Genomic DNA, 144,179 nt, shown 5'->3' with positions numbered 1-144,179 from the left:
CAAGCTGAAATTAGCTAAAATAATTTGGAACATAACGTCAAAACGGATCAGTTTTGAGTAATCCAAAATGTTTGGTAACCTTCTTCAACGATAAGATATTTTTTCAGCCTCCACTATTTTTACATTTGAGCGGTCTATATTTTTTCGACCTTTCCAAAAAATAAAACTTATTAGAATAAGATTGGATTTCAATGGGATCATTTCAAACTGATTTGTTTTCTCAAGGTCGATTTTTAAAGTTTATTATTTGATTCCTTGAGAAGTACGAAGACAATTTCATTCTCTGTATTTTTTTAAGCAATTTCTTCACATATTATTGATAATTATAAAATAACGTACTTTCTTCAAATACTGAAAATAAAACACCGACTAATGAAATCATCATTAATAAATAAATTAAAACTGTTAAATAATAATAATTATTTAACAGTTTTCACAAGACTATATTTGATGAGAAACAAAGCGCTGTACACTATAAAAGAGCAGGCTATGTTTTAGAAAGTTACTCGCTTAATTTTTTTTTTTATTTCTTGTGTTTAAAGTAAGTCCAGTTCATTTTTATGAGTTTGGCATCTCAGGTGTCGTCCTTGTCATCTGACCGCAGCTCAAAATTACGAGGTACGTCCCAAAAGAGTCCTGGTGTTGCTTTAAAAAGGGACGTTAATATAACTGAAAATTTTATCAGTTTTTAAGTTGTTGTTGTGTGACTATTTTAAGCCAAGCTTTTTCGCAGTAGCCTCTGAGGATAAAGACCCCTGAGCATAAAAGGGCAGAAGCCTGACTTCTAGCTCATATAAAGATGGAACGCACACACACGCGTCACAACCCTTTTAACGGGACGGACTTCATGCATTTCATTCACAAATTGTAATTTAGACCTGAATCGAAGAACGATCACCTCTAAACCAGTAGCCGCAGGGGTATTACTCTCGACGTGGAGGAATTTGGGACCAGGACAGATTTATACGCGCGCCAACCACCACGCACACGAAGAGTCTTCGGCCGGCGGGGTTCGAACTCAGAACCTAAGTGATGCGAATCCAACGTCCTACCAACTATACTATCCCGGCCTTTTTCAAGTGCGGAATATTAATTCTCATATCAGCCGGCGTCCTGGCATAGGGGTAGTGCGTCTTCTCCGTGATCTGGGCGTCCCGGGTTCGAGTCCCGGTTTGGGCATGGTTGTTCTTCTGTTGTTCTATCTGTGAGATGTGTGAATGTGCCCTCCTGTAAAAAGGGGTTGTGCAAGCGAATGAGTGATGCGCGAGTAGCAAAGTCGTACTCTTGGCCCTAGTTGGCGCTGCTATAAAAAATAAGAGACGTCCCCCTCACGCTTAAATCGCTGTCTTCGTAACAGCGGGCTTGTCGGTGGCAAGTGCCATAAGAAACAAACAAACAAACAATTCTCATATCATATCTAATGCCGATGTATCATGCTATGGAAGTTTTATTCTACACAACATGTGATTTGTTTGCTGCAGTTTTTCTAATTTGGGCTGGAAATGTAAAAATAAGACGAGAGTGTTTACATAGAAGAATACTGTGTCTTAATGGGTATGGGCTTAGTTCTAATATTCTTCCATAAATAACATGATTAAGTTTAAACTTAAACTGGCACTCAATTCTATTTTTCCACGGAGCAACATTGTCGAAGAGAGTTGACATTTTTATTGCTTTGTTAGAATGTTTTTTCGAAAAGTACGATTTTGCAATAAAATTTTAATTACAAATTTTGAATCTAAAAAGAATCTATACAAATATTTTTAAATCAATTGTATAAAAATTAATCTATATAATATGCAATGATATCTCTTAATTTAAATCTTAAATAATTTCCTATTTTTTAACTTAAACTATCTCATATTACTTTGTTCTAAAATGCTCTCTTATTTCCTGATCTAAATCACATGTTTTTATTTAATTATTTCGAACACGAATTCTAAAATATTGTACGTTTCTTACGCTCTGAGCGAAGGGATGAAAAATCTCTAACAGCTATGCATTCCTTTCAAAAATATCTAAAATTCATTTTCATAAACTGACACATGTAAAAAAATCCCAGCCATAATCTCTTAAAACTAAGGGGTAAATGTCTATGACTTTGACTCTTATGTAGCTATGTAATAATATAAAAATAGGATAAACTACAATATGAAATAATATTGTAGTTATATACCAAATGTACTAAAGTTATATTTTCATGCGAATTTTTAGAAAAATACTTTTTTTCTTTGAATTAAAAAATAGATGCAATTGTTCCTGTTTAATCATCCCCATATTAAAATAAGATATTGTACGATATCTTCATGATCTCGGTATGTATTCAGAATATTTTTCAATATCCTGAAGAATTTGAAACAATATTGTAGAGCATTTTTAGTAGTAAATTTCTAAACCATTTGAAATAAACACATAATTTCACTTTGAAAAATGTTTTAAATGGCGTAGTGAAATATTGTTTTGGTTTAGGTTATTTTATTATTGCATTCTGTAATTAGATGCTTGAAGAGACTAAATTTCATGTTACACCGGCCACAAAAGTAAACTACCTATCTGAGTTTCTTGTGAAGACTGAATAAAACAAGAGGTAAATATTTATTAAAACTTTAAAATCATTTTAAAAATTTGTTTAAAAAAATTCTTAAAAATGAATTATTTTTGTTCATCTTTATAATAAAATTCTTATATTCAATGTCAAATTAAATTCAATCAAGAAAATAATTATGAATTTATTTTATGTTCAACTTTAAACTTATACCCATTTGGTAGAAATGATTCGCCTTTTCTGCATCTAAATATCTCATTCTTCTTCGCAAGGTAATCAGCCAAACAGTAGAATCGTTTGGTTTACTTCCTGTAGCCAAAACTCAAGAAGTAAAAAGAAAGAAAGAAAAAGCTTACGGCTGTGTATTTTAACACTGTCATTAAAAAAAAAGTTAAGCAGGCGATTGTTCATTTATAATATAGTTAACGATAGCTCCCACGCTATCAAAAACCGTTCTAAAAACTAACAGAGTATCGTGATGAGTTCTTCATCAAAATTATCTCTCAAAGTGTCTGCATTTGAATGATTCGTGATCCGTCTTCGTCTCGAATCGTCTGCTGCTTGGAACGAGTTCGCAAATAAGATCGGCAAATCACGAGGCGGCGACGAGGGGAGGGGGAAGTAAGCATGAAAAAAAATCAACTTGCCCCCCCCCCTTCGGAATAGCCAGAACTATAAAAAGAAATAAATAAAGTGAGCTCGGTTCGGAATAAATAGACCAGTCGAAGGTGTGGAGACTTCGCGGCGCCCTCGTGGAACGGCGGGTGCCTTTGAACTAAACGCGATCGGAATGGATTACTTTTGGTGGTACGCCCCTCCCCATATTAGTTATAATAATAAGAATAATAATAGAAAGCGTGAGAAGAGAGGGTAGATAGATCTATTAAAAAAAAAACTCTTGCAGTGGGAAGAAGGTATTTTTATTGTTGGGGTGCTTTTATTTATTTAATGCACTTTCACGACTTCGTGTGAAATTGGCTATGAACGCATCGCGGAATCGGTGTAAATTTTATGATGACGTGATTATGACCTGAAATAAGAAATGGGAACGAGGATATGCATGGAAAAATTCGAATGGAGCCTTGATTTATTTTTTTTATATGTATTTTCGTTTCGAAAATTTTCTAGTTATTTTAATTAAATTTTGCTGCAACTCAATCAAATGAATTTTGTACTTAACAGAAAATTTCTTCTATACTCCGTTTCCATTCTACAATCTCCTGTACTCCATTTATTAAAGGACCAAATAAGGCAAATATGGATAGATTTAGTTGAAATATCTTCTTTCATTATAATTAACAAATATTTCAGATTGTGCTAAAAGCTTGTTTTTATGACACTTAATGGAACAGCTATGCTATGGATCCTATTTCTTTATGCTACTAATGCTATGACTATGTATTAAGGAGGCACTTTTAAGGAGACAGTGAATTTTGGAATAAGCAAAAACGGACGAAAATGGGCCATTTTATTTTTTATCGTTTCATCACCAAAATGTATATTTGTATTCAACTAAAATAGTATTATAAAATGTATTTTTCAGTAAAATAAGTATTTGAAGGGTTAAGAAAAAAAAAGTACATTTTCATGACTTTTTAAAAAATTATAGTCATTAGATTTAAGTATCTTTGAAAAGTTCCAGGTGTCTTCATTTTTGAAGAAATTGAATGGAATCGATAATACAGATTTCTGTCAAACATGAAAAGAAGATGGTGTATGCCTTTTATGTTTCGAGCTTTTTTAGCTCATTCAAAGTCAATTTTAGTTCAGAAAAATATAAAATCCCTATGAAAATTCAGTAAGAGTGCATAAAAAGTTTTCTAAAAAATTAGCATTTAAAATTAGCAAAAAAATTCAGTAAGTGTACATGAAAATTTTTCTAAAAAATGAGCATTTCATTGGAATTACAAAATTATATACATTTTTGTTCCCAGTAAATTTATATTGAGTAAAAAGAAAAAAAATGATAAGAAAATAAAAATAATTAAATCACCTGGAATATTTTGAATTTTTTAAAAATTATATACCATTTAAATTATTTTAAAATAATATATTTCATTTTAAAATGTTTTTTAAGAAATGTGACGTACTTATATTTTAATACATATGCATAAAAAATTTCATAATCCTCAGTGAATAATTCGGAAAAGTGTCTCATAGAGTCCACCGTCCCCTTAACACGTGGGTCATGAGAAGAGAAAGGAGATGTATTTTTAAGCAACGATATTTGACTAGAAACCTTCATCCACAATTTTGATCATTCACGCAGGAATTTGCGAAAATCAAGAATGGATTTTTACAGTATATCTTCATTTATGTAATAAAATATGAAATGGATGATAAATGAGGTTATGAAATATCTATAGAATTAAAATATGAAAATCATGCTTATACTAAAGAAATAGCAGGACTGGCCCCAGTGGATGAAAAAATGTGAGAGATGATTTGCCATTCTACCCTGAAACAGTGTAGAGGAACTCTGGGTTACACGCAAAAATGGTAAGTAATGATAGGAATATTACTAATATATATTTACAATATATTATTGATATATGGTGATGATAATAGCCATCTTTGAGCGCATGTATTCCGTCTTAGAGAGTGAATGAGAAAAATAATAAATTGTAAATTTTTGTTTCAAGTAAGTTAAGTGGTCTTTAGAAAATGTTTTTATTAATGTATTTAAATTATTTAATATTTCATTTTGTATATGTATTCAATTCTAGAATCTTGCTTTTTTTTAACTGCACTCTTTTTTTAAAAAAAGTCCAGACCACGGGGAATTTTTTTCTGAAACCATAGGATGGGACAATGTGTCGAAAATCTCGTTCATGCATTTCTTTATGCAGCAACTTACCGTATAACCGCAACGGGACAATGCTAAATGGTTATCTCATTGGGACAACGATTTTCCATTATCCCAATGAGGTCACGTGATTTTCCTGAAGTAGGCGTAACCTTTCATAGCGCGCAATAGTTGGCCTCGTGTGAACCTTTCTTAAGATTTAACGAATGTAAAACCACTCTAAACGTCTACCAGATTTTCTAATCTGCATCACGCAAACGAATTCAGGAAAGCCTCAACTGAAATTCGATTTTGCTGCCTAATACAATCAGGCTGCGAGACAAGCTCTCGCTTTTAGAATCGAGAGATTCTAGGTTCGAAACCATATCCATCAAGAAATCTTCACCATGTTTCTGAAACAGATGCACTTGAATCTTCCATCGGGAATCGAATCTTCCACTGTGCCGTGAAATTTGGAGAGGGAAGTGTACGTCGTTCATGCATCGTCATATTCATCTACCTATTGTTTAAAATTACAAGATTCCTACCTAAATAACTCTCGCTTTGCTTCCTCAATTTAGCTTAGTTATATCGACGTCCCGTTTTAAAGCAAGACAAGGGTTATTTTGGGACGGACCTCGTAATTGTCAACAGCGGTCAGATGACAAAGACGACACCTGAGCTGGCACCTCCTCACCAGCTTCCACACCACACCAGCCGGAGGACGTTTGGCCCCGACGGATTTAACCTGCACCATATCCGCTTACAAGAGGGTTCTTCCGTGGAATCGGGTTTCGAATCTGCAACCCTCCGGTTCTGAAGTCGAGACCTTACCACCAGGTCACTGTGGTCCTTGCTTCTTCAATGTCATATTGACTAATATGGTAATAAAGTAGTCTCTCAGAAATCTGATCGACTGCCAAATCGGAGTTTCATTTTAAAAAGCACCTTCTAATAGTAAAATATACGTTTAATGTAAAAAATTCATATGTCATATAAAAATATTGCAAAATTTGAGCGCCTGTCTTTTGTTTACATCGTTCCGAGGTCGCTGACATTGGCATGCAGTGACATGCTTTCTGTTTCCCTCTCTTTATCCGTTCTTCTGAAAATCCTCGGCAACACGAAGGACCTGATTATAGAAAAACTACTCTAACAATCTACAGAGTTAGAAACTGAATTTTCACTCATTTCTCTGACTAAATTTGAATTGTTACATGAAAGTTTTGATTTTTGCAAAAGCCATAACTCATACGTTGATTACTGATAATCCTCTGAGTTTACCGCCGTATTAAATATGCATTAGAGATTTCCTAATAAATAAGGACTAAGATACGATCGCCAAATTGCAATTTTTTTTGAAGTAATTATTTGCCAAGTGCTGCAATCCACAAAATTTTATTTGCATCTTACAAAGCAGGAATTGAATATTTCCCAAGCGAAACTCCTTTTTTCCCCATTATCCAAGATAGTAGCCGTTTAGAGGAGCAATTTATGGTTTGCAAGATTATACGCGATATCTTACGGCAATTGTAAACCTTGGCCAAAGATTACGACTAACAGAAGTTTAACTAAATTACCAGTTGCTACATTCAACTGTGGAAATCAACATTCCATTCATTTACTGGGCATTTACCTTGCATGGCATACCACCACTGGCATTTGCATTTACTCCTGATCTAATTAAACTATCTTCGCGTTCGATGGATCATTTTATAGGCTCTTTAATATTTATAACTTTCTAATTCATACTTTCCTCTTACTTACTACAAAGCAAAAGAGACCAAACATAGAAGCTTATCTTGGATGATCAATTCATATTTTGATATATATGAACATACTATTTATATGTTCATATAGATAGATAGATACAGATATACATAATCTATATACTTATAATAGAGCTCATTTTTTTTGTGTGTGTGTATGGGCGCTTTACAGATCAAACCGTTCTACCTACAGCTACAAAATTTGACAAACTTGGAGGCCGGAAAGGTGCAACTTGGAGGGATTTTTTTTTTTGAATTTTTAATTAGAATTTTAATTAATTAAAAGTTAAGTTTCTCAGCTGTAACTTACGAAAATATTACGGCACAAAATTGATTTTTACATCATATTAAAGTTCAAAAAATGATATTTTCAATATTTTAATTTGATGAATATTTTAATGGAATTTCTAATATTTTAACACATGTATAAAATTTATGTTTTTAATGAATTTTTTAAAATTAATTTAATCATATTAAAAATAATTTAATCATTTAGTCATAAAAATGATCTTTCCAATGATACTAATATTTTAACATATGAATAAAATTTCTGTTTTTAATGATTTTTTAAAAATAATTCAATTATATTTTTCAACAATGTATTTCCCCCAAAATAAAAATAAAATTTAAGTTACATAAGCACGTTAAGCGTGCATTGGAAAAAATTAGCTTTTATCAAATGTTGCCATCACATTGACAAAAGCTCAAATTAAAAAAAAAAAAAGTTAACTGTTACTGGTAATTAAATCTAGAGAAGTGTAAATTTCAGCACGTGCCTGCATGAAATAAATTAGATATTAAATATATTTTCTAAAAATGAATGCACGGAAAAGATATATAGATATTGTAAAAAGATCATAGATAATTAATTCAATACATCCGTTTTATTTTAGAAAAACATGGTTTAATTTGTGCAGTAAGATTGGTGGACCAGGGTTTCTCAAAACTGATTGGTCTAAAATTAGAAAAATTTTGGTTGTTCTAAAAACGTAATATTCAAAACTTAATAAATCTATCTGATTTCATCGTAGAATGTTTCGTAGAAATATTTATTTATTTATTTAAAAGTTGGAGTATCAAAAATATTTCGCAGAAAATGATTCCAAAGGACTGCATAAAATTTTGAACTTCATAATTTCATAATTTTTTGAAGTATATAAGCAAAATAAAATATTATTATTAACGTCATATAAATCCTTTTGAAAATAAAACTAAAAACTGAATTTTGTGACGGATTAGAGAAATGTTGTTGAATTATTCCTTGAGATATGACATAAATTATGAACATTATTCTGCAGTGTGCATATGATTTCATTGCCGAACGACTCTGTTTTTAGTACTCATATTTTAAAAAAATGCTTGCTTTCAGTAAAAAAAATATTTTTTATTAATTGCAGTTTAATCATTTCCACTTTAATTTAAAGTTGAAATATTACTGGAGCTGACAGAAAATTAGAGAGATACATAGTACATTATGGCTTAAGGTCTTTATTTTAGTATGAGTGAATTATATGACTATCAAAACTCGGAGTTTAAAAATATCTTGAGACAGAAGCTATTAAAAGACAAGTTACATAAAATATTTAGTTGAAAATTTCAGGGATCATTAATACTGCGAACCGGCTGGCCTCCAAAGGTGGCTAATATTTATATATTACTATATAATTTATAAGCATTGTTATGATTTCTAAGTTTCTTATGATTTTATTGGCTTAAAAACATTTTAAATGAAACATCATGTTCTAATTAAAATGAATACGTTAGTATTCATGAAATAGTTTGTTTATATGAATAAATTAAAATTAAATATTTGATTATAAAGCATTAAAAAGAAATTTCAATTTTTTTGTAATATCTTGATTTTTCCAAATTTGAAGACCATAATCTGATTTTATACAAATTATTCTGAGTGTATATGAATGTTTTAGTGTTGAAAGCAAAACTATCCGTAACAAAAAGACAGAACAAAAAAGAAAAAAAATATCGCAAATGAGTATAATATGAATATTTAGTTTTCATTTTAAAATATTATCAACGTTTAAATAAAACAAAATTATAGTTTATATTCAGAAAAATGGATGGTTTAGTATGCTTCTCCAATTTAATAAAAATTTATATTTATTACGAAATTACCATCAACCATTTATAATTGCGCTAGTCCTGAATAACCGGATGCAACTACAACTCTCTTCTTTTGGTTCTTGATGCACCCCAAAATGAATCCCCACAACCTGATCAATGTATGTATTTAGTATAAAAATTCAAAATATTCCAAAACTATTAAAATATTTTCGAAATATACTTTTTATCTTAGAATAAGGTGAAAAATATTACATGACTGACTCTTTAGAACATAATTTCCCCCATTTCATTTAAATGCAGTTTATGCACGTAATTTCTGATTACAAGTGCACTTCGTGAAATTAGAATAGCCAAATCGAGGATGCTACGTTCTACGCCGATTCGCAGGTATCACCATTGTCAAAATATTTGTCAAAACATCACCTTTGACCCAATAACTGGCCGCTTTATCTTAGTTGTAAGGTCTCGGCTTCGGAAACAGAGAATTTCAGGGCCGAGACCCGATTCCATCGAAGAACCGTCGTGTAACCGTGTCTGGTGCACGTTAAATCCATCGGGGCCAAAAGTCCTCCCACAGGTGTGGTATGGAAACTTGGAAAGTGGATATCAGCTCAGATACCATCCTCGTCATTTGACCGCGGTTCAAAATGACGAGGTCCATCCCGAAACAGCTTTTGTGTTGCTTTATAATGGGACGTTGATTTAACTAATGTAAACTTGGCCCAATAACTGATCAGATTTAATATAGGGTATCGACAACGACCCATATTAAATTTGAGATTGAAATAATAATAATATAGAAAATTTTCTTGATAAAAAATAATCTTTCACAATACTATTACGTTAAAAAAAGATTAGAAACCTTTTTACAATTCAAATGAATACAAGATGTGCATATATCTCATTGTTACATGCAGTCAGAATTTTCAGATGTGCAAGAAGCCAGATTAGGGATGCTCCATTACAATAAAGTTTCGAATTTGCATTACATTGGTATGAAGACCCCATTTGCTGCCAAACTATTGTAAAAACATCGCATTTCAATATTTCCACAGTCAAATGATTCCCCTGATCTCACTCCTTGTGATTTTTTTCCTGGGACGAAGAATTTGCTTTCCGACATTATTTTTTCTTACAAGTTTAGCCCCGAAGGCACTTGAAATGGCGAACGGAGGCTTGTAATCCAATTTGAATCTTTAAATGAATGATGACAGAAATTGCGTAGTTACACAAGGAATTTATGTCGAAGGAAAGACCAAATAAACATATGTTTAGAATAAACAAATAAACAGGTTTTCTCTGTATACATTCTTCAATAATAACTTTTGAAACTTTCTGAAAGTCGTAGAATTGCTCCCTCATTCGAATTAGGCATTATTAAATGAAATTTATGTGCTACTATTTTGTTTTCATAGCTTTTATGGCATTTATGCGTCCCTTTTCCCTTATGAATTAGGTTTGTGTAAAAATTCTCACTGGATTAAAAAGAGAATTAAATTCTTGAAAGCGTCATTCTTCATCAATTATAATGTAATCCTTCGAGAATAATTCATTCATACCTTTCCTCTGGGAGTGAATCAGCGGCCAGGAAATAATGAGCGCTTCTGAATCTCTTAAGCACAAAAATTAGCTGCCACGCTTTGGGTCTTATTTCATGGTTGCATTAAGATTTCATTTCTCTTCCAGAAATTGAAGAGGGACAGGAGGTGATACAGAAGAAAGCGGTCACAGCGAAAAGTTCCCTTTAATCGATGCTATTTAATCTATATCTTAATCCTCTGGGAAACGGAGAAGCTTGGCATGGGAAAGTTAATATTTGATATGGTGGAGGTTATTGAGCTTTTGCTTAATGTCTGTTTCTTATTCTCTAAGTGAAGATTTGGTCTTATTTGTCAGCTAATAAACAAGGAGGAGGATTAGAGAACTCAACAGTCATGATTATCTGCTAGGTAGCTGTTCCCTTGATGCAGGGTTCTGAAGGGGGAGTGAGTACGGCTAGGGGATGGTGGATAATGGAGATTTAGATTTGAATTTAGTGTGTTGCATCTCAGGGGATCATCATAAGATCCGAAGTGTTACACCCCTTGTAATACGAAAAGCATAAGCGTATCTTTCAATTAGCCCTGCGTGAGAGAAATAAAAGGTTAAATAATTTTGGAACAGTGCCATACATTTTCGAATTATGCATTTTGGAACCAACTCAGATTTCGGATTCACTTTTCGAAACGGTGCCTTAAAGTAGGTATTTTCCTTAGAAAATCTGATGCAACTGCAATCGTTGTTTAGAACCTTACATGTTAATGCATTACAGTATGAGCGCTTTTATACTTTTCAGTTGACAAATGAATAGTGACATAAATCAGAAGATAATATAAGAAAATAATAAAATAAAAACAGTAATAATAAATAATAGATAATAAAACGTAACAGAGAAAATTGCACTTCAGATTCGGAAAAAGTAACATAAATAGTGCGAACGATGGAAAGATTTTTAAGATGCAGTCGTAAAATGACTATAGTTTATTTTAATCCTATAATTAATTACTAATAAGTTAAATACTATGATTCATTTTACTATCATTAGCAATATTATAATTAATTTCAGAAAATGAGGCATTACAATTTTTCTAATATTTAACCCTTAAATGTATATTGTTGCCAATTGTCTACATCCAGTTCCACTTAATTGTATTCAAAAACCTGAGTGTGTCCATTTCAGAAAGCACGTTGATAATCATAGACAATAAATCATGTGTGACAGAAAAAATATTACTTTTGGCGGCTAAGTTATATCGGTTTTTTTTTACATTTGATTATGGTGGGTGATGAAGTTTGGTGTGTTATCTGAAGAGAGAGTTTCTATTGTCTTGTTCCCTATAAAGAAATGGTCTATCTAATTGTTAAAAAATTACTTCTCATCTGTTGTCAAGTGAGCTATCAATGTTTGATGTTGTATTTGAAAATTATATTCGATACTAGCTAGATTTTTTGGGAAATACTGTATATTGTCAAAAGTATACATACAACTTTTTTCAAAATAAATATATCATATTATTACCTAGATTTTATTTATTTTTTACTTAATCTGTGATTATTCTCTAATAATATTTTTTTTTCATTCAAAACAAACAATTATATATTTAAGTGTTAAGAAAGCCTTAATGATATTAAATTGTTATTTTGATGTTGACTTTGCGATTGAAATAACGGGCACAATTGCGAAAAAAAAAATACTATGATGTTAGTTAAAAAAAGTGACTAAGTACTTCATGAAAAGAATAATTTGCCATCATAAAGGGAAAATATATCACTTCCAAATAACAAATAATAATGACATTTCATTAAATGTAGTTTTTTAACTATAACAAAACTTTATTTTATTTCCAAAAATTTGTTTTTGTAAATGAATTAAAAAGGACAGCAATATATTGTTTTTGTAAAGGAATTAAAAATGACGGCAGTATATTTAGAACTTTATATTGCTTCCTCGTTTGAGTTTGTCAACTTTAAAATTAATGAATTAATTTTAAAATTGTATTTTAAACAATACTATTAATTTTAACATTTATTTATAAAATAAATTTTATGTTTTGATTTAATTTATTGAGAAGAAGATATAAAATATGCAAATTGCAATCATTATTTTTTAAACTGAACTTCAAGTTTCAATGGAAGGATTAAAAAAATAATATAAATATTGTATTGTAAATTTCTTAAAGAAAGAAATAATTTTTTAAATAGTACACATAACACAATGTGTTATTTTCTTTTATAAGCCTTCATAGGCTTTCTGCAAAATTTATTTCGCAAGGAAATACAATTTATAAATGAAAACAAAGTTTCCTGAGAAGAAACGGTAAATATCAACAATAATATTAAAAACATTACATATTTTTTTTAAATTTATTACTAAAAATTGAATAAGGAATTTAAATAATTACATGTGATACAATAAAATAAATGAGAAATTTAATTTTGAGCTTAATTTCTTTAATATTAATTAATTAAAAATTGCTGATTGCTTCTTAAAAATTTCTTTTGCGAAAATATATGACTAATTTGAGTGAAAAGCGCAGTTCAATCAATAATTTCGTCCATAAATTATTCAGAAATAATTTTTAAACATTACTTTTTGTTTACTCAGTGGCGTTACTAAGTGATGAGTCTTTGGCAAGTGTTTGGAACCGCGGTGGCCTCGGCTTCGGTTCCGTTTCAGGTCCGAGACCCGATTCCACCGCAGAACCGTCGTGTAAGCAGGCTAAGAGCACACTAAATCTATCGGGGTCAAACGCCTTCCCACTCGTATGGTGAGAATACTTGGAGAGGGGATGCCAGCTCAGGTGTCGTCCTCGTCATTACTTATATTACCATAGTAATATAAGTTCTACCATTTTATTTTTTCGCAGGCGACTACCTGCGAAAAACTTTAACAAACTCTCTAAGTAACACTAAAATGCTTTGGATGGAGTTTCATATATGGTAGAATTTGTAGATTTCTAATTTTCAGGCAACGTCCATTCAGAGGTAGTATGTCCTGCTGTTCAAATATAAGGCAACTCAATAACTACTAAATGTAGAGAGCTAGATGGATAAAATTTGGTACACAGATTTAACTTCTATATTGTAGATGCCTGTCAAATTTTGAGCCAAATTCAACAATGGATTGAAAGTATGTCTGTCTGTTCTTTCACAAGCATGTAAAAGGTAATAACTTAAATATATCAAATTGGGTGTGTGTTTTTGCAACTGCAATTTCCGATTTATGTCAAATTTTGGTTTGAATTGATTGGGAAAAAACACATCTGAAACACAATTTCACCTTCATTAAATTGTCCGAGAAAGATTTGGAAAGACCACTCCGGCTGGTTTGTTATCATATCAAATTTGCTCTGTGATTTTGTGATTACAATTGTATTGTGTGTCAAATTTTGGACAAAACTCGCCAAGAGTCACATGATGGATTCAGTAAATGCTAAATACATGCTAGAGGTTAACATTTCGTAACCATTGTACGCCAATGCTATGTTCTCTATGTTAACTAAGATCCACAATTTTTGGTGTGGAATAACTCCCTGAAATAGCATGCGAGAAAGTTTTGGGGAGTCCACCCTCGCTGTTTTAATATTGTAAATTTATTTAAAAGGGTTCATTAATAAGGAGTAAGGAAATCAACCAAAACAATCTAATTTAATTTTTTCTTATTCGCCATGGCATTGATCTTATTTACACCGTAGCCTGATGAGAATACTGATTGTGTTTGAATCCGAAAGCTCGAAAATGCAACTATTTAGATAAATGAAATTTGGTAAGAAGTTTTGTCACCCAACTCTATCAAATTTTTTGGCTTAACCTAAAACCCAAAATCCGCACTAAATGTCGGGGTCGTGAGGGGGGGGATATTTCCGCTGACTTTTAATACAATGTCTGAGTGAAAATGTATTTCATCTGCCTTATGTCATTTTAAAAGTTTTTTTTTTTTTTTTAAATCTTGAATAAATTATCTTATTCGCGCAGAATAACGAGCTACACTCTTGATGCATTATTGGAGCCAAAAATCGTAGTAACTTGTCAGACTCGCGCACAAATTAGCGTCATTCGCGCAATATGTATTTACAAAATAATTTATGATGTACTACATAAGAATACGCTTCATAATAATTTAGAAAATTATAGTCAGAGTGCTTTAAAATATATCACACTAAAGTAAATTATTTGGTATAAGCTGTCAAATTAAAAAATAAACTAGTTAAGATAGTTTATTGATATACATTCTTCCGTTTAAGAAATTTATTTGTGTCTAGGTGTAATGTGAAATATAAATATGTTACATTTCTCCATTTTTTCCCTATATATCTATTTTTATACATATTCTTCTAATGAAGTTTGAAATTTTTTTGAATGCATCGTCATTACAATATCACGTCATTAAATAACTCACCATATCTTCTCCATAATATACACAAAATGAATGCTGCACGAATGGGTTATTTATTTATTTATAGCAATTCTCAAAATTCAATACTAATTAAAATTTTAAAATTATTACATGAAATTTGTCATTTACCCATCTTATTTCCGAATGATGAAATGGCAAAATGACGCATCAATGTTAAAAAAAACGATTCTTCTTCATTGTCAAAGGGACAGATTCTTTTGTAACGATATAAGGGTTACGGGCTGTAACTGCATATGGTTAATATGTTGCTTAATATCCAGACATGGGGGGTCGAAGGAGTTCAAAAGCGATTTTTACCTTCTAGAATTTCCTCTGGCGACATGATGCCGCCATCTTACAATAGCTGGCCTAATATATTTACAAAAGTACAATGCTCGCAATAAAACGCCATGCATACAAAAAAATAAATCCTCTTTTCAGCAGACCGTGCGAACCCCTATTTCCGAACGATATTGTGTCGTTGCCATCATGCAGGTACGTTCAGGAGGGCGGTAGAGGGGGATCGACAAAATGTCGCCCGGTGGGGTCACGATCCTGTGCATCATATTAATGTCGAAGGTTGAAAAAAAAAATTTGGAATCGGCCCGACTTAAAGAAAAATCCAAGTTCCAACAATGGGGTGATTCTGTGGCCTCTTCAAAAGATTTTGAAGGGGAGACGCTGAATAAATATCGTCTGCTCCTCTAACTTTTTGAATGATTCCTCTCTATATTGAAGCCTTGGACTTTTGACGCCCGGTATTTCCTGTACTTCACGCCGCTTTGTGTTTCACATGGACCTTAATGTTTGCACTCGTCACTTTTTCAGGAGGGGGGTGGGCGCACCTTTGCTTTGGGAACAAAAATGCGAAAGAGATGTGTAGATTCTGATTTTCAAATAAATAGGTACCATATCGGCTTTAAAAAACACTTTTTTACATTTCATTACATGGTATCTGATACAAATCTTTATTTGAAAAAGGGCATTGGCTAATTTTATACGACTTTTATTATCGTATAGGGAAGGATACATATTCAATACAACGGGGTAAGTACTAGAAACTAGCTACCTTTGGCAACCAATTTATTCGCCAAGATTATTGGGTTTCTAGCCTGTTAATTATTAATATGGGATGCATTTCTTAAAAAAGCATTTCACCTTGTAATTTGATACGACTGAAACATATGAACAATTTACTGCAATTTACAAAGCGTATATATTACGAAATAAAAGCGGAAGTGAAAATCTTACTGTGGATTGAATGATTGACAAAAGTACGTGATTGAATGTTTTGATGGATGAGTTTGAATTCCATCATAGCATTTAGACACATTGCTTCGAACAATGTATCAAATTGAATTAAATAAATTAAAATTAAATGAATAATTGTACGAATTTGAAGTTTATATCCTTAAAAAGGTAACTTATTTTAATCTTAAGATCATACAAAAAAATTTATACGATAATTGTTTTGGAAGATATGAGTTTTGATTTCCGTAGGCAAGTCATAACGATTATACGGTTAGACAAAATTAATATACAGGCGCCAAAATTTTTTAAAAATGAAGCAATTTCTCGCCAAATATAATCGTGGGATTTTTTTCTTCCAACTTTATAGAGTTGTTTGTTAGCATTTCTGTAATACACCAAGGATTGTAGACTTTTAGAGAGTTTTTGAACGACTGGCACGATATTTTGACATGCTTGGCGAGAAACCGTATATTAATCTTAAATCTTACTATTATTACTTATTTGGAAATGATTAAGCCTATTTTTGCACTTGATTGAAATATTTACTTGTAGGCTATATCTTGATTTCTTTCATATTTTCCTTCCTCTGACTGAATTTCTCTTTGGTGACATGGCGAACTATCTCCGGAACACTTCCAATAATATTTTGCAGGTACATTAATTAACAAAACGAAACGTTTGATTCAGTACAGCTGTAAAAATGTTCAATGAATGAAGCAATCTGAAATTGGTGTGATATTTCGATTATATTTCACTGTTACCATTCATTCATTAGTGATAAGCCCGAATTTTGTATCACGTACGTTAATGCTTTATATAGAGAGATATTAGATACAATAGAAATTAGCCCCTATATTTTATGAGACTCCATAGTTTAAACAACTTTTTTTTTTAATTGCTTCTGTCTGTGTGTGAAAACTGGGGAAGTTGAATTGGCTGAAATAGAACCTGGGACCTTGTGGTTCGGAGCGAGTAACAAGGCCACAAGACAAAAGTAATTACTTATGTCTCGTAGCTGTTATCTGGCTTATAAGGTTCATCACAGTACTCTCCCTCCAATGAGTCGAGGTGAGACGAACGATATGGCTGGTGAGTGGTGATGTATTTATTAGCTGTTGAGATATTGTATGACTAAAGCGAAACTGAAGAAGACGTGCTGTCATACATTTGGTGTGTTCTTGTTAAAGTAATTCAATCCAAAGTGAGACGACATAAACATTTAATATTTACATTTAAAACATTTAAATATAACAATGGTAGATTAACAGAGGAAACGTTAATGCGTATTTCAAATCTTCCGAACGCACGTAAATCAGCAAAGCAGAGTTGAGTTTTCCACAACTTCTTCAATAACAAATTGTTTTAAGTTGCGCGTGAGTTTATTTTTGCTTCTTCGTTGCACCACAATAGAATGACTTAAAGATCTGGAAAGAGGAGATTTTATATGAAGTCTGTTCAGCGTTTGTATGAAGTGACGTCACCTTCAGATGGCGCAACTAATTATCGTTTGGTTTTTTTATTTTTAATTAATTAATTTCGTGCCGCAAAGAATCGCGTGAATATCATTTGGTATTTTCGAATATTTTTTTCATTTTTAATAATCGCACTTTTGTAATGCGCAACTTATTCTTTAACGACTTTTGTATAATTTATAACCGCACTTTTGGGACTTTTATTGCACTCTTACGATTTGTGTCACTCAAAGAATTTGTAAATATGTTGTAAATAATAGAATATAATTTTAAAACAAGTTGCATCCTATTTATTGAATTTTACCATACATTATAACAGTTTCACGAATAGTCTAGTAATTACGAATTTGCGATTTAGTTATTTGCTACTGTTTATTTATTAATTTAAATTTCTGTCAAATTTTGATCAAGAACTGTTCAGAGGAAATCTGTCTCTCCGACTGTTCGAATATAAGCAACTACGATGAAATGCAATAAACAAGAGTTATCGCATTTACATGCTACTTAAAGCACAGACCGAAAGATGTTCAACTCCTTGTCACATTTCTATAGGTTCTTGTTCTTTTCGTTTTGTAGTTTCCGTGTTAACCGGACTGACAGATTTCTTCTGAATACATTTTGCTCAAAATGTGATAGAAATCTGCAACTTTAGTATAAGGATCATATACCAAATTTAGTCAAGGTCAAAATGTTTTTATGTTGTCTTTGTCACCGACCAACAGACAATCAGATATCATGCCAAAACATGTTTTTCGAAGTCGGTGAGGACTAAAATGTGGAGATTCATCAAAATCGAGGGTTCGAATCTTTTTGGCGATTACATTTATTTATTACAGGCCAGTACATTTATTTATTTATTATAGGCAATTATTTTTCTATATTTCCTATTCGGGAAAATAAAAAGTACTCATTTAATGAAAATCGTTATATTATATAATCGTTATATCGTAATCATTTTTGGGAATGAAAATCGCATAAAATGTATCTGCCATTCCTCCATTCTAATAAAACTATTTTAGAACTCCAAGAAATGAGAACATCTAAATACTTTAAATGCAACAAAATGTTCACTTTTATTCGATTCAGAAATCTTCACATTTTATTTTTATTGACCCAGGTTTAGAGGGAAAAAAAAACAAGACTTCATCTTCAAAAATAATGAAGGATCTTGGCTTTTGTAATCGCGTAGAGGAATAAAACAAAGTAGAGGGTGGCAGGTTTCGCATGAGGATGGCACAGATGGGCGGCAAGGCCAGTGTTGAAGCAAGGTCGGACCGTCAACAGTAGCCAACAGATGGTTCACACGAAAGCCATGAATCACTGTTTTCTGAAAGCGGCTTCCGCTATGTCTCCTTTTTTGCAAATTTGTCTCGTGAGAAAAGAGTTAAACTATTATCTTATTCCTTATCATTAAAATTAGATTTTACATGAAATTCTTGTAAAATATGTCCTTGCACTCATTCTTCTCCTGTAGCAGAAAATAAAATCGATTCATTGTATGAATATATAGACCTAAAGATGCTGAAAATGCAAATGGAATAAGTGCGTTTTGATTTTAGAGCTCCAACGAAGGAGTTAATTTAGTCAGAAATGTTTTTAGAACAAAACGGTTATTTGAAAATGGATGGGTTTCAATCGCGCTTAAAAAGTGCAAGGAACAAAAACTAAAATCAGCATCGCAAAATTTGACTAAAAATGTAAAACAACCAAAATGTCATCATTTATGAATGATACCTTTGAAAATGTATTGAAAAGAAAGAGCGATTATAGTTTTGTTTTCGATTTTACTTCAGAATCATGCATAAGGAACTAAAGAACTGTAATTTGTTGCCCCTGAAAATTTAATATTTTTTTCTTAATATTGATTTGAATTTTTTTTTTATTATAAAAGCAGAAAATCCTAAAAATGTATTAATGTGATGAATAATTGTGACAGATTGAAAAGTGCAAAGTCCTGATAAATAAATACGAAGTTCATATTAACTCTTTGCACTTTGAAAAATGATTCAATGCAAAATGATTCACCTAAACAAGGGCTTGTTTATTGTTCCGAAAAATAAATGTATGTTATTGTTTCAAGTTGAATTTACACGAAGAGTTAATTTACATCTTTTTACCCTTCTGTAGATATTTTTAACAATCAAAATTAAAAAGTAAATAAATAAAAGGTCAAAATGATGCACCGTCTTAAATGGTGACCATGAGTCACCTCAAGAGTGCAAAGGGTTAATAAATATAAATGTAAAGCTTTGTCGTTTATCGGAAATTTTATAATTCTATTTATAAAAACTAATTTTCAATTTTTTTTTTTTTTTTTTTACAATTTTTGGTACTAAACCAATATTTTTCATAAATAATGGTTCAATCAATCTTTATAATGACAGTTAATCATCAGCAGGTGATTGCTTGATGGTGAAAAAACTCATTAGAAACATTAACTGAGAAATATTTTAGTGTGTGGATTTGTGGATTAATGACGTGTTTGAAAAAGATGTTTCTGAATGAAGACCGATTCTTCCACTAGGATTCACTAGGCCGGCGTCCTGGTCTAGGGATAGCGCGTCTTCCCCTTAATCTGTGCTTCCCAGGTTTGAGTCTTCGTTCGGTTCTGGTTTGTTCTTTGCCTGTGTTCTATCTTGAGGTGTGGGAAAGAGCCCCCCCCGTCCCCCTATAAATGTACAAGTGAGTGTCATCTTCATATGAGCTAAAAGTCAGACTTCTGCCTTGGGTGCTCAGGGCCTTTACCCTCAGAAGCTACTGCACCCATAGATTCGACTTAAAATCGCGGACTTCGTCAGTGGGATTATCTATGACAAGTGCCATAAGTAACAACAACACAACAGGGTTCACTAATGTACTGTTCGTTTCAGTATCCTGAGACGACCACGTTTTGATGATTCTATCTCACTAAGGGGTGAGACGCGGAAGAATGTGTGCATTTCCAGAATTCAGTTTATTGTTAAATGTAAACATCTCCTCCTTTCATCTTTTCTCTCACACCTATTTTGTCTAATTAAACCCATCCTAACGCATGCGCAAAAGCGCAGAGGGTTTTAAAATTCGTTGGCAAACAATATGAGGTTTTACTTTGAAGAAAATTTTGTAAACAAATGGTTAGAGCGAAAAAGTAGCATTGAGCTCTCCTTTCTTCCTCTTCCACACACATTTATCAGATTTCCCCCCAATCGGTTTCTTTATGAGGACGTCCAGAAAACGAAGCTTATTCCTGAAAACCAACTAAAGTCAGTGAGATAACAACGCGAGAGAGCGCCCAAATGCAAAATGACATGTTCACCTTATTTTGTGTCTCTTTTTGGTGGCTTTATCAGCAAAATCTCGATTAATGTTAAAAATCCGAAAAATTCAGATTACTGACAAAAGAATGCATCTGTACGGATTCATTTGTGTTATGAAGTTTTGATGCGTATTATTTATTACCTGTTAATTGTCATTTAAATGTGAGGCACTCGTATTTACTAAGTAATATTAACGCCCCTTTTTAAAGCAATACTGAGGCTATTTTGGGACGGACCTCGTAATTCTGAGCAATTGTCGGATGACGAGGACGACACCTGAAGTGATAACGCCCTCTCCAAGCTTCCACATCACAACACACCAACTGGATGACGTCTTGTCCCGGCGGATGTGGCGTGCACCAGACCCGTTTACAAGACAGTTCTTCGGCGGAATCGGGTCTCGAATCTGACACCCTCCGGTTCCGAATCGGAGACTTTACCACCAGGCCACCGTGACCCGCTCTCATACTTAGCAAGATTATATTGTTATGCAATTGTCTGCTGAGATAGTTCTATCAGAGAAATATTGAAATAATTACAGGCCCTCTAAGTGAAAGATTTAAAAATGCAGATAAAATATTATAGTGCATATTTCCATTCACGGTATAAAAAGGAAATTTTTGAGAAAAAAAAATTATCATCGCAAAAGACTTTATACGATTTTTCATATATATATATATATATATATATATATTAGATCTTTAAAATGAGGTGATAAAATAAGGGTTTTGAGTAAAAACTTAACTTTATTTTGGCAAAATTCAAAAAACTTCGAAGTACTTTATGTGGATGAAAGCAGTCGTCTCATATATTGATAAAGTGCGGAATTTTACAGATAATTGCAATATTTACATATAATCTGCTTTGTTCTTTTGAGGCGAAAATAGTTATTTTCCTGATTTAATTAAATAATATATAGACTATGAAACCAAATAAATAACTAGTTGATCTAGGACTAAAGTTAGTGTTATATTTAGTTTCGTATTTAATCTCAATTGCACTCCTTTTTTCTGTAACCTTTAAAAACAATATTCGAATTTTTTTCTTTCTTTTTTTGAAATCAGGCACAGCAGCGATGTGAATATATAATTTTTCACTGATTCATGTGCAGATATTTTTTAAAGATGTCCTTTCTGGTAGGGAAGTAATGTTGGAAAAGAATGAAATGTTTCATTTTTTTTTTTTTTTTTTTTTACAATGTATCTTTAAGAAAACAATATATTGTTCCTTTCAGTATCCTGAGACGACCACTTTTCGACGATTCTATCTCATTGAGCAGTGAGATGCGGACCGGAAGGAAGAGAACATTTCCGGAATTCTTCGTCATTCTTTGATCTTGATACCCCCCCCCCTCCCCATTAAATATTCTTTCACTCAATTTTTTTCATGTGTATCTGCTTTTGCGTGTCGTTTTTGATTTTATTATTTTATTTTAATTTAACCTGTAAATAATCCGAGATTACTTTATTGTTAAATGTAAACATCTCCTCCTTTCATTTTCCCTCTCACCCCTATTTTGATAAATTAAACCCATTCTAACGCATGCGCCAAAGCTCGGGTGTGTTTTAGAATCCGTTGGCAAAGAATATCGCATACTTGAAAGTAGCAAATTTGATTTCTTTATAACATAAATAAATGACCCGAAACAAAAATAAAAAATAAATTTTAGGATTTCACCAAAATCTTATTTAACACAAATCACTAGAGTCGAAACTTTTGACCATTGCAATATTTTCTCATTGCATAACAGGGCCGCGGTAGCCTGGTCGTAAGGTCTCGGCTGAGGAAACAGAGGGCTCTAGATTCGAGACCTGATTCCACCGAAGAAGGGTCTGGTAAACGTTAAATACGGCTTGGCCAAACGTCCTCCATCTGGTGGGGTGTAGATGTTTAGAGAGGGGGATGCTAGATCAGGTGTCGTCCTTGTCATCTGATCTCAGTTCAAGATTACTAGATCCGTCCCAAAATATCCATAGAGTTGCCTTTAAAACGAGACGTTAATATAACTAATTAGTTCTTTGCATGATTTGTGAATACGAATTAATAAACACGCATTCTTTTAATTGTTTTTCTCAGAGCAAATTATGATGAATAATGAAATAATGGATAATTAATTTAAATAATTTATTTTGCGGTCTTTCATGTCGTATCATCTCTAACTATAAACAAGCGTGACTGTTCTCTCGACCTTTTCGCATATTTTATATTTAACTTTTTCGCTTAACGAAAGAACATATTAATGACTCCTTTCAGTTGACTTATCCAATTTCATTTTTCCAGTTTTTTTTTCCTTCTTACTTCCTACTATACAAAGTGTATAAAAGGAAATTATTGTAACCGTTCAAATCATTCGAATTCTATGCCTTGATGAATACGCATATTTCCTACTTGCTCAAATCCGAAAACAACATTTGTGAAGTGAGTTTGTCTGTCAGTGCGCACGATCATTCAAAAGTGCTTTGAGCTCAAAGGATGGATTTTAATCTAAGAATCTAACACCCATTTTTTTAGATATCTGTCAAATTTTGAATAAAGCACCCATTCGGAAGTCTCACCAGTTATTTCAGAACAAGTGAACTCGATCCCTATAAAACGTAAACTGCTAGATAAGTGCAATTTTGTTCACAGGTTTAGCATTTAAAATGTATATGTTTATAAAATTTTGAACTCATCTGTTAAGAGGTTATAACCAGCTGTCGGTCTATATTTCCGTGTGCATGTGCATGCACTGACGTAAATGAAAATATTGTTGTAATATTTTAGTAAATGCAGTATCTTAAATAAATAAAATTTCTTATGTGATCTTGTGACTATAACGATAGTTCTACTTCAAATTCCGGTTTCAGTCGATGGGAAAAAACACCCAAGATAGATATTCCAGTACTTGTGTATTAACTGCCAACCATTGCTAGCTAGAATCAGTAAAAATAACATATTCACATGAAAGATCTATATTTAATAAGCATCGTTAGACGATGCCACGCGAAGTAGTAAATTTTATGCAGAGAGATACGGATAAGACCTTTATTGCAGAATATACCCGAAAATATTTTTAAGAAACACTCATGCTGGTTGAATGATCTTATTTACATACATAAGAGCAGGAAATCTGACAAATAGGTAGACAGAGAACACATCTGATTTTAAATCTTATACAAGTCTTTGGATAATAAAAAATTATAAATATTATTATTAATGTAATTGACAGCGTTTTTAAATTATTAGGTTTCTAAGGTGTCACATGCACACAAAAAAAGCGTTTCATAAATGAATTTTGAATAAAATGTGATACATGGTCTGCCTTTTCAGAATAAATACTACTTACCAAATTTCATCTACTAGTGCATTCCCTTCCTGAGCTGTCACATTCACTGACCATCAGATATGATCCGAAATCAGCCGGAGTGGTCTCTCCAAAATGTTCTCGGTTCATTTAATAAAGATAAATTTGTGTTTTAGATGCATTTTTTTCACAATCAATTGAAACCCAAACTTAACATAAAACGGCAATAACTGTCGCTAAAACACATACCCAATTTAATCTAAGATTGAATGATTGCAGTTAGATGCTTTTGAAAGTATAGACCGACAGACTGTTCAATCCCTTGTTGGATTTGGCCCAAAATTTGATAAGTTCTTTCAATATAAATGTTGAATCTGTGAACCGAATTTCATCCGTCTAGCTCTCTTCGTTTTATAGTTATCGTGTTAGTTTATCCGAATTACTTGGGATCCGTTTTGATTCGAATAGTTATTGGAGGAGAGAAGAAAGGAGAGGGAGAAAAAAACAAAAGTAGAAAAGAGAGAAGATAAAAAAGGAAATAGCGTGCAAGTAGGGTATTAATTTATTGACTGCAGATGCGATTTTGTTTGCATCTATTACACCAGGAGTGGGCATTAGGGTCGCGATAGACCGGTGGACCACCAAGATATTTTCGGAGGTGACCACTTTTACTAAGACTTAAGAAGCGCATACTAAAAGAAATCGGTTCTTAAATGAATGTTTACTTATTTGGCAATGTCGATGTGGAATAAATAACTAAAAATATAAATTATATATTCTCTTTATCTCTTGAAGAAGTTAAGTTTTTCTAATTTGTAAGAATAACTTTTGGAATCAAATAAAGGGATGTTGCATATCTTTTAACATCTTTTTTTGTCTCTAACTACCTGTGTGAAACTTCATTTTCAACGGTGAATATAATTAAGACAAAATATCGTTCCCGCCTTTCAGTCGACCTCGTAGAATCTAATACAAGATTAGCAGTTAGTAATTATATACCGATATATTCTAGATTGGCGGACTGTATGTAGACTCATTCTTCCACTAACTATAACTACGAGAACTAATTTTAGACGAAAATGATTTATTTTTAATTCCTACTATTAGCTCACACTCTCTTTCTCTATATATCTTGTTCAAATTTTCAATAGTTAATAAAATACTTTTTATTCATCCACTCAAGTTCAAATATATTTTTTAAAACTTGTAATGGATGACACTTGATGTTAATACAGTTTTTTTCAAATATTAATTCATTAATTAATTAAATTTATCCAGTAATTTCTATTTAGTCGCCAAAGTCTCTAAATCCGTCGACATGCCGCCAAGCTTTATTTTGCCACTTAATATTGTAATTCTGTCATATGTACATACATATTTATATTGTAATTATTTAATAAAAAGTAACTAAAACAAAAAAATTTCTGTTTACTTAAGTAGGAAGTTACTTAAACATTCTTTTATATATATTACTTGTTTACTGTATTTTGAATTGTTTGATATTAAATGCGTCATTTGATATTATTATATTTTTGGATATTATTATTATGTTTGTAGTTATATAGGTAAGTACATATTCCGTATTTGTTAGTAAGTTATAATAAATGTTGTAGACCTTTTTGTTAAAGTTTACCACACCTACGCCTCTGGGTGGACAGCAATACCTCGAAAAAAATTAGAAGTATTCCGTAGCCTGGAAAAGTTTTAACATCTTGTCTTAGTCTACATAGCTACTCGATTTACAATTTAATGTAACAATAAGGACAAATTATACAAAAGCAGTAATTATATAAATATCACCAGCAATTCGAATTGTTCGGTCAGATCTTATACTAATAATTGAATTTTAGAATAGCTGGATAAGTGATACAGTTAAGAAAAAAAAGGGAGAAAATATGAAAGAATCGAAGAAAGAAGACAAAAATATGAAATAATATGCAGATAATGTATTCATTTAAAATGTGCGGTAATGCATCGATTTATTAACTACAGAAATGATTTAATTTGCATCTCGTATCTTTAAATGCTGTATTAAAATGCTCATTACCAAATTCAGTTATTTCGCTTCTTAATTAAATCCTAAATACATATTGTTGCCAGTTGCCTACATCCAATTCCACTTAATTTCATTCAAAAATCTAAGCGTGTCCGTTTCCGAACGCACATTGATAAAAATAGATATTAAATCATGTGTGAAAGAAAAAAGTTGACATGACTTTTGGCATGTAAGTTATATCGTTTTTTTTACATTTGAATGTGGTGGATGATGAACCTAGTTTCTATTGCCGAGTTCCCTATAAAGGAGTGATTTATATAATTATTAAAAAAATACTTCTTATCTTGTTGTCAGGTAAGCTATCAATGTTTGATGTTGTATTTGAAAATTATATTAGATGCAAGCTAAATTTTTGGGAAATACTGTATGTTGCCAAAAATCTATATACAACTTTTTTCAAAATAAATATTTCGTATTATTACCTGGATTTATTTATTTATTTTTTTACGTCACCTATGATTATGTTCCTATAATAATTGATTTTTTTTTTAAATTCAAAACAAAAAATCTTGCATTTAAGTATTAATTCTTGTTCCTGAAAAGTTTTTGTATATAAAATGCCTTTACTTTTCGCAAAACGACACAAATAATTAGAGTTCTATTGCACCAAATATTCACTTATTTACTTGCGTTTTTAAACAGACAATAAAAAACTTGAATAACTCGAAATTCGTCGAACATTTCATTCGCGTATTTCATGAAATCTGTAAAAGATTTAATAGAAAAAAAAATGTGATTGCTCACTCAGAGATATCATCAGTTGAACAGCTGTTTAGAATGTTAAAAATATTATCAAAATCCTCCCTTTAAAAAGCTGTCCTTCTGATTCCTATTTCTGGAATTAAATGCGGGGATAAAATAAAACTTCATTCATAAAGATCAACGAACTCCGACACTTACGTTAACTTGGAAAGAAGATTCACTTTTTTTTTCTCAGGCATGTAAAAAAATAATAAAAAAGTTAATTTTTTTTTTTTTTTCCTCTAAGGTGAGGTTGTCCCGTCCATACTTCATCTTTCTTGGCGCCCTGATTCCGGCGCCGCCGAGCAGCGGGGGTAACCCACGCCTTACCTTTTGACCCCCCTCCCCAGGGCGGGGCCCTAACCTCCGATTGTGAAGGGGGGACGCATTTGATAAGAATACAAAGCCTGAGCTTTTGTTTAGGCTGTATATCGCCACATTTGGCTGGAAATTAAATAGCTTTGGCGAGTTATGGCAAACATTGTAATTACTACCTGTTTATTCTAATTAAATATCTTGAAATTTAAAAAAAAATCAAAACTATTAAAAAAAAATTTTTTAATTTTACAATTAAGTAATCATTTTTAAATAAGTTAAATATAACTTTTACTAAAAATTAATTAAAGCAAATTGATACAGCTGCTGATTATTGAAACATCATTGCTTTGTAATTTACTTTGAATAAAATTATTCTATCGTTATTAATACAATTAATTATTAATTAAAACTCATTACTAACGATTATTACATATTTATTTTATATAATAATTATGAAAATTAAAAACTTTAGACAGTTTTCGTCTCTTTAATATCATTTTATCACTTGCACATTTTTTTTTTAAATAATAGTATCTATATTTTTATAAAATCAGAATGGCAATCAAATCATAAATATTACGAATTAAAAGAATTTTTAGCATCAAGAGTTTCATATTACAAAATGTTTTTGAAAACAAAATTTTATGAATGTTTGTTGATTTACTTGTTGAAGTATTAACAATTTTATTATTAAAATTGTATTGAACATTATATTGGATATTTTAAAATCTTTTTCATCCTACAAATAGCATAACTTCTTATTTTCTATAAAAAAATTGGAATATTTAATTTTTCTTGTAATTTCTGTTTTATGCCTAACTTTTTCCAATATACTTACAACTAACTATAATCTATAACAAGATATAACAAACATAAATAGATAAAACAGGAACAAGAAATAGAGTCGGGGAAAAATATTAAAAATCGAATAAACTCTCGATTATCAAGACTGTTAGAAAATGGTATTTCTAACACACATAAAAAAAAACCAAATATCCTTTTTTTATAAAAAATAAATAAATAAATAATCAAAACTGTGTACGGGTATTGATGCACTAGAGAAGACTATTTAATTTAAGGTATATTTGTATCAAATCTGATAGCTCTAGAGTGTGGAAATGTGAACCTCCAGCGATTTCCTTTTTAATTTAAAATTTTAATTAAATAAAATTAAAAATATTTTGACATTATTTAAGGAAAAATCTTTCAAATATATTATCACAAAAAAAATCACTTTTACATCAATTAGAAATTTAAAACATTAACTTTTTAATGACATCTTATTACTTTTATACCATTTCCTCTTAATTTTAATAAATATTAAATGTATGTTTTTGCTAAATTTTCAACAATACTTTTTATTTCTGCAATGAAATTCAAACCTTTTTCTTTGTTTCGTGAAGAATTACTTCGCTCATTTTTATCAATAGCCAAGAAGTCACAATTCGTTTTCATATTCTTTGCAATTCGCTTTCATAATATTTAAGAATATTGAAAGACATTTTCACTTTCTGAATTTATTTCATTGACTTTTTGTGGCATTTTTGAGTACAATAAATCCCCACCAAAGTATGAAGTATATTGGGAAGTTATTCTGGTATGCTTAAGGTAAGGCTTGCTATTCTTTAATTCTTTTTTCAGCATGTTTCCATCCTGTTAACATGATTGATTGATCCTTGATTTTGATTATGCACAGATTAATAGACCTTTAAAAATAAATTTCGCAGTTAACTAGTTAAGAGGGTCGCATATCGTATATTGCCCAGGTCACTAAATTGCTTGAATCCTCCACTGCATGCGATTTTAATATTTAATTCATTTCTCTTGTGAAGGTTCATGAACATAAAGAAAAGAACAAGTATAAGGCGTCTAAAATAATGCTGCTTAAATATCTGTCTTTATTTGAAATTTGAAACGACAGTGGTGGCCTGGTGATAAGATCACGGTTTCGGAACTAGAGGGTTTCAGGTTCGATACCAGATTCCATCGATGTACCGTAGTGTAACCCGGTCTGGTGCATGTTAAATCCTTCGGAGTCAAACGTCCTCCCTATGGTGTGGTGTGGAAGTTTGGTTTAGTTTGGGAACAACCAAACTTGAAATTTGAAAATACGTTGTTGAAGAAGCCATGCATTATTGAATGAATTAAAATCAAACGCAACCAATGTTCCAGCTGGGCACTTTAGTTGATTAATTTTGATGTCATTAAATGTGTAAATCCCTTATTCTAAAAATATTTGTTCAAAAACATTTTCATCTTTATTTGTATTCATTTTACTGACTATCCACGCCACTCGATTCCGCTAATATTGTGGAGTGCATTGCATTACTCCACGTTGTATTTATTAATTACTCCACATTGTGCAATTTATTGCATTACTCCACATTCTATTTGTTAATTTCTCCACATTGTGGATTTTATTGCATTACTCCACGTTGTATTTATTAATTACTCCACATTGTAGAGTTTATTGCATTACTCAACGTTGTATTTATTAATTACTCCACATTGTAGAGTTTATTTCATTACTCTACGTTGTATTTATTAATTACTTCATATTGTAGAGTTTATTTCATTACTCCACGTTGTATTTATTAATTACTTCATATTGTAGAGTTTATTTTATTACTCCACGCTGTATTTATTAATTACTTCATATTATAGAGTTTATTGTATTTGTTACATCAAAATGAAAAGTACTTAAAAAATTTTATTTGTGATTTATTTGGCCAGAAAAAGTTCATTTCAATTTCAAAATTCCTGGGCTTTATTATCAAATCAAGAAAGAGAAAGAGAAATGTTTTAATTTTTTTGCCACGTGCATTCATTTAGCTCTGTAAATACGCTTTTTTGGCAATGATATGATGAATGCTAGGAAAAATTTCACTTCCCTAGTACCATCATTAGGAAGATTTTAGAATACAATAAATGAAATTTTTTTCATAATTTCAGTTTTTTAATTTAAATATTTAAATGAAATATTTTATTTTAATAATTTAAAAGCTTATCAGAATTACTGATTTGTGAAATAGTATCGTTGATGATTTCTAACAATAAAAGCATAAAAGGACTGAAACAAGAAATGAACATTTTTTTAAATTTTGAAATTCTGTTTTCTTTAACCCTTAGAAGCCTGATTTTCCAAAGTACCAAATTACAAAAAATACCAATTTGTTTATTGTAATAGCCATATAAAGTGAAAAATAATTTTAAAAAATCAAAATACATATTTTAGTATATTTTAACCTGAAATGTCAAAATTGATACTCACAAAAATAGCAAGATTTTCTTCGAGTAAAACAGACCTTTGCCAAAAAATAATTATATTATTGTATAAAAATAAGATATTCTTCTATCACAAAAGCATTTTTATTTTTATGAAAAAAGAAATGCATCAAAGATTTATTCCACTAAACTTTTCCTAAAAATATATCACTCGTTCAATGTGGCAGGAAAACAAAATGTCAAATTATCTGAACAACTTTGACAGCTGACATTTATTTTTTAAACTCTGTTCAAAAGAATATTACTCAATGATAATATACATACAGCCAAATATTAAAAATAAAGCCATTGCAAATGTACAATTCGATTTAAAAGCCCGGTATCAAATTTGAAACTTAGGGCATTTAAAGATCATATATTAAAGTATTTTTATCTTGTGTTTCCAATTATTTATATAAATTTATTACTTTTTATTCTAAATTTTATGAATGATTTTCTGTTACAGTTCCATTTGTGCGTTCTTTTAAAGGATATTTTCCTCCTCTTGAATTTATAAACATCATTGACTTCTGAATCGCGCAAACCATTCATTTTCCCCACAATTCGCACGATTTGATTATTGCCATTTTGACTATTTCAGACCGATTTGCCCATCCTGTCCTGTAAGCATTCTGCATCATCCTGTAAAGTGCTGAGTTTCATCCTTTTCGGGAAAATCCTTTTTTCCGTAGATGTAAGCGTAGACAATGCTCTTAACTTCATCTTTCTGCGATTTTCAATCGTCGGCGAATACGCGTGTTTTTGCATTAGTTTGTGCGCTTCAAAATTAAAAAAAGAACCTGCTTTTTTTTTTAACAAGAATGGCCGTCAATTATTTTCAAGAACCCTCAACGCGCTGAATCGCATTTCATTAGACGTGTTACAAAATATTTTCTTAAAATAATCTTCAAATGTTCCTATACATACGAATCCTGTTACGTCTCCTATATCAAGAATGACAAAATTGAAATACCGCTGTGAGTTATTTTATATAGAAAGTGATGTGTAAGCAGCACATGAAGAAGAAATAATGTTTATTCCGAAAATTCGTTCTGTCAGTAATTAGCTTCATAAACCTATTAATTGGAAAAAGTCCCTAATTAGAATTCAAAATGACTGAAAATGCTAATAAAGATATGCTGAGTTAATAAAAACAATTGCACTGGTTTCATATGAATGCAGCTACCTTGTAAACAGCTATAGAAAGTCAGAGTTGGAATACAATACAGAAGCAAGATTAAAACTTTATTAGAGAACGTAGTCCCACGGGGGGGGGGCAATTCGTAATTGAGAATCAAAAGCTCCCGGTATGGTGGTTAGTTCTCGCCACCCTGGTGGGTACCGAAAAAGGTGGGGGCCACCTGCCTCTCATCAATGAAGGGACGTACTTCCCAAGGGAAGGGTTGTACTGTGGTGGTGATGGCCCTTGGGACTCAACCACAGTTCCCGCCAGTGTTACAAGTCATTCAAGTTTCTCCATGTGCTTTCGGGGGGTCGGGGGTCGGATTAGTCAATGATTATTAAAGAACGTGAATAATTGTTTTTTATGCGACTTCCTTGGTCAGAGGGTGACAGCCATGGAGTCTTTTTCACTATTAGATGAAGTATTCCTTAAACGTTTCTTCAATTCGTTCTCTGTTGGATGTGAAAGAGGCCTTAAAGCTAGGATACCTGTTAATGAAATAATAAGCAAAGAAGATACAGATAACCTCGTGCATAACTTGCATGGAACTAAAGAATGTTCATCAGTGTGTATTTCAATGACCATTGTGCGTGAGAATGTGCGTGATGTTCATAACTCAGAATGGCACGCTCACATATGAGCATGAAATGTATCGTTGCTCGGAAGTTGCCCTTGTGACGATCTTGGGATGTTTTATAAGGAACTATCACAAAGGTAACAAACATTATTTCGTTTTTAAACTTCTTCACATTTTTGTTCACATTTTTAAAAAAAATATTTTTATTGTTTTCAAGGAAATTGAAAACAATTATTCTCGTTGTAATAGTTTTGGATTCCCTAGTATATATATTTTATCAGCCATACAATTTTCTATGAGAAAACAAGCCATTTTGTTTGACAATAAAAAAAAAATGTTTTTTTTTTTTTTTTTTTTTTTTTTAGTGGAATGAAGATCATTATGATCCGTGCAATGGAAACAAGGGAATCCATGTTTTCGGGAGCATTTCTTTCATGATCACATTTCAAACAAAAAAAACGAAAAGACTAGATATTAACACGCACACTTTAACAGAACAGCATCTCATCTCATTACAATAATAATCACAGTGCATTATGGGATGCATACCTAATCGAGCATTGCCATCTATTATCCAAAAGAGAAGACACAGTAATACGACTGCTACATTTTTTTTCGTATGTTGCAATAATATTTTTTCAGTTTATCACTATCTTGCAGTTACAAGTAAAAGGATCATTTTTTTTTCATTTCATTCTTGAAATTATTCTTGTAAGTGGGCTAATTTGGTTTTAAAATTTTCTGCTTTAATTCATGAAGAATTTGCAGTTGCTATTGTAAATTCGATTCTATTGCATCGGTTTTACGATGCACCTAAATCTGATCATATAAAATATGCATCATATTATCTAGTTTTATTAATGAAAAAGATATAGTAAATGTTTGCATGAATTTTAATCAGCGACATCTATTGGCAAACATGACAATTATCGATATAAACGATAAAGGTTTTGGGTTTCACCAATTTACTATTACTTTATCGGTATCATCTTGAAAGTTTTCCATTTAGTATTATTGAGTTATTCAATCTATAAAGACCCCAATCATGGAATGCTCCAAATTGCATTTTCAACATTCATTGCCTTTGTTTGTTTGATTTGCAGAAATCTGCCGCTGAAGCCCATCGGACACTTTTAGAAACTTCTGGTGATGCCGCTCCGTCATATCCCAATGGCCGGTTTTTATTTCAACGATTTAAGAGAGGTGAATTCGATGTCACTGACAAATAACGGCCTGGAGGACCAAAATAATTCGAAGACAATCAATTACAAGAGTTATTGGAAGAAAATGGGAAAAAGTAGTAGAAAAGGATGGAAAATATTTTGATTGATATATATATTATACCAATTTTTCTCAATAAGTGCCTTTATAAATTGAAAAAATAATCAAAATGCATGCAATGACCTAATAGATGATGGTAACATAATTTCATCCCTTTAATATTTTGATTTCTTTCCTGATTTTGCATACATGAATAAGTAATCCTACTTTTATCTAACCATCATTAGTCGCAATATCAAAATTATATGCATTTCCATATGGTTGTTAAATTAAATATTTTCCAATATATAACTTATCAAATGTGGCAAATCTACATAATATTACTTGCAACACTGGGAACAAAAATTCAATGTTTTTTAAGTTTTAGATTTTTTTTCTAATAAAGTGCCTGTTTGCCGAACATTTAAAAATTGGCGAAATAGTACCGTCATCTTAAGTCTAATATTTAAAAGTAAATTACGAAAAATTTAACAATATATACTAATGCTAAAATATTTATTCGGATATTTTGATACTGATTTGTTTTTAAACGGAGCTGAAATTTTTCTTAGGTGATGATTTGAATTTCCTTCGAAGTTTGCAAACGTTTATTTCACTCAAGCCAAATGTTCGAAGTTATGAATTACAACAAATATAAGATTATTTTTAAAAGGAGAGAAGTACAAGACTTTTACTACGACAGAGACTCAATTGATTCTAGATAATTCAATATTTCTTAAATTTAAAGAAAATTCAAATCGTTTTTCTTTCATTTCTAAAAGAACTATCCAACATTTGCATGGAAGCTTGTCTCACTGAGAAATTCAAAATTTGCACAGATATTCACAAAATAATGTTGATTTCATATGAAGATATTCAAATTTCAGGCTTAAAATTCAAATATATCGACTGATTTATCTATTGAAAGCTCTAGATTTTTTTTAAGGCAGTTCAGATTATTCGAAAATTATTAAGTGACATGGCAACTGCACATAACCCGTAAAATCACTTAAAAAGATTTCAAATCAACAAAATGGGTTCGAGCAATTTACATTTAAATAAGAAGTTAAACATTCACTTAAAAAAAATTTTTTTAATGCAGATTTCTAGTAGTCAAGTTTAATTTTTTAACAAAAAATGTTTTTTGTTTGTTTGTTTCTCAAATCTTTTTTATTTTAGAATGAAGTTCTTGTGGGGGCTTTGGCATTAACACGGAAATGGTTATTATTTTGTTCGTGCCTTTTTTTGCCTGATTATTTTTTATTCAAAATTATCAAAACTTTTTTAGCGTATTTTAAAAGAATTAAGCACAAAAGAAAATAATATAAACGAAAGTAAATGGGTTTTTTTCAATTTTATTTTTATACAAAAAGCATGGGTAGTAGTTAGGAAATAGATTTACACTAATACAAGTTAAAAGAAAAAAGAATTTAACCTCGATTTTAATTTTTATATGGATTAAATTACGATATATTTTTAAAAAATTAAGTTGTTAGAATTTCAATTTCAAAAATTCTTATTAATTCTTATTTTTAAAAATTATTATTCCAAAATATTTTGCTTTTTCTTTGCTATAATGAGGTAATCAACAGCTTGATATTTCGAACTAAGTCAGGTTTCATTCGATTTAAATGTATTTTCTAAAAATTCTGTAACTCCAATATATTGATCACATAAATGAACGGAAAGATGAGCGATTCTTCTCCCTAATGAAGATATATTTGCTAAAAATCAATTCAGTTATAACAAAACTTTCGCATAGCTAAATTTGGCGACATCTACTCACACGTCTTCAGATTTTGCGGCAACCCTTGCTAGAAGATCTCAGAATTTCTTCCCCCTTCTAATCATTTTTATTTAGAGGTAAGAAGTGGCGTTTCGTCGCACGCGCTCTCAGGGTGGTCACATCACTGCTTGTACCTCACCGACATTCGTTTCTTTTGCTTTTATCGCAGGAATTATTGTTATTTTTTTACTCCGCACGTAGACACCTTTTGTTAAAGCCGTCAATCACCACTGGCCGCGCAAATTGTCTACATTAAATTGAAGTTCGCCAAGAATCACGGAGGCGACGAATAATCAATTGCCGGTGGAGGTATTTGGACGAATGGTTCATTACTTTCCGTAATTAATAATGTATCGGTTTTATTTATTCTCTCCCGTTTCTGTTCTATCTGGATAAGATGACATAGTTTTATGGAAAATTAGCCTGAACAGACTCGCATTGTGATTCATTCACCGAGAATTATTACGAATCGTTTCAATTCTCATATTACGAAGGCAAATTTTTAACCCTTTGCACTCAGTAATTCGATGCATAATTATTCACCTAATACAAAGACTCGTTTATTGCTCCGAAAAAAAATATATAAAATTGTTTCAAGTTGAATTATCCCGTTTAATTAATTTGCATCTTCTTACTACTCTGCAGGTATTTTTAATAATCAAATTTATTAATAAATAAATAAAACATCAAAAGGATGCACCGTCTTGAATGGTTTATGAAAGTCACCATCCGAGTGCAAAGAGTTAAATATTCAACATCTGAAAACTTCTTTCTCCAACTTTTGCCTTAGTATGCATAAAATACGAACCCCCTAATGTGACCAAAACAGACGAATCATCGTAAAGAAAAAACAGTGAAAGCAGCAGCAAAATGTAACATTTACACTTCGTTATCTTTCCCTGCTTCCTTAAATCAAATTTAAAAAAAAGTTATAAAATTTTTATTTCGTGTTTCTGAAAATGGAATACGAGAAACGCTTTTGCGATATTTTACGATTACAAAACGCTATTTTACGATTAACTATCATATTCGTCTCTCGAAAACGTCAGCGAATCGTTTCTTTGATTTGAACGAAGCACTTTAAATCTGACTTAAATCTGTAAGAACGCTCATTTCTGAATTTTCTGCCATCGCCTTTGCTTGCGATTCGTGGTCTTCCAGATCTTAATTTGCTTTATATTCTTGACCAGCCGGTTCGCCAATCTTAATGTTCGCTAAAATTTTAATAATTAAATATTTTATGCAATTCCTACTTTAATAGCTTCTTCATCAAAATATTTTAAAACTTCAAATTTTGATTGTAGTATAATTCATTCATAATATTAAAAAAGGCCTTCAGTCATAACGTAATATGTATCTCTCTAATTTTCTGTTAGCACCCGTAGAATTTATACTTTAAATTAAAGTGGAAAGAATTAATCTTCAATTAATATAATAATATTTTTTACTGAAACAAAGCATTTTTTTTTTATAATCTGATTACTGAAAATAGAGTCACTCAGCGTTTAAACTTTATGGGCACTAAAGAATATCTTTTTTAATTTATATAATATCTCAAGAATTTGTCAACAAAATTTTCTTAGATTCATTATGAGTGGATCGATTAATTAACAATGTTTAAGTTTAAATGCATCAAACACTAAGAAAATAAAACGAATCGTTTAAAATAAACGGTTGAAAACAGGTTTTAAAAAAACTACTTAAAAAACGATGTACTTAAAACTATAAGCATATACAAAAAAATATATAACTAACATAAATACATTTTAATTATAAAAGCATACAACGAACCTAAAAATAATTTAAATCCAGTCCGCATCCGTTGATAATAATTGTCAACACAATGCGCATGCGTGAATTTTCAACGCCAGTTACGTAATGCAAATGGGTGATTTTTTCTACGCCAGTTGGGGTAACGCTATGCGGATTAGAAATTTTTAATTTCCTTTATTCTGTTTTATTTTAATTCAAAAGTACTTCAGAATGAATCTGAAAGATCGATTCATTAACAATGTTTAATTTTAAATGCATCAAACATTAAGAAAATAAACAGAATCGTTTGAAATAATCCGCCGAAAAATGTTAACCCTAACCTCATTACTGTTGGGAAAAAAAAAACTGAAGCCTTACTCATTTGGCGTTAGGGAAAATGGAAGATTTTTTTGGCGGAAAAGTTGCCGGGGAGGAAAATGGAAGATTTTTTCGCGGGAAAATTAGTTTTTATTAATAATTAAAATTCTAATTAAAAATTCGAAAAAAGGAACCCCAGGTGCACATTCCCAACCTCCAAGGTATACATGTACCAAATTTGGTAGCTGTAGGTCAAACGGTCTGGCCTGTAGAGCGCCAACACACACACACACACACACATTGAGCTTTATTATAAGTATAGATATAGATATATCTGATTTTGCAAATTTAGTTTACTTTTAAAACTAAGAATTTCCTTAAAAAATGAGTGTTGACCGATTTGCTATTTATTACCCTTTTAACCATTGCATGTGTACGTAAAGATTTGTTTACTTTCTATTTTATCATATAAGAAATATAAGAAATATAAGAACGAACGTGAAAATAAAGAACCGTTTTTGACAGAAGCAATCCTTGACTTTTATAGTAGACACAGCGGCATTGCTGCTCAAGATCTTGTAAATGTTAAGAGAGTCCTGTAACAGACATATAACAGACAACTCTTTCTTATTGCAATTTCCAAATAAAAGAAACAAATCATCTCTTAATTATATTATTCATCAAAAGTAACCTTGAGGTCAAATTAATAAAAAAATCGAAGAGGCATGAATTATTTAATTTTACTGTTGAGGCTTCCAGTCTAAAACCGCTTGAAAAATTTTATAATTTAGTTTGTGGGAAACAAACAAAAATTTGTTGCTACTTTTACTTCATCTCTATTTTGTGCAAAGCGGAAGTATTGTAGTCACATAAAACTAAGATCATTATGATGGGAAAACGCAAAATTTACTTAATATTTGATAAATTGATTTAATCTAATTGAGATTTCGAAAAAAAAAGTGGTGCACATTTTCACCATCCAAAATATATATATGTTGCAGTAAAAACCCAAAATCAGTCAAAACGCGAATTAACTAGATAAAGCGTGTTTTAACGAACAGCGCTAGGGAGAAACCGAATTAACTAGGGAAAACGCGTTTTAACTGACAGTGCTAGGAAGAACCGGTTTTCTCTAGTGATTCCTGGTTTTGTCCAGTTAAAGCCTATGAATCTAGATTACTTGCTTGTGAAATAATAAAAATAATTAAGTATTAATAAAGCATAAATAAAAAAGTAAATAAAGTAAATTTAAAAAGTAAATAATAATAAAGTATATTTTTCTTCAATGATAGGTTCTTTTCTAAAACTCTGTTTTACGAAGTATAGTTTAATACAATAATTTTGGATAGACACAAATAATGTCTAACAAATCAGTCAAAAACACGAATAAAACGGGTTCTCCCTTGCGCTGCCAATTAGAACACATTTTCCCTCGTTAATTCGAGTTCTCCCTAGAGCTGTTATTTAAAAACGCGATTCACCTAGTTCATTCGGGTTTTGACTGATTTCAGGTTTTCACTGTAATATATATATAACATTTGATAATTTTAGATGAAACGACCTGACCTGTGGAGAGCCAACACTTACAGAGTTACATACATGTTCATTTTTATTATTTCTAAAAATAATAAAAGCAAAAACGAAAATATCCGAAGAAAGCGATTTTAAATTGGTATTTAAATAGCAATTTTAAATTTATGAAATAATATATTCCAAAATTAAGGCGGAAAACGCAAAATTTTTATTACGATTTCATCCCTATAGAGAGTCATAGAAATGTTTTAATAAATCAGTTAATCCTTTCAAGTGCTAAGGAACATATGTGCCAAATTTCATTCGAATCCTTCAAATGGAATTGCGTGAACTTCAAACAAGCAAAGGTTAGTTTTGCTCCTTCCATTTTTTGTGTGGTTAAAATAGGCAGTGAAGCCGTGATGTAAACTTAGTTTCAACCAAATATTCAAATTAATGAAGAGTTAATTAAGAGATTTAAAGCACTTAATCAAATAACACATTTCACTTTCTGTTTCAGATAACTGGTAAGCCAACAGTGAAACTAAAAAACTTATAATTTACAAAAGAAATTTTTGAGAAAAATCTCTGTATGCAAAAGAATGTAAAGAAAAAAAAGTGGGATTTCAAGCTTGCTAATTATTTTTCTGAATTCTATCATACAAGCTTTACCTCTATTTTAATTCCTTCTCTAGTCCCAAGCATTGATTAGTTTTTAAAATTTCCACTTAGTTAGTGAATTGCTCAATATCCGTTGTAATACTCACCATCCTGGATAGCAGCAAAAAATGTAGTCTCACATGAGAAAAATTCAGTTTTCGTTTTGTCGTTATGCCAGGTTTATACTCGGACAGTTATAAGATGACCAATAGGCAGCGCATGCGTAAAAAGGGACTGATTTATGTTTGATAGAATTAAGGAAACTGATTTATTTAGAAAGGGAAAAATTCATAAGATAGATTCAGGCTTTCCATGCTTGGCCTAAATTTTTCTTTTCACAGAAATAATCAATATTAGTTTCTTGAAATGATGGATATTTACACAAAGAAACATGGCAAAATAAAAAAGGTCAACATACTTAAATTGTGAAAACTATAGAAAAGAAATGGCAAATAAAAGGAAACACACGCACACACACAACCTCGAACAGAGCCGGCCTTCTTAATAAAGGGGCCTGGGTGCAAGAAACCATTTGGGGCCCTCAGTTTTTTGTAAAGTAAAGAAAAAAAAGTTTAAACACAAAACCATATATTACTATTACATATTTATTTAATACGTGATTTTGTTTTTGCTATAATTATTTCAGAAAAGCTACATTTTTTTTTCGATTTCTTTTTCTATGCAAAGGCGTTTAAGCATTATGACACATGCTTAACCGAAAACAATTCTTTATTAATTTTAATTTGTTGAAAGAGCACTTAGGCTTCGCTTTTGTAGCTGGCAATGCAAAGAAAAGTTTTAACACAGAAATAATTCATTATAATTATTATTTAGTATGAATTGCAGTCTATCGTGCGTCATGTTCATTCCTTTTACACGAAATTAAATTCTGTAGCAAACCATTTCTTTTGGATTAGGTTTTAATACACATTTTTTGTTATAAAACTTTACAGTTTTTGGAACATTTTTCTAATTCATGTTTTTATAAATTAATGATTGAAATAATTAATTCAGGAAAACATGAATTAATTTTAAATACGTTAAAATCCATCTTCTATTTGTGCAATAATATTGTCAATTACGGTGTTAAAAAAATAATATTTAACTTCCTCTATCGAGTTTGTTTATTACTATTTCGGAATACAATCGTTTTCTTTTTCAGGAAAATATTCTGAAATATTTTAGTTGGGTGCTACCACTTTTATTTTGTCTAAAAATGAGCTAAATTTTGTTCTCAAATTTTGGATTTCATAATTTTATTGATTAAATTAAATTATATCAATCAAGAACAATTGTTTTTGCTCGAAATAGTTTATTGATAGTGTTAATTTTGAGCAATACTGCAACCCATACTATTAAAAATAAAATAAATTGCATTTTTTTGTATTGAATCCAAAAACTTCTAGCTTCGGATTCCATTGTATTGTCGGCGTTTGCATCCATAAATTCTTACAGAGCATTATAATTTTGTTCAAATTGTGTATACACTGCTTCAGCCGAATTTATTTTGGCTTCCCAATGAAAGTCCCATAATGGTTAAGTAATAAGAGTAATGTTTCAATACTCTTTAATAGTAGAATTTCTCTTTAGTAGAATTAATTTCCTATCTTTTTGTTGAGGCAGAATGTAAATGTTTCAATATCCCTCCCCCCAAAATTACAATGTATACTGCTGATCACAAATCAATAAATTAAAAGAATGGGATGAGCAAGGAGCATAAATTGTACGAAGATTTAGAGCAAATATTCTAGATTTTATACCTTTATATTTCCCTTTTATGTTGCTACCGCTGTCGTATGCCTACCTACCTTCTAAAATTCATAATATCTAAATTTCACTTAATCTTTTGAATAGAGTTTTTGCCAGTTCTTGTCCAGTCATATCAGCAGCTTCAATAAACTCTATAAATTGCTTATAATACTTTTCTTCAAAATTTGCATAACTAATAACGACTGAAGTTTGTCCTTTATGGGAAATATCAGGAGAGCAATTCATTTGATACTACAGTAAATAGCAGCTTTTATATTTAATTTTGCTAAGGACTTCATTTCCTAACTTCAGAAATGATTTATTTTTGTTATTTATGTGCTAAAGAATGCATGATCCCATTTTTTGAATTTTTGTATCCTGTTTATATTATCCTTTTGCACAGAATTGTATTTACTTAATAATTCGATTAAACTAAAAAAATTCTATTCCTAGGGATTCCTATTGTTTCATAAGTTCCTCAAAGTGAAAACTTATTACATGTTAAAAATAGAATCAATTTACAATTCTTTGAAATAGTAATTTAAATAGTTCCGTTTCATTATTTATAGTCATTTGATTTGTTTTATCAATAGTGGAACATAAATTTAGTCGTTTTAATAATTCTTTCCAAATAGAACCCTGACGATCTTAAATTATATTTGAGAGCTATCTCCAGTTATTACAGCCGCCTATAAATCGTGTAGAATGTTCATTTCCTTTTCTTTTGTAAGACAGTACACAACAACAACAAAAAAATACCGAGTCTTGCATTTTTGAATATATTAATCTTGAAATTTAGCTTTTCCTCTTTTTTTCCTTACTCCTAATTTTCTTTTTTTAACACCCGGAGTGATGTTTCCTTGCCATGTACATAATTAGATCTGACAATATTAAACATTTTACAGTATGAATTTTCAAAATACTATATGCTATCTAACTTAGTAGGTAAGGTAAATGATCATAAATAAGTTTACTTTAGGTTTATATGTCGCACACTTACACTAGATTAACATATCTGTAAATTTCATATATTTCCAAACCCATCGATTTTTCCAATTACATTTCTTCCTCCATTCTTTCAGTTTAACAACTATTGTTCAGAATATTATTTTAGTTTTTCATCATGTTGGGGCCCGGTGCATAGCATCCGTAGCACCCCCTAGATGGCGTGGCCTGACCTCGAACCAGAAAGAACGAAGAGCAAAAAATGTCGGAATTAATCTATAAGTGATCCATTTTTTCAGGCAAAAAAAAAAAAAAAAAAAAAAAAAAAACTCGCCAAATTATACAAACGTATGTGCAGTGAGAAAAAAAAAAATACAATACAGCTGTATGTTGTTATCCCATCGGGACAATTACTTGCCATCGACCGAACAGCATTTTTCAGCTCTTCTATGCATGCGCTGCCTACTAGAATCTTATAACTGGACGAGTGTAAACCGAGCATTTCAAATGAAGTGTTATAGGATGCCACATTGAGCAACTTATCGCTTGAAAAATTTTTACCCCGTTGTTGCTCGTATCTCTTAGTTATTATAACAAACTGAAATCAAATTACACACACACTTTATGAACTACATGCATATAGCGGAAGTTTTAATAAAATAAATTGAAATCTCAAGCCTAATTTTTTTAAAATTACAAGGTCAGCAACTGGAAGCAAGTTTACTTTTAATTTATCGCTAAAATGTAAAATTAGCATATACACAAATGCAAAACGAGATAATCTAGTGTTCAATTCATTTATTAATCAAAGAAGATAGTTATTGGAGTTGGAGAACCAGCATTTCCCAAATATTTGAAATCTATAGCAAGATTTGAAAACACTTGAAATTTCGATATTCAATTCATTTCTGTGTTTGGAAAGTCATATACTGTTCGTTTCAGTATTCTGAGACTCACTGCTTTTCGACGATTCTTCCTCACTAAAGGGTGAGAAGCACAAGGATGAGCACATTTCCGAAATTCATAATCATTCCTTGATTTCTGTCCTATTAGATACTTTTTCGTTCAGTTTTTTTTTCACGTATTGCTTCTGACCGTATTATTTTATTTTAATTTAAAATTGCGTATTGATTGCTTATTTGGCTAATTCAAGTGCTGGTACAAATTTTGTTATTTATTTCATATATTTTATTTAAAATATATTAAATTTAAAAATATTAAATTATATATTTAAAAATACCATACATTTTAAAAATAATATTTGTAATATTTTAAAGATATTTACAATAACTACTTAAATGGGGGGAAAAATGTTTTAAATTGATTAAACTCACAATGATCCACCTATATTAATCTCAAAATATTTTCAAATGCAGTAACATATAAAAAAAAGGCATTTTAATATTTTTAAAAAATCATCATTGTTTTGTAAAAAAAAAGTTACCAAATTTTAAGAATATAAATCTTCCATCTATCCAACATTATTTAAGGCTTATGCTCCTTACAGTAAATAAAAACTGCTCTGAAATATTTTATTGTGAATTAGTATCTTTTTTCCAACAGTATTGTGAATTATCTATAAAGTTTACGCCTCATAAGTCCGCGAGTAATCCGAGTTTGCTTCATTGTTAAATGTAAGCATCTCCTCCTTTCATCTTTCCTCTCACCCCTATTCTGAGGAATTAGACCCATCCTAACGCATGCGCAAAAGCGCGCAAGGTTTTAGAATCCGTTGGCAAACAATAAATACGATCATTTATTTAAAGTTTCAAAAGGTATTCAATCTTTTATAAGATTTTATTTATCAGGATTCACCTTGTCTATTTATGAAAATTATCATTAGGTATAAGATTTCGCCGAAACGCAAGAAATATAGCCGCATAAGAGTGATACAAAGAGAACATTAAATTTACAGTTGTTCTTTCTTCTTTTCCCATTGTGTTTTTGGAAATAAACAAGCGTTTCTACGAAAATTGGAGCTCCAGGTTCTTTTTGGCCTCCATAACTGTAAACTCTCTCTATTATTATCCTTTCACAATCACATGTCTGTCTTTGAGTCATCGTATTCGAGATTTGAACAATTGTTAGCAGTTTTAACAACTGCTTTTCGAATAAAGTATTCAAATTGAGCATAAATAACATGAATAAACGCTTCGCATTTCGTCCATTTTGAAGAAATTCGTACTATTTATAAAAGTCATTTTGTCCTGAGAAAAATTCATCATATTATGATCATTGTTACTTTCTCCTTTATAGCAAATATTGTAATCGTCCAAAAATTTGAATTCGAATTTTCGACGAAAATGAACGTTTTAGACCTCTCTGAGTTCGAAAAAAATATTTTTGGAAAATGTTTGTACGTCTTTCTATCTGTTACAAAAGTAATTCAAAAACACTTTGAGCTAGACGGTTGTAATTTCGTATAAGATCCTTACACAAAATTTGTAGATTTCTGTCACATTTTGAGCAAAATCTATTCAGAGGAAGATTCTCTGTCGCGCTGTTTGAATCCTAACCCTAAGCTAACCCAATTACAACAAAACGTGCAATTTTAGATGGATAAAATTTGATGCACAGATTTAGCATCTATATTGTAGACACCTTAACAAATGCAAAAAGCAGCTGACCGTCTGTCAGTCTGTGCTTTCGGTATTTGGACATTTCGGTATTAGTAACAAAGAATGTCCTGGAGGACCAAAAAAAAGTTCGGAGACAAATAATTGCAAGACTTATTGGATGAAAAGGATAGAAAATATTTTGATTGATATATATTATACCAATTTTTCTCAATAAATGCCTTTGTAAACTGAAAAAATGATCAAAATATATGCAAGCATTAATAGATGAGGGTAATATAATTTTATCCCTTTAATATCTTGACTCTTTTCTACTGTAGTGTAAGATTAAAAAAAATTGGAAAGTTAGTTTAAGTTTTAAGAGATATAATTATAAATAAATATTCCACATCTTCTTTCAAGCAATTGAGATGAATCTAAGCAAACTTTGTTCACTTATTCTTTAAAATAATCGATAAATTACCATCACCTTTTCAAAAATGCAAAGCTAATTAAATTTCATTTAATTAGAAATTAATTGAAATTTTCCTGCGTTAACTTCTGAGCAAATTTCAAGAAGAATTGTATTGCTATCTTAAAATTCAAAATTTCACCTTTTCAAATTCCTTTCTGTGTAAGTTTTTCTTCAATTTATACTTCAGTATAAAAACTATACACCAAATTTCATACATCAAGCTCAAGGAGTTTTATAGTTATCTTTGTCATAAAGAGACAAAATGTCAAAGTGTTTTTCGGACCCTGAGAGGCCCAAAAAAAGGAGAATAATCAAAATCACGAGTTCAATTTACACATTTAGTGTAAAAACCATACACAAAATTTCATACATCAAACTGAAGACGTTTTCTCGTTATCGTTGTCATAAACAGACAAAATGTCAAAGTGGTATTCGGTCTCAAAGAGGTCTAAAATGTGGAGATTAGTCAAAATTCACGAGTTCAATTTACACATTTAGTGTAAAACCATATACAAAATTTCATACATCAAGCTCAAGGAGTATCTTTGTCATAAACAGACAAAATATCAAAGAGGTTTTTTGGACTCGGATAGGTCTAAAACGTGGAGATGAGTCAAAATCACGAATTCGAATTTTTTGATGATTTTAACACTTTCTTTATATTTCGCATACGCGAAAGTTATAAAAATCATGAAGATATTTTCATCTCAAATAACAACCAATATATATACGAAGAGAAAACTATGCGACTGCTAAGTGAATGTCACATTCCCTTTGTTTCCTCGTTTCCCATCCATTACAGGTCAACTATTTTTCTTTTTTAGAAAAAAAAAAGCAAACCATTTTGAGTTTATCCATCGCTCTCAACGCTGCATCCCAAATCATCGCCTGAACAATGGGTGTAATGTTTGCCGTTTAATAATGAGGATAAACGCTTCTTCGCGGAATTACAGGGCGCCATCATCTTGCGTATAAAATCTCGAGCAGGCGTACCTCTCATTAGAATACAACAATCGCCAACTGTCAGACGACGCCAGAATGTCGCCGCTCTGCTCACAGTAAACATCCACCGCTGCTGAGGATTCCACCATAACCGAGCGACCAAACACTGCATACTTTAGCCGCCACGGCCACTTTCGTGGCTGTAAACACTTCAAAGTGAGGAGAAAAGCACTTTTTTCGGCACAAAAACTTCGACACAACTTTTTCACACGCGCCATTTTTTTTTTCTTTGGGTGGAAAGGTTAAAGAAATAGATGGTTATGTTATTATTCTCTTGGATCCAGAGAACCTCGGTATGCATCATTTCACTCGAAGGATGTGTAAACCGTATTATTTGGCTGATTTATTTGGAATTGTAGAGTGTGAAATAATCTATTCCGCTTAGAATTCATAATAATATTTTTTTTGTGTGTATTGTTACCATTACATTGATGTAGACTAAATGAATAGCAAGGTAAGCTGGCGCAACAATCTTCGGGAAAATGCAAAACAAATGAAGTAACAGCAAGGAAAAAGAGTCTCTCACAAAGAAAAAACTAAGATCAGAAGTTCCCAACCTGCAGATCAGTTAAAAGTATGCGAAAGTAATGTTGAGAAGAGAGAGAAACGTGTCCACAGGTTCATTTCAGAATATTGAAAACTAGGCCATTAGCATAATGTGCGTGACGTCAACAAGACTCGCAGTTCAAATTTCTCCAAGTTACTGGAGTTATTATTTTAACTTGAAATTAACTTTTTCAATACCAGGTTTTTCTTTCCCAAAATTAAGATCATTTAGGACTCTAATGGGTCAAATAAAGTATAAATAGGTACATTCTGTTAAAATAAAAACAAAAATTAACTATAGGTGCCATTTTTGAGGTGAGTCATATGTGCCCCAATGGTCTTTTTAAATGGGACACATGTGCCTCATTGGGATTGTGGTGACCCTATAAAATACAATGAAAAGTTGAGTCTCTAGTTTTTATAATATTTTAAAACAATTTTATTGCAAGAAAACTCTTACCAATGACATATCCAACATTATTCATGATATTTCTATGTATGATACATTTCGAAACAGTTTTTGCAGAGTTCAACTTTACTCATGGCACATACAGTTTTCGTCTGGGTTTCTTTATTACCAAGATGTAATTAAAAATGACATTAAAATATGAATGTAATCACAGAAAACCATTGGAACATGCACTTCAATAAATTCCCACTTGCTTATCCTTTTGGGTGATTTAAAAATATCAGCGGGACATATATGTCTCGATGGGACCCAAAGGGTTTTAAAGTAAAAAAGTATTTAAAACCTCTCGGGAACACGAAACTTCTGGAAAAAGCGCTCTGATTCTAGACTTGTTTTGTATCACAATCGCAGTACGCTAGACGCAGCTCAAGACATGAGTTTATTCCGGCCTTCATTTGAATCTAATTTCATAAATGGATCCCCTCTCAAACTTAATTCGAGCTACATAGGGACTGAAATTGCCATCCGTTTAAATAACTGTATTATCACGTTATCTAATTCTTCATCAGTCACTTCATATATATATATATATATATATATATATATATATATATTTATTTGAATTTTTTGGAAAATTATAGTAAAAAAATTTTAAAAATTAAATTTTTATATGGTCATAATGCAAAATTATCAATTAAAAACTGTTTCTCTTACATACGTCTCTCCACACATAAAATGTCACTCTCCTACCTACAAAATGTACAAAGATATTAAATGAGAAGTTTCTGGCACTTGTGTAGGGTGTTAAAACGTCTCTGTATATTTCAGAGACGATACAAATATCATTGTAAGTTATTAAAAAAGTGGAATCAAAATATAATAAAGCATTTATTAATTTTTAATATTTAAAAAAAACAACAGCCAAACAATACATTAAGTGATGTCTTTACAAAACTTTTCCAAAATGAGCATTTTCTGTACTCGAATAGGGACGTATTCATCTAACAATGCTTACATTCATATTCAGTTGCATTACGATTATACACCGCGTGAATCGTCAGAATTTTAAAACATTCCTTGCTGCTGAAATACATTTTTTTTTTTTCATTTTCTCTTACTTTAAGTACAGAAAAAGTATAGCAATTGTCAAAAAATTCGAACTTGAGATTTTGACGAATCTCCAAGTTTTAGACCTTCTTGCTATTATATCTGTTGTCATGGTATCAGCATTGATACTGCAACAAAGCTAACTCAGTGTCACTTTGATGGACGAAATTTGGTGTACGAATAAATTTGTAGACTTTTATCGATTGTGAGTAAATTCCGCACAGTGGAAATCTGTCTATCCGGCTGTCCCAACTCGATATCTACAAAATGAAGAAACCTAGACTCATAAAATTCGGTATACAGATTTAATATCTACAGTGTAGACAGACACCTATCATATTTTGAGCCCACTTGAACTAGGATTTGACTGTCTGCCACTCAGTACTTGCAGAAACACGCAAACGCGATAGATCAGAAATGCGATGGCTTAAATGCATCCAATTCAGCGTGTCATTTTGTGATTACAAATGCAGTGCTGTGTCAAAATTTTATTTCAAACTATTGGGAAAACGCGGTTCTCAAATTTGAGTTTCTGATATTATTATCCACATGTCAGGGATTAATTTCCAAAAAATTCCGAGATTACACTTTAGATTCAGTAAAAATGCAGATTCATGCCAAAGATTAATACTTCGTAACTATTGTGCGCCAATGCCATGCAAGGCGTTCTCCGAGATATGACATTTATTAAAGATTATGCGAGAAATTTTTAGGGGGATCACTTCTGCTGATTAAAATTGTCTGTTTCTCTATGAATACGATAATTAAAAACCGCTTTGAGCTAGATGATGAAATTTGGTGTATGAAAATTACACCAAAGTTGTAAATTTCTATTTAATTTTTAGTGAACCCATTGAGATGAAGTCTTTCCGGCCGGATGTACCGAATATAAGCGAACACGATAATTACAAAATGTTAATAATTAGATAAATAAAATTTCATGCAATGCTTTAGTACCTAAAATGTACATCTGTATCATATTCGAAACCAAATCTATCAAGGATGTAACTGTCTGTCTGTATTATTGCAAGTAAACACAATAATTCAACAGCACAATAACTTAAATTTGATGAGTGATCTGGTGATTGTAATTGCATTACTTTGTCAAATATTGGTTTCAATTCGTCGAAAAAAGATTGACTAACATGCATATCCTATTTTCTGATACTTTTGTATTACCTGCATAACAACGATCAATCGCCAAAAAATCACAAAGATCACATGCCAAGTTTAGCAAAAGCAATAGACCGATATCCTGTAACATTTTTTGCCGACACCATGCACTTAATAACGTTATTTGTAATTAAAGCACAAATACCGGTTTCCTTCGTATTATAATACGAAACATATAACTCTCAGTTGTGGGACTCTAAAAATAAAAATCTGAGCACTCGTGGCATTCACGATCTTTCCCAGGTTTCACAATTTCATGAAGGGTGGGAAAGAGCATTGAAACCTTTTTAATGATAAAAGAAAGATTTTTGGAATCCATTAAACATCTTAAAGATGGAAAATCATGTGATATCACGTGCAGTGTAGGACAAAATACAGTTACAGTTAGATGATATTCGAAAGTATATCCATCAAGCACACTCGTGATAGATGAACAGAAATATAGCATATCAACAGAAATATTAGAGTGAATGCAACGATTTTTAGAGTTAATAGAGTTACTTTTTAGAAGGCAATAAAGTTTCAGGGAACTACTCTCGATATTTTTTTTAGTAAAGCCATCGAACCGTCCCAGGGCTGCAGGTATTATGTGAAGAATATTGGTTTTTATACAAATAGGAGGTGTCATACAGCCATTTGACAGTTCTCACAATTGCTTGATTAATGACGGGATTTAGGTACTAGAGAGTGTGCATTATAAGGTCCTGAGATAATAACATAGTCAAGCAATAAGATAGTCGATTTAAATTTAGATTCCAACACGTTTTGAACATATTAATAATTCGTGTTTTTTTTCCGTGAATATTATGCATTTCTTTTTATTTATCTATGTGATTCCTAAATGCCTAACATCTTTGTTTTTACACAACACTGGTATTCGGTGATATAAATGCTGATTACTGATAACAATTGATAATGATATAATTACAGATTGAAACATGAAGGAACTAGATTAATGTAATATTCACGAAGTTCAATTGAGATAATTATTGTTCAATTATGATAAAGTCTTTATTCTAATATTTTACAATTCATAGATTTTTTTTAATTTCTTACTAACTTATTTATTTGGCAATTAGGAAAATAAAGATTTTTAATTGACAAGCTTTTGGACCGAGATAATGCCTAGTCTGCCGAGTTCGAAATCCGCCACTGTGCTTGATGGATATATTTTCGAATATCATCTGATATGTAATTGCATGTTGTCCTATACTTGATGTGATATCACTTGAGTTCCCTTTTGTAAGATGTTCTAGTGGATTCTAAAATGATACTGGTGTGGTATATTTGACATGAATTAAATGAAGATGGATTCCATTAGAAATAACTATAATGATGCGCTGGTGTAAGTAGAAAAATTTGTCAGGACGATTTACTGTTAAGAGTGTCGATGTTATGGCAAATCCGTTGGGAAATTCGAATGAAGGTATCAAAACAAACTCCAAAGGAACTCCAAAGTTCAATTAACTCCAAAGTTCAATTAAATCACATAGAGGGAGATTTATTATTATTTATTTTAGAAGGAGAGAAAAAAATCATATATTGATATTATTCTCAACTTTTATTCATTGAAATTGAGTCACTTTATTGCCTTATTTTGCTTTTATACAACTTTTTCTGTGTATAATTTAACATTATAAGGTACTTGCCATTTGTTACGGCGACCAAAAAGCGCCAAGAAAATATTTTGACAGTTTGGCGATTTCAATCTTTAAACTATATAGCATGTGATTCGAATGTTCAAAATCTATACATAGTATAAATTGAAGTCTCCTGAAAGCATCTGTATGTTGAAACCCTAAAAACTCGAGAAAAACTTAACTAATTTTGGAGATATTTGTACCATTTTGTAGGGCATTTATTGGGGAAGGTTTTAGTATATTGAAGTCATATCAAAATAAAAAAAAGGAGTTTTATAATTGTGATTTTAATTATTTTCCTACTACGATTCGCGCATGCGTAAAGCAGCAGCAGTATCTGTGTTTTGCCCTTATCCGCGCGTGAGCGGAAATCTCAAACTTCGCATGTGCAAATAGCAAGAGCTGTGGTATTCATAAGCGATACATTTCTTCGTTTATGTCTGATTTTAAACAGAGATTCAAATCTCTTTGTTTCCAAAAAAAGGAAATTCAACCTTGGCCAGAGCACATTAAATGCCAAAACGCTTCGTTTGTTGGGCGATAATGAAAATGTAGAGGAAAGAAACGTTAGGTTAGCGAATATCAGAGAAAGAATGTCCACACTTTCTTCAAAGGAGAGTTCTGCTGAGCGAAGTAACCGTCTCTCTTTAAATCGCACTACAACTGAATTACAGAGACAGAATGAATCTCGCCTGTCTGCTGACAGAGAAAGACATTTAAATTTGAGACACAATTTATTATTTGGCGAATTTTTTTCTTGGTGCTTTTTGGACGCCGTTACAACTAACAAGTACCCTTTATTGTATTGTTACTATTATAGTATAATTATTATTTTTGTATTATTAGCACATTGTTGCTATTGTGATTACATTTTTAAAAAAAATATTTCCAGTAAAGCAGGTGGCTTTTATTTTGGTTATGCTGTTGTGGTTTAGTGGCTGTTGCTCTGTTTGAAACATTTGGCGTTTTTTTCTTTTTACCCTTGGCGGAAATTCTCTCCATTCTGCAATGTTAGATACAATTTTAAACTAATCAGAAACGTGATTTAACAAAATTTAAACAGCGACACTTCTAATGTTTGACGTAATTTAAAAAGCCTTAATTCGTTTGAAATATTAAAACAGTTGTCCAAGATTTTTAAAAAATATTTCCGTAAAAGGATTTGTTAACGGAAATGAGTTTTCTAATGATATCATAGAATTTAAAGACTATCATATTATCAAAGACAAAAAAATAAATAAATAAAATAAAATAAAAAACGCTGCATCAAAAATTACAAAACTTACTTTGATTTTTTTTTATTTAATTTTTTTATTTCTATTTTTTGTTCAGGGAGGCAGGAAGGAGAATCTTTGGTAAAAAATGTTCAGGGGGGAAGAGAAAAATCAAAGCAAACGTTTAATTCAGGTAAAAACTTCCAGAGCTGGTCCTGTATTCGTGATAAAGGGAGTTTTTATAAGCAAGGCCACCCTTGGGGCGCCGCAACAATGATGTAATGTCTATCAAAGACATCTATCACGTTTTCGTCGGACTTCTTACCATAATACAGATATTGGCGTCAAGCTTCAGATTTTTAGGTGTGCTTTCGGGAGGGTCGGAGTTTAAGATATCTCAAATTCGTTTATATTTCGTTATAGATGTGAATATGTAAATAAAATACTGGGAAGGAACATAAATTAGAAATAAATATAAACATTATATAGAAGCTCAAGAATTTTCCTTTGGTAAAAGGCTCATGACTTCAAATACCGTTTGCCCCGTTAGATCATGAATAAGGATTGATCTCATAGAATGCTGATTATTAAAATGTGTTTTTTAAAAAATTCTGTTCACATAAATGAATAACTATAAAATACTTTGTAGCATCATATTCGGGCCTGTTTTACTAAATATACGGGGGATTTACGGGGAGTTTTAAGCGTGTAATAACGAAGTTTGGAATATGGAAATGTTAGTTTGAAATTAAAGAGGAACGATACTCTTGAGAAATGATGACTCAATCGTTGAAATGTAAAATTATATAATATAAATAAAATATGGAAAATAATTAAATAATTTAAAAAATCCTTGAAATGCAGTTCTGGCATTCACTACAAATATCAAATACTTAATTATTGTAAAATGTAGACAGAGAAACATGACTCGGCTCAAATGCTGAAACAAGATAATTTTAGTGTTATTTATGAGCATTCAAAATATCGTGTCGCCATCTATGATTTATTTCGAGTACTTTAAAATGACCCTAAACCTAACTGGTTTGTAGAATATTTATGAAATGAATAGTTAATAAATTAATGTTATATGATAATTAAAAAATCATATTGCTAAAAGGCTGCAAATATTAAGATGAAAGATTTGGTGCATAAATGCAGGATAAAAAACAACAGATAGTTTCATAATGTTCTGCCTGTCGAAGAACTGATGGAGCATTTAACATTTCGAATGAAATGAATAAGTAATCAGTGAAATGAATAATAATGTAAACTATTCATTTTATTAATTCGAATCCTTTTTTTTTATTTGAAATTAATGTAACCAGAAAATACTTCACTGCTTTAAACAAAAATGGCGCAATCATAGCATTCTATTGCCTTATTTTTAATGATATGGTATGCATTTTTTAAAACTCATTTTCACATTTTAGTATGTGGAAGTCAAAATTGATATGGCATGATTTATGTTTCGCTGTTGAATATTTAAAGCATAATTATATTTTTTAACTTCTATAAAGTACCCCAAAAAATAATTGCATCCTTAATTCGTTCTCTTTATCTGATAGTGATTTTATGTATTTTCACAACTCTAAAACCATAAAATTATTCGCTTATTTTCTATATTGTAAAAGTATTCTTGTTTTAAAATATTTTTTAAAAACTCAGAGGGGTCTAAAGCAGAAAGTTCTTAAAATTCCACGGCGACTTTTTTGAAAATTTCACTATTTTCTCATTATTTATTTCGAATAAGGAAAAGTAAAGCTAGTTTGCACATCTGACATTTTGAAAGATTTTGAAAGTTGGTTTCGTACGGACCTCATAATATGCAGTTTTATTCATGGAGCTGCAGTCAGATGACGAAAATAGCATCTGAACCCGTACTCTTTCTCCAAATTTTAACAGCGAAACAGCCGATAAAATTACAAAGCTGCAGAGAAAGACATAACTAATGTTTCAAAAAAGTTGGACACTTTGCCTGACTCTTGGTACAAATCTTATGAACGAAAATCATACCACTGACTCTCCGACCCGCTCGAAAGTACACGGATAGTAAATACTGACTGACCGGATCATCGCAGCAGCAACACTGGCGGGAACTGTGGTTGACTCCTAAGGGCCATCACCGATCGCGGTACAACTCTTCCCCCTAAGGAAGTACGTCCCGATATCCATAGAAGAACCCAGACCCGCACCTTTTCGTGTACCCTCCAGGGCGGCGAGATCCAACCACCATGCCGGAAGCATCTCATCCTCGTTTCGAGGCGCCCCCCGATTTTTCTTATAAAGAAAAAGAGACACTTAATAAATTTTGATACTTTATTTTAAAATTTTTTAATTGTATTGGAAATGGCTATTTGTGCAACTTTTGAATAAAGTAATCAATTAAATTAGACAAAGCAAATAAGTTACATTACCTTGGTAAACTGTGTCTTTTTTTTTTTAAAAAAAAAACAGCGGCAGCTCTATTTTTGACATGCTTGCAACAGCAAATACGATAATAGCATAGTCATAGTATGTACAGCTGCAGAAAAAAAAAAAAAAAAAAATAGCCACCTTATTTTAAAGTTGCCATTATTCGTACAATCATAAAAAGGAATTATTCATTATTCGAAAGGAATCGACGTACTCTTAATTTTTTTTTTTTTTTTGAATTAAACATTTCATGAGACCATCTATATATTTAAATTAGAAAAACTTTAAAGGCAACATCCCTTTTTCTCATCAAATTTTGAAACTTTCTCAAAAGTTCTCCCAGGAAACAAATTTAATAAGCCAAGGTCTATTTACTTAGAAATTGTGAGCTAACAAAATTTTGGTCATCTAATGTTAAAATAAATCTTTTGAATTTTTATTCCTAACCTAAAAAAATAATGTAATTACTGAACTCAATTCTTTTGGCTATGGAAATAGAAGGCATTTTACATAGTTTGCACACATATTTTTATGTTTAAAAAGTAATTGTTACTATGCGAGAAATTTGAGCATAAATTGTAAGAGATGATTCATCATTTTATGGGGAAATGGAAAATTTATGCTCATTTCTATGAGTAGTTTTTCCATTCCGTTATGTTTTGTTTTGCTTTTTGTCTTTAAAACAATGCACCACAAATTTCAAAACGCTGATAGCATTTTTAATTTAGTATTCAAATGACAAACTGATACTTCGACTCGCCGGAAGGCACACGGAAAAATCTAATAACCGGAACGCCACAACAGCAACACTGGCGGGAACTGTGGATGAGTCTGAAGGGGGTGGTTGTACCGGCCATGGTACAACTCTTACCCCTAAGGAAGTACGTCCCATCATCGATGGGAGGAGCCAGACCACCAACTTTCCGTATACCCACAAGGGTGTTGAGAACCAACCACCATCCTCAATTATGAGGTGTCCTTCCACGTGGGATATTTGGCATTCAAATTCAATTGAACATGCATTTTATGAATCAAATGCCATTATTCACGTTACTGTAATATAAAAACATATAGTGCACTTCCCGGTATCCAGCCTCCCGTATTATCCGGCCTCATTTTTTTTATCGTAATTAAATGACGAAGATAAGGTGTCTAATAATTAATCTATTAAGGACTTTTTTAAAACCTAAAAACTATGTTTTGACTTATCTTAAGGTTATCTTTTCATATCTGTGTAATCATTTATCAGTGAAAAATCAAATCAATTTGAGCCAATTTTCTTACGAATTACGCTAACGATTTACGTTAATGTTTCTGGCATTTAAGTTGGTCATTACAAAGTTTATATTAAAGGATATAAGTTGTTCACATTTTAACTTACTTTTTCTCTAATAAATTGTTCAAACATGCAATACACTATATAAACTAATAGTACAGAGTCTTCTATTTGAACTCTTTTATGATTCATCGGGCTGCCGCTGCGTTTGGTGGCTCTACCAACTATTGAATATGAATAAATTGTGTTTATCTCTTTTATCACAGGTGTCCAATTACTTATTGATAAATAGTGTATATGTGGTGGTAGCTTCATAAGACAGTTAAGAGCCTCCCGACTAGGGTGATCACTTTTGCCTAGCGGTTATGTTACAGACTCTAACGTCGCGGGTTCTGTCCTCGGGAATGCAATTTCAACATTGGTGACTCGGACGTGATCCAGACTTAGGGTACTAATGTTATGCAATGCGTATAAGAGAAGTTAAATAATTTGGTATAACATCGACCCTTAACATAACACAACTTTAATAATGAAAAAAGGCAGCATTATTTTTTAAATGCAAATTCCGGTTGCCAATTCGGAAAAACATATATGTAAAGATACTTAAATACATCACACGAAAACGTGCGGGGATACAGCGATGGTAATCTGTTACAATCGCAACAAGTTAATTTTGATTTTCCGCTGATGCACGTAGCGCAAAATACTTTAGTGACTGTTTTTTGCCAGGATTGAGACACCACAGACACACATTCGTCTAGACACATTTTCTCACTGTCAGATTTAATCAAATCACAGCAATCATGGCCTGATGAACAAATAGAAAGTTTTCAGTCAAACTCATTTTGTTTTCGAGTTATCGTGATCACAGAAGATGGTTTTTCTCGAAGGAGAGTTCCGTCAAACTCTCGAAGATTAAAATATTTTCTCTTTGCATGTTCCTTTTTCAAAAAAGCAAAACAATTCATGGTACTAAACTACAATATTTTAATTAACTTTTTAAAAGAAATTCGAATGTTTTTTTTTAATTTCTTAAAAACTAAAATTTATTTTCGAGAAAGAAAGAAACAGATATTCTGTAATCAAGACAATAGATTTATTCATTTTGTTAAGTGTCGATATTAGACTATAACAGCAAATTCATTGGGGGTTTGAAGTGCTTATCCAGAAAGTTTCAAATATATAGTATTTTTAAATACACATCACAGACAAAAATGTTATAAATAAATGAATTCATCTTCGGTGCTATCAAACATTTTGCGCACTTAGTTTTCAAAATAGAAAAAAAAAAAAAAAAAAAAAAATTTAAAAAAAGCACGTTACATTACTTCAAAATAAAAGTGTTAAAAATATCACAATAAACACTGACGTAAAACTAACGAACTTTTACACTTAGTAACACAACACAAGACAAGACAAAAAATCTACATAGCTCGATATTTCTCAGATAATTTAATAAGTAACATATATTTGATCTATTTTTTATTTTTTTTTTTACAATAACTGAAAAAAGTGCCATAAATTTCCATGTTAAATGCAATTTTATGTTAATAAATATTTTTAGAAAATGTACACAAAAATATTAAATGCATTGAAATTAATTTTTTTTTATAAATAACTATCTATAAATGCAAAGTTAGCAGTACACTAGTAGCACCTTCAAACTCTATCAGAAAGCTTGGCATTTAACAGCTGATCTACCTAAGTACAGTTTTTCATCCAACTCCAATAAAACAAAAGATACAACTATTTTTAACAGATGATAATTTAGTGAAAACCATTCAGCTGCAATACACAAACAATACAGATAATTTAACTTTCTGAGAACACATAATAGCATTTTCCAGAACCCTATCACAAACCCGCAATGGCTATTCGAAATATAGGAGCAGCATCTGAGAATAACGAACCAGCAAATGAGAAAGAGCAGGCGGAGCGTTCACAGAAAGTTACAAAATCTGTATTTGCTATGCAGAAAGGAATCACAAGTTACATTCAACATGACTTACATGAAGACATTTCACAATGGATTTTGAGAGAAATGGGATCAAACCAGCAAACTGTAATGGCTTTTCACATATTACACTCTAAAGGAACACTTTGCAAATAGTGAAATAATAATGTAGTTCATTTATTACGGCAGTAAAATAATAATTAAAAAAATACTGATTCTATTAAGACAAATTTCAATATTTTTACACTCTACAAATGAGAAAATCATCACCTATTCTCATACTAAATGATTTGCTTTTACAATAAAACATTTGGCACATGCAACACATTTATAAAATTTGAACAAAGTGCATCAAATATTTATAAAATAAATCTTATGAAAAAAAAAAAAAGAGAGAGAGAGAGAATAAAAATCATTGTTTACAATGCATGTAATAACAAAACTATAAAAAATATTTTTCTGGTTAATGGCTTAAGAAAATTGCTATGCTTTAATTCCAAAATTTTTATTTTAAGTTTTGATTTGATTCATATACATTAATTAAAATATAATAAAAAAAAGTCAAAAGCTACTCGAATGCAAACTTTAAAAAAAAAAAAAAAAATCCCTCCTTAATATTAGATAAAAGTTAATCATTACAGCATAACAATGAAATCTAAATTAATGTAAACTTACAAGGAAAAGAATAATTAATGCAAAAGTCAAGAATAATTTAGAACAGCAAACAATTTAATTTTATAAATATTTATGTAGATGAATTTTTTTGTTTTAAAATTATAAATCTGAAAACCCATGGTTTTACCATAATTACAATTTTCATATGCATCTCAGAATCGGTAATCCTTATGATTGAAATTAAATGCATAGCATAGATATTGATGAAATAGATGCAAAAAAACATGGCTAAAAAATTTTCAGAAGAATTTCAATGAATCTTTATAAAGATAGTTGAAAATGAATTCACATTAAAAAAAATATTAAAAGAATTATTTTAAGTAAAAACCTTTTTATTTTACACACAAATTAATATTTTCAAGAAAAATTTTACACAATGTTGTCAACATTTCAATATTCAAAAGTGGAAACCAATATCAATAATATATAACTGAAATAAAAATTCACATACTAAAAATTGATTTAAATCAAATTTAATTGAATGAATTACAGATACACAAAATTTTAAATTAAATCAAATATCTGAAAAGTAAAGAAATTCATAATTGTGTGACATATATACAGTGAATTAGACATTTATACAATTATTTCACCACAATATCACATCAACCAAATCCATTCAGAAGTTGAAAAAAGCAATGCAAATTTAACCACAATAATGCATATTTTTTACATTTTTTTTTCAACTGGTAAATATTGACAAATATTTAAAACAGTAACATGTGCTATTTTATTTTAATTATTTAGACAATGAACAACAGTAGTATCTTAATGAAAATTTCATTTAGTTCAAGTAGTGAACACATTACACAAACATACTCCATCTAGAATTCTTTTTTCCACCTGCTCTTTCTCATTCTTTGGTTCAGAAGTTTTCCCTCCTTTTTTATTTCTTTCGAATACCAAGCAGGTTTGTATTAGCTATGTTCTGGAGCATACTTAGTAGAGTAAACAAATTTTTTTTTTGAATACAACAATACAACATTTATTCACATTTATTTACAGATATATTCATTTACAATAACTCTGTTCAGACAAATGAGCGATTAGCAATAGATAATCGTCATTTTGACAGACGACTCCAGTAATCATGGCAGGGGATAAAAATTAAGTATATACTTTGCATAGTGCAGAATGTTGAATTAATAATTTTTAAAACAACAATAAAATAATAAGCTGAGATGTGACAGGCACCATATATACTTTAATTCTAAAAGTTTCTGGACTATTACAACCATGGTTATGATTTAATTTAATTAATTACATTAACAATAATTTTTAATTAATTATTGTTAATTAATAATTTTATTTTCATACATATAATTAATATAATTACATATAACAAAAGAAAATAAAGTTGAATATACTGAAATAGATATATATCTGACCAAATACTATTTAAAATCACTGAATAACAGCATATAATAATTTGTAATTTCATTAACATGTTTACAATTTTCTTCATAATATAGAATTGTTAAAAAAATCATCCTAATATAGTGACACATATATACAAAAAATAATAAGTAATCGTAATCATAATGTTCATTACTGATGGAAAGATAGGACATTATTTTAGGCAAATTGCAAGATAAAATTTTTACCATCATCTTTCAAATTACTTGAATTCATTCATAAATATTTGTGATAAATTGTAGTATTTAAAATTTCATGCAAGAGCAACAAAGAAATGAAACCTTTTAATGTGCAAATAAAGAGGTATTCTAAGATCACATAAAATTTCATCACTCATGATTTATAACACTGCATTACGATTTACAGAAAAATAAATGAAATTGCATCCAGATGCTGCATGACAAGTACTTCTGATTGGAAAATTATGTAATTAAGAATTATACTCTGTTTCACCCTAACTTGGCAGTATTGTAAAAGGTAGAAAATGTGACGCTCCGCGTTGGGAAAGAGTTCCCCATCAATTCCGACTTTAAAATAGTTAAAATGCGCGGAAATTTATCAAATAATATCATAAATTACAGAAATCCTTTTTTTGATCAGTATGTATTTAAAATTATTCTCAAGTTAGAAGTGCTTATCTGTTAAGTATTCTGTAAATAAAGCGAACGAATAAAACTAAAAGATAGACATAATGAATTCCACTTTGGCTAGAACCGGTCTTCAAGGTCAAGTATTTGGCGCGCTTTTCTTTTGCGTTTCCGCCAACTCAGCTTCATTCAGTTCACAACCGTTATCAGCTTTCGTACTTCTTTATTCTCGCCTTTTTACCAGCTGATATTTTTGATACTATTAATCACATTAGTAGTTATTAGTTTTGATTGTTGAATATTTATTCAATTCGTCATTTTTATTCACTTCTAAAATATCTGAAAAATAGAAAGTGTTATCACCGACTAAGCTGTGCACACCTTCAAGACGAATGAAACCAACAAAAAGTGAAGCATGCAGAAACATATTAAATGTTTATTCTCGACTCCGAAAAAACCCTCAAGATTCTATCAATCAAATCGTCGATAAAGTTTCTCATCTTACAGGTGTTTCGCAATAAACAGTTTTCTTTTTGAAAAAATAAAAAAAATAAAGGCATCCAGTCCTTTAAGTATCCCTGGAAAGAAGCGACCTGGCTCAGTAGGTAAACATTCAGGTCTTGTAAAATATGATGATTTTACATTATCCTATATTTGACGAAAAATCCATGCATTTTTTCGTAGAAATGAGATCCCAACATTAGATAAAGTTTTAAAAGATGTGAACGATGATACAGATATCTTTTGGAAAAACATTAGCCGAACTACGCTTTACAGAATATTGAAAGATTTAGGGTTTTCTTTTGAGAAACGATGAAACGAAATGAAATAACATTAATGATTTATTAAAACAATGTATCTATAATATTGAAGAAATAATGAAAATAAGGAAACAATTAATTCTCCGAAAAAGTGATAATATAATAAAGTAAATAAATATTTACTATTTGGCGAAAAATTTGCGAGATAAAGTTTCGCCAGCGGTCTGCATTTCTAGTAACTTTGTACTTTAAAGTAACCCAGTTCCCCTGACAACGACTGCGATTCGGCTATCCTAGAATATACACTACTGCCAAGTTAGGGTGAAACAGAGTATAGATACTATTTTTTGGATTTTGGGTTCATCATTAAAAACTTTACTTAAGAGTTTGTAAACTAATTGTTATGTTCCATTTCTTTGTTGCATAATATTAGAAAATACATTATTTATTTTAAGATATTAATACACTGGTGCATATAGACATGCACACACAGCCTAAATTGAAAATCAGCAGGTTCCATCAGTAGTGCATAAGATAAAGAATCTATATAAAAAGATACAATCAATAATACATAAAATAAAGAATATATATATTAAAAATAAGCTTCATTAACTGTCACAGTAAACCATAGTGAATTAAAGCTGGTTGCTTCAAGTATTTTCATTAGCTCTGATTATTTATTAAACATTATTAATGACTATTTATTATTTCACAAGATTTTTTTTTATGCAATGCAACTTTATAAATCGTAACAATTGTCAGCCAATAAAAGAATATGAATAATTTGCAAATGAGTGAAAGTCAATATTAAGTGACCAATAGATCTGAGAGTTTTTGATTAAAAGGTTTTCAGCTATGAATTCTATTACCTACTTAGAATATATATTAAGGGATGATTAGCATATGTACCAAAAAGGGGAAAAAAAAAGACAACAGAACAGTGATAGAACTGCATTATAATTGAATTTTTACAAACAACTAATGATGTTTAGGCGTAAGAAAGATGAATGTAATAAGCATACTTGCACTTAATAAATTATCACTCCTCTTTTTGTTTCTAAGAACCAATAGCTCTCATTTTAAAGTTTTTAAATATATATGTATTAAATGTGTTTTGTTAGTTACTGCAGATTGCTATAACTTGCATGGAAAGATTCTATCAATCACCAGTAACCTACAACATGACATGTTAAAATAACAATGGAGAAACATAAACAGTTCCATTACAAAATTATTAGGTTAAAACAGGAAATTGCAAAACATCACTTAGATACATTCTTTAACAAAGAAAATTCTTTGAATTCCGATAGTAAAGACTTTAACAATTTCCAAAAAAAGATTTAACTTGATTTAAGAAATTGTAATTAATTTGTTTCTTTAAATTAAAAAAAAACAACCCCTGATTATTTTATTATATGAAAGCTGTTTCAAAGACTGAATAAAAAATTGTAAATGAGTTTCACAAAAATAAATAAACAAATGTGTTAACTGCATAAATTTCTCTATCCCTTTCTTCACAAGATACTGACTTTTTAAAAACATAATTCATAAAATCAGTCAAAACATGTGTTTTTTTTTTTTTTAATATAACACCATTAATGGCTATTTTACACTTCTTAATTTACAAGAACAAATATTGGAATGTTCTATTATCACAACTCAGTCTTGGAAAAATAAGTTACAAATAAACATAAGCAATTTTCAGGAAAATGAAAGACTCATTTATAAAAATTAAGAAAGAAAAAGGATGAAAGATTGCAATTAAAATATCAGACTATTTTCTCCAAAAAAATTTCTGTAAAATACTTTATGTTATGTCAGTGCTCAATCCCAAGCTTCTAAGTAAGGTAGTAAGGTGTTGAGATGGTGGAGTTGTTCCATTTCTTCTATTCTGTCAGTAACTTGATCAGCAATAGTAAGAAAAATTTCTATGTAAGAAGCCATTTGATTGTACTCTAGGTGTCAAGAGCGTTCTTTTACTCTGATATCCACAGATAACTATGGGAAAGAAGAATGCATATTAGGTTTTAAAAGCATTTAAACTTTAATATTAAAAGAAATTTAAATAGAAAAATTTGTGTAATACTTCAATTATTAATTTACTACTTTGCCAAAACATGTACTGATTTTCATCCAAATAGTATAGATGTATAAGCAGAATTGTTATTTTCATTACAGTGTACAAACATATATTTAAGATTTCATTCTGTCCATTATCAGTCACTCAGAGTATTTCTAATTTCAACATATTTCTTCGAGACTTTATTTGTTTAATTTCTGATCCTATAAATATTTTGGTATGCAAATTATACATGAATAATTTTATAAATGAGAAAAAATACCCTTTCACACTTTACAGCTTATAATAAGGAAGCACAACTATATAAAGCTAGTAATACAGATAAAAATTTATTTATTTCCAATAGGTTTATTTATTTATTTTATTTATTTATTATTATTATTATTATTTTATTTATTTATTTTTTTTTTTTTTTTGAGGAGGAGGAGGAGAGGTGGAGAGATACAGGAGATTAAAGACCAAACATGTTCAAGGGACAATTTTCAAAGATAGTTCAGTTGCACAGAAACAACTGGAGTCCCAGATGCCAAAAGAAGCTGGTACAATGTATACAAATTCAGAATAACCCAGGAACATGAATAATAATATTACAGGTTGTACGCAGCATAGCATATACCATAAAAAGTAAGAATCAGTTTAATAACTTTTTGGAATATAAAAGTATTCAAAGAATTAGCTGTATATGCTTCACATATTGCTGTTCATGCAAATGTATTGTTTGGTTATTATAAATTATTATTGCATTAAAAAGATATGCTAGATAAAATGTAACGTTTTTTTTTTAAAAATCCAATGTCAAAAAATCTCCTTGTAACACTTTCCCAGTCCCTTTATATGTGGGATGTCATGCTCAATTATAAAAATGACTTATTTCTATATTTAATGCATGCCCAAGATTTTAGAAACATCTTGTATAAGCTATAGGATATATGTATAGAGATTTTACTCTTGAATCAAGGGCGATTCATTAATTCAGATACGAACCATGCAACAAGATATTTTCAAAAGTTCTATTTATTTTCTATTCCTACATTGAATAATAGATATTAAATTTCCTATAATGTAATAGTTTAAGTAAAATTAAATTTCTATTTAACCAAAGCTATAAATGCCCATGCTGATCTAAAAGATATTGTGCATTAACTGCATGCCATTGATTAACCTTAGTCTCAACTACTTGCCATTAGCAAATAGATTAACATGATATCATTGGATATTAATTACTGCATGCAATAAATAAAACCTCATTGATAAGCTTTTATTAATATACAAACACCATTTAAGAATGTATTCTAAAATTATTTTCATATTTGAAAAACATCATATTTTTTGAATAATTGATCTATAATAAAAGAAAATTTTTAATAATGTATAGAAAAATGGAAAGGCTTCCTTAGAGCAAATGTGAAATTGAAATGATCAAATATGAGATCATGAAAAACAGTTCAGAGAATATAATTAAAACAAGATGCTGAAAGAGCGGCAAAGATTAGAAATGTACAGTTTGATAGACATAGAAGGAATACAGAAACATTTTATGGTGATTTCATTATGTATGCAATAAGCAATTTCAAAATGCAACGAAGGGCTGCTTTGAATGTAGTTGAGGTTTTGAAGGAGGTTCACAGACACACAATGGCAATATTATGATATAAACAACTGATTTTTATCAAACTTTAAAAAAAAAAAAAAAAAGCTAAGAATTAAAAAAAAAAAAAAAAATTAAATATTAGAAAAATGCCTCCCCCTTTTTTTTCTTTCAATTTTTGAAATGATTGCAGAGTAATAACTAACTCTACAGCCCTAATTGATGATGTGGGAAGTTTTAATTTTAAAGAATGAAAAAGAAAAATTTGAATGCGCATTTTGCTTTTTAAAAACTATTATTTAAAAATATTTATAGGAAAGCTAGTTTTCAAACTATGTTCAAAACAAAACATTTCAAACTGTTTTTTTGTTTTTTTCTTCTTTTCAGTATTGGTTTTAAGTTTGTTGAAATATACAGAAGAAATAAATGAGCATGAATTATGTCTCACCCTTAAGGTAGCACAGCACAACCAACTTCGTGCAGTTTGCATAACCCCTGCTATTAACCACTGGTCTGTCTCAGGATCATAATATTCAACAGTATCATGGTAACTGTATTAAAAAAAATACTTTTTTTAATAAGGCTATTCAAACTAAAGGGAAGTACATGAAAATTTAATTGATGATTTCTAATATATAATGGTTATTGGGAAAATGTCACATTTTGATGAAGTATTTCATAATTAAATATAGCAATACTGAAAGATAATAGTGATTACTAAAACTAGCATAGTTTTTTTTCAATGCAACATATTTTTAAACTGTTAATTTAACAGCTACTTTAATTCACAATTACAAATTGAAATCAAAGATAATTCAGCACTTCTGTCTATATATTTGAAATCTTTATTCTGCCAAATAGAAATAAAACTAATATATTTTTTTAATTAGCTTTCTCTTTATTAATAGCTTACACCTGACAACTATACTTATCAATAAAAATATTACTACAAGATATAAAGATTTAAAACATTTATTCTAATTTTGGAATTTTTTTCTTCCAAAATACAAAAAATCTTTTATTAAAAATGACAAAAACTTATTTAAAATACAATCTTGTGTATGTTAAATTGTTAAGCCACACAAACACATTCAATAATAATATTGAATACTTTTATACATCAAAAAATTTTTTTTGTAAGCAATAAGTGCTATATTCAATATTAGTGAGATAAAATGCAGGTGAATATCATTTCAGCACTACTTATGTAATTTTGTTTTAACAAGAAATACGAAGAAAAAATTATGATACTTCCTTAATGAAGATCAGTCTTCTTCTTACTATTTAAGATAAGGAAAGAGTTAAAAATATTAAGGTTACTAAAATTTATTATGGTTACTAATATCTATTATTTTATGATTGCTTTGATTCTAAAAACCTTCAATATTTTATGTATTACTAATCTAAGCTGCAAATTTGTGTTGAAATTATTTTAATTTTAACATAAATTTTAAATATTCCTCTTTAAATTTTTATTATATTTATATTTTAAACTGTAATATGCATATGTTTATTAAAAAACAAAATAATAATTTCATTATATGAATTGTTATACTATTTGATATTTTATTATTAAAATATCAAAACTGGATTTAATATTATATATATATACACACAGAGAGAAAGAGAGGGGGGGAATATAATTTTTTTAATTTTTTTATTATGAACTGATCTCCTATTTACTCTTCTCAATCACTCACTTTATCCCCCCCCCCAATAAAATTATCCAAGTCAAAGATTTACAATTTAATTTTCAACCACACTTCTAATGTTTTGAAACAATTCAAGTAACATTACATAAAATAAGCAAATCAGGTTTTAAAAGACAGCATTATGAATATATCAAGAAATAAGAGAAACTGTATCCAGAATCTGATTCCATTTGCTTGGAAATAAATGAGCTGATGATAAACATAAACTAAACCTCTTTTTTTTTATGTTTCCATATTACACAATTAATATGGAAATTCTATATAAGACATTTTAGTATTTGATCAAAAGAAATTGGTATGACTGACCGGTCCCATCCTTCCTCTCCTCCAGAAACATATATCTTTCCATCTACAACTGCAACACCAGGCTGGTATCGCCTCTCCAACATGGGCTTACAAAAGCGCCATTCATTCTTTTCTGGATCATAATATTCCACTTTATTTGTATTCTCTGTGGAAGCATGCCAGCCTCCTGTGGGTAAGAAAAGCAACATTAAAAATATTATTTCAAAATATTTTGCAGCTTGTACAGATCACATCAATTTCTTACTTTTATCTACAAAATTTGCCAATTTGTGGTGATTGTCAGAGATCCCAGCAATTCTTGATTAAACTAAACTAAGGTAAAACTAAGGTAAGGTTTTTGACTTAGGTAAAACTAAGTCAAAAACTGGCTTTTTTTTTTCTCTTTCAAAAAATAATGGGTATACATTTCACTTTTTACATGACATTCTTTTGCAAAGCAAAATAAAATTCAAAGAGTTTTTAAGAACTGAGGAAACCTTAAGATTTTTTTTTGGTCATTTAATATGAAATTTAACTTTGAAAATATCAATGAATTTATAAGCATTTCTAATTATAGTAAAAAATAAATGTTATCCAATAAGCATAAAAAGTATAACTATTGAAGAAATGAAGAAGAAAAAAAAAATTAATTTTTTTGAATAAAAGAATTCAATTAATAGTAAATCAACTAACACTTACAAAAAATAATAAAGGTAATCATTAGATAAGCAAATATCTAATTTTCTTAAAAAATACATCTTAAGAGATCTTTATAAGATCAATATATTTTAACAACTCACACAAAATTTTATAGCATTAAAAAATGTTTCCTAAATTTTTGATAAAAAAAAACTCAACTAACCAAGTTAAATTTCAATTAATTTGCATGAAATAATCAAAATATACCCACCTATTACATAAATTAAATTGTTCACAACACAGGCTCGGGAGCCTGATCTAGCAATCAGCATGGGTGCCATATCAGACCACACATTTGTCATTGGGCAAAAGCGTTGGACCAAATCTATGCCATCTCCATCTTCCAAAACTGCACCACCTGTCCAATTTGGTGAAAAGGAAAATTAACATTGTATAAATATTTAAGAACTACCTTTTAATTAATGCACTTAATTTTGAAATTTTCAAACAGCTGAGCTATTTGCTGAATACAAACACATGAAAAATGTTAAAAAATAAAAGGAATTTGAAGAAGTTTTTTTTTTCTTTTTAATTGTAGAACTGCTTTGATTCTGTTCAGTTCAATTTTAAACACTATCTATTTTCACAAGGATATTTCTTTTAAAAAATTTAAAGCATTTCAGGAAACATAATAGCAAATCAAGCCCAAAATTAGAGGAACTTTTTTTAAATCAGGAAATCTAACATAATAAAAAATTTATTGTGACAGTAAAAATTTGATCACTTGACATAAACAAAATTATAAATATTAATTTTTAATAAACATTTCAAAAGAAATCAGTTGGAATGATTTCAGTATTTTATTTCTACAATAAAACTGCTTAAAAAGTATATGAAGCTATGCTGAAACTTTTGTTGTCATGTCTATATTGTATGTAAGTGAAACATATTATCATAATTATTAACAGACAACTAAATTGTGAATGATCTCTTTATAGCTATTTTCAAATTCTTTAAAGTCAGCTCTATCATTATCTAAGAAAACTAATAGGACAAACAACATTTACGAAGTACTGGACTTTTAACTGAACTATAAAAATCATTTACACTACCAAAATCACTCAGATACATTTTTCCAATATGCATCAGCTTTTCCATATTAAAATGTTATTTAAAATTAGTAATTGCTACATCAATTTTAAAGTTACAATGAAACCTCTTTTTACACAATTTATTAATTGATCTTAATTTTATGCTGGTTTTCATTTCAGTGTTAAAAAAATTAATTACAATGCAAATATTCAGAAATATACTGCATAAAACTAAGAAAAAAATTACGTAAGTCCAATTCAGATTAATTTAATTAGAATCCAATAAAAAAAAATTAACATACATTTTTTTTCTAAACAAAATTAAAATTTGAGCATTTTTTGAAAACCTTTCTAAAAGGGAATAGAAAATGAAGAAATAATAAAATAAAAATATTTCAGTTTCTATTCACTGTAATAAAATTAACTTAAATATTTTCCCACATATACTAATAAGATAAGATTGAAATAAAAATTCAAGAAAAAAAAGTTAATTAAGAAGGCCAATTGCAATAAAAATGCAGCTACTTTTCATTACTTGATGCTCAAATAGTAAAAAAAAGTTCAAGTTCTTAAGATTTTAACATATTCTTCATCTTATTAATATTGTAAGAAATTATAAGCATAATGATAACTGTAATGAATAAGAATCTTAAAAAAAAGCACAGTTTTCCAGCAGAGCCTTGAAAGGGATTTTACTGGGATACTTAAATTAACTGAAATTGAAATCCATTAAATACTGGTGAAATTCATTACGAAAAAATATTCAAATCATAATATAACCTAAAACATTATCTTTTACCAGTGACATAAAGATGTCCTTCATGGCCAATTACAGCAGGACTAGTAAGCGAAATTTTCATGGGAGCCACATACTCCCACGTATTATTGCTCGGATTGTACTTCTCAACACTATTTAATCTGGACGCTCCATCCCAACCACCAATGGCATAAATGAAACCATCCAGAACAGCCAAACCTGAAAAGTATCATATAAAATAAATAAAATATATTGCAATAATGTTAATCAGTGTTATTTTCCACTTGCCATCTTCGCCAGAACATATGAAAAAATGTCCAGAAACTATAAATTATACATTAGAAGTATTAAAAACAATGAAGTAAATTTGCAAAAATTTATATATAAAAATTTATCATAAAGTAAATAATCCTCTTAGTCTTCCATATTCTTAATTATTACTCTGCTTAGTATTGCTATTTTGTATTAAAGTCTGAGCTTTGGTATGAGCTCTGTTCCATGCCCAACTGTAATCCTCTAACCTTAGGAAACTGATGCTTTGCCTTCAATGCTGCATATTGCATACACAAAAAAAGAATGGAATAAACAATTAACATCTGACACTTTAACAAAATTTCACTAATTTTTTTTCTTCTTAAACTTAATGAAAATAATATATGAAGAAAACCTGAAATGTATTTTAAAAATGTGAGTCAGAAATGTTTTTCTCTTTCTTTTGTCTGAAAACAGATTTTTTTTTCTGTTTTTTCTGATCACAAAAATTTACATGAATATATTTCAAAGGAAATATTTATTCATGCTAGACTTGTTCTTTCTTATCAAGTCTTAGTAATTTCTAAAGAATAAATAAAAGTGATGAATAAAAAAATTAAATATACCAAGCTCAGAACGTTCAACTATCATCGAAGCCATTTCCTGCCACTGATCAAATATTGGGTCATATTTCCACAAAGATCGACTTGCTGTACCATCAGGATATTCTCCGCCAGCAACATATAAAATATTTTGCCCTTGAAAAAAAATTTGTTTATTAAAATCAATTTTTATATTACATTGTGGAATTCACACTATTTAAGAAGCCATCTTTTTATATATACATATATATTTTTTTCAATTTGGGGGAGGGAATAAACTTATATAGAAAATAAAAAGAGTAAAATGAAAAACTTTACGATACCTAATTAATGCTAATTTTTTATGTACATATAAATATTAGATCAAAAGATACACTTGAAAACCAAAACAAATATTACAAAAACTAAGAAACTTGGACAAAATATTATAAATAAGGAATAATATTTAAATCTATAAAGTACAATACACAGCAGAGGTTAGAAATTAAGATTTAACTGAGAATGTATGGCTGATATCCAAAATAATTTGCAAATATATTTGTAGCATAAGTTATTTAATTATACCTTTCCAAGCTTATAAAAATTTTATGAGAAAAAACTTTTTAAATAAAGAGATGATTTAACTAAATTCAATTTAAGTATTTGACTCTAAAATATAATGCATCCATTTTTATTTTTAAAATCAGCAATCAAATCATATAAATACAATTATTATCCAACTGATTCAGAAGATTAATGAACAATTTGCTACCAACGATAATATTTCCCCCTGAATATGCCTGGGTTCATTCTTCAACAGAATAATTTTTAACTCCAAGTGGAGTTATTTATGTAGGACTGGGTGGGACAAAATGCCCATTCAATCCTATTTGGATCAGTGTCTAGGGTACTGATTAAGAAAAGAAGTAATGTCTAAAGAAAAACAATTTATTTAGAGTAAACAAAATTAACAAGACATTAACAATTAAAACAGGAAAGGTTAATTACATTAAAGTTGGAAGTTAAAATACTTAGATGGCACCAAAGGGCCAAGCCTAACAAGAAGCCTGCACATAGCAAAACTAACTGCTGCTATAGCGTAAGACTATTAAACACTCATTGTTACCAGAGACGGGGAACCCTCTTCTCTTTTTTTTGAGCAAATGCCAACAGTTCGCTTTTTACTCAAACATATGGTCATGTGACTTAGTACTTTGGATTAGTAGAACCCATGGTGTCATTTATTACAATACAATAAAACTAAATTGAAATCTGGGTGTGTTCGGTATAACAGTGGAATGGTAACAGCCACTACTTAAATCTCTATATTTATAAAAATAATAGGGAAGTTAAAATTCTCATAGGGCTTCATTCTATACTTCTAAGATTACAGATTCTTTTATATTTCCAAGAAGAAAGATTTAATAATCATCTTGATTACTAAAATTGTACAATAAAATGTAATTACAATTTACTAAATAATTAATTTTTAACTGTATTAGTAAAATGCAATTAAAATTTACCAATTTTAATTCTTTTACCTGTAGAATTATTTTAATGCTTCATTCACCCATTTATTTACTAACTTGTGGCTGTAATAAAACTTTTCTGGTGAGAAGATGTCACAGAAATATTTTAATCCACTTAAGAAGTGAATATATAGAAAAAGTTAAAGAAAGTTAGCTCTACATTGGCATCACTCTTTTAGCCCCATACATTCCAATATGAACATAGCTATTGTGATCTCCATTTGTTCCCCAAATTTTCAAAACTACTTACAAACAGATTATACCAAGCAAAACTTAGAAATAAATAAACAAAATAGTAATGATAATACAATTTGCATCCAAAACATGCATTTATTATTATTACTTAATTTTAGGCAACAAAATCTATTTAAAGGAAATGGTATAACTTAACTCAATTTGCTTGAATAAACATTAAATAGTCTTTGACTACAGTTGAATAATATTCAGTATATTGCATTAGACATTCACATCAGTTTTAAATTAGTTTTATATTTAGAATTCAAACTTTTATTCTCTTTGCAAAAATATTTTCCCCCAAATAAATGGGAAGTTAAATTAAATGCTTGATAAAATTAAGCAGTTTTATAAGGTATTTTGACATACCTGACACTTTTTACTTAAATGTTTTTGTAAACAATGCAAAAACCTAATCCACTGAATGATCAAAATAATCTGAAGGAATTTTTTTAATCAATTGCTTTACCTGTAACAACAACTCCATGCTTGCTTATGGCAAATGGCAGACATGCTAACGTTAGCCATTTGTCATTTACAGGATCAAAACATTCTACGCTACGGAGAACAACCTTGTCATCCTCTCCGCCAACAGCAACAACCACTTCTGATATACCTATTGTTATAAAATATTTACCATTGATAATTTGTCACTTGAATGATATACAAGAAGATAAATTAGTTAATAACACCTGCTTTTACAATTGTTTTCAATCCATGTCAGAATAACATTCAAATTCTTATTCTAAAAGTCATAAAATATTGTTAAATTTGCCATGAGGAAACATACAAATTATTATATAAAATAGTAAATTTTTAGTTTTTCAACATATAAAAAAAAAATTGACATACTTGAAAGATTTCAATAGTTTCAAGTTTCTCAAATAATAACATGTATATGCAATTTATAAAAACTTTCATTATAACAGAAAGTTCTAAGTTTATAGTTAACTGAACTCTAAATAAAAATACATATTACAACAAGAAGAAATTTATGCACAGATACAATATGATTAATTAAAAAATTAACTACACAAAGTAATTGATTGCATAACAATTTAAAACTTGAATCTAAATTGTTATTTGAACTCTGAATAGTAATAATAATAATTTCAAAAATATGGTTAATTTTGATTCTCTGACAAAAGACGATACTTTTTAAAAAGATACAATAAAACATTTTCATACATAATACTTTAGCTTTCCATAAGTCTCTAAATGAATCCTACAAATACTGTAGGGATTAATTGTAATTCAAATATAAGAAATAGAAGAACAAACCTACCAAATGATCGTCGTGGCCTAGTTCTAGCAGATGACTTTTGATGTCTACGATCAGGAAGTAAATTATAAAGTTTGGCTTCTTCAATCAATTTTTGGCACTGGGTAGATGTCCCTACAGCAGGTACTGCAGCAACACAATCATGAAGGTAATAAGGACTTAATAAAGGTAAACGAACTTGCTCCAAGACCTTTTTGTAAATATAAAAGAAACATTTGTAAAAATTTAAAATAAATATACAGCAATACTAGCCCCCAACATAATTAATAAAAAATTACTTTCAGTTAAAGACTAAAAGAAACAAAGAAAGAAAAACACACCATAAAGCTCAAAGGAAATTAAAAATCTTCATTTCTATTCAATGAATGATAAAAAGTGACTCTATTGATTAAGATCTACAAATAAATAAATTTAACATGATTTTTAAAGTTTGAGTTTTTTTAATAAAATTCAGCTGACTTTATATTAATGTACAATAAATAGTATATTTTAGCTGATAATGAGAAATGTTTATAGGTAGCAAAGATCAAAATAACACATGTAACCTTTAAATCATAACATAAAAAATAAAAAAGAAATGAAAGTTTTATGGCATAAATGCCAGAAATTAGTGATGTTACAACAAATATGTGATAATTAAAATATTATGGTAAATCCAAAGACAAACATTTTTCTTCTGCTTCTTATTTCACAGTTTTAATTAAATTATGTTTTAAAATAATGGATAAAAGCAATAAGATGTGTAAATTAAAATTTTAATAGGTAAGACATAATTTTATAATAACAACATTCAATTTTAACAAAATATATTATACGGCTTAAATAGTAATATAAAACTTAATTTATTAAATGCATTATTGGTATAAGTCAACCTTCTAACTCTCTGACCCGCCCTAAGGCACACGGATTTAAACCATAGAACTGAATGACCGGACCGCCGCAACAGCAATTGGCGGGAACTGTGGTTGAGTCCTAAGGGCCGTCACCGGCCACGGTACAACCCTCCCCGAAGGAAGTACGTCCTGTCATCGGTGGGGGGAGTCAGATCCCCCACCTATTATTGTACCCTCCAGGGTGGCGAGATCCAACCACCATGCCGGAAGCATCTCATCCTCATTTCGAGGTGCCCCCCCGAGGGTCCATTATTGGTATAAAATAAAATTGTATTCCGAAAATATTTTTTAAGGAAATCTTAGATAGTCTAAAAGTTTTTTACAATTTAAATTCATAATATACTTTACAAATATTTCTTATAAGAACAAAGAAGCACAATCTGGGATATTTACTCAAATTAACCATATATTACAAATCTTAAAAATGAATTCATACCAGATGGAAATCTTCACTTCTAGCAGCAACATCTTGATTGAGCCACAGTAATACTGCCTCAAAAACAGTTTCTTCCTTTTCAACATTCAAGGTATCACTGGATATAAGTTCGATGAATTTACTTTGTGATAAAGATAGCATTTCTTCATGCTTCATTACATCAGGAAAGTACCTATAAATGAAAGAGAATTTTATTAAAATGTCACAAATATTTATTAACATTTTAGAAATTTAATAAAGGATTTCAACCCTTTGAAAGAGATTCAGATAAAAAAAATAGGAAAAGGAAATTTGACAAGGTTATAACTAACATATAATTTGAAATGCTTGTTCCATGAATCAAATGTCAGCAATTATTTTTTTTTATCAGCAATTTAAATTTTTTACTTATATCATTTGTTTGAAAAATAGATTACTTTTCATAAAAAAAAAAGAGTGAAACTTGGTGCATTAACTACATGCCTGGAATTAATTTCTGAAGATGTCATGTAAGTATATTGATTATGTTCTCCAATGATATGTAGTTAAAGTTTGCCAATTGTTACACAAGTAACTGCAACTCATTGTATGTCAATTTTATACAATGATTCCTTTCAGATTTTAAGGACTCATTAGCAGACACAAATTTAGTTTCATCCTTCAAATTATATAATAAAATGAGATTGATTAAGCAAAATGTTATAATTTCATATCACCTACCTTAAAGTAAATTCCTTGGCTTTCTTTTGTAAGTTTTCACAAGCATGAGCTTCAGCAAAGCAGTGAATACCCAAACAGTTGGTCTCATCCATATGTCTCTCCAAAAATCGACAACAAGCATCCCTTACAGGAAGAACTTCCAACAGATTAGCAGCTGAAAGCAGAGCTTGAACATTATTCTTGTTTATAGGAATTCTCGATGAATATGCATAATCTAAAAGAAGTTTCAATGTGGATGCCTCAACTCCATTGAGTACAATCTCTCTCTGTTGACTTTCAGCCATTTCACTGGTGAACATTGCCTGGTTAAAATATCAAAATAAATAACACAATTCACAAAATAAAAAATTTCAATATCCTCCAACAGGAAAAGATTTATATGATATACCAAAAATCAGCTTCAGGCATTAGTTTAAAAAAAAATTCATCAGTTTCTATTTAGTTTCATACTTCATAAATTAATAAAAGAAAGGATTGTTAAATAATTTAAGATGAATGAAATTCTGAAAAAATATTTGATTATTCATCAAATAAAAAGAAACTAAACATGAAGATATAAAAATCCAGCATAAAATTCCACCACTTAGATTGTTTCAGTTTAGTTATATTAATGTCCTATTTAATAGTAGCACTGGGACTATTTTGGGACAGACCTCGAAATTTTGAGCCCCAATCAGACAAAAAAGATGATATTTGATTTAACACCCCACCTCTTCTAAATTTTTATGCACTTCATCAATGGGGGATGTCAGGCCCATAACATCTGATTAAATGTGCATCAGGCCGGAATAAACAACGGATCTTTAGTTGAATTGGTTACAATAAATAAAAATTGCAGTTATTTATTTAAATTTTATTTTGGCAAAATATTTCAGGCACTTTTTCATTAGTAGATCTCAAACAAAAATTTGCCAAAACTTAGGAAAATACTAATTATAAATCTTGAGTGCTAAAAAAGATAGTGCCAATATCGAAGAGATGCAATGATTGGAATCCTAATTGAAAAGCACCAATTTTTAAATATCATTGGGGAAAAAAACCCATCCAATAGCAATTCAACCTGATATTTTAAAAAAAAAATAAAAAAATATGGGTACTTATGTATTAACTGCATGCTAGCAATTAAACATGAACAAAAAAATTGGCCAAGATGTTATGTGCATTGCAATCAATAATTAATTACAAAAAAAGAAAAAAAAATCTAAGGATATCATGTTAACTTTTTGTTTATTTTCAGTAATAACATACAGGAAAGTCTAAAGTTTGCCAAAGATAAGCAGTTGAGCCAAAAGTTATCCAACAGTAAGTTAACACAGAGTTCACCAATGGCATATGATTAATGAATGAGTATCTAAATATAAAACTATACATTAATTATCTTTAAAATCTAACAAAACATTCATAATACTAAAAATAATAATATATTGCATTGAAATTTGTACATAATTACTTTGAAGTATGAACTAAATGATGCAAGAACCACTTTGTGACACGGAAAGTCATCTCCTTCCACGCACAGTAAGACATCACAAAATGTATTCGACTTTCGCAACTCATCTAGACCAGCCAATACCTAAAAAATAAGCATAATAAACAATATAAGAAACATTCATCTTTTTCTACAGAAAAATTGGACATTTAAAACAATTTTGAAAACATGATTAAAGTTTTATTAACTGTGAAAGTAAAAGAAATGCCCAATTCAATAGAAAAATATTGAATTTTTTTAAATGCTCATGAAGAAATTTCATAATATAGGATTGCCACTCAAATCTGGAAAAAAATTCCCTGTGTTTTTCCTATACATAAATGTAATATAAGAAGAAAAACTTGCGAACAGTATTCATGCTAGTTAAAATGAGATAATAATACTCCATAGTCTTAATGAGTGAAAAAAACATTTAAAAAAAAGCAGCAATTTAATAGTGTATTAAAAGAATATTTATATTTACATGCAGAAAAAAATTATTTATTGCCAAGAATTTAACAAGATAAAATTTACATATTAAGGAGGTGGAAATATTGAACATAACAAATGTTCTTCAATTACGAGTCACAAAATTAAGAACTCGGGTGTAATAAAACACAAAATAGCATTTTTGCAATCAAAAAGTTACATGAAGCATTTTGTGAATGGGCAACATTTAAAACCCAATTCGTTACACTGGTGTCAAATAATAATAATTTAAATGACAACCAGAAACTGTCTCTCAAAGGAAAAGTTAAACAGTTAGAATCACCTGAAGATACATTTGATTCTCTGTTTGTGACATTAAAGAAAAGAGAATCATCTGAAACACTGTAAACCAACCTTTTTTTTCACGGTTTATTTATTTCTACATTTTAGCATACCGAAAACCACTGGTATACCAAAAAGTAGAAGAATATCAATCATTCATTTTGCATGTATTGTTCTTCAATAAATCTGGATTTAAACAAGACACAGCTTTTAAAACAGTAAAATTTTGGATGTGCTTCGAAATATTGTTTTAGAATGTTCTTCACAAATATAAAACACTAAGTTAAAAAGCCTCTTTTTTCAGTTTCAATAGCTCCACTACTAATTAAGTTGCTTGTAATCATTCTTCCAATATCAGCATTTTTTTTTTTTCCCCCTCAACCTTAGTTTTTAGGAACATCAAGTGCTATCAAAAGTTAACTATATAATGCTTTTGTCTCTTCGATTACTTCTTTTGACAGTTATATTCATTAATCATTTAACAAAAAAAGGAAATACTATCATATAAGAAAAGCCCGATTGTTTCAAGTGTCTCACTTTTTTTAAGTAATGGCAGTAGAATATTTGCAATATAATAGAAGAAACTAATTTTAGACAGAATAAATATATCGTGTTAGCATTTATCTTATCACAAAAATCCAGGCAAATCCATTTTTTACTGAAGTTTTTTTTTCCTGTTTCTTTATGTAGTCAAAATCTTTTTGAGCATTCTCACAAACACTGACATTTTCTACCCAGTAGATAGGCTACAATTTCAATGGAAATTCAGGAGAATCTGTAGCTTCCAGGAAATAAACAATTTTGTGAGACTATCGTTAAATATCCTATGCATTGCTTTTAGAATAATTTCGTTTTTTTCATCTGGTAAATTTATGTCCAAACTGAAATACATCATGGATTATGTGTAATCCACAAGTACCTAGACCTAAGATTTTGCAGTCATTTTTGTATGAAAGTTCTTCTTTGACATGTTTTTAAAATTTATATTTATTCCATTTATACTAATTTGTAAAAGTAACTATCTCCAAACTTGTTATTTCTCCTTTAAATTATCAAACAGCTCTAGAGCTTTCCTTCAAACAGTTGTGTATACCTTAAAAATACTGCATTCCAATTCTCGTAGAAATTTCATTAGTTGATTCATACCAGTATCTTACTATAAGATCCATTTAGTATTTTTTTTGGTATGGAGCCAATAAGCCAGGCCAGTCCTTAATTCTTCCTTGTGATAGAAAAACCAACACTTGTCTGTCACGGTAAATTTACAGCATTATTTTCCCAATGAGAATTATGTTCTATTCTATTAGTAGCATCCCAGAAAAAAATTGCAAAAACACAGCATCCACACTGTAGAAGCTTATTGACAGCTGCAATTTTACTAATAAAATAGAGGAAAAAAAAATATTTTTTTTCAGTATAAACAGCAAATCTATAATAATTTAAGAAATTAGAAAAAAAAAAATAATTCAGAAGTTACCGTTTTACTTTAGATATCAGGAAAACTGACAATTAAGACAATGATTAACAAATGATTTAAGATTATGTGCTAGAATTACATGAATTCCAAATTAAATTTTCTACAAAAAGAATCAGGAAAATTAATAAAGAAAACAAATTTCCTGAGCCTCTGCCTATGTATTTTACATAACTGACAGCAGGTGTAAAAAATAAATTCAGGAACAAAAAAAAAAAAAAATGTTTCATCTGTGAAGTTTAAAAATATATGTTTAGAAACATCTGCAACTGACAAAATTGAAAAGTATAATGATTACTGAATATTATTAATTCCTAAACAGTATAAAACAGCCAGAAAAATGTCTTAACAAGATTTTTTTTTGTAAAGTATAAACAAACTTTAAAATTTATCTTAGCATAAAATTAGTTTTATAATGAAAAAAAAAAAAAAAAAGAAGATTTTTCAATCCTGCACAAAGAATAAAATCAAGATATCTGGTCACTTCATTATTAAAAAAAAAAAAAATTATAAATGTCAAATATTAATTTTCAATAATTTAATTTTTCACTTGTTTATTTCTCAAATAGAAATGCAATATTATTTCTGGATAATGAAAACATATTTTAACACGAATATGTACAAAAATAATTTTCACATAAAATTTATGTGCAAAAAAAAATCGGAATTTACATAGAAAAACTGAAATTACCATGTAATTATTACGATATAGATACTTAATAATTAGTAACACACACACATATACATAGATATTTGTGCTCTATTAATTTTTGAAGAATTTCTCTTCGTCATAAATATAGAAACTGTCTTTTATAAATGTATATAATGAAAAACAGAGTAGCAAAAAAGACACGTTAAACAGAAGAAATAATTATTTCTTTTAGTGAAATTAATAAAGCAAACATTAAAAATTGTAAACGTTTCTTTGTATACAAACAAAACACGAATTATTCTTCTGAGATTTTAAAACTTTTCTTATTTTTTCCAAATAGTTTTTGATAATTAAAAGTCTAATAACGAAAATCAAAACAATCAATTATCAGTAAGCATTTGCCGCTTATTCGACAATACACATAAATATGGAATAACTCACTTCAACGGAATGAGTATGTTCAACGTATGTAAATTCGTCTTGATCCAGGGTGCTTAAACTTCCGCTAGAAAGCGAATCTTGACTATTTACGTGAACTAATTTATGTATATCGATTCGTGCTCCTTTCCCTCGCTTAGTACTAATAGTTAGCTGCACATTGTACATTTTTGCCAAGTTTGGTCAGCCATCCAAACGTTTTGAATGTAAACTGCATTTTGCGCACTTTATATATGAGTTTTTAATTCGATCTTTCAATAATAAATCATCATGTAAACCCATCCTATAGTTTCTGATGTCCAGTAGATCAAGTACTATTCGAATGAAAACAATTTTTTTAAAAAAATAACACATTCCTGCAATGAAATATGCTGCCAGATTCAAATCGAAAATAGGAAGTTTCGATTTCAATTTCAGATAATTAACAGCAAAAATTAAATAAGTAAAGAACAAAGTTGTTGTTGCTAATGTCCATGGTCTGACGTAGTCAGACCAAATCCAAAAATCCGTTGACAAGAAGAAAGTCAAAAACGAGGAAGGGAGAAGAATAAATTTCTCCCAATGAAATCCTAAACAGTCCAGGATATGTTCAGCAGAGGCCTGATGCTGGCAGCATTTCGGGCAAAGAGGGTAAAACTTTTCACCCTGAGAAAAGAAAAGACATTTAAGGTGGCCACTGGCAAGGCGCGACAGGCAAGTGTCGGTTTTTCTATCACAAGGAAGATTTAAGGACTGCCCCGGCTTATTGGCTCTATACCAATCATGAGTAGGGGGAACCATCCAATTCTTATTTAGGAATTTCGCCTGAGAGAATAGTTCTAAGTGTGTGAGCTCAGCAGAAGAGGAAGTCGCTAGGCTGCTTCCTTTCTTTGCAAGTCTGTCTGCTGTTTCGTTACCAAGTAGATCCATATGAAAGAACAGAGTAATACCTCTTAATAATTTTTATTACTTTGATGACATCCTAATTTCTATGATATATTTTCAGCGAAGTTCACGAATGACTCCTTGATGTTTTGCATATTTTGTTTTAATTTTTAGCCACGATTTTGACTTAATATAAAAGCAGTAGCAGAATGATTAGCACTGCATGATTGTTTTTATCTAGTGCTTCATGTTGGAGAATTGCATTAATTGAAAAAATCTTATTTTATTTCAGCCTTAGCTGAGCAAATTTATCCTAATTCTGAGCCATCATCAGATCTTTGAGTCAACTCCCCTTTTTCTAATGTAAACTATAGCATTCACAAAAGTTAATACACGATGAATATACAATGAAAAATTAATTGCCGAACTTGCATACCTTCGGTTGCGTAGATGAGACTCTGCCCAGGGACCTAGATCGGAAAGGGTAAGGGGAACTAATAACATAAAGATTTAGAAGGATAATTAAGATCCAGTGACCTTCTATACAGAGGCGGTGACAATGTGGGGGAGGTCAATTCCCCCCCATTGGCAAGAAGTTGAGAATTTCTTCGGCAAAAGTGTTTATTGCTTCGGAATAGCGGTGTGACGGTAGGGTTGTGGTGAATAGCTATCCTCGCGCATTATATATCGCTACAGGGTATTAACAGATATAATAATTTAAGAATCTTACAGGCATTGTATTACGAACAATCGAAATATTAGAGTAATAATTTTGTGGTGAAACCAATCTCTCCATGAGCAGATGTCTAACGGATTTCTTGTTTCTGGTGAGTACGCTAAAACGATGTAAGATACGAGGTGTAAAAAAAGTGTATAGATTTTAATCAGAATGATTCCTTGGTGTTTTATTTTTGAAGATAAAATTTTAACAACCATCTGATAACCGCAATTAATTTCCCATAATTTAAGTTGGCATAATGAGAAGTTCGGCAAGAAGTCGAAAAGGCAACAAATGAATAAAGTGTCACATTTTTCGATTATTCTTGTGTCCACTAAGAAATCAATGCAACGTTAACGTCAGATATTCAAACTATAACTTGTACTGCATTTGGCAGAAGAACAGATGAGATGACAAGGGAATAAGTTGTCGCATTTTACAGGCTATTCTTTGTAGATGGATGCCAGCAACACGATCCCATTTAATTTTCATCATTGGTCCTATGAGACTTTCAAATTCACCCTATATCGCCAACGTTTACTTTAGACTCAAGTCAAAACTGAAATTTCTCCATACACTCAATACTAAAAATTTGACATTGTTAAACTATTATTTTTCTATTTTTTCGAATTTGCGCAAAATTTGGCAAAAATATTGGTGACATTTTGATTTTTTTAAATTCCAAAAATCTAAGATTTAGCCAATAGTTAACGAGATAGTGATTTTCATTGATGTCGCTTAGTTCAAACATGATTGAAGATAATCAAGATTCCGTCATTAATGAAATCACAATTTCTTGTTGGCAATGAGTTATCGCCTTTTTGAAAGACCAATCCTGCATTGTGGTCTCTACAGCTTGAGGCACAATTTTGCGTTGGCCAGAATTACTGTTGAAGATACCAAATATAATTATTTATTTCTAGGCCGGGATAGCCTGGTTGGTAGGGCGTTGGATTCGCTCTTCTATGTGTGTGGGTTTGAACACCGGCGGCCGAAGACTCTCCGTGTGTGTGGTGGGTGACGCATGAATAAATCTGCCGTGGTCACAAAGTCCTCCGAGTCATGTCGAGAATAATACCACTGGGGGCACTTGATCAGGGGTGATCGTTCTTTGATTCAGGCCTAAATTTCGATATGTGGATGAGTGAATGAAATGCATGAATGAAGGCCGCTCCATAAAAAGGGTTGCGACGTGTGTGTAGCTAAGCCGTACTCTTGGTCCTAGATGGCGCTACTGAAAAACAAGAGACGCACCCTTGGCTTAAAATCACTGACTTCTAAAGTCAGTGGGCTTGTCTATGACAAGTGTCATTAGAACAATTCAATTTCTGCAGCTGATTCTGATATTTTAAATTCTGTTAGTGACATAATCTTAAAACCGCACGATAATGATAAATATACTACTTAAAAAAACGTTTGATTGAATTACATTCCGAGAGTGAGGCTTCAAAAATTCGTAACTCTTATAAGGATTGGAGATTGGCGACTAGAAGTCATCTCCAGAAGCCAGTACGCAATAAGCAAGAAGAAGGCTTTTGCTGGTGATACTGTTGGTGAACCACTATTAAAATCTCTTCGGTTAGGTAGACTTCCAAACGGCAACCAAACGATCTTAGTTGCTTTGAGAGAAGATTTGGGTGGTTTGGCATTCATCGCAGATAAAATTAGTGATTTGACAAACCATTCAAATATTAATACTGTTCAAGGTACATCTTCAAGTTCCGATACACGAGTTGCTCAATTTGAAAAGCAAGTCGCTCAACTAACTACATTGGTTGGCGAGTTTACTTGAACAATATGTCAGACAAGTTCGACAAATAAAAACAGGCAGTTTAACTACGGATGCAGCTGCTCTCGACACCGATTACGAAACCTTCAAATGGTATCTGCTTTTATCCTACTAATTTTAGTAAAAATGAAAAAAAAAAAAAAAAAAAAAAAAAATGCAATTTACTTTGAACTTTTAACTCTAAAGAAAATTAAATGGGCGATCGTCCACTGACCCATCAGGGGCATTCGACCGCCAGATAAATCGATTCATGTTGGCCGATAAAATTAGTAAATTAAAATTTTTAGTGGATACTGGGGCAGACGTATCGGTTTTGTCGAAACGTTATTCTAAAAAAGACGATTCCTCAAATGAGTTACTCCTTATGACCGATAATGGAACGAAAATACCGACTTTGGGTCGAATGCTTCTGACATTAGATTTGAATTTGCGTCGAACCTTTACTTGGTCTTTCAAAATTGTGAATGCTAACCAATTAACGTTTTGAAAAACTATAGTATTTTGGTGGATGTTAAAAGTGGAAATTTGATTGATGGCATAACTAAATTAACTACTCAAGGCAAATAAATACACAGACACCAATTCACTAATTTCTGGTATATCAATATTGCTTGGTGATTCAGAATTCTATGGGATTTTATCGCAGTTCCCAGAACTCGCCAATTCATCTCAACCAACTAAAAACAATAAATCAACTGAAATTCATCTATTTATTGAAACGACTGGTCAGCCAGTATTTTTGAGACCTCGTCGTTCATCTCCCGAGTTGCTTAAAATTACGAGTCAGAAATTTCTAATGTCTCAAGGGATAGTGCATCCTTCTAGCAGCCCTTGGGCAAGTCCTCTACACATTGTAAAAAAAATTTAACGTTGAATGGAGACCTTGTCGTGATTTCCATCGTTTTAATGCAATTAATTACCATTCCTGATAGGTATCTAGTACCTCATATCCAAGATTGCACTCAAATTTTTCCAATAAAACCATTTTTTCCACTCTAAATTTGATGAGTGCTTATCAGTAAATATCGGTTAATTCGACTGAAATACCAGTTATTACCATTTCATTTTGTCTTTTCGAATATATTTTTATGCTCTTTGGGTTACGAAACGTCGGCCAAACTTTGAAACGCTACATACGTCAAGTTTTGGCTAACTTGAATTTCTGTGTTTCGACGATACATCGAACGACGATGAGGAAATTAAACAGCAGTTAAATCAAGTATTTGAACGATTTTCACAACATGATTTAAAACTCAACCCTTTGAAATGTGTTTTTGGACAAATGTCAATAAAGATTTTGAGATGTCTGATCATATTCGAAGGTATCTAATCTCTACCAGAGAAAGTTGGTAGAGGTCTCAATTTTCAAAATCTCAAAATATTTCTGATCTTAAGCGTTATTTGGCAATCTAATTTTTATCTTCGTTTTTTGCCTAATGCAAACAGAAACAAATTTATTTACATGAACTTTAAAAAAATTCAAAAAGGGCGATAAGTGATAGGTTTCTTGGACACACGTCTTTTTGAAGCTTTCAAGAAATGCAAAGCTGACATTGCTAAGGCTACTTTGACTTTTCATGCGTTTTATCAACAATTATCCATCATGGTTGATGTTTTTGACTTAGCTATTGGAGCCGTCCTTCAAAAACCACTTTCATTTTTTTTCGCGAACTTTCACCTTCTGAACGTAAGTTTAGTACATATGATAAAGAAGTTTTGGTGATATATGCAACATAAAACGTTTCCAATACTTAATGGAAGGTCAAAATTTCATAATATTTACTGACAATCAACTTCTAATATTTGCGTTTACTAAAAAAATCAGTTAAAAAAATTCTTCTCAGAAATATGATGAAATATCTTCAGAATTTCTTTATAGTTGTCTCAGAACTAGAACTCTTCAAGCTGTTTTTTTTTCAAACTCAATGACATCCAATAAATTATCGATTACTTCTTCAAGAACTGAAACACCAATCATGGTAGACTGAAAATTATCGCGACCGATTACATTCCTCGAATTCTTAAATTTTTTGAACATCAGTTTTTCAGACCCTGTTGAAAATCCGCCTGAATAATAGTAACAAGATAATAGTAAGCCATCCAGAAAATTTTTTTGCCCATCTTTCCATATGATTCTTTTTATAACTTTGTTTGTTTACTGAATTTCATTAAACCCCCAACATATTATTTGATCTAGAATTTTAAATCCAGGATTCTAGTGTCTGAACAATAGAAGTAACTTTCACCTCTCCTTTTCTTGATGGGAATTTTGATTTTGAAAGAAACTGGCAGATGCCTTAAACAGGAAACAAAAATTGGTAATCAATTAAAAGTTGCACTAACTACAAGGCCTTCTAAAATCTTTTTATCATAATGAGAACTGAGAAGGACAATCATCTGAGAATTCATTTTTTACTTCTACTAAGATTAGAAGTATTCTAAGAAATATTTCTTATATTAATATTAGAAGTATGCTAACGGAACTTTGTAGAATTATTATTATTATTATTATTTGAATTTTGAAGAATTTCTGTGTTTTAGATCTCTTTGAATCCGGGTAATATTTTTTGATTCTGAAAGTAACTATTAAAGTTCCGAGGGTTGGAACTTAAATAGTGGCAACTATTTATTTACATAGAATACAAAAGGGATTCATGTCACCATGTTTTACAGTCCTTCAATATAGTCGCCAGCATTGTGCACAACGCGTTTCCAACGATGTGGAAGTCGCAGAACACCTGTAGCTGCGCCTGTTCTATTGATAATTCGAATGGACCGGTCTACTGCCGCAAGAATCTCTGGAACAGTTTTGAAGCGAATGCCACGAAGTGGTTAATTCATTTAAGGAATTAAGTGAAAGTCATAAGGGCTTAGATCTGGGGAGTATGGTGGATGGTAAAGTACTTCCCAGCCCCATCGATCGAGCAAATCAATCATAGCTTGCGCTGCATGCGGCTGAGCATTGTCATGCAAAATGACAAGGACGTTCTGCAGAAAGTGTCGCCGTTTTTTTCTCAAAGCTGGTCTGAGATGATGCTCCAAAAATGAGCAATAATACTGCACATTGACGGTCTGCTGTGGGGGAACGGTTTGAGTTAGGATACCATCATAGTCGTACCCGAGAATTAGAATAACTTTCACATTTCTGGGGTTCTGAAGAAATTTCAAACTTCGTGGTGACCCGTAATGACGCCATTCGTTTGATTGGCGTTTCAGTTTTGGCTGGTACGATCTGCCCCAAGTCTCATCCAGCGTAATGATACGGCGTAAAAAAGCCTCTCCTTCGCGCTCATGGCGCTCCAGGTGGGTTCGAGCAGCAACGTATCGTTGCCATTTCTGCATTTCCATCAAATGATGTGGAACCCATCGTGAAGCAATTTTTCTCATGCTCAGGCGTTCCTTCAGAATATGCAGCACAGTCGTATGCGCAAATCCTGTCGGGCCAGCTCACGAATGGTTTGGCATCGATCACTGTCCATTAGTGCGGCAACAGCATGCACTTCTGCTTCGCTGATACTAGAACGACCTGACCGATGCATGTCTGCATCGGCCACAGTTGAAACTGTGGCCATTTAATACGTGCCTCAACTTAATAAAGGCATATTCACAAAGCAAAATATAAGAAATTTAAATGTCTAGTCAAAATAGAAAATATATATACTTGATTAGTATATATCTTTAATTTGGAATAAGATTGTCCCCATACAGAAGAAAAAAAACCCTATAACTAGAGAAACTTGTGAAGTCTACTTATTTCCAAAAAGATTTATAAACCGTCAACTGTTTCAGGCAGTAAATATTGAAAGTAATTAAGAGACATTTTGTCTCGTCTACATGATTTGTTCTCATGTAAAAGAAATCCTTTAAAAATTCATATTTTAATTCTTTTTTTTTTAAAAAATAAGAGATGCGTGTCTATCAATCTTGAAAGCACTTCACCTTTACTCAATTCAAATTTTAAATGAATTCTCAGTTAGTTCGGCACACAAAAAGAAAACACGTAAGGATACCAAAATAATGCGAGTTAAATTTGAATAGAGGCTTGAATGACTCCTTATTTTAAAATGACGTTTCAGGCACATGCCTAATATTGATTAAAGTTTGATATTTAAACCTTCATGTTAAAGTAGCAATCAATTCATTTGGATACCTTCAGGAGTACTTATTTGTGATAAAAATCTTAGTATTTAAAGGCGATTTGGGAGGTTTCTTTTTTATGTGAAAACTCATCGTCTTTAAATATGACATCAGTGATCACTGTCCTCATCCCAGATGATGATTCCTAAATACGTCATCAATGGTCACCCGATCTTCACCCCCCCCGAATTTTGAAAGAATTTCAAAATAAAATTTTTGATAAAACTTCTGCTTCAACAACTAGAGCAATTTCATTAATTTTATGAACCTCGGTGGCCTGGTGGTAAGGTCTCGCCTTCAGAACCGGAGGGTTTCAGTTCTAAGACCCGATTAAACCGAAGAACCATCGTGTAAGCGAATCTGATGCACGTTAAATCCGTTGTCGCTGGTGTGTGGAAGTTTGGAGAGGGGGGTTCCAGCTCAGGTGTCGCCCTCGTCATCTAACAGCGGTTGAAAATTAGGAGATCTATCCCAAAATAGCCCTAGTTTTGCTTTAAAAATGGGTCGTTATATAACTAAACTAAACTTCATTAATTTTATTTGTCGATTAGTTTTGCCACTTTGAAAATGTAACTATTCAGTCAGAATGCTCCATATTTATTGTGCAGTATTATTTAAAATATAAATTTCTTTAACTGTAATAACATGTTATTCATCAAAGTTTGTTGATTGATTAAACTAATACTAGAAATATGATGGGCGAACAGTTGGTGGCCGAAGAGAATTAATTACAATAAAAATTAAAAATGAAATGTGGCATCTAAATAGTAGTTTAAATAAATTTCTCAGCACAAAAAGTTAAAAATACTCGTATCTTATTAAGGGAATCATAAAAAGGAAATATCAGATCACAATTTAATTAATCATTTAACAGATTTTCTTGAGAGTAACTGATGAATCGAATTGCCTTACTTTTAAACATAAATTGAAGCTAAGTGATTCATGTACATGTAATCTGACACGAATGTTACTCGCAATCAATAAAAATATTAGACATTCTGTAGATTCGTAATCGAATCAGAAGGACAACGTAATTCTAAAACAGAATGGTTTATATCAATACCAAACAGATATAATTGAAAAGCGTAGAAAATGAAAAGGTCCCAATTAATATTCTAAAGAAACAAGATGATAGCCGAAGGCAGCTAATTGTCTTGTATACAAAACAAATGAACCGTGCGTGTTTCGAATACATTACAATTTGGCTATCTGGACACTTTTACTTTCTAATGATATCGAGGCCAGTGGCATAACAATTCTCTTAGGAATTGGAATAGAATTAAGATGGCTCATAAAATTTTTCCGTACTGAAATCATGTATATCGGTAACAGAAGACTTGCTTTTCCGAAAATTTTAACACTTTCAAGTCTGAGCTACTTCAACCGCATCCTTCCATCTGGGTTGAGGGTATTTTTCATGATATTAAAAAAATAGTACTTGGAAGAGAAGTATTTTATAACTTTTTTTATTATTACAAATTATTCTTATTCATAATAAAGGAACAACTTAAACGTAATCAGAGTTGATATTTAGTAAAAATTTATTTAAAGAAGCATGCTGCAAATTAAAAAAATATAAATTACACATAAGAAAATATCATTTTTTAAACATAAAATTTTACATAGACTTGAATGAAAACATAAAAATTTGAATTAAAACTGCAAATATCTGAAATTAAGTTTTATTTGTAAATAAACAATGTTTAGAAAAATTTGCTTTTGTACCGTATTACAAAGCACGGATTTGCGAAAAGAGCAACATCACGAGGTTCACAACAAGTTTTAATTTCTTTCCTCAATCGTTTCCCAGTTTCTACCCCATCTCTCTCTATATATTTTTAAAAAATACATGGTACGTGGATAGTATCTGAAAAGACCACGAACGTATATAGTTCGTACTTTTATGACTCACAGAGTTAAAAGTAGATTCCGAAAGACTTTCAGGCGACGGCAACCCGAGTGACGCTCAGGTTTAGACCTCAAAGTATTAATTTTTGTATTATTTCAAATGAAATTATCGAAACCAGTAGTTCCTACGCTTTTATGGTTCTTTGTAACGGCCGAGTGCGTTGCAGGAAAAAGTAGGGCATTTCTGCTAGTCTGTCACATTTACAAGGTTCCGAGATTGCCGGAAAGATCAGAAACCGGTCCTTGACGGAAGCCCAAACAAAACTTTCATTTGCCCGTACAACCTGCGAAGAACTAAGGCGTTCGCTTTTACTCTCTGCTTTGCTTATTGTGCTCTTTGAGATACAAAAGTTCCAATTCATCTATGCTTCGGTTAGACAAGGTAAGCTCTAAAAATGCCTTTGCTAACTATTGAGTAAAACTGCCATGTAACATGGATACAAAATGATATAATACGTTTGATTATGTTAAATACGGATGTTGATGTTGGGAAAAATGTAAAGTTTATGCTAAACTTATGATAAATTACTTTCTAACTTTGCGCAACTCAGTAGTTCCTAAAATGCCTTTGCTTATTATTGAATAAAAATGCTATGTAACATGGGTACAAAATGATATAATACATTTGATTATGTTAAATATGGATATTGGTGTTGGAAAAAATGGAAAATTTATACTATACTTATGATAAATTACTTTCTAACTGCACAAATTAGTAGAATTCATTTATCTGGATGAATTGGGATCAGTCCCAATCCGAACGCTCGAATAACTGGCTGGAATAGGATTATTGATGGAAAACCATAATTTCTTAGAGGCAATTTCTAAAGAAAATAAAATTTCCTTTATACTTATTAATTTAATAATTAGAAAAACAATGTTATTTATATTTTATAAATTTACATGCTGTATTATAATACCACGGCTTGAACATATCAAATTGAATTCATCTTTTTATTCGGAGAAATATTGACTGTGTATTCATTTTTTTTTCACTCATAAAAGCAATTCGGATAATTGAATGTCTGATGTAGCCGAAACTTAGTTGTAGCAGAATATAAAGATGCTGACTCTAATTGCTGTTTAACTACTTGACCTAAGAATTTATTTAATTTACTAATTAGCTGCCACCTCCTATTTGGGGCATTTATTGTTTTCTTTTAATTCCTTTAATAATATAGGGGCATTTGAAATATTGAAATGTTTTAAGTGATTTTTTTGTATTCTAAATTTTTAATATTTTTACACATTTGTAGATTTAAGGGGACAGTGGACAATAAACAAAATGGACGAAAGCGGGCAATTTTATTTTTTATCGTTTCATCACCAAAATGTATGTTTATATTCAACTAAAATAGTGTTATAAAATGTATCCTTCAGTAAAATAAGTATTTGAAAGGTTAAGAGGGTAAAAAGTACATCTTAATGACTTTTCTCAAAATGATATTCTAATTAAAATATCTTTGAAATGTTCCGGGTATCTTCACTTTTGAAGAAATTAAGTAGAATTTTTAATAAAGATTTTGGTTAAACATTAAAAGAAGATGGGGTATGCCTTTTATGTTTCGAGTTTTTTTAGATCTTTAAAAGTCAATTTTAGTTCGTAAAAACATAAAATTCCAATGAAAATTCAGTAAGTGTGCATAAAAATATTTCTAAATTATTAGCATTTAATTGGAATTACAAAATCATGAGTGGTTTTGCCCCAAATAAATTTACATCGGGAAATGAGAAAAAATTAACAGAAAAAATAAAAATTAAGGCGTCTGGAATATTTAGACATTTTAAAAAATTATATATTTTTTAAATAATATATTTTGTTAAAAAAAATTTTTTAAAAAGAAAAATGGGATTACAAAAATATTTTTTATTCAAAATAATAAATGCATATGCGCCCAAATTTTATATTAAAATTTTAAGAATAACCTAAAGCTTTATATTTAAGTACATTACGATATGTACAACATTAGTCACTTCATACACATCAAGACGACAACCTCTTTTTGTATGATGAAGGAAGTTGAAGAAGCAACTCCGGAGATCCACAGAGTCTTTAGTCTTGGTTTAGTTTAGTTATATTAAAGTCCCGTTTTAAAGAAACACTAGGGATATTTTGGGACGGACCTTGTCATTTTGAACAGTGGTCAGATGACGAAGCCGACACCTGAGTTGGCCTTTCCTTTCCATAATTTACATCACTCTAGCGGGAAGACGTTTGGCTGAGTGATTTAGCGTGCACCAGGCCCGCTTGCAGGACGGTTCTTTGATGGAATCGGGTCTCGAATATGAAACCCTCCAATTCTGAGACCTTACCATCAGGTCACCACAGCCCCTGTAAAGTGAACGAAATATAACTCTTTAATATTTCATTTATCATCATTGTTTGATTCACTGTCAAATTTCTTATATGCATTTTTCGAGATAATAATTAGAGAATTGGCGAATGTTTGCGATTTTTCGCGATTTTCTTTGCATTTACTGAGTGTTTAAGAGTATTCTTAAAAGAATATTTTAAGAAGGAAGAAAAGAATTATAGGAATATTTAAATGCAATAGACGTTTAATTATTTCATGGAAATGGGTGAGGCATAAATAGGGAACAAACACGAATAACTTGCAAAGCGACTGAAAAAATACGCATCAATGCGAAACCTGTCTCTGAAATAACTTTCATGTACTTATCTATACTTAAATACTATACTTAAAATAATAATAAAAGTTAATAAGATATATAATTCTGTATCAACAAGTTTTTTTTATTTTTTTTTTTATTAAACAAAGCTTTCGTTTTGTGTATTAGAAATAGTGCTAGATTATTAAATAGGTAAATTAAGCAATAGCCTTGGACCACCCCACGTTTTGGCCGCCCCAAGCTGTCTAGATTTTTCTGCTGTATTTTCAAAGTTATTTAATTTTGTGCTCTCATTTGATTATAAAAACATTATAATAAAACTTATTCAAATTAAAATTAAGTTTTATTTAAAGGAAAAATAAATTTTGGGACATTGCTTTATAACATTCCTAATTAATTAATAATTGCAAATTTCGTATTATATTTTATTTTGCATAAACCTGAAAAAAAATGTAGTATTTTGTAATTTAAAAAATTATGCAATCATATTATTAAATATTATTAAGATTGAGTTAAGAAAAGATTTGTGAATTTTTTTTTACCATTTTGTTTAAAATTATTTTTAAATTTCAGTTGTGCATAGTTTTATATGTGATATTTTGAAACAAAATCTTTAGAAAGTAATCTACAATTATGGGTTCTACTATTTCAGTTTGTCAAAATTTGTTATTAAAACTGCTTATAGAGAAACAAAAATAAAATCAATATAAAAAAAATGTGGCTTTGGATGGGACAAAAAGTTTCAAAATATGTAATTCTTAAGAGACCCTTATAAGGCTTAATCCGGCCCTTTCTTTCTTTAATTTTTGATTGAAATTGTCTTAATAATATTTTATAGTTAAAAATCGCAGAGCGGATAATCTGAAGTGTATTAAATATTTATTTTTCTTTATACAACTAAATATAAGGATGGAGGATGCAGAATAAAAAATATTATGATCTATTCATTTATTATAAAGCATTTTATTTACTTTTTCTACACTATTAATTTCAGCCCTTTTTCGCGTTACAAAAGAAGAAAAAAAAAAACTTTTATTATCTGTATTTTTGCCATGTGACATCAGTGATTTTGTATTTTTAACTGACCAGTTAGTTTGCCCTTAAAGCATCCGACCCATTTATCAGGATCGTTTGAAAATTCCAGAAGGAATTTTGTTTATCGATGCCCTAAAGGTGGTCTGTTCTTTCCTTGGAACAACGTGAGGGCAAGGTCGCGGGAATCATCCTTAGGCTGAATGATGGAAGTCATTCCCGTATAGTCACGTGACTATGATTTCTCCTTTATTCCGTTTGGGCGTGAATTTCTCAACTGCGCCTTAGGTGCGACAAAGAAGACCTGTGTTGTCACAGCAATAAAGCAAATGTAACTGCGCATTGCATTTAATATGTAATTACACATAATTTTATATTGTGAAATCAAATCTTTTTTCTGGCCTCCAAGTTAAGTCAAATTTTTTAAAAATAAATTCTTTAATACCTGAACGTGAATCGATTTCATTACAGTTAATAAATGATTAATAAAGTTAATAATCAATAAAGTTAATTAATACAGTTAATAAATGATTAGAGAGAGAACTATTGTTTAGCGCTCGAGTTAGAAGTTTCAATTGTTTTGAACAAACAATATTTTGAACACATTTCAGCTAGGGATATTTTAACCAATTTCAAGTAAAAGTTTAAAGTTTATTTTTTATTTAAAAGGAATTTTTAGCAATAATTATATTTGAAGTGCACTAATAGAAATGTAAGCATGTTTAACTAAATGAGTTGGAATATTCATAGGCTAATCAATAAGCTCATAAATATTAAATTTGGTGCGAGATTTTGTAACTACTTTGTCAAATTTTTTTTTCATTTGAATGGGAAAAATACGTCTAAATGAGAATCCTATTAACTGCTTGCCAGGGATTAATCGTCAGAAAATTCGCCAAGGATTCATTAAAAATACTAAATTCCCACCAAAGTTTAATATTTCGTAATTATTGCACATTAATGCCATGGTGGTAATTAAAGGGGTTCTCTGGGATAACACCTTTATTTGAGATTAAGCTAGAAAGTTTTGGGGAGCCCACCCTATGATATGAAAATCTGTCCACTACCAGTAATTCCGATTCTAAGGCCGCGGTGACCTGGTCTCGGCTTCGGAGCCGGAGGTTTTTAGGCTCGAGACCCGATTTCACCGAAGAACCGTCGTGTAAACGGGTCTGTGCACATTAAATCCGTCGAAGCCAAAGGTCCTCCCGCTGGTGTGGTGTGGAAGTTTGGAGAGAGGGTGCTAGCTTAGGTGTCGTCCTCATCATCTGACTGGGGTTCAAAATGACGAGGTTCATCCCAAAATAGCCTATTATTGATTTAAAACGGGGCGTTAATATAATTAAACTTAACCAATCCCTTTCTCCTCACACTATCTTGTTCTATTTCATCTGTAAATATTTCGCTAAGTATAGAATAACATTTATTCGTTTTTCATGCACAAAAGTACCGCAGATTCTTATTTTTCCTCCCACACACATTAATTACTCTCTTTATATCACCACAATAATATTCACATAGGAAACCCAGGTCGGAATACATTTCTTTAGTTTTAAATACGTGGTATCTCAATTTGATTTAAACAATAGTTTCTAACTTTTACACCTCTGAAGATATTTTAATGAAGTTTTCAACAGTGTTGTATTTATTTAAAACAATCATTTATTGTAATAGGGATGTTTGGTGGACCATTCTCTTGGCCACCCCGATCTCCCGGGCAATGATTGCTTTTTCTGGGAACATCCGAAGAGTCTCGTTGATGAGAATCCAGTGAAAGGTGCCGTTGCTCGAATATCAATAATTGCTGCAATCGTACGGGAAATACCAGACACCTCTGGCAATGTATGCAAATCGCTCCATTGAAGCTGTCAAGCACGTTTCGCCGTTGTGGATGGAATTCTAAATAGTTCTTTTAAATATTGCACCTGTCAACGACTTTGTTATTAAACGCTTTGTCTTTATTATCGTCTCTTATTCGCGTCAATTGAGGTCATACAATCGTGTATAATAAATGATGGTCTTAAATAAATATACAACCGTTGAAAATTTCATTAAAATTCTTCACTACAATTGATGTTAGAGGAAAAAACCTTGTTTCAGTTGAATTGAGATAGCTTGCATCTATAGTTAAAAATAGAACCGTGGTGACCTGATGGTAAGATCTTGGCTTCGGAACCGGTGGGTTTTGGGTTCGAGCCCGATTTCACCGAAGAACCGACGTGAAGCGGGTCTGGTGAGCGTTAAATCTGTCGGGACCAAAAGTTCTCCCACAGGTGTGGTGTGGAAGTTTGAGGAAGAGGTGCCAGTTCAGGTGTCGTATTCTTCATCTGATCGCGGTTCAAAATGACGAGGTGCGTCCCAAAATAGCCCTAGTGTTGCTTTAAAACGGAACGTTAATATAACCAAACCAAATAAACTATAACTAAGAAATGAACTGCGATCTGGCTTTCTTTAGTAAATATTATTTCTTTCATTTTTCTCTATCTAGTTCCTGAACTTGGAATCGCCCTGTATATTAATTCTTATTTTTTTAAATTAAAAAAAGATATTTTCTATGCAAAATTTGTTTATAGTTGGCTATGCATGTGAAGATATTTACAGGTGTCGGTAAAAGATGCAGAAATTTTTCTTTCCGTAAGATCGCTAACACAATTTTGTATTTTTATATAATTGCACGTGTCTACTTGGTGAAATAGCTATGAATTTGGTGGCAAGGTTTCTGTTTCAAAATCGTAATGGCTACAGATTCGAGATCCGTTTTCACCAAATCTCTAGTCCCACGGGGAGAGGGCACTTCATAATTGAGAATGAGAAATCTTCGGTATGGTGGTTGGTTCTCGCCACCCTTGTGGGTACACGAAAAGGTATGGGTCTGGTTCCTCTCATCCATGACGTGACGTACTTCCTTAGGGAAAAGTTGTACCGTGACCGGTGATGGCCCTTAGGACTCCGATCATTCAAGTTTTTTCATGTGCCTTCCGGTGGGTTGGAGTAGTCAGTTTGTAATTCACCAAATATCTATTGTGTATGCTGGCCTGGTTCACGTTCGTTCCATCGGGGTGTCTCTAGTGTCATGCACGGAATTTTAGAGAGAGGAATGCCAGCTCATGTGTCCTATTCGCTATCTAATAAGTTCAAAACAGAATGTTTTCCCATTTATCAGTAATATAGGTAATATTAGGACTTTGATGTGGTAATCAACTAGCAAAATTTATTTGTTCCTTTCGAATATGGAATTAGGAAAACACTAAACGGAATATAGTGTTATACTTGAAACTCATTTTTAGGCACCAGTTATCTGCTTCAAATAATTTAATTTTTTAACATTCATGAAACACTAACAATATATATACAAAGGATAAACATTTGGGTTAATTTCTAATTAATTCACAAAGTTTTCAGTTTGTGAGAGGAAGCATGGACAAATGCCCATTCATTGCTCCTCCTGTACTGACATTTGGCCGTGGTGGACTAGTGGTAAGGTCTCGGCTTCGGAACCTTAGGTTTTTCAGGGTCGAGACCCGATTTCACCGAAGAACCATCTTGTAAGTGAGTCTGGTGCACGTTAAATCCGTCGGAGCCAAACGTCCTCCCGCTGGTGTGGCGTGGAATTTTGGAGAATGTGGTGCCAGTTCAGGTGTCTTCTTCGTCATCTGACCGTGGTTCAAAATTACAAGGTTCGTCCCAGAATAACCCTAGAGTTGCTTTTAAAACGGGACGTTAATATAACTAAACCAAACTGCACCTGCACTGGCAGAGAAACGAGTAAAAATAATCTTAATTCGCATGCGCATTTGACAATATGTTTATAAAGTTTGTATTCCATTTCTTTTGTAGATGTCTTTTCTGAGTGAGAGTGTCCATGCACGAAATACTTCTTTTGCTGGTTTTTTTCAATCTTGTTCTTTATACATACTGCTAACTTAAAAACTTTCACAGGTTCTAATTTAAAAAATCAATAAATAAATATTATATCTCTTTATGAATATTTAAATAGCATTTCTTCGAGATAATAAAAAAAAGATATGATTGTGTTAGGAAAAATTCATCCTACTCATTCATATTCTTTAGTTATTTATTCATGGAGAGTAAATAATAATTAAAAAGAAAGCCTTCCTTATGATTACGGAACGACTTCCTTAAAGTTCTAATAAAAAGTTGGTTCAAAATGCATAAAATGAAAGCTTTAAATGCATGCGATTTCAGGGGTGGTTGAGGCAGAGAAATGTGTAGTGAAAGAATAAAAGATTTTCGTTCTTAGACTCCATTTTGAATATGAAAATAATGGAATGTTCAGGTAAAGAGTTAAAAATTTGCTTTAGATTTATAATTGGAGTCCATTATTGAATAGAAAAGTTAGCAATTTTATATTAATTAACAAGATTAATTCCAAATTAATTAATGTCAGTTAAAATTACTTAATTTAAATTCATTTTGCAATTTCCGTTTTTAATTGATACTTACAATTTAATTATTTAATTTATTAATTAAGATTTATTTATGAATAAAAATGGTTAAAAATGATAATATTTCTTGGCAATTTTTCCGATTTTTCCTAGGAAGAATCATCATTAGAGCACTGTTTTTATTTATTTATTCTTGTATTTTGTAATCGTAAAATGAGGAAAAAGGAATTAAAATTCGAGACTTTTTTTAAAACGCAAAAGTAACAGACCTAATAAAGCTTTCTCATAAAACATTTCATTGTTATTTCTTTTTAATATTCTATTCAATTAATAAAAGTGTATATATATTTTTTGAAAATGAAATATTATGAATAGTTTTTGGTTTTGTGGATAACCCAACACAATGAGAAATCAGCGTATTAGCCTTGCAATTTTTTCCTTTGTCGTTTCTGCCATTAGCTCGGATAATTTGGTTTGCGTGAAATTTTTTTTATCTATTTTAGTGCTACCAAAATTTAAAAAACATGAAGCGGAAAAATAAATATAAACCTTCATTGCGTATAATTATGCATACAATAATTTCGTTTTCAGAAAAAAACAAAAGTTTTTCCTCGTTCGCTTGCTATAAATGACTGTACACACAATCGCACACACACTTGTAAGAACCTTATGTTTTCTTTACAAATATTTAAACATTTAAATCTGTATTCTCGTTGTGTGACAGTTAATTGAACTTCCATATAATAATAAGAAGATATGTGGAAATACTATCGTAAGTATTAAACCGATACCAGGCAGAAATGTTATTAAAAGCCGAGATGGCTATAATCAAAATGTCGTTCTTTATTTTTAAATTAGTAGAATACATGGTATTAAAAGGAAAGTCAATATTTGTTATTGAAGATTTGAATATTTGTTATTCAAGATTTGACATTGAAAATCTGGTAATGTCTTTTCAAATAATTACAGGAGATCTTTTCTTTTGGATAAATCCCAGGACATAGAGCCATTATTCATTAAAAAAAATATTCTGTAGTAGTCCCCGGCTGCAGTCTGAAAAATGAGTAAAATTTTTTCTTCTCATTTTCTGTCAATGAATTTTGAATTGGTTAATTTTGTGTTATCACATCATTAATTTCTTTTCGCAGAGAAGAAAAAACCAATTTAAGTATTTTTTTTCTTCTCATTTTCTGTCAATGATTTTTGAGTTATTACATCAATATTCCTTTTCACAATGAAGCAAAAACGAATTTAAAATGAAGTATTCAAACACATATAAAGAAAGAGGAAAACAACAAAAGAAAAATGACTGTTTAGTCCTTGAATACTGTTTCCTGTTTCCTGATGATTCTTATACGAATAATTTTATTTTAGAATATTTTTTATTGGCCATCTACATATTTGTCTAACTCATCTTTAATCATCAGTTTTATTAACAGACCATTTTGAATCTATTTTAATTTTGAGTTTCCAGATTGTAGAAGAAAGAATTTGAGGAATTATGTTAAAGTTCTTCCAATCGATTTTAATGAGCAATTTCAAATGAGCAATCGAGGAGTTCGATGTGTTGGAGCTCAAGATTAAGAAAGCATGAAAGGCCTCATGTAGTTCTTTAATTTTGAGTTTCCAGATTTTTGGAATAAGATTTTGAGGAATTATGTTAAAGTTCTATCAGTCGGTTTTAAGCTAATCCTCCATGACCAATCGAGGAGTTCGATGTGTGGAGCTCAAGACTAAGATTAAAAAATTATGTATTTTCAGCATATAGCTCATTTCAAATTATTTAGTGTTATGCTATGATTTCGTTTTTTTCTAACTCTTTCATAATGAATTACTGATTTTAATATTAAACTGGTTCGGCGCATTTTACTTTTCTTGTATCAGCCTGTTACGTGGTTTGAAATTAGTTAATTAAGAAAGGTGAAAGTATAAACTTTAAACATTTAAAACATTAGCTTTGTCAAAAAAAAAAAAAATCGTCAGAAAATGATGAAATAAAAAAAAAATATTCATTACAAAAATTCAAACAAAAATTCATTACAAAAATTCATTCAAAAAAAAGCAAACAGAATCCTCATTCTTTTGCTTTAAACAATGAATGAAAAACTCGTAATTAACCCTACAGTGCATTGTGTAGCCATTTTTCTACTCCTTTTTATTTCTATTTATAAGCTTCACATGACTGTTCCAAAAGGCTATAAATTATTTTGAAAATCCATTTTAAAATGCTTTTTTATAAAAATTTGTAGGAAAAAATCGATATATGATATTGATGGTCGAGTGGTTTTAAAAATGCCCAGATGGCTGTGGTATAAATAGTTCTTTCGTTAAAAATAGTATCGAAATATTTTTTTGAAAGAAAAAGATATATTATTGGAAAAGGAATTTTATTTTTTTCCAGAATTATTTTTATTCATAAAGTTATAATATAATTAGTGTCACTGAGCTATTGTTCAGTTCATAATGTAGTCATTTGGCAGATTGAATTTTTTTTAAAAATTTCACGAAAAATATAGTTTAAGAATTTTTTTAAATCATTTTCTGTATTATAAGCAGTGATTAAAAAATATATATACATATATATTTGTAAAACGTCCTGCATTCTAGGATTAAATATTTGTAGAAACAATGAAAATGGTTTAAATTTTATTGGGATAACGAAATAATCCCTGAAGTTATTATTAATAGCTTTTCATTTAAACGCGAAAACTTGGCACTTCAGCTATTACCTCTCTCCACTTTTATCCGATAATATATCAAGGTGCAAACTTAAAGCCTCTTTTGAATAGCGACTTCAATATCTTAAACCAATAAAATTGCTACAGTGTATTTTTAAACTAACCGAAAATAGCTTCATTAAATCACGTGTTTCCTTGTCTTTACCGTTCTTTAAATATTAAATTTTTTAATCATTTATCAAAATTTCCGTTCGTATGTGCATATTTGCGATGATGGTGAAAATTCCATCTTTTGAGATTGCAAACGCATGGTTTCTTTTTGTTTTGTTTTGTAGTTTTACTTTCCCACTCTATAGTGAATTTAAACAAAGCTTTAGAATAAACAAATTTTAAAAGGATAAGTACCATTTTATTCCTAAAAATAAAAAATTTCATTGTGCAATGAACTTGTCTACATAACATTGGCAAAAACCTTTAACTTTTTCACCAAGGACAACAATTAAGTCTTATCAATCCTTTTAATCGGAGAGACCATAAATAGGATTATGCTAAAGACTTAACGCATGAATAACGTTTTACTCAATTTATTTATTTCCTGAATATTAATTGTTGCTTTTTCGTATATGAAGTTTTCTGATGATGATTAGGTGTGTACCAAAACTGGCGTTACTCATATTCATGTGTAAAAAGTTCATAATTAAAACTAAAAAAGGGAATTTAAATGACTAGCTATTCAAAAAAATCTTTTATATGCGTGTGTACTAGATGCAAAAGAAGCTAAAGACAGCAAAAGAAAAAAAAACCTGAACAAAAAATAAAGGAGCAGACATAAAAAGAAAAAGTGGAGAAGTGTCTCAAACAGAAGAGCCTACATAAAATATTACATTAAAAGCATCATTAAAAGGAATTAGTAGATAATAAAATTTACTAAAAATAGGCGTTTAAACTTTGAAAAAAAAAAAGCAAAGAGAAAAATGTAAATAAATAAATGAAAAAAAAAGTTAATAAATGAAGTAAATAAACAAGAAAAATAAATATATACATTGGCTCAGTCTAAAATAGAGTCCATGGTCAGGAACAAAAAAGATAAAAAGTTCCTTTTGCATTTTTTTTTCGTTTTATACTCACAATATACTTTAAATAATGCTTGACTTTCTCCATGCATGATATGCTATGTATATGAAATATAGAGAAAATAGTGTAGTCGTCAAAAAATTCGAACTCGAAATTTTGACACATCTGCACATTCTGGACCTCTCTGATTCGACAAACACATTTTTGGCATTATATCCGTCTGCCTGCTTGTAACAAATATAAATAAAAAATGCTTTGAGTTGGACGGATGAAATTTCATATACAGTTTTTAAATCAAATTTGTAGATTTTTACCAAATTTTGAGCAAAATCCATTCAGAGATAATCTACCTTTTCGATTATAAGTTAACATGATAACTACAAAACGAAGGGAGCTAGTTGGATGAAATTCGGTACACGGATTTTATGTCTATATTGTAGAAATCTGTCAAATTCAGAGCCAAATCCAACGAGGGGTGACCATTTGTTCTTCGGTATTTTCAGAAACTTGTAAACGCAATGATAACCGAAAAAACCGAAAATTATTTAAATGTAATTTCATATGTGATTACAAGTGTAGTACTTTTGCTTGAATCGTTGGGGAAAAACGCGCCCAAAACAGAAATCTGATTTTCGGATATTTTTTATCCCACTCCAAGGGTCCGTCGCCAAAACACTCGCTAAAGGATCACACTTTAGATTCAGTAAAAATGCTAAATTCACCCCAAAATGTAATATTTCGTAATTATTGAAAACACCAATGCCACGGAGGGCGTTCTCTGGGGTAACACCTTTATTCAAGAGTATGTGAGAAAGTTTCAGGAGGCCATTCTCACTAGTTCTTCTATGCATCCGTCATAGACTACTTCTGCTATTGGAAAAATCGTGATAAAAATTCTTGATTATTCAGTTTTCCACTGTCTTTACTTAATTCAAAACTTTCTCGCTGATATAAAATTATTTTATTAAGTCTCCTAAAACTTTTATTCAGGTATCAACAATGTGAGGTAACTATAGATTATATTCGCAATTAAGATCCAAATTTTCATTGAAAAAAAAAAATCCACCTATAAACCACAAATTCGATCAGAATTAAACATTACGAAAAATAAGTCATTGTTCAATAGCTCGTGAGATAAATCGCTGTTTAAATCATTTACAAAAAAATCGTTTTAGCTAAGTGAATGTTTGAAGTAAATGACATTAAGTTTAATATTGTGATGCAATCGAAGAATGCGAGGAAAATATTTCCAAACTGTAATTTCTTTTATAATAACATTATGCAATCAATGATAAAATCATTTTAATTGTGATGATGATTTTTATATACTTCTCTGAGTTGTAATATTGTTTTGAGGAAATGCAGAGAAGAAAGCATGATAAAACTGATAAAATAATATATGAGGTGCTCTATCAGCTTAAAATTACCTTTTTGAGATTTTACAGAATTCCGCCAATGCATTTGGCAATAGTTGTTTGTCTAGATTCTTTTTTTCTTTTTTTTTTTGAATGTTCGTTTGCCCTCGTTTGAATTTGTACAATGGACAAGTGGTTTTTTCCCCGGTATCGTTAAATTGCTACTCCAAATTTCCCACAACTTATGATAATACATTCAACGTAATTACAATTTGTATATATATAACGCTAATATGCGTGGCACAGAAAGCGAGCTTATGACTACTTATCGAATGACAACAGTTAAATATAAACAAAAAACCATGCGAATTTTAGATTACTTTATTCATTGAACATTTTTACGGCTGTACTGAATCAAACATTTAGCTTAACTAATTAATGTAGCTGCAAAATATTATTAGAAGTGTTCTGAAGATAGTTCGTCATATCACCACAGAGTACAAAGGAAAGAAGATATAAAAGAAAAGAAATAAGCCCAAACAAAATTCAAGCTACCGTCATGAACGGTGGCGATTTGGAGGATGCTGGGAGCAAGCGCTGTTGTGCCGATACCCAAGATGGAATGCAAATAGACCGTCAGGAAAATGTTTTAATTACTCAGGATGCACTTGCCTACAAGACATGTGCACAGAGAAGTTTCACAGAAATGTCCATTTTTGGCATTCAAATGGAAGTTGATGGATTAAACAAGGCGATGGAAAATTGGATAAAGAACTCAAACCTGCCCCAAGATCACCCTACCTTACTGGACGCCAAACGAGCTGATGTCATCTCAAGACTGAAGGATGCTTAAGGTAATCTTTCTCTTTATAACTGTCAGGAGCAAAATGTAACATAGCTCCAAATCCCCCAACCTTCCTTAAAGCGCAAGTGAACGAACAATTTCAATCCCTCACTAAACATAAAATAGCAAGGAATAACCCTTCTCAAAATTCCATCGAGAAATTACCGCTATAAAAGATTTTCACCGATCGAAAATATAAAAGAGAGCGAAACCGATAGCCACGCCCACTAAAGTCCCACCCATAATGCTTAGGTACGCTAACAAATATCAAACGATGTTAGCCGATATTCAAAAAGTCTGTGGCCCTAGAGAAAATAAATTTAATAATGGATTCTTTAAAATTTTCCCGAATTCTATTGAACAACACCAAAAAATCTAGTCTTACGCAACATCTCAGGGCTATGATTACTATATCATAAAACCAAAGAGCAAACATCCAGTCAAGGTAGTCATCGAAGGTCTTCCTATTGATCATGAAGCAGAAGAAATATTTGCATATATTAAAAATGAACTAGGATTTCCAGTCATCAAAGTAGTTCAACTAACACAAACAAGATCAAAGAGGGCGCTGCCGTTTTTACTAGTCGAACTGGAACGCAATGACGAAACAAATAGTATTTACAACGTCAATAGTATCAATTATCTTCGCGTTTCCACTGAGCCATATCGTGCTCGCAACATGACAAGGCAGTGTTTTAAATGTAATTATTTTCACCACAGTGCAGATTGCTGCAACATCAAGCCACGTTGTCTTAAATGCGGTGATATTCATGAGACCAATGCTTGCCAAATTAAGGAGCGCATTGAAATCCCGAAATGTATCAACTGTGGGAAAAGTGGGCATGAATTTTAGAAATGCTTCTAGAGATAACGAAAGGAATGTGCAATTCGCGTCACGCTTAATGACGAGTTTTGAATATTATTTAAAATTAAGAGGTGCAACAGATTTCGGGACCCTAAAACAATTGCTAGTTTCGGATAAATTATTCCAAACGCTGGACAAAGAAACAGCAACTCATATCAATATTAGACAAAATCAAAAGCGGTTTACACCTCTCGAATTAGGAAAAGAATGTGATCTGTATTTTGCTTCCAAAGGCAAAATCATTAATGAAACGAGAAAAGGGCAAAATTATAGCAGTAAATTTAAATTGGCATCAAAAGTATTTTTCAATGAAGCTAAAAATAAAAATTGTGATTTATGTTTAAAGAGTGAGAATCATCCGTTGTATGCTTGTCCTCAATTTAAGAGACTTTCAATTCTTGAACGCGTTCAGGTAGTGAAAAATAAAAACGCCTGCTTCAAATGTTTATCGTCTAATTGCAGCGTTAAAAAGCTTTCGTATAGAAATTGTTTCTGTGGCAAAGAACAATTGTTTCTGTCACACTAAATTAATGCACTTTTCAAAAGAAGCAAAAAAATTTCGTCTTCGAATGTAAAAACAGCTGAAGTCAAATAATTCACAATCGGAGGGGGGAAATTCGATCAAGGTTCGGTTTCCCCCAATGAGTGGAGTACGTCTTTCGTTACAACAAATTTAATTGTAAATAAAAATGTAGTTTTGTCTACTGTAAGATGTTTAATGAAAGATGGATGTTCGCAATGGCAGGAAGTAAGGTGCCTCTTGGATAACGGCTCACAGCCTTCTCTTATGAGTCAGAACTGTGTGCAGAGGCTACAGCTTAAAAGTGAAAAAATAAATAAATCCATTTCCTGCATTAATAATGCTTCACTGTAATTAATAGCAGAGTTACAGCAACTGTGGCTAATAAAAATAAAAGTTTCGAAAGAAATATTTCGATGTTAGTGATAACAAAAACAACAGATTTAATACTAAATAATAGATATGCGCGTATAGATTTCAGAATCAATTAATCTTGCAGATCCTAATTTTAGTATTCCGGACAAAACAGATATTTTAATTGACGCTGAATACTTTTATGGAATAATAAAGCTGAAAAAATCCTAAAAATGAGAATTTGACGTTACAGGACTCTGTATTTGGGTATATGGTAGGAGGTAGCGTTTCGAGTTCAGTTAAATTAAATTCTAACTATTGCGGTTTAATATGTGGAGCATAAGAATTAAATTCAAACTTCAGAAAATTTTGGGAGATTGAGGAAATAGGTAAGGAATTACCTAAAAGTAAAGAGAATGCTATTTGTGAGGAACATTATGCGCGAACACATAGAAGAGATGAGACGGGAAAATATACTGCGGCGATGGCATTTAAAGAGCACTGGTTATGTTTAGGGAATTCAAGGGATATTGCTCTAAAACGACTCGAATCGCTGTGGACTCGCCTATCTAGAGACCAAAAATATCTAAAATTGTATTCTGACTTTCTGAATGAGTATGAGGAGTTAGGTCACATGCGCGAAATACAAGATGAAAGTGTTGAACCTGAAGTGACATATTATATGCCTCATCATGGCATTTACAGGCCATAAAAAACGACAACTAAACTACGTACCATGTTTAATGCGTCCACCTTGACTACTAGTGGAAAATCGCTCAACTCAATTCAGCATAACGGTGGAGTGCTTCAAGACGATCTATTTACATTGCTAATTAGATTCAGAAAGCATATATTTGCATTTACTGCAGATATACCGTATGATTATTGTAGATGAGAGCCAAAGAATTTAATGGAAAGAGGGAGTTAATGAACTCGTTAAAACGTATCGGCTAAATATGGTTACCTACGGAATGGTTAGTGCTCCATATCTAGCCATGAGAACACAATAGAAATTTCCAATGACTAGAGAAAAACTTTTCAAGTTCTGCATCTGTCTTGTGTCATGACTTTTATATGTAAAACTTTGCAACATCAACTTGTTGACATTCTGAAAACCGTCCAGAAGTCATTACACAAATAGTGTGGAAATACTTCTGAGCTTATCCCAGTCACTGAGAAAGAGTATGAATTCTCATCTACGGATGAAATTAAGAGTTTAGGGATTGCTTGGAAGGCTAAAACTGACTGCTTTACCTTTAAAGTAGATATACTGCAAAATGCCCAACCTACGAAAAGATAGGTCTTATCCATTATCGCCAGACTTTTTGATCCACTTGGGTCAGTGATCACTAAGGCAAAAATCTTCATGCAACAATTGTGGTTGCTCAAGATTGGTTGGGGTGAAATGCTTCCCGTGAAAGAAACTAGTGAATGGCAAGAGTTTGTAACATCTTTAGCAAACTTAAACGACATTAACATCGAAAGATGTATTGTTATTCCAAATGCTGAAGTGACTGAGCTTCATGGATTCTGTGACTCCTCTTAAAAGGTGTATGGTGCTGCAATCGACGCCACAACAGTCAATTCAGCGAGTGAAGTGAAAGTGAAGCTAGTCGCGAGTAAATCTCGTGTGTTACCAATCAAGCAGGTAAACTATACCTCGTTTAGAATTATGCAGTGCTGTTCTATTCAGCAAATTGATGCATAAAGTAAAAAATGCATTAAAAATGGATATTACATTAGTCTTCTATTATTCGGATTCTACAATCGTGCTTTCGTGGATGAGAAAAGAGTCCCGAGACTTAAAAGCATTTGTAGCAAATAGAGTAATTATTATTCAAGAATCCACCGAAATGAATCAGCGGCATCATGTTCTTTCTGAACAAAATCCAGCGGACATCATTTCGAGGGGACTTGATCCACCGAGAATGCTACAAAGTTACTTATGGTGGTTTAGTCCAACCTTTCTCCAAGAACTGGTTGTGAACTTTCCTTGCGGTTGGTGATTGTGACGACATCCACGATCCAATGGACAATTCTGTGCAGAGCATGGACGTTTCTTCTGAGAAACTTTATTTAGCAGAACACAAAAATCTGACTAATTGCGTTTTAGTTTCAGCTGTGGACTCATCCTTTTTAGATAATATGCTTAGTGCATCAAATAAGTTTTATAAAATAATTAAAATCTTAGTCTTTATTTTCAGATTTATTAATAATTTGAGAACCTAGAGCAAAATGTCAGGTCCTTTAACCAGCAAGGAACTGCAGTTGGCCAAGTTAACTTTGGTCAGACTGGTTCAGGTAACTGCCTTTAATTGTGAAATAAAATCTCCCGGAAAAAATGAAAATGTTAACAAGAGTATGGTAAGTTGCTTGAACCCCCATTTCTAGACTCAAACGGTGTCTTACGTGTTGGAGGAAGATTAAGTAATTCTGATTTGTCATATGATAAAAAATTTTCCATATTACATCCAAAGAATCACAAATTCACTTTGTTAATTATGCAACATTTTCATCTTAAATATTTACATGTCGGTGCACAAACATTGTTGTATTTGGTAAGACAAGAATATTGGCCAATTTCTGGCAGAAATATAGCCAAAAAAATTATTCATGAGTGTGTCATGTGTGCTAAAAATAAACATAGACCTGTTACCCAAATTATGGGAAATCTCCCAACCAATAGAGTCAAACCTATTTATCCTTTTTCTCATGTTGGGATAGACTTTTGTGGATCCTTCTATATTAAATACAAGGGTCAGAGGAAAGGCAATTATCAAGAATGTTATGTGGCTATTTTCATTTGCTCTGCTACTAAGGCAATCCACTTGGAAATAGTCACTGACGTAACTGCAGATGCTACGATTGCCACTTTAAAACGCTTTTTTAACATAAGTTTTGGTAGTTCCTCTACCTGTTTTGATAATGCAACTAATTTCAAAGAGGCCAATTCAGATTTGAAACGTTTGCAAAATATGATTGGTAGACCTCCAGAGCCACTAGCCAATTACTTAACAAATGAACAAGTGACATGGACATTTATTCCACCAAGGTCACCTAATTTCGATGGCTTATAAGAGACGGGTGTTAAATCTTTCAAACACCATTTAAAGAGAGTTGGTAATGCGCGTTTAACAATGGAACAGTTTTTGACTATTGTTATTCAAATTGAAAGTATTCTAAGCAGTCGTCCATTGACACCTTTGTCATCTGATCCAAACAATTCTGAAATTTTGACCCCAGGCCATTTTCTAATCGGCCGTACCATAAATAGTATTCCTGATCCAGATTATTCAGAGAGGAAAGATAACCTTTTATCTTAATGGCGAAGATTGTGCAAAATGGTCCAAATAATTTGGAAAAAAATGGAAATTAGGTTACTTAAATTATTTGCAAACCAGACACAAATGGCAGTTTGAACAAACAAAAAGTTTTAAAAGATTCTATAGTTCTTTTAAAAGATGATAATCGTTCCCATTGCCAGTGGACAATGGGAAAAATACAAGATTTAATTTATGGATCAGATGGTAAAATCAGAGTAGTACTTATAAAAACTCCACAAGGAGTCCCGAAAAGAGCAATTTCAAAGATTTGTTTATTTTCATGTGAATAAAATCAATGTATATCTGGTGTAATTAATTATTTTATTTAGTATTTGAAATGGTATATAATGCATATTCAAATTGTCATCGTACATATTGAAATATCGCATATCTTTTCTTTTCAGAAATGTTTTGTATACAATGTTCAATTTTATTTTAAAAGTGTAATATCTTTTTGTATTCTGTGCAAGATAATTGTGAAATTTTTATTTCTGTAATGTTCTGAAATTTTGATATGAGGAGGAGAGGAATGTTGGCGCCAATAAGTCAGCAGAACGCTCCACCTACTAATTTTGTTGCGCCACCAAGTGGTAAAAATGATACAATCTTTTAGTGTGTGTGAATATCACAGAGAGTGTGGTGAAAAATAAAACAATGGAGATACAGTTCAAGAGTTTGTGTTTCATTTATATGTGATTAAATTTTCTAAAAACTGAGCTATCATGGCCCAAAACACATATTTTGTAAAAATCTAATATCTACATTTTGGATATATTGTGTGACGTATTAGATTCGGCTCCGCATAGCAAATTGTACATAAGTTGGCAGTACACTTTACGATTGCCAACTCGAAAATTGTCCGAATTTGGAACCGCTTTAAATTTTATCGAAACAATTTTGCGGCTGTCACTGGAGTTTATTATTAAAAGCTTTAAACAACTTAAATCAAATTTCTGTTTCAAATAATTTGAAACAATTTCATATTTTGAGTATTTCATATTTGAGTAGCAGCTGGTTGCAACCAGTTTTATCCTTAAGAAATAGTCTATTGCATCTTACAAATATAAAAACTATTCTATGATATATTCACCTTGTTTCGGTAAATTTTCCTTCATAGCCAACATTTTAATGATAATATAAATGAGCATTATTCAAGAATTCAAACTTTATGCGTTTAAAACAGTTAATATTTGCAGAATATATGCGTATTTATTATTAACTAGCCGTCTTTGGTGAGCAACCGGTTCACCAATCTTAATGCTCGTTAAAATTTTCAATTCAATATTTTATATAGCATGCCTTGTAATAGCTTCTTCATCAAAATATTTTTAAGCTTCAAATTTGGATAGTCATATAATACACTCGCACTATTATAGAGGTTTTAAACCATAATGTACTATGTACCTCTAATTTTCTGTTAGCTTCCGTAAAATTTCTATTTTGAATTAAAGTAGAAATGCAATTAATATAAAGACATTTTTTTTTTTACTGAAACCAAACTTTAAAAAAATATGAGTTCTGAAAGCAGAGTCGTTCAGCATTTAAATTTTTTGTGCAGTACAGAATATCTTTCATAATTTATGTAACATCCCAAGAATTCTTCATTAGATATTCATTTAGAGGAGTTATTTATCTCACTGAATATTGAGATTAAATCAAAAACTTCAGACAGTACAGGATTGAAACATTACTGCATTATTCGAAACAATTGAACCAAAAAGCAATATTAAGTGCTTGCATGTATTTTAATCATTTTTTTTTACTTCAAAAAGTCCTTTATCGAGAAAAACTGGTACAATATATATCAATCAAAATATTTTCCATCATTTTCTACAACTTTTATCCAGTTTCGTGCGATAAGTCTTGCAACTGATTGAAGACAATCAGTTGCAAGACTTATCGGGCGAAACTGGATAAAGTTGTAGAAAAGTTTATTAGTCCTCCAGGCAGATTTATCATTGACATCGAAATCGCCACTCTTAAATCGTTGAAACCAAACCCGACAATTGGGATATTATGAAGCAGCATCACCACAAGTTTCTAAAAGTGTCTGATGGGTTTTGGTAGCAGATTTCTTCAAATCAAACAAAAAAACGCAATGAATGTCGGAAATGCAATTTCGAGCGTACCGTGATAGGGTTTTTATACATTAAATAGCTCAATAATACTAAATGGAAAACTTTCAAGATGATAACAATACAGACATAGTAAATTGGTGAAACCAATAGATGTCGCTGATTAAAATACATGCAAGCACTTAATAGCTATAATTTTCTTGGAATCGGAGATAGAAAAAATACGATACAGGAAGAAGCTTAAAATTCTGTCAACGTATTTATTAAATGCATTATGTGACACCCTTTAATCATATGCCCAACATTTATGAGGTAGTTTTTTTTTTTCATATAAAACACTTTCTTTGTGATCTTTGAATTATCTACAACTCCACGCAGAGGAAACTTCAAGACGAGGATTTTCTGCTTATCCAATGAAATGAAGGCAGAGATATTAAATGTCAATGATTTAGATAACCATATACACAACATATATTACATAGGGAAACTACACTATCTAATAATAAGTAATTGGACACCTTTGATAAAAGAGATAAACACAATTTATTCATATTCAATAGTTGGTAGAGCCTCCACATTGAAGAAATTACAGCCTTAACATTCCTGTCCATGCTTTTCACAAGGCGTTCTCTATACATACGCCAAATCCAGACTCTGCCATACGATTGGTAAAGTCTGAACCTTGATTCATCACCTCAAAGAACCCGTTTCCACTCATCTATGGTCCAATTTCGATGTACTTTGCACAACCTAAACTGAGTAACGTGGTTGGATTTTGTAATCAAAGGCTTATGAGCGGCAGCAAGACCATAGAAACCAATCATGCTTTCTTGCGAATGACATTGATCGAAACAGCAGTCCCAGATGCTTGTTGGAACTCCTGGAGTATGGGGGCCATCGGTTTGGTGCGGATTTTCTAAATTTCTTTGGACAGCACTCTTCGGTCACTTTTCTTACTTTTGCGGCTATACTGTGTCGAAGCACATTCCGACAATCACCACTCATCTTCCACTTCTTAATCATAAAAGCCACGGTCGATTTTTGGAACGTCTTTCTCGAAATCAGATAGCTCTGAATTTTGTGGCCTCTTGCATGCAACTAATGCCAGTGCAGTTTCCTACACGATATTTAAGTACAGAAAACGGGAAATAGACCAGGACCGCAAATATCCACAGTTGCTTGGGTGTCCAAATACGTATTGGCAGATAGTGTGTTATGTACCCAAACAAAACTTTAAGCTTTTTTTTTCTGTATTGCATGAAAATGCTTTCCTGACAAGAAAATAAATGGTTTCTTTATGTCTAGAAAAAATAGCCGTTTGTTGTCGGTACATTTTGAGTGAACCTATATATCCGTAAAAAGACTTTTGATTATAATTTATATTCGGTTTATTGCCTACTGATACTGAGAAACAATTTTTTAAAGAAAACATCTATCTGATTTTACAAATCGGTTGCAAGTTTGCTCAACATTTACTTTGAGCATTTTCATCTAATTTTGAATTAACAGTGAGCTTTATTTCTTTTCTAGGGAATCTCTGAAAATACCTGAAAATGCTGCCATCATCAACCACCATCCTTCTCACATTTCTCTTCATTGGAAAAGCGTGCTCTTCGGACACTTCGGTGAAGGGTGAGGACTGCACCGCTTTCGACCGCTGTAAATCCGGTGATCTCTTCCGCACCTGCAGTTGCGACAGTGACTGTCACAAGTATGCCACTTGCTGCTCTGATTCACAGAAGTATGATTTAATGGCCTCCGAGAAAGTACAGTATTTTTGCCACTCTGATAGATCCTCAACACCGGTTTATGCCAAGAAATATTGCTCTGAAAGCTTCGATGGCCATAAATCTCATGCCCAGATATGTCATGAGGCTTCATCCGACAAAGCTGATATTTTGGGCAATCTTCTGGTGACATCCACTAAGACAAAAATAACATACTGGAACCAAGACTGCGCTATTTGCAATAACGAAAAAATGAAAGATCTGAAACACTGGGCAGTCCAGGTGGCCTGCCCTTCTCATCACGGTGGCATGACTTTCCGTAAATCTTACGTCGAAGATCATTTGACCTATGATTTAGATCATGAAGAATGGGGGCTGAAAGTAAAAGATGGCTTTGTGGTGTGCACAATCACCTTTTTTCAACCTACTAGGATGGTTGGGAAATTAAATTACTGTGCACCAAATCTGGTATCCAGTTGCCCTGAGAAGTATCCAAACGATGACATCCTAACTAAATGTTTATCGTATCATGCTGAACGCAAACACAAAGATACAGATTTATATTTCAGGAATCCCCATTGTGCCCTATGCAACGGCGTTCCTGAAGATGAGCTGGAATGTGTTGGGCGCACTTATTCTCCTCTTTATTATGCTAAAGGAAAAGATCTAGTGAAAGTGACGTTCGATTCTGGGGAGTGGTTGGACAGGAATGATTCCGAGAAGTACAAATGCAGCTACGGCAACATGTATGATCCTTTCCAAAATCGTTGCAGGAATTTTCCAGAATCGATTCTAAGAGACCTCAATTTTACTTTGTACCAATCTAATGCTCAACAACTAAAGACAAATATGTTTGTTTTGTTTGCTGTTGCCATCACTCTTTGGTGCAATCAATATTATTTTTAAAAAAGTGTTTCATTTATGAAAGAAACATATCAAGATAATTCGCAGAAATATATTAAGAAGGCCAATAAATTTCGAAATTTGAGAGATATTCTAGTTTTTATGGGAAATAATGGCTGTTTAATGTTTTCTTTGAAGAAATTACCTGTGCATCCGCGCATTTCTTCCATTGTTCATACAAAGATGATAATGTTGATAACAATTCTCCATTTGGCACATCATCCCATGCATTCGTCGTTGTACTTCTTTGGTACTTAAAATTGTCGCTCATTAAGCAAATTTTCAACTGAGGAAAAAGCTCATATTAAAAGAGAATAAGATATCTGTGAAAGTGCCGGAATGTGAAGTTTGGATGGAAAATTTGACACCTGCATAAGCCTGTGAGGCGGCAACATATCGCGAGGGATCACCTACAACATGAACTTCCTTCGACCAAAGTTTTGATGATTCTAATCAGGCATGCAAGATGTATTTGAATCGGATTAATAAAATAAGCATTTTAATGAAAATGTTAAATAATAATGTTTTGAAATATACATTGATATCAAAATATAATAAGAATTGAGTGATTTCCATACAAAATCTTGAAATGAGTATCACAGAAACTATCATGGATTTTCAGAATTAATTAACTTTAATCTCTTCTCAGCACAGCTTGCCAGAAGTTAACCGCTTTCATCAATTTAAAAAAACCAACCAAAAAATAATAAGAAGTTAAAGAATAGGCAAATATTACGCTTGTTTAAGACGATTTCTCACTATTTGGTGATATAATATTCTTCGCTCTTTTATTCAGAAATGGCGAAAATCATTGACATTTAGGAAATATTCAAAAAGTCTTGTGATCATTTGAACATTCTAGTATGTTCTGTGGTTATTAACAATTGAAGTTGAGAGTAAGCAGAAAATCTAAAAAGGTTGCATCACTAACAATTGAAGCATCGTATTTCTGCGAGTCTTAGAACAATAAAATAAACTCTACTTACTTCATGTACTCAGCGTTATTTATATATTATATATTTTGGCACAAAAAGACAAGTAATCCATAACCATATATTTTCATCGAACAAACAACCAAGTCAATATAACACATTCCCTAAGGGGAATAATCTGATAGACAGAAAGACAATTAAGAATATACAAAAAAATTTGAATTTTTAAATATAGAGTTTTATAACATAAGATAATGATTACTGGTTTTTAAAGCTAAATTTTCTAAAATTGTAAAACTTGTAAATATAAAAGGAAATAACATTAAGACGTACTTAATTACATCTTTATGATCAACGTCTAACTTATCCTTTACACTGACCTGAAAAAAATTGTAATTGTTGCACAAGATCAAAGATAGAAGACATGATCTTGAATAAAAATGATCAAATTACATACAAAATATTATTTAAAATACTATTTATTAAAAAATAGAATTACACATATTGAAATAAAAAATGAGGTCAAACTCTTAGTAACTTTAGAATAACGATAGAAAATGCTGTTTAAAATAAAAGAAAATAATGAAAAATTATATAAAACTATTTATCGGCTTTCAAGCTGGAACTAAAGACACAAAAAAATGATCCAAAACGAGCAGCCGCTCAATCCACCAAGCCATATATTAATCCGAAAGGGATCAACTGTAGGCTTCTAAATTCAAATTCAAATTTTAAAACAATAAACACAATGGATTTCTGGTCTAAAAGCTGAAAGATTAGGTACAGGAGCGACTTCTGCGCATGGGCAAGATATTGAAATCTAATAAACATTTTATATATATATATATATATATATATATATATATATATATATATATATATATACAGTACACTCCCGATTATCCGCGGAATTGGGTGGCACGGCCGCCGCGGATAAGAAAAATCGCGGATAATCCGAAAAAAAACTAAAAACGGGTATAGCAAAAAAAAAAAAAAAAAAAAAAAGAAAACAGTCATTCCAACTTTGAAAAATCGTTTTATATACAATAAAACGTAAAATAAACAGCAGGAAATGTTTAACTAACGCTTAATATTTTAGTATATCACTCAAAACTAACCTAAAATGCATTTTGTTCATGAAAATAGAAAAGTCCTTTGTATTTACGAGAGGCATCAAGGATACACAGAAAAATTAATACATATGTACTGTTTTAATACTGTAATGTATTATGTAATTACAAAAGCATAACTGTAAAACTACACCTTTTTGAAAAAATCAGTCAAAAAAAAAAAAAAAAAAAAAAAAAACAACTTTGAGCGGCCGGCGCGGATAACCCGCCTGCGGATAATCGGGAGTCTACTGTATATATATATATATATTGTGAAATAAATTTGTTTTCGGAAGTAAAAAATGTGGAAAAACTCTTAAGTTTAAAATAAGTATGGAGAATGTTGAGTAAAATAAATAAAAAGAAAGAAAAAATATATGAAAATATTCATAGGCTTCCAGGTTCGAACTGAAGACCCCAAAAATGGTCTGAAATGAAGGATCGCTCAATCCACCAAACCACACCATGATTACGAATGGTTTATTTGTAAGTTTCTAAGTTCTATTGAAATTTCAAAGGTGTGAACACAACGGAGTTCTGGTCTAAAAGCACAATGCTTAAGAGTAGGAGCGATTTCTGCACATGTGACAGATAACGAAATCTAAAAAATGTATTTTTTTCATATTCTGTGAAATAAATTTGTTTTAGGAAGTAAAAAGTGTGGAATAACTTTTATTACCTTTAGAAAAGATATATTGAATATTGCTAAAATAAATAAACAAGAGAAAAATATATGAAACAGTTCGCAGGTTTGAAGACCCCCCCCCCCCAAAAAAAAAATGATACGAAACGACCGTATGCTCAACCCACCAAGCCACACAATCATCGTGACGTGATCATTTGTATACTTCTAAAATCGATTAAAATTTCAAAGTTATAAACAGTATGCATTTCTTGTCTACAAGTACAATGCTTAAAAATAGGAGCGATTTCGGCGCAAGTGCAAGATATTGAAATCTAAAAACTGTATTTTTTATATTTTGAGAAATAATTTTAATTTAAAAGTTAAAAAGTGGGGGATGACTATTTGTAAATTTAAATTAAATATGCGGAATGTTGTTTAAAATAAATGAAAAAAATCGGCTTGCACAATAAATCCGTCAGGGCCGAACGTCCTCCAGTTGGTGTGGTATGGTGTGGAGAGGGGAGTGCCGGCTCAGATGTCGTCCTCGTCATCTGACGGCGGTTCAAAATGAGGAGGTCCGTCCCAACATAGACCTGGTGTTACTTTAAACGGGACGTTAATGTAACTAAACTTTTTTTTATATTTTGAGATATTAATTTGTTTTAGGAAGTAAATAGTGCTGAATAACTATTTATAATAAATACGGATGGTGTTGCTTAAAGTAAATAATAGGAGCGATTTCTGCGCATGATATTGAAATGTAAAAACTGATTTTTTAAAAAATATATTTTGAGAAATAAATTCACTTTAGGTAGTAAAAAGTGTGGAATAACTCTTATTAACTTTAAAATAAATATGGAGAATGATGATAAAAATAAATAACAAGAAAAGAAATATATATAATATTGTTCACCGGCTTCCTTGTTCGAACTGAAGACACAAAAAATAAACGGAAACGACCGGCCGCTCAATCCACCACGCCGCACATTGAACCCGTTCACTTGATTTGTAGGCTTCTAAAATCGATTTAAATTTCAAATTTATAAACAGGATGGATTTCTGGTCTAAAAGCGCAATGCCCAGCAATTCCTGGGCATGTGCAAGATATTGAAATCTAAAAACTGATTTTTTTTATATATATATTTTGAGAAATAAATTCATTTTAGGAAGTAAAAAGTGCGGAATATTTCTAATTAACTTTAGAATAAATAGAATAAATAATGATCAAAATAAATAAAATAATATTATATATATAATAATATATAAAATAATATTAACTATTAAAATTTTTCCCTTTTCCCTAAAATTTTAACTATTTTTTCCTATTTTACAGTAAAATTTCCCCTATTGTTCTTTAAAATTTCCTGTATGTTTTTAAAAATTTCTCCTCATTTTCCCCAGCATTTTTCCAATTTTCCCCCAAAATTTACCCTATTTTTCTCTAAAATTTTCCCAATTTTTTCCTGTTTTACACTAAAATTTTCACTTTTTCTCTCTAAAATTTCATCTGTTTCTAAACATTTCTCCCCATTTTCTCCAGCATTTCTCTTATTTTTCTCTAAAATTTCCCCTATTTTTTCCTATTTTAACATAAAACTTCCCTTTACTTCTCTCTAACATTTCCTCTATGTTTATTAAGATTTCTCCCCATTTTACGCAACATTTCTCATATTTTTTCCTAATATTTCCCCTATTTTTCCTTAAAATTTTCAGTATTTTTTCCGATTTTACAGTAAAATTTCTCCTATTTTTCTGAAAAGTTTCATCTAAAGATTTCTCCCCACTTTCCTCAGCATTTCTCCTATTTTCCCCTAAAATTTCTCATATTTTTCCCTAAATTTTTCACAATATTTTCCTATTTCACAGTAAAATTTATCTCTAAAATTTTCTCTGTGTTTCTGAAGTTGTCTCACCATTTTTCCCAACATTTCTCATAATTTCCCCAATATTTCCCCTATTTTTCCCGGAAACTTTTAGTATTTTTTCCGATTTTACAGCAAAATTTTTCCTATTTCTTTGTAATTTTACCAATATGTTTCATAAGATTTCTCCCCATTTTCCCCAGCATTTCTCTTATTTTTCCCTAAAATTTAACCTATTTTTTCGTAAAATTTTAACAATTTTTTCCTATTTTGCAGTAAAATTTCAACTATTTGTGTCAAAAATTTCTTTTATTTTTCTTAAGATTTCTCCACATTTTCCCAAAAATTTTCCGTAATTTTTTTACTTTAACAGTAAAATTTCCCCTATTTCTCTCTAAGATTTCCTATATGTTTCTTAAAATTTCTCCTCACTTTCCCTAACATTTCTCATAATTTTCTCTAATATTTTCCTTAATTTTCTCTAAACTTTTTACAACTTTTTCCAATTTTCCAATTTCCTTTCCCTCAAAAATTTTTCACTATTTTTCCTATTTTTCAGTAAAATAACTATCAAAAATTATTATTCTATCTATGTCTATCATATTTTAGATTTGTCCTCATTTTCCCCAGCATTGCTCCTATTTTTTTCAAAAATTTTCGAAATTTTCTCCTTTTTATTTTACAGAAAAATTTTCCCTATTTCTCTAGTGAGAATAGTTCTCCTATTTTTCAGTAAAATCCTCTCTACGTTTCTTAACATTTCCCCCCATTTTCCTTATTATTTCTCCTTTTTTCCTTAAAATATCCCCTATTTTTCCCCAAAAAAATTTCACTAGTTTTTCCTACTTTACAGTAAAATTTCCTTTATTCCTCTATAAATTTTCGAATATGTTTCTTAAGATTTCTCCCCTTTTTCAACATCATTTCTCCTATTTTTCCCGAAAATTTCTACTATCTCCCATTAAAATTTTCACTATTTTTTTCTATTTTACAGTAACATTTCCATTATTTCTCTACAGTTTCCTTTATATTAATTAAGATTTCTCTTCATTTCCCCCAGCATTTCTGCTATTTTTCCATAAAATTCCTCTTCTTTATCCCTCTCAAAAATTAACTCTATTTTTCTTAATATTTCTTCCCATTTCTTCCCTATTGTTCTCTAAAATTTCCTGTATGTTTCTTAAAATTTCTCCTCATTTTCCGCAGCATTTCTCCTAAATTTTAAACTGTTTTTAACTATTTTTCAGTAATTATTCAGTAATTATCTCTAAAATTTCTCCTATTTTTCTATAAATTTTCTTCTATATTTCTTTTTCGCCCGATTTTCCGCAGTATTTCTTCTATTTTTCCCTAAAATTTTCCCTGTTTTTCTAGAAGTTTCACCATTTTTTCCTATTTTACAGTACTATTTCTCTCTACAATTTCCTCTATGTTAATTAAGATTTCTCCCCATTTTCCCCAGAATTTCTCCTCTTTTTCATTGAAATTTCCATTATTTTTCCAAAATTTGTTCCTATTTTACTATAAAATTTCGCCTCATTTCTTAATAAAATTTCCTCTATGTTTCTTAAGGTTTCTTGTCATTTTCCCCAGCATTAATCCTATTTTTCGCTGAAATCTTGCCCTTAAATTTTCACTATTTTTTTCTATTTTACAGTAAAATTTCCCCTATTTCTCTCTACAATTTCCTTTATGTTTCGTAAGATTTTTCACCATTTTCCCCAGCATTTCTACTGTTTTTCCGTGATATTTGCCATATTTTTCCTTACAATTTTCTCAATTTTTTTTATATTTTGCAGTAAAACTTCCTCTATTTCTCTCTAAAATTTCCTTTATGTTTCTTGAGATTTTTTTCCCATTTTCCCCAGTATTTTTCCTATTTTTCCAAATTTTTCTTCTATTTTTCTTCTATTTTTCCTTCTATTTTTCATTACTTTTTCCTATTTTGCAGAAAAAATTTCCGCTATTTGACTCTAAAATTTCCTAAATGTTCTTGTGATTTGTCCTAATTTTCCTGTAATTTTTACTATCTTTCTATAAAATTTTAACTATTTTTGACTATTTGACCGAAAAATTTCCCTCATTTCTCTCTAAAATTTCATCTATGTTTCTTAAGGTTTTCCCCTGTTTTTCCCAGCATTTATCCTATTTTTGCCTAAATTTTCCCGTATTCTTTCGTAAAATTTTAACAATTTTTTCCTATTTTTCAGCGAAATTTCCCTTATTTCTGTCTAAAATTTCCCCTGTGTCTCAAAAATATTTCCTCTTATTTTTGAAAATTCTCCCCATTTTCCCCAGCATTTCGGCTACTTTTCCGTAAAATTCACCCTTTTTTTACTAAAGTATTCACAATTCTTTCCTAAAATTTTAACAATTTTTTCCTATTTTACAATAAAATTTCTCTTTTTCTCTTTCCGCATTTTCCTCAGTAATTCTTATAATATTTTCCCCTAAAAATTCCCCTATATTTCCATAAAATTTTCAAAATGTTTTCCTTCATTACAGTAAAATTTCCCGAATTTCTTTCTAAAATTTCCTCTATAATTTTTAAGATTTCTCCCAATTTTCCCCAGCATTTCTCTCTAAACCTTCACCCAATTTATCCATAAAATTTCAACAATTTATTCCTTCCTATTTTACTGCGAAATTTTCATTATTTCTCTCTATAATTTCCACTTTTTCTTTTATGATATCTCGCTATTTTTCTCGACATTTCTATTTTTCCCTAATATTTCCCTTTTTTCTTACATGAAATTTTCACACTTTTTTCCTGTTTAACAGTAAAATTTCCCTTATTTCTCTTTATAATTTCCTCTATTTTTCTTAAGAATGTTCCCCATTTTCCCCAATATTTCTCCTATTTTTTCCTAAACTTTTCGCAATTTTTCTTTTTTACAGTATAATTTTTCCAATTTCTCCCCAAAAATTCCACTACGTTTCATAAGATTTCTCCCATTTTCCTCAGCATTTCTCCTATTTTTCCCTAAAATTTTCACTGCATTTTTTATATTTTACTTTAAATTGCACTGTAACTCTTTAAACTTTACTCTGTGTTTTTTAATATTTCTCCCTTTCTTCTCCAGCAATTCTTTTATTTTTCCCAAAGATTTCCACTATTTTTCACTGAAATTTTTAAAAAATTTCCCTTTTTACAGTAAATATTTACCTATTACTCTTAAAAATTTCCTTTATCTTTCTTAAGATTTCTCCCATTTTTCTCCAGCATCTCTCCTATTTTTTCCTAAAACTTGCTCTATTTTTCCCTAAAATGTTCAACATTTTTTCCTTTTTTACAGTAAAATTTCCTTTATTTCTCTCTAAAATGTCCAATATTTTTCTTAACATTTATTCCCGTTTCCCCCAGTAATTCCCTAAAATTTCAAATATTTTTCCATAAAATTTTCACTTTTTTTTCTTATTTTACATTGAAATTTCTCATATTCCTCTGTAAATTTTCTCTTTACTATACTCACTATTTTTTCCAATTTTACAGTAAAATTTCCCCAATATCTCTCTAAAATTCCCTATATGTTTCTTAAGAATTCTCCCTATTTTCCCCAGAATTATTCCTGTTTTTCCCTAAAACTTTCACTATTTTTTTCTATTTTACAATAAAATTTCCCCTCTTTGCAAATTTTCCACTTTGTTTCTGAAGATTTCTTACCATTTTCCTAAGTATTTTCCCTGTTTGTCCCTTTTTCCTTTAAATTTTCGCTTTTTACCTATTTTACAGTAAAATTTTCCCTAGCTCTCTAAAAGTTTCTGTTCGTTTCTTATTTGTCTCCCTTTTCCGCAGCATTTCAAACATTTTCCCCTTGTTTCCCCTAAAATTTTTACTTTTTTCTATTTTTCAGGAAATTTTCCTCGATTTCTCTCTAAAATTTGCCGTATTTCTCTCTGAAAGAAACTCTACTTTTCTTAAGATTTCTCCCTATTTTCCCAAGCCTTTCTCCTATTTCCAGTATTTCTCTCTAAAATTTCCTGTATGTTTCTTAAGATTTGTTTCCATTGTCCGCAGTATTTCTCGTATTTTTCACTTGTTCCCCAAACATTTTAACAATTTTTTACCTGTTTTTCAGTGAGATTTCCTCTATATCTCCCTAAAATTTAACCTATTTCCCTCTAAAATGTCTTTAAGATTTCTCCACAGATTTCTAAGAAAATGATTTTAAGATTTCTCCACATTTTCTCCAGCATTTCTCCTATTTTTCTTAAATTTTCCCTTATTTTTTCCTATTTTACAGTAAAATTTCCTCTAATTCTCTCTATTATTTCCTCTTAGTTTCTTGATATTTCTCCACATTTTCTCCAGCATTTGTCGTATTTTTCCCTAAACTTTACCCTATTTTTCAAAATCATAAAATTTTCAGAATTTTTTCCATTTTTACAATAAATATTCACTATTTCTCCAAAATTTCCTCTATGTTTCTGAACATTTCTCCCCATTTATCGCCAGCATTTCTCCTATTTTTCCCTGAAATTTCCCCTATTTTTACCTAAAATTTTAAGAATTTTTTCCACTTTCACATTAAAATTTTCCTTCTTTCTCTGTAAAATTTCCTCTATGTTTCTAAAGATTTCACACCATTTTCTACAGTATTTCTCCTGTTTTACCCGAACATTTCCTCTAATTTTCTCTAAAATTTCAAAAAAAATTTACTATTTTTCAGTAAAATTTCCTCAGTTTTTTTCTAAAAGTTCCCCTGTTTCACTCTAAAATTTCCTCTATGATTTTTAAGATTTCTTCTCCATTTTCTCCAGTATTTTTGATATTTTCCCAAAAAATTTTACCTATTTTTTACTAAAATTTTCAAAATTTTTCCTGTTTTACTTTAAAATTTCCCCTATTTCTCTCCACAATTTCCTCTACTTTTTTTAAGATTTCTCCCCATTTTCTCCAATTTTTCCTAAAATTTTCCCTTTTTTTTTCCTAAAATTTTCATTGTCCTAATTTACATTAAAATTTATCCTATTTGCAAATTTTCCTCTTTGGTTCTTAAGATTACTCCCATTTTGCTCAGCATTTTTATTATTTTTTCCCTTAAATTTTCACTATATTTTCCTTATTCACAGTAAAATTTCAACAATTTCTCTTTTAAATTTCCTCTACGTTTCTTAATATTTCTCCTTATTTTCAACAGTGTTTCCCCTATTTTTTATAAAATTTCCCTATTTTTTTATAAAAATTTCAATACTTTTTCTAATTTTTCAGTAAAATATTCTCTTATAAAATTTCCCCTCTTTCTATCTAAAATTTCCTCTATGTTTCTTAACATTTCTCCCCATTTTCCCCAGCTTTATCCCCTAAATAAAATGTTCAGATACATAGAGGAAATTTTAGACAGAAATAGCGAAAATTTTAGTGTAAAACTGGAAAAAATTCTGAAAATTTTAGGGAGAAATAGGGAGAATTTTAGGGAAAAATAGGAGAAATGCTTGTTAAAATGGAGAGAAATGTTCAGAAATATAAAGAAAATTTTATAGAGAAATAGTGAAAATTTTCGTGAAAAACTGAAAAAAATTCTGAAAATTTTAGGAAAATATAGGGGAGATTTTAGGGAAAAATAGTAGAAATGCTGGTGAAAATGGGGAGAAATTTTAAAGAGAAATAGTGAAAAATTTTGTGTAAAACTAGAAAAAATTCTTAAAAGTTTAGGGAAAAATAGGGGAAATTTTAGGGAAAAATTGGATAAATACTGGAGGAAATGGGGTGAAATATTGACGGCTCAGCGAACTAGCAACTATAGTAGTGCCACATACGAAAAATTCAGTAAACTATTAAAGATCGTAGTGCCACCTACTGAAAGTACATTGATCGTAGTGCCGCCAAAGAAAATTTCTGTAACCTAGCAATGATGGCAGTGCCGCCTACGAAAAGTTCAGTATAATAGCAACGATCGCAGTGCCGTATATGAAAAGACTTGACTCTAGAAAACAGCAACAAAATTTTGTCATAGGGAAAAGTGAAGGGATTTTCTAACGTTTTGGGAAAACAGAGTTTTTTCAAGCCACCTGATTTCTCCGTCAGATTCCTGAACTTCATTGCTAATGCTTGCATATTGAAAAATAATTGGAAATGTGGAATTCTTTGATCTTTTGGACGGTATTATGGAATTAAATATAACGATACTTTATGACGCTCTTTTAACTGAAAGTTATAACATTATTCCTATGAAAAAAATGATGCTGGAAAAATTATCGCTCAAGTAAAGAATACATTTTAGATTTCTCAACTAGGTCAGCCAAATCACTCGTTTATTTTTTATCATTTAATTAAATATCTAAATTATTTAAAAAGTAGCGCAATTTACTTAAAAACGTATTCCAGAATACCAAATGCAATGCTATATTTTTTATTTAGGTGAGGTTTTTGTGACGACAGACAAATATTTTTTGTTTTATATTATCAATAAGCAGCTATTGAAAGTTTTCCTATTCATATGGAGAAAATACGATTCCATAAATATACTGCTATGTATATTACAGAGCCAGTATGCATTTTTAAGGAATATTTTTAACACGTGTAGTTGGGTATTTGCTGCTATGAAAAGCATAGATCTGACATTGTAATTATGAAGAAATATGGATACATATAAGTTTGATCATTTGATCTCATCAATGAAAAATAAATTTGTATATTATATATATATCCGTTGCGTGATTCAAATGAATTATGTTAAATTACATTAAAAATTTTGTAAGTTATTCATGGAAAAAATTGTGAAAATTTTAGGGAAAATTAAGGGAAATTTTAGGAAAAAATAGGAGAAATGTTGAGGAAAATTTGACTGTTAAGAAACATAGAGGAAATTTTAGAGAGAAAAAGGGAAAATTTTACTCTAAATTAGGAAAAAATTCTGAAAATTTTAGGGAAAAATACGAGAAATGCTGGGGGAAATGAGGAGAAATGTTAAGAAACATAGAGGAAATTTTAGAGAGAAATTGTGAAAATTTTACTCTAAAATTTAAATTTTAATTTAAAATTTTGGAAATATAATATTGGTTCATTTCTCTAAATTTTCTCTCTCTCTATATAATGAATATTTTTAACCGTTTGAAAATTGAAATATATTTTCCTTTTCTGAAGTACTTATAGATATGAGCAATTATTTTCACTTGACTTGAAATAAGTCCTCTACCAGATACAGAATTTAAAATACTCCTCTTGCATCAGTTTGTATTTAATCCCCACTGACGACTTATTTTCAGAAATAGAAATAAGGGGGAAAGAAGATGCCTCATGCAAGGAACAAAGCATTGATATTAGTTTGTCTTCTTTTATATGACATTTTTGAAATAGATCAACATCTTCAAAAAGAAAACTTTTTTTTAGTCACCCATATAAACCTTGTCTCTTTCGGAAAGGTTAACAGGAATTTTACATCTTTGCTATAAAAAATGAGAGGAATTTATGAAAAAAAGCATTTTAAAAAGCAATTGGAGCAAGATTTATTGTAAATATTTTAAATAATTATTGTATCCATGGGACAAGAATTCTTTTCATTAAATAAATGTCAGTTTGATGATAACGATAACTTGAATGCCAGCTAATTAATATACACGATTTGATGTCAATTAATAACATATTTTGTTTTTCATTATGCACAAGTTAAGATTTTTGAGCTTTTACTCCAAAGAGATATTTAAAGCAGATTGTAAGTGAAACTAGCAATGCAAAATATCGTATGTGTATTTATATATTGTGTATAAAATATAAGCATGCAGTTTCAGCACAGCAAAAATTTGAATAACTTTAAAATTATGCAGAATAATTGTGAAAGGATTAAGCTGTATGAAAAAAGAAACGTGAAATATTCTGAGCAAATATGACTTAATTTTAGAAAATATACTCTCATAAACACATGTATTGAAAATTGTCGTGTAAACAAGCTTATAGTTGCAACATTAAATTTTAATAAAATCGCTAAGAAATTAAATAACATATAAATCGTCATTTATATTAAAAATTTCATTGAACACTCGGGGAAATAAACCATCTTAAAAATTTTCCCTATTTTTATCTAAAATTTCGTCTATCTTTCATAAAATTTCTCAACATTTTCCCCAGCATTTCTCAAATTTATCCATTCAAATTTCCTTTTTCTCCCTTAAAATTTTCACAATTTTTTTCATTTTTACATTAAACTTTTCCCTATTTTTCTATAAAATTTCCTCTATGCTTCTTAACATTTCTCCCCATTTTTCACCAGCATTTCTCCTATTTTTCCCTAAAATTTTCATAATTTTGTTCAGTTTTACCTAAAATGTTCATTTCTCCTATTTTTCTATAAAATTTCCCTTATTTTTTCCTAAAATTTTCAGAATTTTTTCCTGTTTTACACAAAAATGTTCACTATTTCTACCTAAAATTTCCTATATCTAATATATAAAATTCTCGTGTCACAGTTTTCGTTGCCATACTCCTCCGAAACGGCTTGACCGATTTTGATGAAATTTTTTGTGCTTATCCGGTATCTATGAGAATCGGCCAACATCTATTTTTCATCCCCCTAAATGTTAGGGGTAGTCCATTATTAATTAAAAACTAACTTTCCCGCCAAAAAAATCTTCCATTTTTCCCAACGCCAACTTTTCCGCCAAAAAAATCTTCCATTTTCCCCATCGCCAAATAAGTAAGGCATCAGTTGTTTTTTTCTCCCAACAGTAATTAGGCTAGGGTTAACATTTTTCGACGGATTATTTCAAACGATTCTGTTTATTTTCTTAATGTTTTATGCATTTAAAATTAAACATTGTTAATTAATCCATGTTTCACATTCATTCTGAAGTACTTTTGAATTAAAATAACACAGAATAAAGGAAATTAAAAATGTCTAATCTGCATAGCGTTACCCCAACTGGCGTAGAAAAATTTACGCATTTGCGTTGACGTAACTGGCGAAGAAAATCCACGCATGCGCATTGTTCTGATTGTTGGCATGACAACCAACGGACGATTTAAATTATTTTTAGGTTAGTTGCATGCTTTTGTAAGTAAAATGTATTTATGTTAGTTATATATTTTTTGTATATGCTTATAGTTTTAAGTACATCGTTTTTTAAGTAGATTTTTTTAAACCTGTTTTCGACCGATTATTTTAAACGATTCATTTTATTTTCTTAGTGTTTGATGCATTTAAAATTAAACATTGTTAATGAATCGATCTGTTCATGATGAATCTGAGAAATTTTTGTTGACAAATTCTTGAGATATTACATAAATTAAGAAAGATATTCTTTAGTGACCATAAAGTTTAAACGCTCAGTGACTCTATTATCAGTAATCATATTATTAAAAAAAATGCTTTGTTTCAGTAAAAAATATTATATTAATTGCAGATTAATCATTTACACTGTAATTTAAAGCATAATTTCTACGAGGGGTAACAGAAAATTAGAGAGATATATATCACGCTATAACTGAAGGCCTTTATAATATTATGAGTGAATTATATGACTATCAAAATTTGAAGTTTTAAAATATTTTGCTGAAGAATCTATTAAAGTTGGAATTGCGTAAAATGTTTAATGGTACGACCGGAGTTTTATCCCCTGCTTGGCGAAATTTTTAAAAATCGCAAACAACGGCCTTGCGAAATGTTCAAAAGCAAAGAAGCAGATGTTCAATTATAGTGCATAATAAAGATTGCCAGCTTTGGTGCGTTATCGCAACTTGGCGAAGAAGGGGGTTAAACTCCGGTTAAACCTATTTAATTATTAAAATTTAAACGAACATTAAGATTGGCGAACCGGCTGGTCGCCAAAGGCGGCTAGTGTTTCTATACATTTATCTCCATTTTCCTCAACAATACTCTAATCTTTTACTAAACTTTCCCTTATTTTTTCCTGAAATTTTCCCAATATTTTCTAGTTTTACACTAAAGTTTTCACTATGTGTCTCTAAAATTTCCTCTACGTTTCTCAACATTTTTACCCATTTATCTCCAGCATTTCTCTTACTTTTCACTAAAATTTCACTTATTTCTCCCTAAAATTTAAAAACTTTTTTTCCAGTTTTACCCTAAAATTTTCACTATTTCTCTCTAAAATTTCCTCTACATTTCTGAACGTTTCTTCCCAATTCACCCAGCATTTCTCCTATTTTTCCCTTAAATTTCTCCTATTTTTCCCTAAAAATTTCAGAATTTCTTCCATATTTACACAAAGATTTTCACTTTTTCTCTCTACAATTTCCTCTATGTTTTTAAACATTTCTCCTCATTTTCCCAGCATTTCTTCTATTTTTCCTTAAAATTTCCTCTATTTTTTCCTAAAATTTTCAGAATTTTTTCCAGTTTTACATTAAAATTTTCAAAATTTTTTTCAGTTTTACACTAAAATGTTCTCTATTTCTCTCTAAAATTTCCTCTATGTTTCTGAACATTTCTACTCATTTTTGCAAGCATTTATCCTATTTTCCGTTGAAATGTCCCCTATTTTTCCCTAAAATTTTCAGAATTTTTTTCAGTTTTACACTGAAATTTTCACTATTTCTCTCCAAAATTTCCTCTGTGTTTCTGAACTTTTCTCCGCAATTTAGCCAGCATTTTTCCTAATTTTCTCTAAAATTTTCCGTATTTTTTTCTAAAATTTTCAGAATTTTTTACAGTTTTTCACTACAATTTTTATTATTTCTCTGGAATATTTCCTCTATGTTTCAGAATATTTCTCCCTATTTTACCATGCATTTCTCCTATTTTTCTCTAAAATTTCCCTTTTTTTTCCCTCAAATTTTCAGAATTTTTTCCATTTTTACGCTAAAATTTTCACTATGGAAAAGTTCTACTTTTCTGAACATTTCTTCCTATTTTCCCCAGAATTTCTCCTATTTTTCTAGAAAATTTTCTCTATTTTTCCTAAAGTTATCAGAAGTTTCTCGAATTCGATGCTAAAATTTTCACTATTTCTGTGTAACTTTTCCTCTATGTTTCAGAACATTTCTCACTATTTTTCGCACCATTTCTCATATTTATCTCTAAAATTCCCCTATTATTTCCTAAAATTTTCAGAATTTTTTGCAGTTTTACACTAAAATTTTCAATATTTCTATCTACATTTTCTTCTAATTTTCTGAACATTTCTCCCCATTTTCCACAGCATTCCTCCAATTTTTCTTTAAAATTTCCCCTAATTTGTCCTAAAATTTTCAGAATTTTTTGCAGTTTTACACTAAATTTTTCACTTTTTCTGTGTAACTATTCCTCTATGTTTTTGAACATTTTTTCCCAATTCCCGCAGTTTTTCTCCCATTTTTCTCTAAAATTTCCCCTTTTTTCCGCCTAAATTTTCAGAATTTTTTTATAGTTTTACACTAAAATTTTCACTATTTTTGTGTAAATTTTCCTCTATGTTTCTAAACATTTCTTCCCATTTTCGCCAGTATTTCTCCCATTTTTCTAGAAAATTTACCCTTTTTTTTCAAAAATGTTCAGAATTTTTTCCAGTTTTACATTAAAATTTTCACCATTTCTGCTAACTTTTTACCTATGTTTCTGAACATTTCTCCCCATTTTCCCCAATATTTCTGCTTTTTTTTTCTAAAATATCCCCTTTTTTTTTCCTGAAATTTTCAGAGTCTCTTCAAGTTTTCTACTAAATTATCACTATATGTGTCTATCGTTTCCTTTATGATCGTTTCTTCTAAAATTTTCATAATTTTGTTCAGTTTTACCTAAAATGTTCATTTCTCCTATTTTTCTCTAAAATTTCCCTTATTTTTTCCGCCTAAATTTTCAGAATTTTTTTATAGTTTTACACTAAAATTTTCACTATTTTTGTGTAAAATTTAATCTATGTTTCTAAACATTTCTTCCCATTTTCGCCAGTATTTCTCCCATTTTTCTAGAAAATTTCCCCTTTTTTTTCAAAAATGTTCAGAATTTTTTCCAGTTTTACATTAAAATTTTCACCATTTCTGCTAACTTTTTACCTATGTTTCTGAATATTTCTCCCCATTTTCCCCAATATTTCTGCTTTTTTTTTCTAAAATATCCCCTTTTTTTTCCTGAAATTTTCAGAATCTCTTCAAGTTTTCTACTAAATTATCACTATATGTGTCTATCGTTTCCTCTATGATCGTTTCTTCTAAAATTTTCATAATTTTGTTCAGTTTTACCTAAAATGTTCATTTCTCCTATTTTTCTCTAAAATTTCCCTTATTTTTCCCTAAAATTTTCAGAATTTTTTCCTAATTGACTCCTAAAAATATTTTTCCTCCTAAAATTTCTCTTTTTCCTCTAAAATTTCAGAAATAAAAGCCTAAATTCGTTCAGATATTCTGGGCATGCTCAGACGTATTCTTTCTCGTATACACATGGCTTTCAAGCAGGGATTTGCACAATTATAGAGTTTAAACTAATAAATAAACATGTGGCTTTAAATTCTCTGTCATAACGGGTCGTATGTAGCCTGCTGGGTTGAGTATCGGCCTGCTAAGCAGTGGCCGCAAGTTCGATCCGCGTTGTTCGCATTCGTTTTGCTTTCACTTTTTTTCATTTTATTTAATTCTTTTTTACTTTAAGTTTATTGAAAATCATAATTTTTCTTTTCAAGTACTAATATTTCGACCAACATTTACAAAGATTTCAATATTTTATTGAAAAATACTTCCAAAATAAAGATATTTTAGAAATAAAAGCCTAAATTCGTTCATAGATTCTGGGCATGCGCAGACGTATTCCTTCTCGTATACACATGGCTTTCAAGCAGGGATTTGCACAATTAGAGTTTAAACTAATAAATAAACATGTGGCTTTAAATTCTGTCACGACGGGTCGTATGTAGCCTTGTGGACCGAGGGTCGGCCTCTTAAGCAGTGGCCGCAGGTTCGATCCGCGTTGGTCGCATTCGTTTTGCTTTCACTTTTTTTCATTTTATTTAATTCTTTTTTACTTTACGTTTAGTGAAAATCATAATTTTTCTTTTCTAGTACTAATATTTCGACCAACATTTACAAAGATTTCAATATTTTATTGAAAAATACTTCCAAAATAAAGATATTTTAGAAATAAAAGCCTAAATTAGCTCCGAGATTCTGGGCATGCGCAGACGTATTCCTTCTCGTATACACATGGCTTTCAAGCAGGGATTTGCACAATTAGAGTTTAAACTAATAAATAAACATGTGGCTTTAAATTCTGTCACGACCGATCGTATGTAGCCTTGTGGACTGAGGGTCGGCCTCCTAAGCAGTGGCCGCAGTTTCGATCCGCGTTTTTCGCATTCGTTTTGCTTTCACTTTTTTTCATTTTATTTAATTCTTTTTTACTTTAAATTTAGTGAAAATCATAATTTTTCTTTTCTAGTACTAATATTTCGACCAACATTTACAAAGATTTCAATATTTTATTGAAAAATACTTCCAAAATAAAGATATTTTAGAAATAAAAGCCTAAATTCGCTCAGAAATTCTGGGCATGCGCAGACGTATTCCTTCTCGTATACACATGGCTTTCAAGCAGGGATTTGCACAATTATAGAGTTTAAACTAATAAATAAACATGTGGCTTTAAATTCCGTCACGACGGGTCGTATGTAGCATTTTGGACTGAGGGTCGGCCTCCTAAGCAGTGGCCGCAGGTTCGATCCGCGTTTTTCGCATTCGTTTTGCTTTCACTTTTTTTCATTTTATTTAATACTTTTTTACTTTAAATTTAGTGAAAATCATAATTTTTCTTTTCTAGTACTAATATTTCGACCAACATTTACAAAGATTTCAATATTTTATTGAAAAATACTTCCAAAATAAAGATATTTTAGAAATAAAAGCCTAAATTAGCTCAGAGATTCTGGGCATGCGCAGACGTATTCCTTCTCGTATACACATGGCTTTCAAGCAGGGATTTGCACAATTAGAGTTTAAACTAATAAATAAACATGTGGCTTTAAATTCTGTCACGACGGGTCGTATGTAGCATTTTGGACCGAGGGTCGGCCTCCTAAGCAGTGGCCGCAGGTTCGATCCGCGTTGTTCGCATTCGTTTTGCTTTCATTTTATTTAATTCTTTTTTACTTTACGTTTAGTGAAAATCATAATTTTTCTTTTCTAGTACTAATATTTAGACCAACATTTACAAAGATTTCAATATTTTATTGAAAAATACTTCCAAAATAAAGATATTTTAGAAATAAAAGCCTAAATTAGCTCAGAGATTCTGGGCATGAGCAGACGTATTCCTTCTCGTATACACATGACTTTCAAGCAGGGATTTGCACAATTATAGAGTTTAAACTAATAAATAAACATGTGGCTTTAAATTCTGTCACGACGGGTCGTATGTAGCCTTGTGGACCGAGTGTCGGCCTCCTAAGCAGTGGCCGCAGGTTCGATCCGCGTTGTTCGCATTCGTTTTGCTTTCATTTTATTTAATTCTTTTTTACCTTAAGTTTAGTGAAAATCATAATTTTTCTTTTCTAGTACTAATATTTCGACCAACATTTACAAAGATTTCAATATTTTATTGAAAAATACTTCCAAAATAAAGATATTTTAGAAATAAAAGCCTAAATTCGCTCAGAGATTCTGGGCATGCGCAGACGTATTCCTTCTCGTATACACATATCTTTCAAGCATTGATTTGCACAATTATAGAGTTTAAACTAATAAATAAACATGTGGCTTTAAATTTTCTGTCACGACGGGTCGTATGTAGCCTGCTGGTTTCAGTATCGGCCTGCTAAGCAGTGGCCACAAGTTCGATCCGCGTTGTTCGCATTCGTTTTGCTTTCATTTTATTTAATTCTTTTTTACTTTAGGTTTTGTGAAAATCATAATTTTTCTTTTCTAGTACTAATATTTCGACCAACATTTACAAAGATTTCAATATTTTATTGAAAAATACTTCCAAAATAAAGATATTTTAGAAATAAAAGCCTAAATTCGCTCAGGGATTCTGGGCATGCGCAGACGTATTCCTTCTCGTATACACATGGCTTTCAAGCAGGGATTTGCACAATTATAGAGTTTAAACTAATAAATAAACATGTGGCTTTAAATTCTCTGTCACGACGGGTCGTATGTAGCCTGCTTGGTTGAGTATCGGCCTGCTAATCAGAGGCCGCAAGTTCGATCCGCGTAGTTCGCATTCGTTTTGCTTTCACTTTTTTTCATTTTATTTAATTCTTTTTTACTTTAATTTTAGTGAAAATCATAATTTTTCTTTTCAAGTACTAATATTTCGACCAACATTTACAAAGATTTCATTATTTTATTGAAAAATACTTCCAAATTCAAGAAATTTTAGAAATAAAAGCCTAAATTCGCTCCGAGATTCTGGGCATGCGCAGACGTATTCCTTCTCGTATACACATGGCTTTCAAGCAGGGATTTGCACAATTAGAGTTTAAACTAATAAATAAACATGTGGCTTTAAATTCTGTCACGGCGGGTCGTATGTAGCATTTTGGACCGAGGGTCGGCCTCCTAAGCAGTGGCCGCAGGTTCGATCCGCGTTGTTCGCATTCGTTTTGCTTTCACTTTTTTTCATTTTATGTAATTCTTTTTTACTTTAAGTTTAGTGAAAATCATAATTTTTCTTTTCTAGTACTAATATTTCGACCAACATTTACAAAGATTTCAATATTTTATTGAAAAATACTTCCAAAATAAAGATATTTTAGAAATAAAAGCCTAAATTAGCTCCGAGATTCTGGGCATGCGCAGACGTATTCCTTCTCGTATACACATGGCTTTCAAGCAGGGATTTGCACAATTAGAGTTTAAACTAATAAATAAACATGTGGCTTTAAATTCTGTCACGACCGATCGTATGTAGCCTTGTGGACTGAGGGTCGGCCTCGTAAGCAGTGGCCGCAGGTTCGATCCGCGTTTTTCGCATTCGTTTTGCTTTCACTTTTTTTCATTTTATTTAATTCTTTTTTACTTTAAATTTAGTGAAAATCATAATTTGTCTTTTCTAGTACTAATATTTCGACCAACATTTACAAAGATTTCAATATTTTATTGAAAAATACTTCCAAATTCAAGAAATTTTAGAAATAAAAGCCTAAATTCGCTCCGAGATTCTGGGCATGCGCAGACGTATTCCTTCTCGTATACACATGGCTTTCAAGCAGGGATTTGCACAATTAGAGTTTAAACTAATAAATAAACATGTGGCTTTAAATTCTGTCACGACGGGTCGTATGTAGCCTTGTGGACCGAGTGTCGGCCTCCTAAGCAGTGGCCGCAGGTTCGATCCGCGTTGTTCGCATTCGTTTTGCTTTCATTTTATTTAATTCTTTTTTACTTTAAGTTTAGTGAAAATCATAATTTTTCTTTTCTAGTACTAATATTTCGACCAACATTTACAAAGATTTCAATATTTTATTGAAAAATACTTCCAAAATAAAGATATTTTAGAAATAAAAGCCTAAATTCGCTCAGAGATTCTGGGCATGCGCAGACGTATTCCTTCTCGTATACACATATCTTTCAAGCATTGATTTGCACAATTATAGAGTTTAAACTAATAAATAAACATGTGGCTTTAAATTTTCTGTCACGACGGGTCGTATGTAGCCTGCTGGTTTCAGTATCGGCCTGCTAAGCAGTGGCCACAAGTTCGATCCGCGTTGTTCGCATTCGTTTTGCTTTCACTTCTTTTCATTTTATTTAATTCTTTTTTACTTTAAATTTAGTGAAAATCATAATTTTTCTTTTCTAGTACTAATATTTCGACCAACATTTACAAAGATTTCAATATTTTATTGAAAAATACTTCCAAAATAAAGATATTTTAGAAATAAAAGCCTAAATTCGCTCAGAAATTCTGGGCATGCGCAGACGTATTCCTTCTCGTATACACATGGCTTTCAAGCAGGGATTTGCACAATTATAGAGTTTAAACTAATAAATAAACATGTGGCTTTAAATTCCGTCACGACGGGTCGTATGTAGCATTTTGGACTGAGGGTCGGCCTCCTAAGCAGTGGCCGCAGGTTCGATCCGCGTTTTTCGCATTCGTTTTGCTTTCACTTTTTTTCATTTTATTTAATTCTTTTTTACTTTAAATTTAGTGAAAATCATAATTTTTCTTTTCTAGTACTAATATTTCGACCAACATTTACAAAGATTTCAATATTTTATTGAAAAATACTTCCAAAATAAAGATATTTTAGAAATAAAAGCCTAAATTAGCTCAGAGATTCTGGGCATGCGCAGACGTATTCCTTCTCGTATACACATGGCTTTCAAGCAGGGATTTGCACAATTAGAGTTTAAACTAATAAATAAACATGTGGCTTTAAATTCTGTCACGACGGGTCGTATGTAGCATTTTGGACCGAGGGTCGGCCTCCTAAGCAGTGGCCGCAGGTTCGATCCGCGTTGTTCGCATTCGTTTTGCTTTCAGTTTTTTTCATTTTATTTAATTCTTTTTTACTTTAAATTTAGTGAAAATCATAATTTTTTCTTTTCTAGTACTAATATTTCGACCAACATTTACAAAGATTTCAATATTTTATTGAAAAATACTTCCAAAATAAAGATATTTTAGAAATAAAAGCCTAAATTAGCTCAGAGATTCTGGGCATGCGCAGACGTATTCCTTCTCGTATACACATGGCTTTCAAGCAGGGATTTGCACAATTATAGAGTTTAAACTAATAAATAAACATGTGGCTTTAAATTCTGTCACGACGGGTCGTATGTAGCATTTTGGACTGAGGGTCGGCCTCCTAAGCAGTGGCCGCAGGTTCGATCCGCGTTTTTCGTATTCGTTTTGCTTTCACTTTTTTTCATTTTATTTAATTCTTTTTTACTTTAAATTTAGTGAAAATCATAATTTTTCTTTTCTAGTACTAATATTTCGACCAACATTTACAAAGATTTCAATATTTTATTGAAAAATACTTCCAAAATAAAGATATTTTAGAAATAAAAGCCTAAATTAGCTCAGAGATTCTGGGCATGAGCAGACGTATTCCTTCTCGTATACACATGGCTTTCAAGCAGGGATTTGCACAATTAGAGATTAAACTAATAAATAAACATGTGGCTTTAAATTCTGTCACGACGGGTCGTATGTAGCATTTTGGACCGAGGGTCGGCCTCCTAAGCAGTGGCCGCAGGTTCGATCCGCGTTGTTCGCATTCGTTTTGCTTTCATTTTATTTAATTCTTTTTTACTTTAGGTTTAGTAAAAATCATAATTTTTCTTTTCTAGTACTAATATTTCGACCAACATTTACAAAGATTTCAATATTTTATTGAAAAAAACTTCCAAAATAAAGATATTTTAGAAATAAAAGCCTAAATTAGCTCCGAGATTCTGGGCATGCGCAGACGTATTCCTTCTCGTATACACATGGCTTTCAAGCAGGGATTTGCACAATTAGAGTTTAAACTAATAAATAAACTTGTGGCTTTAAATTCTGTCACGACCGATCGTATGTAGCCTTGTGGACTGAGGGTCGGCCTACTAAGCAGTGGCAGCAGGTTCGATCCGCGTTTTTCGCATTCGTTTTGCTTTCACTTTTTTTCATTTTATTTAATTCTTTTTTACTTTAAATTTAGTGAAAATCATAATTTTTCTTTTCTAGTACTAATATTTCGACCAACATTTACAAAGATTTCAATATTTTATTGAAAAATACTTCCAAAATAAAGATATTTTAGAAATAAAAGCCTAAATTAGCTCAGAGATTCTGGGCATGAGCAGACGTATTCCTTCTCGTATACACATGGCTTTCAAGCAGGGATTTGCACAATTAGAGATTAAACTAATAAATAAACATGTGGCTTTAAATTCTGTCACGACGGGTCGTATGTAGCATTTTGGACCGAGGGTCGGCCTCCTAAGCAGTGGCCGCAGGTTCGATCCGCGTTGTTCGCATTCGTTTTGCTTTCATTTTATTTAATTCTTTTTTACTTTAGGTTTAGCGAAAATCATAATTTTTCTTTTCTAGTACTAATATTTCGACCAACATTTACAAAGATTTCAATATTTTATTGAAAAATACTTCCAAAATAAAGATATTTTAGAAATAAAAGCCTAAATTCGCTCAGAGATTCTGGGCATGCGCAGACGTATTCCTTCTCGTATACACATGGCTTTCAAGCAGGGATTTGCACAATTATAGAGTTTAAACTAATAAATAAACATGTGGCTTTAAATTCTCTGTCACGACGGGTCGTATGTAGCCTGCTTGGTTGAGTATCGGCCTGCTAATCAGAGGCCGCAAGTTCGATCCGCGTAGTTCGCATTCGTTTTGCTTTCACTTTTTTTCATTTTATTTAATTCTTTTTTACTTTAATTTTAGTGAAAATCATAATTTTTCCTTTCAAGTACTAATATTTCGACCAACATTTACAAAGATTTCAATATTTTATTGAAAAATACTTCCAAATTCAAGAAATTTTAGAAATAAAAGCCTAAATTCGCTCCGAGATTCTGGGCATGCGCAGACGTATTCCTTCTCGTATACACATGGCTTTCAAGCAGGGATTTGCACAATTAGAGTTTAAACTAATAAATAAATATGTGGCTTTATATTCTGTCACGGCGGGTCGTATGTAGCATTTTGGACCGAGGGTCGGCCTCCTAAGCAGTGGCCGCAGGTTCGATCCGCGTTGTTCGCATTCGTTTTGCTTTCACTTTTTTTCATTTTATTTAATTCTTTTTTACTTTAAGTTTAGTGAAAATCATAATTTTTCTTTTCTACTACTAATATTTCGACCAACATTTACAAAGATTTCAATATTTTATTGAAAAATACTTCCAAAATAAAGATATTTTAGAAATAAAAGCCTAAATTAGCTCCGAGATTCTGGGCATGCGCAGACGTATTCCTTCTCGTATACACATGGCTTTCAAGCAGGGATTTGCACAATTAGAGTTTAAACTAATAAATAAACATGCGGCTTTAAATTCTGTCACGACCGATCGTATGTAGCCTTGTGGACTGAGGGTCGGCCTCGTAAGCAGTGGCCGGAGGTTCGATCCGCGTTTTTCGCATTCGTTTTGCTTTCACTTTTTTTCATTTTATTTAATTCTTTTTTACTTTAAATTTAGTGAAAATCATAATTTTTCTTTTCTAGTACTAATATTTCGACCAACATTTACAAAGATTTCAATATTTTATTGAAAAATACTTCCAAAATAAAGATATTTTAGAAATAAAAGCCTAAATTAGCTCAGAGATTCTGGGCATGAGCAGACGTATTCCTTCTCGTATACACATGACTTTCAAGCAGGGATTTGCACAATTATAGAGTTTAAACTAATAAATAAACATGTGGCTTTAAATTCTGTCACGACGGGTCGTATGTAGCCTTGTGGACCGAGTGTCGGCCTCCTAAGCAGTGGCCGCAGGTTCGATCCGCGTTGTTCGCATTCGTTTTGCTTTCATTTTATTTAATTCTTTTTTACCTTAAGTTTAGTGAAAATCATAATTTTTCTTTTCTAGTACTAATATTTCGACCAACATTTACAAAGATTTCAATATTTTATTGAAAAATACTTCCAAAATAAAGATATTTTAGAAATAAAAGCCTAAATTCGCTCAGAGATTCTGGGCATGCGCAGACGTATTCCTTCTCGTATACACATATCTTTCAAGCATTGATTTGCACAATTATAGAGTTTAAACTAATAAATAAACATGTGGCTTTAAATTTTCTGTCACGACGGGTCGTATGTAGCCTGCTGGTTTCAGTATCGGCCTGCTAAGCAGTGGCCACAAGTTCGATCCGCGTTGTTCGCATTCGTTTTGCTTTCATTTTATTTAATTCTTTTTTACTTTAAATTTAGTGAAAATCATAATTTTTCTTTTCTAGTACTAATATTTCGACCAACATTTACAAAGATTTCAATATTTTATTGAAAAATACTTCCAAAATAAAGATATTTTAGAAATAAAAGCCTAAATTCGCTCAGGGATTCTGGGCATGCGCAGACGTATTCCTTCTCGTATACACATGGCTTTCAAGCAGGGATTTGCACAATTATAGAGTTTAAACTAATAAATAAACATGTGGCTTTAAATTCTCTGTCACGACGGGTCGTATGTAGCCTGCTTGGTTGAGTATCGGCCTGCTAATCAGAGGCCGCAAGTTCGATCCGCGTAGTTCGCATTCGTTTTGCTTTCACTTTTTTTCATTTTATTTAATTCTTTTTTACTTTAATTTTAGTGAAAATCATAATTTTTCTTTTCAAGTACTAATATTTCGACCAACATTTACAAAGATTTCATTATTTTATTGAAAAATACTTCCAAATTCAAGAAATTTTAGAAATAAAAGCCTAAATTCGCTCCGAGATTCTGGGCATGCGCAGACGTATTCCTTCTCGTATACACATGGCTTTCAAGCAGGGATTTGCACAATTAGAGTTTAAACTAATAAATAAACATGTGGCTTTAAATTCTGTCACGGCGGGTCGTATGTAGCATTTTGGACCGAGGGTCGGCCTCCTAAGCAGTGGCCGCAGGTTCGATCCGCGTTGTTCGCATTCGTTTTGCTTTCACTTTTTTTCATTTTATGTAATTCTTTTTTACTTTAAGTTTAGTGAAAATCATAATTTTTCTTTTCTAGTACTAATATTTCGACCAACATTTACAAAGATTTCAATATTTTATTGAAAAATACTTCCAAAATAAAGATATTTTAGAAATAAAAGCCTAAATTAGCTCCGAGATTCTGGGCATGCGCAGACGTATTCCTTCTCGTATACACATGGCTTTCAAGCAGGGATTTGCACAATTAGAGTTTAAACTAATAAATAAACATGTGGCTTTAAATTCTGTCACGACCGATCGTATGTAGCCTTGTGGACTGAGGGTCGGCCTCGTAAGCAGTGGCCGCAGGTTCGATCCGCGTTTTTCGCATTCGTTTTGCTTTCACTTTTTTTCATTTTATTTAATTCTTTTTTACTTTAAATTTAGTGAAAATCATAATTTGTCTTTTCTAGTACTAATATTTCGACCAACATTTACAAAGATTTCAATATTTTATTGAAAAATACTTCCAAATTCAAGAAATTTTAGAAATAAAAGCCTAAATTCGCTCCGAGATTCTGGGCATGCGCAGACGTATTCCTTCTCGTATACACATGGCTTTCAAGCAGGGATTTGCACAATTAGAGTTTAAACTAATAAATAAACATGTGGCTTTAAATTCTGTCACGACGGGTCGTATGTAGCCTTGTGGACCGAGTGTCGGCCTCCTAAGCAGTGGCCGCAGGTTCGATCCGCGTTGTTCGCATTCGTTTTGCTTTCATTTTATTTAATTCTTTTTTACTTTAAGTTTAGTGAAAATCATAATTTTTCTTTTCTAGTACTAATATTTCGACCAACATTTACAAAGATTTCAATATTTTATTGAAAAATACTTCCAAAATAAAGATATTTTAGAAATAAAAGCCTAAATTCGCTCAGAGATTCTGGGCATGCGCAGACGTATTCCTTCTCGTATACACATATCTTTCAAGCATTGATTTGCACAATTATAGAGTTTAAACTAATAAATAAACATGTGGCTTTAAATTTTCTGTCACGACGGGTCGTATGTAGCCTGCTGGTTTCAGTATCGGCCTGCTAAGCAGTGGCCACAAGTTCGATCCGCGTTGTTCGCATTCGTTTTGCTTTCACTTCTTTTCATTTTATTTAATTCTTTTTTACTTTAAATTTAGTGAAAATCATAATTTTTCTTTTCTAGTACTAATATTTCGACCAACATTTACAAAGATTTCAATATTTTATTGAAAAATACTTCCAAAATAAAGATATTTTAGAAATAAAAGCCTAAATTCGCTCAGAAATTCTGGGCATGCGCAGACGTATTCCTTCTCGTATACACATGGCTTTCAAGCAGGGATTTGCACAATTATAGAGTTTAAACTAATAAATAAACATGTGGCTTTAAATTCCGTCACGACGGGTCGTATGTAGCATTTTGGACTGAGGGTCGGCCTCCTAAGCAGTGGCCGCAGGTTCGATCCGCGTTTTTCGCATTCGTTTTGCTTTCACTTTTTTTCATTTTATTTAATTCTTTTTTACTTTAAATTTAGTGAAAATCATAATTTTTCTTTTCTAGTACTAATATTTCGACCAACATTTACAAAGATTTCAATATTTTATTGAAAAATACTTCCAAAATAAAGATATTTTAGAAATAAAAGCCTAAATTAGCTCAGAGATTCTGGGCATGCGCAGACGTATTCCTTCTCGTATACACATGGCTTTCAAGCAGGGATTTGCACAATTAGAGTTTAAACTAATAAATAAACATGTGGCTTTAAATTCTGTCACGACGGGTCGTATGTAGCATTTTGGACCGAGGGTCGGCCTCCTAAGCAGTGGCCGCAGGTTCGATCCGCGTTGTTCGCATTCGTTTTGCTTTCAGTTTTTTTCATTTTATTTAATTCTTTTTTACTTTAAATTTAGTGAAAATCATAATTTTTTCTTTTCTAGTACTAATATTTCGACCAACATTTACAAAGATTTCAATATTTTATTGAAAAATACTTCCAAAATAAAGATATTTTAGAAATAAAAGCCTAAATTAGCTCAGAGATTCTGGGCATGAGCAGACGTATTCCTTCTCGTATACATATGGCTTTCAAGCATTGATTTGCACAATTATAGAGTTTAAACTAATAAATAAACATGTGGCTTTAAATTTTCTGTCACGACGGGTTGTATGTAGCCTGCTGGTTTGAGTATCGGCCTGCTAAGTAGTGGCCGCAAGTTCGATCCCCGTTGTTCGCATTCGTTTTGCTTTCACTTTTTTTCATTTTATTTAATTCTTTTTTACTTTAAATTTAGTGAAAATCATAATTTTTCTTTTCTAGTACTAATATTTCGACCAACATTTACAAAGATTTCAATATTTTATTGAAAAAAACTTCCAAAATAAAGATATTTTAGAAATAAAAGCCTAAATTAGCTCCGAGATTCTGGGCATGCGCAGACGTATTCCTTCTCGTATACACATGGCTTTCAAGCAGGGATTTGCACAGAGTTTAAACTAATAAATAAACATGTGGCTTTAAATTCTGTCACGACCGATCGTATGTAGCCTTGTGGACTGAGGGTCGGCCCCCTAAGCAGTGGCAGCAGGTTCGATCCGCGTTTTTCGCATTCGTTTTGCTTTCACTTTTTTTCATTTTATTTAATTCTTTTTTACTTTAAATTTAGTGAAAATCATAATTTTTCTTTTCTAGTACTAATATTTCGACCAACATTTACAAAGATTTCAATATTTTATTGAAAAATACTTCCAAAATAAAGATATTTTAGAAATAAAAGCCTAAATTAGCTCAGAGATTCTGGGCATGCGCAGACGTATTCCTTCTCGTATACACATGGCTTTCAAGCAGGGATTTGCACAATTAGAGTTTAAACTAATAAATAAACATGTGGCTTTAAATTCTGTCACGACGGGTCGTATGTAGCATTTTGGACCGAGGGTCGGCCTCCTAAGCAGTGGCCGCAGGTTCGATCCGCGTTGTTCGCATTCGTTTTGCTTTCATTTTATTTAATTCTTTTTTACTTTAGGTTTAGTGAAAATCATAATTTTTCTTTTCTAGTACTAATATTTCGACCAACATTTACAAAGATTTCAATATTTTATTGAAAAATACTTCCAAAATAAAGATATTTTAGAAATAAAAGCCTAAATTCGCTCAGAGATTCTGGGCATGCGCAGACGTATTCCTTCTCGTATACACATGGCTTTCAAGCAGGGATTTGCACAATTATAGAGTTTAAACTAATAAATAAACATGTGGCTTTAAATTCTCTGTTACGACAGGTCGTATGTAGCCTGCTTGGTTGAGTATCGGCCTGCTAATCAGAGGCCGCAAGTTCGATCCGCGTAGTTCGCATTCGTTTTGCTTTCACTTTTTTTCATTTTATTTAATTCTTTTTTACTTTAATTTTAGGGAAAATCATAATTTTTCTTTTCAAGTACTAATATTTCGACCAACATTTACAAAGATTTCAATATTTTATTGAAAACTACTTCCAAATTCAAGAAATTTTAGAAATAAAAGCCTAAATTCGCTCCGAGATTCTGGGCATGCGCAGACGTATTCCTTCTCGTATACACATGGCTTTCAAGCAGGGATTTGCACAATTAGAGTTTAAACTAATAAATAAACATGTGACTTTAAATTCTGTCACGGCGGGTCGTATGTAGCATTTTGGACCGAGGGTCGGCCTCCAAAGCAGTGGCCGCAGGTTCGATCCGCGTTGTTCGCATTCGTTTTGCTTTCACTTTTTTTCATTTTATGTAATTCTTTTTTACTTTAAGTTTAGTGAAAATCATAATTTTTCTTTTCTAGTACTAATATTTCGACCAACATTTACAAAGATTTCAATATTTTATTGAAAAATACTTCCAAAATAAAGATATTTTAGAAATAAAAGCCTAAATTAGCTCCGAGATTCTGGGCATGCGCAGACGTATTCCTTCTCGTATACACATGGCTTTCAAGCAGGGATTTGCACAATTAGAGTTTAAACTAATAAATAAACATGTGGCTTTAAATTCTGTCACGACCGATCGTATGTAGCCTTGTGGACTGAGGGTCGGCCTCGTAAGCAGTGGCCGCAGGTTCGATCTGCGTTTTTCGCATTCGTTTTGCTTTCACTTTTTTTCATTTTATTTAATTCTTTTTTACTTTAAATTTAGTGAAAATCATAATTTTTCTTTTCTAGTACTAATATTTCGACCAACATTTACAAAGATTTCAATATTTTATTGAAAAATACTTCCAAAATAAAGATATTTTAGAAATAAAAGCCTAAATTAGCTCCGAGATTCTGGGCATGCGCAGACGTATTCCTTCTCGTATACACATGACTTTCAAGCAGGGATTTGCACAATTATAGAGTTTAAACTAATA

At 30.9% G+C, this 144,179-nt stretch overlaps 2 protein-coding genes across 2 annotated transcripts; one reads left to right on the top strand and one right to left on the bottom strand.

The window, feature by feature from the left end:
- Window positions 1-57,444: 57,444 nt before the first annotated feature.
- Window positions 57,445-80,942, bottom strand: LOC129975975 (kelch-like protein diablo). Its single transcript, XM_056089284.1, has 12 exons — window positions 80,606-80,942; window positions 77,250-77,372; window positions 75,800-76,101; window positions 75,101-75,272; window positions 73,775-73,961; window positions 72,959-73,105; window positions 70,772-70,903; window positions 69,936-70,112; window positions 68,317-68,463; window positions 67,428-67,593; window positions 65,858-65,960; window positions 57,445-63,739 (listed from the first exon to the last, which is right to left on the bottom strand). Exons 1-12 carry the CDS (start codon window positions 80,768-80,770, stop codon window positions 63,704-63,706), a joined length of 1,857 nt encoding a protein of 618 aa, XP_055945259.1. The 5' UTR covers window positions 80,771-80,942; the 3' UTR covers window positions 57,445-63,703.
- A 9,268-nt stretch (window positions 80,943-90,210) lies between these two features.
- Window positions 90,211-114,314, top strand: LOC129976614 (uncharacterized). Its single transcript, XM_056090261.1, has 2 exons — window positions 90,211-90,400; window positions 112,706-114,314. The coding sequence occupies exon 2, from the start codon at window positions 112,729-112,731 to the stop codon at window positions 113,806-113,808; it is 1,080 nt and encodes a 359-aa protein (XP_055946236.1). The 5' UTR covers window positions 90,211-90,400; window positions 112,706-112,728; the 3' UTR covers window positions 113,809-114,314.
- Window positions 114,315-144,179: the final 29,865 nt, after the last annotated feature.

Source organism: Argiope bruennichi, chromosome 7, assembly GCF_947563725.1.
Source record: "Argiope bruennichi chromosome 7, qqArgBrue1.1, whole genome shotgun sequence".
Lineage (NCBI taxonomy): Eukaryota > Metazoa > Arthropoda > Arachnida > Araneae > Araneidae > Argiope > Argiope bruennichi.
Note: the sequence above shows the minus strand (reverse complement) of the source record. Positions and strands in the feature narration are given on the sequence as shown.

Coding starts and splice junctions, on each gene's coding strand:
- LOC129975975 (XM_056089284.1), bottom strand. CDS start 80,770: ATGTACAATGTGCAGCTAACTATTAGTACTAAGCGAGGGAAAGGAGCA. Junction 73,106..73,774: donor TAGGCCACGACGATCATTTG/GTAGGTTTGTTC, acceptor TTATAACAATAG/GTATATCAGAAGTGGTTGTT. Junction 63,740..65,857: donor TGTGCTGTGCTACCTTAAGG/GTGAGACATAAT, acceptor TCTTTCCCATAG/TTATCTGTGGATATCAGAGT.
- LOC129976614 (XM_056090261.1), top strand. CDS start 112,729: ATGCTGCCATCATCAACCACCATCCTTCTCACATTTCTCTTCATTGGA.